The sequence below is a fragment of the Poecilia reticulata genome, chromosome 16, assembly GCF_904066995.2.
Source record: "Poecilia reticulata chromosome 16, P_reticulata-male-v2, whole genome shotgun sequence".
Classification (NCBI taxonomy): Eukaryota; Metazoa; Chordata; class Actinopteri; order Cyprinodontiformes; family Poeciliidae; genus Poecilia; species Poecilia reticulata.
The window spans coordinates 2,111,881-2,254,997 of NC_088845.1; the positions used below are offsets into that span (position 1 = coordinate 2,111,881).

The 143,117-nt window shown below is 39.4% G+C and overlaps 9 protein-coding genes and 1 pseudogene across 11 annotated transcripts; 6 read left to right on the forward strand and 4 right to left on the reverse strand.

Moving 5' to 3' along the window:
• Positions 1–456: 456 nt before the first annotated feature.
• LOC103477542 (uncharacterized) lies at positions 457–21,155 on the reverse strand (the record flags this gene model as incomplete). The annotated part of the gene is made up of 9 exons (XM_081597328.1): positions 457–632; positions 1,651–1,766; positions 1,877–2,031; positions 2,501–2,947; positions 7,112–7,210; positions 9,043–9,095; positions 18,417–18,532; positions 18,635–18,789; positions 19,208–21,155. Coding segments are annotated over 9 exons (3,237 nt in total), but the record flags the coding sequence as incomplete, so codon positions are not given.
• Positions 21,156–22,062: 907 nt separating this feature from the next.
• Positions 22,063–27,955, reverse strand: LOC145555304 (uncharacterized; annotated as a pseudogene). The gene is made up of 3 exons (XR_014091432.1): positions 27,936–27,955; positions 26,994–27,043; positions 22,063–23,237 (listed from the first exon to the last, which is right to left on the reverse strand). The product of XR_014091432.1 is annotated as an uncharacterized LOC145555304 (transcript).
• A 1,400-nt stretch (positions 27,956–29,355) lies between these two features.
• LOC103477539 (uncharacterized) lies at positions 29,356–45,042 on the reverse strand. The gene is made up of 13 exons (XM_008430698.3): positions 44,199–45,042; positions 43,905–43,970; positions 43,044–43,145; positions 41,557–41,751; positions 40,993–41,147; positions 40,756–40,871; positions 39,981–40,122; positions 38,494–38,560; positions 36,112–36,219; positions 35,679–35,852; positions 31,569–31,720; positions 31,323–31,438; positions 29,356–30,118 (listed from the first exon to the last, which is right to left on the reverse strand). The coding sequence occupies exons 1-13, from the start codon at positions 44,266–44,268 to the stop codon at positions 29,971–29,973; spliced, it is 1,611 nt and encodes a 536-aa protein (XP_008428920.2). The 5' UTR covers positions 44,269–45,042; the 3' UTR covers positions 29,356–29,970.
• A 108-nt stretch (positions 45,043–45,150) lies between these two features.
• LOC103477546 (natural killer cells antigen CD94-like) lies at positions 45,151–52,453 on the reverse strand. Of its 2 annotated transcripts, XM_008430705.3 has the most exons (7): positions 52,274–52,453; positions 49,271–49,339; positions 48,328–48,420; positions 48,068–48,253; positions 47,810–47,973; positions 47,122–47,240; positions 45,151–45,669 (listed from the first exon to the last, which is right to left on the reverse strand). In XM_008430705.3, the coding sequence occupies exons 1-7, from the start codon at positions 52,341–52,343 to the stop codon at positions 45,522–45,524; spliced, it is 849 nt and encodes a 282-aa protein (XP_008428927.1). In that variant the 5' UTR covers positions 52,344–52,453; the 3' UTR covers positions 45,151–45,521. The 2 variants fall into 2 exon arrangements, with proteins under 2 accessions (XP_008428927.1, XP_081473054.1); XM_081616928.1 differs by lacking the exon at positions 52,274–52,453 and having other exon boundaries at positions 49,271–50,504.
• Positions 52,454–53,987: 1,534 nt separating this feature from the next.
• Positions 53,988–58,143, forward strand: LOC103477547 (natural killer cells antigen CD94-like). Its single transcript, XM_017309285.2, has 6 exons — positions 53,988–55,090; positions 55,322–55,411; positions 56,394–56,561; positions 56,755–56,903; positions 56,992–57,107; positions 57,441–58,143. The coding sequence occupies exons 1-6, from the start codon at positions 55,015–55,017 to the stop codon at positions 57,583–57,585; spliced, it is 744 nt and encodes a 247-aa protein (XP_017164774.1). The 5' UTR covers positions 53,988–55,014; the 3' UTR covers positions 57,586–58,143.
• Positions 58,144–58,261: 118 nt separating this feature from the next.
• LOC108166999 (dromaiocalcin-1-like) lies at positions 58,262–66,058 on the forward strand. The gene is made up of 6 exons (XM_017309284.2): positions 58,262–59,805; positions 60,177–60,275; positions 63,689–63,904; positions 64,005–64,153; positions 64,243–64,358; positions 65,407–66,058. The coding sequence occupies exons 1-6, from the start codon at positions 59,751–59,753 to the stop codon at positions 65,564–65,566; spliced, it is 795 nt and encodes a 264-aa protein (XP_017164773.1). The 5' UTR covers positions 58,262–59,750; the 3' UTR covers positions 65,567–66,058.
• A 5,371-nt stretch (positions 66,059–71,429) lies between these two features.
• On the forward strand, positions 71,430–77,738 carry LOC145555306 (uncharacterized). The gene is made up of 6 exons (XM_081616924.1): positions 71,430–71,578; positions 72,530–72,613; positions 74,861–75,238; positions 75,487–75,632; positions 75,726–75,823; positions 75,965–77,738. Exons 1-6 carry the CDS (start codon positions 71,560–71,562, stop codon positions 76,158–76,160), a joined length of 921 nt encoding a protein of 306 aa, XP_081473050.1. The 5' UTR covers positions 71,430–71,559; the 3' UTR covers positions 76,161–77,738.
• Positions 77,739–88,459: 10,721 nt separating this feature from the next.
• LOC103477714 (uncharacterized) lies at positions 88,460–92,423 on the forward strand. The gene is made up of 6 exons (XM_081616941.1): positions 88,460–88,984; positions 89,366–89,458; positions 89,959–90,153; positions 91,232–91,386; positions 91,459–91,550; positions 92,222–92,423. Exons 1-6 carry the CDS (start codon positions 88,927–88,929, stop codon positions 92,340–92,342), a joined length of 714 nt encoding a protein of 237 aa, XP_081473067.1. The 5' UTR covers positions 88,460–88,926; the 3' UTR covers positions 92,343–92,423.
• Positions 92,424–105,003: 12,580 nt separating this feature from the next.
• LOC145555305 (uncharacterized) lies at positions 105,004–110,320 on the forward strand. The gene is made up of 6 exons (XM_081616923.1): positions 105,004–105,277; positions 106,460–106,543; positions 107,530–107,964; positions 108,213–108,358; positions 108,453–108,550; positions 108,692–110,320. Exons 1-6 carry the CDS (start codon positions 105,259–105,261, stop codon positions 108,840–108,842), a joined length of 933 nt encoding a protein of 310 aa, XP_081473049.1. The 5' UTR covers positions 105,004–105,258; the 3' UTR covers positions 108,843–110,320.
• Positions 110,321–125,090: 14,770 nt separating this feature from the next.
• On the forward strand, positions 125,091–128,688 carry LOC145555303 (uncharacterized). Its single transcript, XM_081616922.1, has one exon. The coding sequence runs from the start codon at positions 125,602–125,604 to the stop codon at positions 126,781–126,783; it is 1,182 nt and encodes a 393-aa protein (XP_081473048.1). The 5' UTR covers positions 125,091–125,601; the 3' UTR covers positions 126,784–128,688.
• The last annotated feature ends 14,429 nt before the right edge of the window (positions 128,689–143,117 follow it).

Consider the following 143,117-nt stretch of genomic DNA (forward strand, 5'->3'; position numbering starts at 1 on the left):
GCTGCTGCCCCCGCGACCCGACCCCGGATAAGCGTAAGAAAATGGATGGATGGATGGATGGATGGAGACTGCTATAAGAGCTTTCCTGCCAACAGCCATCATTATCTACAATAACTGAAGAATTTGAATTAATACGAGTTACAACATTTAATTTCCCTTTCAGATCAATAAAAGTCTTTTTACATTTTGAAAATTTGAATTAATTACATGATGTGCGTTTGCTCTGTCAGTCAGAGTCCACATGTGGGTTTTATACCAAAGATGAGGAATCTTGAACAATGGAGAGACAGTCTGGTCTCTGAGCAGCTGCAGAAAAACAACATCTCATCCTGGCTGTGTAAACCAGACAGGTTCATTAGGTGAGAGTTCATGAACACTAAGGATGAAGAGACAAAACGACCAGCAGATTATTGAGGTGATGATGACTTGTATATAGAAATGATGACACAGTTGAGCTTTCATGCATGAAACTTTAAGAGAGCAGTCAGTTGGACCTCAGTCGAGCGTTACGCTCACAGATGAATTTGCTCATAAACTCATTATCTGCTATCTTCCAGCTCTCTGAGGGGTTTTGTCTTGGAATCACCAGAGCTTTTGAACCCGGAGGGGCGGCCGTCTGCTTCATCCAGAACCTTTAAAACAGAAACATGAACCTCAGAACATAAAATAAAATCACAGCAGCTCATTGACATCAAACTGAAAACTGTCACCACTTTATTATATATTTTTAATAAGTAAATAATTTTAAAAAAGTAAAAAAATTAATCAGAACTAATCTAACAAATATATTTTATGCAAATTCAACATGAAATCCTTCTTCCAATGATGCAGTATTAAAATTATTCCTCCCTCTGAACAGATTTCTTCAGATTTCTGCGTTAGTAAACCAGGTGTTTTGTCTTGATCTCCCCTGATGTAACAATGACGACCCTCACCCATCCTGTTTGAGGAAGAACACTTCAAATGCCCTGATTACTGACCTCAATGCTTCACTGGATGCTACAATAATGGCCTAGTCCAAGGATACTTCTTGAAGGTTCAGAGAAACCCATTACCATTAAGAGAAGCACAAAGACGGCAAATGACTTGAATGTTCATAGAGTTACAGCTGGAAGATTAAAACCCAACAATGAGAGCCATATTTTTAGAGTTTATTTTTGGTTGGTTTAATGCCAAACAAAAAATTGACTGACTGCTAAAGACCAGCAGCAAGGATTGGTGGCATCAGCCACAGAAGTTTCAGGTCCCACAGTGAGGACAGACTGAGGACTGAAGGTCTCCATGCCTGAACTCAACCACCTGCAGCACCACTGACCCAAAGGCACAAGAAAACCCAGCTGCAGTTGCTCATAGCTATAATAGGAAGATAAAGAACGTTTTTGTTTTTCCACAACTGGAACTTCTTGAGCCTGATCAGACGTCTGAAGCTCGTGCTGAAAAGAGGAAGCCCAGTAAGCTTTGACATCATTGGACGTCCAAACAGAACAATGAACCCAATCATGTCTCACAGTCCACCAAGGTTTGGTTTTGGAAGAAGTCCTGGAAATCCTGGAGTCGTTGTCACTCAGTTCATTTAACTTTTCTACAATCTTGACAAAATATATTTACATTTTTACCTAAATATGTATATTTTTAGATCGTAGTTCTTACCCAAGACTATCTGCACGTCCATTAATCCAGCTCCAGGTGTTGCTAACTTCTTGTAATCCCATCCAGTATCCGTGGTGTTCACTAGAGTAGTACTTGATGTTTTTACTAACAAATTCCTGAGAATAGATTTTTTTTTAGATTCTCATCAACCTTTTCACTTTGAGTCATCAAATTTCCAAAAACTTCCAGATTAGCTCTAGAATTCTAGCTTGGCGTTAGATTTTACCTGCTCCTCCAGATCATCGATTATAACCAAATCTGCTCGTCTGTCCTGACAGAGCCTTCGACTTTGTTCCCAGGTCTTCCAAGGACCTGGTTTGTCGTAAAACAGGTAGCATTTTTGTCTGAAGAGAATCCAGTCACCTGTGCAGGGCTTACATACTGGATCCATTAGACAAAGGGAAAGATCAGAAAGAAGTGGAGCAAGAGAAAAATAATATCAAAAAGAACAAATAATAAATGTATCAAAGAAATCCTTGTGTATATTTAATGTGTCACTCGTCAAAATTTATCAAAGATTTCAAAGGTAAAGTGCAGATAGATAATGGAGAGTGATTAAGATAAGCTACCATTCTAGGTAGAAGTGGCGTACCACAGGGCTCGGTGCTCGGTTCACTCAAAAACAACAGTATTCTCTGAAATCAAAGCTTTACTGTAAACCTGTTACTAATGAATCAAGTTCTCTCCACCCCAGCCAAGGCGCTGGCTCACGTTGTCAGACATCAGCACTGTACCTGTGATAATAATGGTTAGCTATGTTTTTAACAGCTATTTATAACTGAAGATTATAACATTTAAAAAATAAAATGAATAATCCAGAGTTTCAAATGTAGTGTATAAATCTAATCACTTTTGTTGGGGCAGTTGTCTTTAACTGAAAAGGTGTCAAACTTCTGGATGAATTCCAGAGTCTCCTTCAGCTCTTCTCTCTCTTGGCTCAGCTTATTAATCTGTCGGGTCAGCTCATCTTTCTCTCGGTTCAGCTCATGTCGCTCCTGGCTCAGCTCAGCTTTCACTTTGCTCTCTTCGGCAAGATGCTTTCTCACTTGACTCAGCTCGTCTCTCTTGAGCAAAAAATTGTCCTTTTCTACACTCAGATGCCCTATGTCTTCCATCGCCTTGCTCATCTCAGCTTTCACTCGGTCCAGAACCTCCTTGTTTCTGAACAACTCTTCTCCCTCTTGGCTTATTTGGTCCAGCCTGTGGATGTCAGTCATTGCTCTTTCCTTAATCAGTTTATTTTTTTCTCTTGTAAGGTCATTGATGGTTCCCTGTTGCACTGTCATCCTTACACTCACTATAAAAAAACACAAATTAGTCAGAAAGTCAGTGAATCCATCTGTATCAGAGGAGCATCAACATTTTCAGTTTCTCTCTCTCAGATCTTTTCAGGATGTCAGACAGTATTCTTAGTTTAGAACCAAAGAGCAGTAAACTGATTTAATATTTCAACAGTAGAACTGTTGCCCTGCAGCAATAAGATCCAGGGTTTGACTCCTTGGAGTCTGCATGCATTAAGTTTGCATGTCCTCAGATTTTCTCAGGGTACTCCGGCTTCCTCTCGGAGACCAAACTCATGACTATCAGGCTAATTGGTCTCTCTAAACTGCTCTCAGTATGAGTGTGTGCATGGTAGCTTGATCTGCTGGTATCCTTGTTGCCCTGTGATGGACTGGCGGCCTGTGAAAGGTGTAACTTGTCTCTTGCCCAGTGGCAAGAGACAAGTAGAAGTAGAACCTGTTAGACTGTTCCTCCTACACTGCAAAAACTGAAATCTTAGTAAGATTAAATATCTTAAATTAAGGAGATTTTTCTTGTTTTCTTTCTGACAAGATAATTTTTCTCACCAAGAGGGATTTATGTAAGAATATTTTTCTTATTTTAAGTGTTTTTGTACTTAATTATCTCAGTAAGATATAAAAGCTTAATGTTAAGAAAATATTACTTATTATGAGTAAATATGTGCTAGAATCTAGAATATCAATATTTACCAATCAAACTTCAAGTCTAGAACTTATTTTATATAAGTAAAAATTTCTTATTTCAAGCACAGAAAGCGAAATCACATACTTAATTAAATGTATTCAGATAATTAAAACAGACTATGTCCAAATGGAATCCTTTGTGTTATTGTCAATGAAAATTAAAAAAACCCATGAACTTATATTCTTGTATAAGTTGGCAGAGTGTACAGGAAATTATAATTTAATATTTAAACGATTGACATTTAACACAACAATTTCAGAAACAATATCAGTTTATATATCAAGATAATTCTTGGCATGTTTCCATCAGCTAAGGACCTTCTTAATTTGATCTTCTTGATGCAAGATGTGGACCTCTTACTGACATGTCATGAAATTTCTATTGATGTGTGATTTGAAATGGCTGGTATTCCACACAATGAGATTAGAATCAACAATATTGATTAGCTCAATGTCATGATAAATATTTTAACTTTTGGTTTATATTTCAAATTCTTACTTTATAAGTTACTAATATTAGTTTGAACAATATTTTATTCATCATGTTTGTAACCCCTTTTATGACATCATACAATCCACATGGGAAAGCGCCCAAAATGTCAGTGAGATAGTATTAATGTTCGATACAACAGATTTTCTTTCCGATCCAATACCGAGTAAAATTTAAGGTGGTATTGGCAATACAGATCCCATACTTTGTGCAAAAGACAATTAATTTGTTCTTAATTAAATAAAAATAAATGTAATCCATATCTTGGCTTCATAAAAAGAACACAATGTACTCTGATGCACTCATTTTAAACTCAGAAGTACATTGAGAACAATCTCGTTTACTATAAGCTATTTTAATTCAGCAGAAATATACAAAACATATGAAAATGGAGTTGCAAACTAAAAAAAAGAAAATTAGTAAAGTAATAACCCTACTAAACACATCCTTGTTTAATTATTAAAACTACTATAAAATGACAGCTGAAATGGCTCCATGTCACTTTTTTAATAATCTGTCAACATGTCCATTTCTGAGTGAGTGAGAGTCAGCAGCACGCTGCGCTTGGGCATTACGTCCTTACACATTACATACTCACCAGGCGGAAGAAAAAGTAGTTCCCATTAACAACGTTTCATTTCGGCAAGATCTCAATAATTTAGTTACTTCTAACTTGCTCTTGTTAATCTACATTATCTCAAATTACTAAAGTGTTGAAAGTATTGATCCTTGGATCTGACAATAGATTTTAAAGAATTAAGTTCTGGTATCGGAAGAATCGATATTTCAGTATCAATCCGCACATCACTAACGGCAACGCCAGAGATCATTTAACTGCCCTGATTAACGGTCAATTCAGTTGTAAAAGCCTAACTAAGCTTTATCTACTGTACTTTTATAAGATTTTCTTTTGGCAAATTCTCTAATCTCGGTTGGACATGAATGAAGATGGAGGACTTTTTTTACGTGTATAGACCCTACAGCTGCTGTACTGAGAGGTAAGTTTAAAGTTGTCTGTCTTTCTAAGATAAGCTAACTGAAGCTAGTTAGCATGTCGTGATATGCCAATTTTCATCCGCGGTTAAAGAGCCGCTCTTGTGAATATGAGCTTTGAACAGTTATTAACCACAATAGCTGTGGCTTAAAAATATCGACACGAGTTCTTGGTAGCTTCCGTTTTTAACATAGCTAAGGTGGCTTCTCATTCGTAGCTTCTGATTCGGGAAATGGTTAAAGGGCAATTCCGCCTAGTATTTCACTAACTGAGGGTGTTTGATGTGCTGTAATTTAAAAACTTAAATGCAATGAGTCTAAAAGCCTAGGTTAGATATTCCACACTGTTACCAGGATATTTTAAACACTATTTTTGATTGTGAATTTAAGTAGTCCTAGTTTGATTTAATTAAAATAACTTCTTGCCATCTTGAATTCATGTAATATTGTAATTGAGCACATAAACTAAAATAAGACTTATTTTATTTTTCAAGTAAACCAAACTGTTGCCATGGTGAAGCCTATGCCAGACACATCTCCAATCACGTATTGCACCATCTACAAGAAACTTTGGGAATTGCAAGTGACGGCATCCTTCACATTCTTGAGGTAAGAAATTTATGATACTGATTCATCATTACACTGATTAGTCCCTAAAACGTGGTTTGTTTTGTGATTGTTTTTCTGTCTGTGCTCCAATTAGCAGATGACCCAACAACTTCAAACAAGATCACTTTTCAGCTCTGTGGTGATCCTGAAACCAACTTTCTACTGGCCATTGGAACCATGCCTGCCCTGATCTTCTGAAAGGAGGACATCATAGCTACTACACCTTTCAGCATCCGTGTGTGTGGCCACTCCTCTCTGTGCTGCTGACAGACGTCTTGAGAACGCCGTCCGTAACTGAGGCAAGACTTCCACATATAAAAGGCTATGGCTTATTGGAAGAAGTTCATTGCGGGGAAGCTCCTATTGTTGACATCTAATCCCAAGATTTTTTTTGCTTTGGACAATTTGGTTTGCTTGACTCTTAGTGCAGCAGATGTGTCAGATCTTCATTGTTCTGTCATTTTACAGGATTGTTTCAGAATCAGATGCCCATCCAGACTTTAAATTCTGACCAGTAGTCATGTTTTATTGTGTTTATGTGAAACTTAAACGTAATAAAGATGTTAAAAGTAATTGAACTTATGTCTTCATTTCAGCAAGTCAATAACATCTCTTGTTCCAGTATTCACAGGATCAATTTTGGATTTTGTCTTAGCATAAGAACCTTGAGTAAGGCTATGATAAAAATATATTTTAATCCTATGCAACAATAAAATAAACTAGATTTGGGTATACACTGCAAAAAGTCCCCTTTCAAAAACAAGAAAAAAAAGTACAAAAATAGGTATAATTTCTTAAAATAAGAAAAATTATCTGCCAACAGAACAAGAAATTATCTTGTCAAGATTTCCAAAACAAGAAAAATATCTAACCAAGATAAACCTACAAATATCTTAAAATTAGTGTATTGTACTTAAAACAAGCCAATTTACTAATACAAATAGAATATGAGATTTATTTTCTTAATACATAGAACATTTTCTTAAAATAAGAAAATTTACGCTATTTTAAGAAATTCAGTGTCAAGTAACATTTCTTTACTTGAGATAATTTTCTTAAAATAAGATAATATATCTTACTCGTATAAGTAAAATTGGCTTGTTTAAGTAAAATACACTAATTTTAAGATATTGTAGGTTTATCTTGGTAAGATATTTTTTCTTGTTTTAGAAAATCTTGACAAGATAAATTTTCTTGTTCTGTTGGCAGATAATTTTTCTTATTTTAAGAAAATTATACCCTATTTTTGTACTTTTTTTTCTTGTTTTTGAAAGGGGACTTTTTGCAGTGTACTGTTATACACTTGTATCTCGATGCTTTAAACCTCTAAAAACCTGTCATGAAGGAAGATAATTAAAATATATTGTGCTGAAATGAAACTCACTGTAGATGATTGTTCCAGCTGCCAGGACAACAAAAACCCCCAAGCACACCAAGAACAGGGGAGACTGAAGGGGTGATGATGGTTCATCTTCTTTTTCATCTGAAAAACACAGTGAAACTGTGGTTGAATCAAACCCTTTTAAGCTGAGCTCCAGTCAACACAGAAAAAAGCTACAGTCGTTTCTTTTTTCCCCTGAGGATACTCTTAATATGTGGCGGCTTCCTTGTGTTTTAACCCCAATGCGGGAGGATGGGGTTAAAACATCATCCTCCCGCAGGGGGGTTGTCCTGTCAGACAGTCCGCTTCCAAAAACACACACAAAAATACCTTGTTGTAAAAGCGCACGCGGGATCAGTGTGACCCAGCCAGACCGCGCACAGAGTTAAAAACTTAAGGGGTCTAAACAGGGTTGGGTTACTTTAGTCATTTTTTTCCAAAAATGTACTTTTAGGAGTAGCTTTACTATACTCCTAAAAGTACATTTTTGAGCGACTTTATGAAGTATTGCTACGCGAGTAAAATTTTTGAATCCTCACTGTGAGTAAATTCACTGAATAAAGAATAATTATATTTTAACCAAAACTTCACCAGACACAGACACAAACCTGCAGATTGTGTTAAAGTTTCATAACTTTTATTTTGAAACAAATTGATTTTGATTTTTTTTTTTGTCTTATTTTATTTGGTAACCATATTAATGATTTTCATTCTGATCTTTAAAATAAGAATATTTCTACATAACTTTACATTTTGGTCAGTCTGATTATAAAATTCTTAAATATTAAACGATTGATAATTTGATCGGTTTCTCAGTAGCTTTTTTTTAACCAAACACTTTTTTACTGTTACTTGAGTAATTTCTTTGATGGCTACTTTTTACATTTATTTGAGAAAAAATATGTTGAAATAGTGCTTTTCTTACTTGAGTGCATTTTTTGGATATTTTGCTCACGTCTGGATCTAAATATGTCGCATGATGATGACGATGCTGTGATCTTTTGTCCAGACAGCGATGGTCTGCAGCAACTGTTCAGGGTTTGCTCACAGCATGGATAACCAATCCATGCTGTAATATTAAATATATTAAATATACGATATTAAATATAATGCGAAAAAGAGTGACTTCATGACTGTAGAGCAAAAAGGACACTAAATTATCTTTCCCTGACTTCACTCTGTCTGGCAGCAGTCAAGTCAAGTCAGTGACGAGGTGAAAGATTTGGGACATTACATCACCGCTGACTGGGTCAACAGACTGTAAACACAGTCAGTCACACTTTGACCAACTCTGTTCAAAGCTCAGCAAGCATCTTCTCTAGTTTGTGGAATCACTGGCGCCTTAGTTTATATGGTAGTTGATGATCATTTTATTGTTATTGTGCTCTTTTGTTTTTGTTCTGCCTGTTTTTATTTATTATGAACCATATATGTATCAGATTAAGAAGGTTTTATTGATTGACTGATTAAATAACCCCATCTCTTAAGACCGCAGGAGGGAAGAAGTTGCATTTAAGCGATAAATGTTTTTTGAAATGTTATGTTTATAGACATTATTTGAAAATATAACTGTTATTAAAAAAAATAAAAGGTTTAAAGTAAACTTAAATTCAGCTTTATTAAATATATTAAAACATTTATAATTGTATTTTAACTGTTAATTTGTTGTTTAAAAGTATTTTTTCAGTAAGACTGCATGAAATTTAATCTACAACCAAAAAAAAAAAACTATTTCTAAATACTGGAAGAAAATGTAAAATATAATTTGAGATAATTTGACTAAAAAAGATTTCTCCGATGATGCAAAGAGATTAAGGCTTGCATGTGACGTAAAAAAAAAATCCCACTCTAACTTTTAACTAATTGAGAGCATTTGGATAGTACTGTTACCTTTCAATCCTCATAAAATATATAATATATATTGAGTCACTTACCATTTTTGCTATGGAGTGTAGAATAGGTGTCATCTTCCACGCTGCTCTCCATCCTTTACAGAGAAAATAATAAAGATTAAAAAATGTCCAACATCTCGTTGAATGACCTCAGCTGTAGATCACAGGAAAGCAGGCAGGTTCCTCTTGCACCTTTTAAAAGACAACATCAGGGTTTGATGCAGCATCAGAACATAAAGACAGTCATAAAGTCGGTCTTCTATCACCTGAAGAACATTTCCAGGATTACAGCACTAATGTCCCAGTAATATTTTTCTTATTATGAACTATTTAACTGTTAAAAGTTCTTCATTTAAGATGGGCAGTATTAATAATGAGGAAGATATGAAAGTTTCAGCTCAAGAAATTTATAATGCAGTCATGAGCCTAAAGAATAACGAGGCTGGTGGTATGGATGAGGTGTTAAGATTCTCAAGCAGAAAACTCTTTCCTCTGTCTGCCTTGTGTTTTTCTGGTTTTTTAGTCCAGGGCATTTTGCCTACCTCACCTTTAGCTGTTACATTGGAGACTATTATGAAAGACAAAGGTGGCAAAAATGATCGGCCCATAGGTTTTGCCAGTGTGCTGTCCAGGAAAAGATTATACTGATAAGGCAGAACATTTTCTCTTTACTTCTGATAATCAGCTTGACTTTAAATCACATATATGTATATTTTAGCTTTGAAAGAGATCTTAGATTTCTATAATTGACCCAAATCCACAATGTTTATGTTCTACTGATGTCTTAAACTGGAACTGGATGGTTTTTGACCATGTTAATCATGAAAAGTTATTTTATAAGTTATACATCAGAGGAGTTTCCAGATCAGCAGCTCCTTTTAAAATAAGGTTAAAATGAGGTACAGATCCTGTCAGCATGCCTAGGTGGGCCCCATGTGGGGAAAAGGAGGGCAGACCAGATGGGTCCCATATGGGTTTGCCCATGTAGGGCCACAACCTACATGGGCCCTACATGGTGGTGGGCCCACATGGGTTTGTTCATTTAGGGCCCATGTAGGCTGTGGCCCTACATGGGCAGACCCATGCGGGTTCCACGGACATATGGGATTGTCCGCGGGTTCCACGGACAAACCCATATGGGACCCATATATCATCCCTCCTTTCCCCCACATGGGGCCCACCTAGGCAGTCTGTGTCCTCTGCTTTTAAAGTATACAGGGATGATTAATCAAACTGGCTACAAAATTGTGCCATAGGGTGAGTTGAATGTTGGTGGGATTATAATTAACCACTTCATGTTATTTTTAGTACTTGTAGTGCTGGTCTTCAACAATTATTAAAAACCTGCTCACAATATGGTCAGGAGTATGACATTGGCTTCATTCACACTGCAGCCCGAACTGACCCAAATTTGCCTTAATTCAACTTGTATCTGATCGTTTTATGACAGTCTGAACAACACTGTTTTTTCCGATTTTTACAAATGCAACCCAGGCATCTTGGATATTTGGTTCTAAAGACAATTTGTATCTGAGCTTTTCAAACGTCATTGATGCTCGACAAACGTCACTATTCTGCGCAGTGATAAACGCAAGCGGAAAGAAAAACATCCACCATGGCGGACAATAATGAGGATTAAGTTGTTGATGTGCTGGCTCCGGTTGGACAACAACTTAAACATTGTAAGATAGGCTCCCTCATTAGCATCCATTTTTACTTCCGCAAACACTGAGCACGCTCTTTACGTGTGACGTTACTGCGCACTCTACTGACCATGCGGGGCATTTTAAGATAGTTTGCAAAAGCGCCTGAGACACGGTACTGGTTTGCAGTTCACACATGGGAGATCACATTTATTTGGAAATGTGAACGACCGTGCAAAATAAAGAGGTTTCCCAATAAATCGGAATTGCGCATTAAAGCCTGCAGTGTGAACTCAGCCATTATGTTCTATGTACTTAAAAGTAATACGATTAGGAAAACCAGAGGTCAGAAGCTGGTACTTCCTAACCTCTCTGTCGCTGTTCAGCTTGGGATGAGCTTCTTCCAACTAACTCACGGCTATCTTTGTGAGAGTTTTCGCTTCTGATTAGGTCAGTGGTTCTTAACCTTTTTTGAGGTACCGAACCCATCAGATTCATATGCGCATTCATTGAACCCTTCTGTAGTGATAAATAAATGTTTTTTTTTTCAAAAATCAAGACATAGGGGTGACCCAACTAGAGATCAAGATCACTAAGTCTTCTTAAAAGGTAAAGTCTCTGAGATCAGTTCTTCAAAATATAGTCAGTGTTTTCAGAAAAGTTGAGCTGACTGTCCAGGAACGACCCAAAGTATTTAAAATGTGCCACAGTTTCAACAGGTTGGTCATAGAGAGAAACTGGAACCACTTTAAGATCTTGTTTAGATCATTTGATTAGCTGTACATTGTTAAGAGAATGAAAAATTAATAAATAATAAAGACTTTGCAGTATTCTGATTTAGTAATGTAATTATATTAGTTGTGTTACCACCCCCACGCCACTAGAGGCAGTAGCAAACCCGAAAAGATGCGACTAAGGAGCTGATTTAGAAGTTCACCGAAAGCTACAGAATTTGGTAAAAACTGTGAGCTTTTGCTGAAGTAATTAAAGACACAAGTTCAAATCCATGCTGAGAGTGGAGCTCCTTCAATCAGGGCTCCTCCGCAGCACTGATTGGCTAAGCAATGTAACGTGATCCTCTGCAGCAAGTGACGGCAAAGCGGGGCGTCATCACGACTTTACACAAGTGTGTCTTTACCTCCACGGCAGAGGCTCCGCCGAACCCATGAGACCGACTCACCGAACCCCTGGGGTTCGATCGAACCAGGTTAAGAACCACTGGATTAGGTAATGGAGTATCGAGTGGACATTTAAAAAACGCCGGATGTAGAAAGCATCTGTATAGTGTGTCTCTAGGCAACCAGGACAGCAGTACCTGCTGGCAGCGCCGTTACGCAGCGGACAGATAAATAGGTCATTGGAGCTACCCTAAATGTAGCTCCAATGTTAGGTTAATAAGAAATATTGTACGATGATGTCACAATTGTCCTGTATTTTGGCAAGCCCTACATAAGTAATTAGCATCTAGGCTAGCGGCAGCAAACAGTAACTTCTAAATATCTCAAAATACAATCGATGTCAATAAAACACTGCCCTGAACTTACAAACACTAATAAACAACGGCTCCTATCTGTTACTTCTACACTTAACTTACCTATGAAAACAGATAACGTCGGGACGGATTCGCCCTCAAGCTGGGCAGGTCCACTGAACTGCCCAACGTCTCTATCTAACGACGGACTCGCTGCGCTCTCTGCGGATGTACACATCGTACGCGATGTTTTCAAAGCGTTCTTCGGTCACGGCCGTATTCGTAGCCCTACGTCACCAGAGACCGTGAATAAATCGCAAAAACAGTTAACAGAGTTGGGTGGTAACTATTTACATTTACTTGAGTATCCTTTTGTTAAAAAATAAAAACTTTTAGGAGTATTTTAGCTACGTTGTACTTTTTACTTTTACTTGAGTAAAAGGTATTACTCTGGAGTAAAATGTTCTCTATAGTGGTACTCACTGTGTAACTCCACCGAATGAAGAACAAGCTTGTTTTAACAACAACAAAAAATCCACCTGCAGGTGTGTGACAAAGACACACACCTGAAGTTTTTGTTCAAATTTCTCAAGTTCTGTATTTAAAAAAAAAACAATAATAATATTGATGTGCTGCTGTTCAGAATAACTTTACCTCTTTGCCATTTTATCAGTGTTTCATTCTGACTCTCATACTGGCTTTCTAAAATCATCCAGACTGGATTTAATCCCCTTTCTGTTGTTTGCATCCGTATTAGTGAGATTGATCTGGTGTGCTTGTAAGAAATTCAGACTATTGCAACATTAGTTATGTAATGGTTCCTCTTGAGTAGTGCTTCAAAAAAGGAAAAAAACAAACAAGAGTCACAAATGTTTTCAAAACTTATTTATTTTTCCAGGCTCATAATTTCCATTGACTAAATTTTAATCTTTAATTTTTCCTTAAACAATTTTGAGTTTTTTTGTTTTTTTACATTTATTTCTGCACCTTTATGTAAAATGGATATAATATTATCCCCTCATCAGAAACATCTCTGAAATGTGGCATTCACAGCAAAGCCCAGTGTTAATTTAACTCTGAAGAGTGTGGAGTATATTAACACTGAAAAAGTGTTAATATCAACTCTGTGGGAGTTAACATAATTCCCAGTGTTGATTTAACTCCCACAGAGTTGATATTAACACTTTTTCAGTGTTTATATACTCCACACTCTTCAGAGTTAAATTAACACTGGGCTTTTTGCTGTGTTGGTTCGTTCATGCATGTCTGAGAAATCCTTTAATCTCTCAGACATCCAACGTTCGGACGCCTGACAGAGCAGCCCTCTTCTGCAACTCCTCTAAACTAGCCAGCAACATTTAGCAAACACCCGATGGAATTGTGCATCTGCTGAGCTCATCACCTGAGCTGCTTCTTAAAGCAACGCTGGTAAAAATGTTAAAGTTTCAGAAAGAGCAGAAGTTTTAAAAGCAACAGAAACCCAACGTAAAGGCGTTAAAGCTGCAGAATGTAACTTTGATAAAAAATGTTTTTCACATATTTGTTCAAATGGTCAGTATAATGAGACAGATAATCCGTGAAAACATTGATCTCCTCCACCCCCTCCCTGAGCTACTATTGCTGTCTGAAGAAACACACCACTTCCAACCATATACAGCCAATCAGAGCCCGGAGGAGGGTCTTAATGCTGTCCATCATCCTCATGGTGTCAATAAACCTCAGGAGATGAGGCCCAGGAACCAGTCCGACCCGTTTCTTCTGGAAATGGGTCGGATGTCCTCTTTAGACGGCAAACGTCTTCACAGAATCCAACAAATCAGCTTTGTGGTCGATCTGCTCTTAAACCTCTAAGAGGGGCCTTTATTTCTGATAAAGATCTTTAGGATTCACTACAGGTTTGATTCCTGTGTGTAGAAAACCTGAACTCTAGTAAATACCTGCCTTATGCAAATGAACCTTCACACCTGCTAAAACCATAAAGATCCTTTTAGCTTTTCTGAACTAAATAGAAAAGCTTTATAAACTTCTTTGAGAGAAACTCTTGCAGGTATCTTGTAAAAAAAAAAAAGGTTCATTGGATCCTTTACCAATTTAGATTTCAGTTTATTTTTAGATTGGCCTTTAATTTGATCATTTATTACACTGAGTGAGCGTCTCACTGGCTAACAGTGGATTTTCTTTGAGTTTGTCGATCGCAGCGCTGGAGCTGACGAGCCAGCCCTCTTCTCTCTGAAAGCCTCAGCGAGGTTTGAGGCCGCAGCTTTGTGCTCGTCGGACGTCCAGCCGAGGGATCCAGCCATATTGTTGAGAAAAAAAATTCATTTCCAGTCACCGCTAGGTGAAAATCACTCAGTCAGGTTTATTTAATGCCGTGCTCATGACATGAGAGCCACAAGATGAGAAACTCATGAACAGGTCAGACTAAAGCTCCAGGTCAGACTCAGAGTTTGCTCTGTCAGTCAGAATCCACACGTGGGTTTTATACCAATGAGAAGGAATCCTGAACAATGGAGAGACAGTCTGGTCTCTGAGCAGCTGCAGAAAAACAACATCTCACTCTGGCTGTGCAGGTTCATTAGGTGAGAGTTCATGAACACTAAGAATGAAGAGACAAAACGACCAGCAGATTATTGAGGTGATGACGACGACTTGTATATAGAAATGATGACACAGCTGAGCTTTCCTGCAGGAAACTTTAAGAGAGCAGTCAGTTAGATGCACCTTGGGAAAGCTTCATGCTCACAGATGAATTTGTTCTGGAAGAAACTGTCTGCTTGGTTCCAGCTCTCTGAGGGATTTCTTCCTGGCATCAGCCTGGCTTTCGGTCCTGGAGTTTTGAGCTCCTCCTTCATCCAGAACCTTGAAAACAGGACCATGAACCTCAGAATAGGAATGTGCCGATCGCCTTCTTTTATTTTGCCGATAGTGTTCTGATCCAACACTTCAAAAATATATTTAAAACTTATTTATCATTTACAGAACACTGGGTGAACCAAATGCAGGGATTTATTGTGATTTTACAGTTTCAGTAAAAAACTAAACAACATAAAAACTATATTAACATTATCTTTAGACCTGCGGTAAACGATTATTTTAGTAATCGAGTTCTCTATCGATTATTCTGACGATTAATAAAAATTCGATCAAATAAAAGATTGATGAATTCTACCATAACAGCAGTGTTACCATTGGATATCAACATCAGCTCAAACTTTCACATTTGAGCACCCCTACAATTATTTTTATGTATTTTTTGAAAATGAGCCTGTAACAATAACAGCTCAGTTTCGAAGTTAACCTGGTCAATTACAAAAATCTGAAATTATATTCACCTTAATAATAAAGTAGGCTCACAAAGACACTTATAAAAATGTCTAGTCCAGTCTGTATTTTATTTATTCATCTTCAGTCGATGTAATGGATGAACTCTCACTTTGCCCAGACATTTTTAGCTCTTGTGTCCATGTGAACGACTGGATTTGGTTCCTTCATCACACACAGAAACATCTGCCAGCTCCGTACCGCCACACTGCGCTCCGCCACCCATTTGTTGAGACCGGGATGATATAAAATTCATTTTCCGGTTTGTCCGTAAAGCTACACTTACCTGAAGCATCAACTACAGCGCAGCGGATAGGCAGGTCTTCGGTCTATCCGCTCACCTGTATAAATACACCTGCCGCGCTCTTCCCCGCCGCTCGCTCTGAACCGGCCGCCAGGCAGGAGCTCCGAGAGGAGAACGGCTGCCGTACTCCAGGCATCGCTCCACTTATTTTAAGGATGATTATTGGAGTACTAGATGCTCTTCTGCTCAAGATGAAAACACTTCATCTGACACGAGGTTCTGGTCATGCTCGTGTCCGAAGTCATGACCACTATAAACGCCTGTGGTTCCCATTTCTCCTGATCCAGACATGCCAACAGTTCTGACGCCTGCTAAGCTGCTGACTCAGAGGATCGATCTGGTGCTGCTACCAGCTGGACAATGTGACCTCAAAGAGCTCTACAGGAAGCAGGGGAAGCAGGTCCAGGCTCTGGCCAATGCGCTCTGGAAACGCTGGCACCAAGAATACCTGACATCACTACAGCCAAGGCAAAAGAGGCCAGAGGAGAAAACTAACCTGTCAGGAGGACATGTGACATGTAAAGATGCTCATAATTGTGGTGAATGCCAGTTCTTTTGTAAAGTGGTATTGGGTATTGGGTCAGGGCTTTAAAAAGTCTCTGAGGTTGTTTTACTTATAAAAAGGGAGCAGTGTTTGGTTTATGTTAACCTGGGAGAAAAACGTTCTGTCAGGACATCACTAAGCAGAGTAGGACCTCTAGTGGTCACAATTTTCACAGCAGTGTTATTTTGTATCTTTAGTGTGTGTAGTGTTAAGCTATGTGAGGAAGCCAAACAGGAACAGCTTTCTTACTCTGCATCACATGTGAGTGTGTTTGTTTTCACAACAGGGGCGCGGTATAGGGGGGGAAAAGTGATGCTGATTCTAGGGGCCCTGACCAGCAGGGGGCCCTCCACAATTTAATTATTTATTTTTTGTTCATAGAAATTTTAAAAAATCGGGGTCCTGTCAAATACAACATTAATCATATTGTATTTTCAAAAACTGTTTTTAGCAGTAAAAATTAAATGTTACCCTTCCCAGACCAAAAAACACACATCCATATTTGCCCGGAACCCCCCTATCTGCCTTAAATGGTTCGTTCTTGCTTGGAGCGCTTCACCGTGACGCTGTTCAGCTGCAGTCAGTAGAAGCTGCAGTTGAATACAGCTTCCACGAACGACTGTGGCAGTTACTACGCTGCTAAGAAAAGTTATAAAATCAGGTTTTCAAAAACAAAATAGAGGGAGAGAGAGAAAAAGGCAAGAGTGTTAATTTATAACCCAGTTTTTCTCCGAGAGGTGAGTAGACTGTGTGAGATTACCAACCATTTAGCATAATTAGCTACAAACTACTGTTTGCCTCCATTTCACTAGCATTTAATGAATTAAGGAAAAAATGACCAACATATTCATAAATGTTACTTGTCCCTTGGACCTTTTACCACTTAACAGATGAGTCAGTCAGCAGCAGCTCTAAAACATGTCCCTCCTGAGTCTGATCCATCCTCTCCTGAGTGGAATTAAAGCTGCAGTATGTAACTTTTATATAAATATTTTTTTCACATATTTTTTAAAACTGCTATGTTGTGACAGTATGGTATGATAAACGGTTTCTTGTAATGATAAGTTGCTTCTCCACCCACTGGTTCTGATTGGTTGCTTTGGTCAGAACGGTGCATCACTTTAACCAGTAATAGTAATTCAGGTAGGAAGTGAAGGAGATTGATTGTTTTCACAGATTATCTGTCTCATAACAAGCTGCTACAATATGGTGACAGCTTTAACAAATACGGAGAAAACATATTTTTTATTAAAGTTATGTACTGCAGCTTGAATAAAATGCAACTACTAGCATTTTTGAGAAGTCTGGATCGCTTTATGTGTATTTTGCATGTTGCTTTTGACTGTTGCTCATGGAGACACATTTCAGTAAGTTAAAACTAATAGAAAAAATTTAAGCAACCTACTTGCATACTGGATGTGGACTGTTGGATGTTAAATTAATGAGCAGTAAATATTGTGCTAATTATCAGTATTGAACCAAAGAAACCAAGGCTGATGCAAGCCTTTAAAATTGTGACACTTTATGGGTCAAATAGACTCAAAAATCTGTAAGAGCAGCTGCCCGGGGCCCAAGATTCCTGGCGGCGCCCCTGGTTTACAGCATAACTGATACTGAGGTTATCTCGCATCTCATACGAACAAAGATAACTTTCATATCTTTTGTTTGCTTGAATTCACTAACAGTTAACATTTATATAGGTTTTTCCACAGACGTTAACATAAAGTTCTTCCAGTTTTTATTCAGTTAATGAGTGTCATTTTTTCATGCAGAGGAAACAAATGTAACCGAGACATATTTGTACTAGTTGTTTTTTTTTAACATTGAGTCTTAAGTAAAGCTTTGAAGGGAATCGTGCTGCTTTTCTGGACCATAACTTATCTGCTGGCCTTGCCTACACATACAGGCAGGTGCAGAATGAGGATGAGCTGCGTCTCGAAGGCGGCGTCGGGTCCTAACAGACGTTTTGCACGGCTGAATTGTTGCCACACAAAGATAACAGCATTTCTCAAACATGCATGAAAGAATCAAAACTCCAGGTATGTTTTTGATGAGGGAATAATATTATGACAAGAAGAAAAGTTGTGTTTGCATGATAAAATGTTAACTTTTAGATAATACAGTAGATCTTACCCAAGCGTGTCCACGCGTCCATCAACCCAGGTCCAGGAGTTGTTGGTTTGTTGTAACCCCAGCCAGTATCCCCACTGAATTTCAAAGTAGGATTTGACATGTTTGCTGACAAATTCCTGTCAACAGATTTTTTAACATCACCATTAATTTTCTTATTTTGAGTCACCAATTTTCCATGAACTTCCAGATTAGCTCTGGGTTTCTAACATAGATTTTACCTGCTCCTCCAGATCATCAATTACAGCCAAATCTGCTCGTCTGTCCTGACAGAACCTTCGACTTTGTTCCCAGGTCTTCCAAGGAGCCGGTTCGTCGTAAAACAGGTAGCATTTCTTCTGAAAGAAAATCCAGTCATGCAGGCACGGCTTACATCCTGGGTCCATTAGACGAGGGAAAAGAACAGAAAGTGAAACTTTGGTAAAAATAATCTGAAGTAGAAAAAATAACATTTAATGTGTTAATATTTCAATAGTCAAAATTGATCTAGCAAAGATTTCAAAGGTAGAGCGCAGATCAGTGTTGGAAGATGATTAAATTAAGCTACCGTTCCATTTAGGAGTGGCGTACCACAGGGCTCTATGCTCGGTTCACTCAAAAAGTATACTATTTTTTAAATGAAAACTTTGTGTAAACCCATAAAGTACTGTGACGTGAGCCAGCCAGACCCTGGCTCACTAATAATGGCCAAGTATGTTTTGAAAAACAGTTTATAATTGAAGGTTACATAAAACCATAAATAAAAATAAGATGAATAATCCAAAGTTTCAAAGGTAATTTATAAATGTAATCACTTTTGGCAGGACAGAAGTCATTGATTGGAAAGATGTCAAACTTCTGGATGAACCCCAGGGTCCATTTCAGCTCCTCTGTCTCTCGGGTCGCCTCCTCTGTCTCTTGGGTCGCCTCCTCTGGCTCTAGTGTCGCCTCCTCTGTCTCTAGTGTCGCCTCCTCTGTCTCTCGGGTCGCCTCCTCTGTCTCTCGGGTCGCCTCCTCTGTCTCTCGGGTCGCCTCCTCTGTCTCTAGTGTCGCCTCCTCTGTCTCTAGTGTCGCCTCCTCTGTCTCTCGGGTCGCCTCCTCTGTCTCTTGGGTCGCCTCCTCTGTCTCTTGGGTCGCCTCCTCTGTCTCTTGGGTCGCCTCCTCTGTCTCTCGGGTCGCCTCCTCTGTTTCTAGTGTCGCCTCCTCTGTCTTTATGGTCGCCTCCTCTGGCTCTCGGGTCGCCTCCTCTGTCTCTCGGGTCACCTCCTCTGGCTCTCGGGTTGCCTCCTCTGCCTCCCGGGTCGACTCATCTGCCTCCCGGGTCGCCTCCTCTGCCTCTCGGGTCGCCTCCTCTGTCTCTAGTGTCGCCTCCTCTGTCTCTAGTGTCGCCTCCTCTGTCTTTATGGTCGCCTCCTCTGCCTCTCGGGTCGCCTCCTCTGTCTCTCGGGTCGCCTCCTCTGTCTCTCGGGTCGCCTCCTCTGCCTCCCGGGTCGCCTCCTCTGTCTCTCGGGTCGCCTCCTCTGCCTCCCGGGTCGAATCTTCTGCCTCCCAAGTTGTCTCCTTTGCCTCTCGGGTCGCCTCCACTGTCTCTAGTGTCGCCTCCTCTGTCTCTAGTGTCGCCTCCTCTGTCTCTCGGGTCGCCTCCTCTGCCTCCCCGGTCGCCTCCTCTGCCTCCCCGGTTGCCTCCTCTGCCTCCCCGGTCGCCTCCTCTGCCTCCCCGGTCGCCTCCTCTGTCTCTCGGGTCGCCTCCTCTGCCTCCCGGGTCGCCTCCTCTGTCTCTCGGGTCACCTCCTCTGTCTCTCGGGTCGCCTCCTCTGTCTCTCGGGTCGCCTCCTCTGCCTCCCGGGCCGAATCTTCTGCCTCCCAAGTTGTCTCCTTTGCCTCTCGGGTCGCCTCCACTGTCTCTAGTGTCACCTCCTCTGTCTCTCGGGTCGCCTCCTCTGCCTCCCGGGTCGCCTCCTCTGTCTCTAGTGTCGCCTCCTCTGCCTCTCGGGTCGCCTCCTCTGTCTCTTGGGTCGCCTCCTCTGTCTCTCGGGTCGCCTCCTCTGTCTCTCGGGTCGCCTCCTCTGTCTCTCGGGTCGCCTCCTCTGTCTCTAGTGTCGCCTCCTCTGTCTCTAGTGTCGCCTCCTCTGTCTCTCGGGTCGCCTCCTCTGTCTCTTGGGTCGCCTCCTCTGTCTCTTGGGTCGCCTCCTCTGTCTCTTGGGTCGCCTCCTCTGTCTCTCGGGTTGCCTCCTCTGTTTCTAGTGTCGCCTCCTCTGTCTTTATGGTCGCCTCCTCTGGCTCTCGGGTCGCCTCCTCTGTCTCTCGGGTCGCCTCCTCTGGCTCTCGGGTCGCCTCCTCTGCCTCCCGGGTCGCCTCCTCTGCCTCCCGGGTCGCCTCCTCTGCCTCTCGGGTCGCCTCCTCTGTCTCTCGTGTCGCCTCCTCTGTCTCTAGTGTCGCCTCCTCTGTCTTTATGGTCGCCTCCTCTGCCTCTCGGGTCGCCTCCTCTGTCTCTCGGGTCGCCTCCTCTGTCTCTCGGGTCGCCTCCTCTGCCTCCCGGGTCGCCTCCTCTGTCTCTCGGGTCGCCTCCTCTGCCTCCCGGGTCGAATCTTCTGCCTCCCAAGTTGTCTCCTTTGCCTCTCGGGTCGCCTCCACTGTCTCTAGTGTCGCCTCCTCTGTCTCTAGTGTCGCCTCCTCTGTCTCTCGGGTCGCCTCCTCTGCCTCCCCGGTCGCCTCCTCTGCCTCCCCGGTTGCCTCCTCTGCCTCCCCGGTCGCCTCCTCTGCCTAGCCGGTCGCCTCCTCTGTCTCTCGGGTCGCCTCCTCTGTCTCTCGGGTCGCCTCCTCTGCCTCCCGGGTCGCCTCCTCTGTCTCTCGGGTCGCCTCCTCTGTCTCTCGGGTCGCCTCCTCTGTCTCTCGGGTCGCCTCCTCTGCCTCCCGGGCCGAATCTTCTGCCTCCCAAGTTGTCTCCTTTGCCTCTCGGGTCGCCTCCACTGTCTCTAGTGTCACCTCCTCTGTCTCTCGGGTCGCCTCCTCTGCCTCCCGGGTCGCCTCCTCTGTCTCTAGTGTCGCCTCCTCTGCCTCTCGGGTCGCCTCCTCTGTCTCTTGGGTCGCCTCCTCTGTCTCTTGGGTCGCCTCCTCTGTCTCTTGGGTCGCCTCCTCTGTCTCTCGGGTTGCCTCCTCTGTTTCTAGTGTCGCCTCCTCTGTCTTTATGGTCGCCTCCTCTGGCTCTCGGGTCGCCTCCTCTGTCTCTCGGGTCGCCTCCTCTGGCTCTCGGGTCGCCTCCTCTGCCTCCCGGGTCGACTCATCTGCCTCCCGGGTCGCCTCCTCTGCCTCTCGGGTCGCCTCCTCTGTCTCTAGTGTCGCCTCCTCTGTCTCTAGTGTCGCCTCCTCTGTCTTTATGGTCGCCTCCTCTGCCTCTCGGGTCGCCTCCTCTGTCTCTCGGGTCGCCTCCTCTGTCTCTCGGGTCGCCTCCTCTGCCTCCCGGGTCGCCTCCTCTGTCTCTCGGGTCGCCTCCTCTGCCTCCCGGGTCGAATCTTCTGCCTCCCAAGTTGTCTCCTTTGCCTCTCGGGTCGCCTCCACTGTCTCTAGTGTCGCCTCCTCTGTCTCTAGTGTCGCCTCCTCTGTCTCTCGGGTCGCCTCCTCTGCCTCCCCGGTCGCCTCCTCTGCCTCCCCGGTTGCCTCCTCTGCCTCCCCGGTCGCCTCCTCTGCCTAGCCGGTCGCCTCCTCTGTCTCTCGGGTCGCCTCCTCTGTCTCTCGGGTCGCCTCCTCTGCCTCCCGGGTCGCCTCCTCTGTCTCTCGGGTCGCCTCCTCTGTCTCTCGGGTCGCCTCCTCTGTCTCTCGGGTCGCCTCCTCTGCCTCCCGGGCCGAATCTTCTGCCTCCCAAGTTGTCTCCTTTGCCTCTCGGGTCGCCTCCACTGTCTCTAGTGTCACCTCCTCTGTCTCTCGGGTCGCCTCCTCTGCCTCCCGGGTCGCCTCCTCTGTCTCTAGTGTCGCCTCCTCTGCCTCTCGGGTCGCCTCCTCTGTCTCTAGTGTCGCCTCCTCTGTCTCTCGGGTCGCCTCCTCTGCCTCTCGGGTCGCCTCCTCTGTCTCTAGTGTCGCCTCCTCTGCCTCTCGGGTCGCCTCCTCTATCTCTAGTGTCGCCTCCTCTGTCTTTATGGTCGCCTCCTCTGCCTCCCGGGTCGAATCTTCTGCCTCTCGGGTCGCCTCCTCTGGCTCTCTGGTCGCCTCCTCTGCCGCTCTGGTCGCCTCCTCTGTCTCTCGGGTCGCCTCCTCTGCCTCTCTGGTCGCCTCCTCTGTCTCTCGGGTCGCCTCCTCTGTCTCCCGGGTCGCCTCCTCTGCCTCTCTGGTCGCCTCCTCTGCCTCCCGGGTCGCCTCCTCTGCCTCCCGGGTCGCCTCCTCTGTCTCTCGGGTCACCTCCTCTGTCTCTCGGGTCGCCTCCTCTGCCTCCCGGGTCGCCTCCTCTGCCTCCCTGGTCGCCTCCTCTGTCTCTCGGGTCGCCTCTGTTGCCTCCCTGGTCGCCCCCTCTGCCTCTCGGGTCGCCTCCTCTGTCTCTCGGGTCGCCTCCTCTGCCTCCCCGGTCGCCTCCTCTCTCTCTTGGTTCAGTTCCCCTCTCTCTCGGTTCAGCTCCTCTCTCTTTCGGTTCAGCTCCTCTCTCTTTCGGTTCTGCTCCTCTCTTTTTCTGGTGAGCTCCTCTCTCTCTTGGTTCAGCTCATGTCTCTTTCGGTTCAGCTCCTCCCTCTTTCGGATCACCTCTTCTCTCTCTCGAATTGTTTGGCTCAACTTCACCATCTGTCTTTCGTCAATCAGTTGCTTTTTTCTGTTGTAAGGTCTTTAATACTTCCCTGCTGTTCGCTCATCTTTAATTCACTATAAAAACACAAATTAGTCAGAAAGTCAGTGAATCTTTATCAAAGAAGCATCAACATTTTCTCTCAGGCCCTTTCAGGATATCAGACAGTATTCTTAGGAAAGAACCAAATGACATTTAACTGATTTAATTACGATTTCATTACGTTTAATTTTGGGAGCTGCATCGCAGTACAACTGATGCTTTGCAACGAGGTCCTGAATCGCTGGGTGTCAGGATCTTGGGTTGCTTTAGTTTGTTCTGGGTTTTGTTATTTGTATTCCTTAGTTCTTTCTATTAGTTCTAGATTGTTTCTACTTTTATTTCAGTTCGTTTTTAGTATAGTTAGTGTGTCTAGTCCTTTTCTTAGTCATGGTGCGTTCACACAAAACGGGTTCCAAGCTTTAGCTTTGACATGTTCACGTTGAATGCAGAAGCTTGTATTTGTTGGATGCGTTGGATGCGCTTGACGCATCAAAGGCTTCAGATGCGGGCCCTCGATGCTCCTCCACATAGACTTTGAATGTAAACCAGACGGGTTTGATGTGAACGCATCATTACTCTTATTTTATTATGTTTCTTAAGTCTAGTTATTCTTTAGTGCTACATTTATTTTATAGTGCCCTGTGTACTCTCCCTCAACTGTCCAACTTTCTCTCCTCACAGCTGCAACCAGTTTCTAATCAGTCATCTGTTTCCACCGCTGGCTCCTTGGTTCCTGGCCGCACTGCTGGCTTCATGGTTCCTGGATGCACCGCTGGCTCCTTGGTTCCTGGATGCACCGCTGGCTCCTTGGTTCCTGGATGCACCGCTGGCTCCTTGGTTCCTGGATGCACTGCTGGCTCCTTGGTTCCTGGATGCACCGCTGGCTCCTTGGTTCCTGGATGCACTGCTGGCTCCTTGGTTCCTGGATGCACCGCTGGCTCCTTGGTTCCTGGATGCACCGCTGGCTCCTTGGTTCCTGGATGCACCGCTGGCTCCTTGGTTCCTGGATGCACTGCTGGCTCCTTGGTTCCTGGATGCACTGCTGGCTCCTTGGTTCCTGGATGCACCGCTGGCTCCTTGGTTCCTGGATGCACCGCTGGCTCCTTGGTTCCTGGCCGCACCGCTGACTCCTTGGTTCCTGGCCGCACCGCTGACTCCTTGGTTCCTGGCCGCACAGCTGACTCCTTGGTTCCTGGCCGCACCGCTGGATCGTTGGTTCCTGGCCGCACCGCTGGATCGTTGGTTCCTGGATGCACCGCTGGCTCCTTGGTTCCTGGCTGCACCGCTGAATCCTTGGTTCCTGGCCGCACTGCTGGCTCCTTGGTTCCTGGATGCACCGCTGGCTCCTTGGTTCCTGGCTGCACCGCTGGCTCCTTGGTTCCTGGCCGCACCGCTGGCTCCTTGGTTCCTGGATGCACCGCTGGCTCCTTGGTTCCTGGCTGCACCGCTGGCTCCTTGGTTCCTGGCTGCACCGCTGGCTCCTTGGTTCCTGGCCGCACCGCTGGCTCCTTGGTGTCGGGCTGAACCGCTGGCTTCATGGTTCCTGGCTGCACCGCTGGCTTCATGGTTCCTGGCCGCACCGCTGGCTCTTTGGTTCCTGGCCGCACCGCTGGCTCCTTGGTTCCTGGCTGCACCGCTGGCTCCATGGTTCTGGAGCTAGCGGCCCCTGAACTCGTGGTTACCCAGTGTGCCGAGCTCCAGAGTGCTCGTCAGTCTCACGCCCAGCCTCAAAGCTTCTTCCTGGGTGAGATCCTGAGTTTCACAAGCCAGACAACCTCCTCTCCACGACTTCGCCTTTAGATCTTCCATATAAAATTTTAACACTTTGACAGGTTTCAAGCTGAGCAGCATTAAGTTAAATTGATTCTTGGTGACACTTCAGTGCCCTTGACCTTTTCCCAACCTTCATAACTCATCCTCCTGCTGGACACTTGTATGTAATGCATTAAACCTCTAAAGCAGTGGTTCTTAACCTGGGTTCGATTGAACCCCAGGGGTTCGGCGGAGCCTCTGCTGCGGAGATAAAGACACATAAAGTGTAAAGTCGTGATGACGCCCCGCTTTGCCATCACTTGCTGCAAAGGATCACGTTACATTGCTTAGCTAATCAGTGCTGCGGAGGAGCCCTGATTGAAGGAGCTCCACTCTCAGCATGGATTTTAACTTGTGTCTTTAATTACTTCAGCAAAACTCACCGTTTTTACCAAATTCTATAATCTAAATCTGCTCCTTAGTCGCATCTTTTCGGGGTTGCTACTGCCTCTAGCGGCGTGGGGGTGGTAACACAACTAATATAATTACATTACTAAATCAGAATACCGCAAAGTATTTTGTGTGTCGGGGTGGGGGAGTAGCAATAAGAAGGGTTCGGTGAATGCACATATGAAACTGGGGGGTTCGGTACCTCAAAAAAGGTTAAGAACCACTGCTCTAAAAAGTCTAAAAGCTACTTAAACTGTATTGTGTTGAAATGAAACTCACTGTAGACGATTGATCCAGCTACCAGGATAGAAGAAATCCACAAACACCCCAAAAACAGACGAGAGTTAGAGAGTTCTGATCTTTCTTCTTCTGCTTCACCTAAAAGAAACAATGAACTTGTTAAGGTATAAAAGTTATAAATCATCAGAGGGCCTGGATGCCTGTAAAGGAGTACAAGTTATTTTCTTAGTGCCAGTTTAATAGAACAGGAAAACATGGAAAATCATCTGTGACTCAGTGCTTTAGGTAAACACAACCAGAAGCTGGATGGACTCCTGGGACAGGTGGAGGATTGCGTCTGTCCATGTTGTCCATCAAGGATGGTGAAGATAACAAATAATTGGATTTTTGTTAACAGCATTTCTACTTTTTGGAGTTTCTGGTTACCTGGCATATCAACAAATCTAGAAAATGTCAGCAGCTGATCTGGAATATGCCATGCCATCAACACTCAGAATAAGATACTGTGTGGGTAGAATCACAAGCTGGATCCGTCCTGCAGGATCACTGGCCAGCTACGCTTCCTGGACTTGCAGCTGGGAGGAAACAGACCTTGGGTAAACGGCAAACTCAGCTGAGTTGAACTGACAGCAAATATGGCTGTTTGGAGCCGCTACTGAGTTGTACCAGTGAGACTTTACAATCATTGTTTTCTGAATTAGCTCCCCCTGTGTCGGCAGTGGAAGGCTGGCTATCTTAATTTCAGCTGGTTTCCCACATTGTGCACTGAACCTTATAAGAGCTATTAACAAGTCTGCATCAAGGGATGTCAGTAAATTGATGTGGAAAGCTCTAGTAGTGAGGCCTTTGAGTATAATATCCCATTTCTTCTCTTCTTGCTACTTTAACCAGAAGTGGACCAAAACACGTGGTAGAATAAACACCAGTGGAATAAAAAGCTGTGCAGCTGTGTTCATGATACCTAACGGCCCCTCGTCCTTGGACAATCCATACTGCGTGACAAAGCAATACTCTGTCTGAGCCAGGATGACAAACGATAGTCAACATCTTGGATAAGCACCTTAGAGTAAGGATTTGTTTTCCTTGGGAATATTCTGTCAAATATGTAGACGTATTCAAAATGTATCCGGTACTTCTGCAACAGCTGTTAAATAGATTTTGTTTGTTTTAATGGTCATTACTCAATTGCTCTACATACTGATTACTGTTACAAAAAGAAAGTAGGGTGCACCGACTGCAGTTCTCTGGCCGATCACTGATTTTTTTGATAGAATGCAGCTAAAATGTTTTACAGTGTTGGTGTTAATGTTACTTTTTAGTCTTCATAAAACATGTATTGAGTCACTTACGATTGTCATTGTCTGTAGAATTGGAGTCATCATCCCCGCTGTTCTTCATCCTTTACAAAGAAAATAAGTAATAGAAAAAGATATGAGAACATATCTTTTGCTTGAAGGAGCCCAGCTGTAGCTCATTGGAAAGCAGGCGGGTTCCTCTTCCTCTTTTTAAAAGACGTCATGGTGCTCAGACAAACACATCTGCTTCTGTAACAAACCTTTCTTGTCAAGTAGTATTCTGTCTCATTAACATTTCCTGCCCTTGCGTACAGAATGCATTTAATATACTTAATAATCTTTGCTCTTGTACAAGATACTTTAATAAAAAATCAGCCAGATTACTATGGTGAGCAGGCCAGGTAATGTAAAACATTAACTCTGTCCTATTTTCTTCCGATGAGGTGGCGGACTATCGAACGGAAAACGCGCGGATGTAGAAAGCGTCAAGGTGTGTAGCGTCTGTCTCTAGGCAACCAGGACCGCGGTTCCTGCTGGCAGCGCCGTTATGCAGCGGGCTGAGAGGGTTTGGTTGGTCCCGCCGCGACATTTTTACTGACCTTTCCTACGTTTTATTTTAACGTTACATTTATTGTTAAATATCTATCGGATATTTGTGAAAATACGGAAAAATCGCGCCCTGTATGGGTTCAATATGGAATTCAACCTAATTAAGTACCAAATAATGGACGATTTCACATTTTACGGGACGGGTGGCAACCCTAGAAACGACTCAAATGTTGCTGGGGAAATAAGAAATATTGTATAATGATGTCACAACTGAGCTGTCCTGTATTTTGTAAGTGCTGAGTTGTCAACCATTGCCGTTAGCATTTAAGCTAACGGCAGTAAACAGTCACTTATAAATATCTCAGAATATAATTGATGTTAATAAAATACTGTCCTGAACTTAAAAACACTTCTAACAATGGTGCCTTAGTTCTAAACACAACCCACCTGCGAAAATAGAAATCAGCCTTTTATATGCCCTCAAGCAAGGTCAACGGATCGCTCGGCCTATAGATAGTGTTCTATTTAATGGCGGACTCGCTGCGCACTCGGCGGATGTGCACAACGTACATGCTCTATTGGAATCGTTCTTCGGTTAAGGCTGCATTCGGAGCGTCTCCAGCGGCGGACCGGTACTTCTTTTTAACTGCTAAAACAATTAATTTGTGCTTGTTTGTGCAGATGAGAAGCACTGAAGTTCAGCTGTCTGTTTTGCTGTTTAATTTCCCGTTTCTCTTTATTCTTTACTATTATTTTTCTACTTCCTTATAGTTGCTACACTTTTTGCCGCGTGTTTTTACGTCTGCATGGGCTATTTTAACCACTCAAGTATTACACGTTCATCTAATTCGGCTCCTTTCCAGTTATTTTTTAACTATTGTTTTATTTATAGATGAACATATTGCATATATTGTGTGTGCTTGTACATATATGTTACCTTAGAGATCAATAAAGTATATTCTATTCTTTAACATATTTTACTTTTTGTAAATTTCTTTGCTTTTATTTAAATGATGGAAATTCCACATGAGGTAACTTTGTGCTATTTCACAGCTAAACTACTTTTCAGCTAGAAACTCCATTCAGCTTGTGATCGGGTAACAAGGCTTGAGACTATCTTCAAATAAATCAGCTGTTTGTTACCTGTTCCTGTTTTTCTAAAATCTCAGTAAATGCTTTGATTTTTAAGTTGCAGGACTAGATTTGAGGATCTCTGAAGTAGACGGTCAGGCTTTTGAGGATGCATTCTCTTCTTCCAGTTGACCTTGTCATTCTAAAGTATAATATAAAGATCTGAATGTTAGAACAAGGCCTCCCTCTAGCCTTGGACTGGTTGCTCTCTCTACACCATGCAGTCCACAAGATGCTCTACCTCTTCTCTGTAATCCACTTCACTGTTGTCCTGAATGAGGCCCACAATTATCGTATCGTCTGGATATTTCAGGATGTGATCTGTGTTATAGCTGGTAACAATATACAGCACAATGCATAAATGTGAACTTCAACATTCACATATGTTTAAGCAGTTTGTCAAATTTACACCAGTAGTTTTTCCACAGGGCCAGACTTTAGAAAAGGCTCACAGGGGCAGTAAACAATTTCCTTTTCTTCTTTTTTTAAGTGATTTCAGGTGTTGTAAACATTGTGCTTTATAGAAAACCCATAGGTCCAAATGAGGTGAATTATATTCATATTTTGGGGATTTTTATTCAACAATATTCAAGTATTTGAAAAGAGGATGCATGAAGCCTAAAATGCATCAGTTCAGCTGCTGAGTTTGACCTTTTCATGCTCTAATTTGTATTAGTAAAATTATTTTTCTTTATGGCACCGAAGGAGACAAAATAATGAACCAACAAAATTATTTTACATATTTTATTAGACAGAAAATAAGCATGCAGATGTTCACTACTAAAGTAAATGAAAAACATAGAATATAATAAATACAAAAGCAACAAATACATGAGAAATGACTGCATGTGTAGCATTTTATAAGTGCATTAATTTACTCTGATGAGCAAAGTGAAAGGCTGTTAAAGCAAAATAATATGTTAATTAATGTGAAGAAGTTGTGGTTTTAGTAAACTCCTCCTAACAAAACACAATCACAATGGTTAAATAATCTCTAACACATATATTTATAAATTATGATGGACATGTGAAATGTAATAAAGTGTGTAGAGAGAGTAATAAAAAGTATTGTACTGTAGATTTCTAGCAAGTAGAGACAAACATCATGGCTCTACTTGGTCCACTCCAAAAAACAAATGATCTGAAACCAGATCCTCCCAATGTGAACCCAATCTGGACAGGAATCCACATTATGTCAAAATAAGCTTTCAATCAGCTTATGCTTTGGGTTTATTTTAAATATATTTTCAGTCCTAAAGTGCGACAACTTGAACATAAAGATGTTTCCATGTTCAGTTCTGAAATTTACCAAAAAATGATGACACGCTTTATCATTCCTGCAGGAATCCTGCTACTTGAACCTGAAAAGAGCTTCACGCTCACAGATGAATTTGTTTGCAAAACCATCACCTGCTTTGCCCCAGCTTTCTGTGAGTTTTCTCTCCGGGATCAGCAGCACTTTTGGACCTGAGGTACGGAGATGCTCCTTCACCCAGAACCTTTAAGACGGAAACATGAACCTCAGAGCAAAATAAAATCTCAGCTCATTGATATCAAACATCAGTATTAAATTAAATGAGTGGAATGTACTTGCAAGATTGGATTAAAAATATCTAAATATTGTTTTACAGATACATCTAAAACCATTCAAAACCAACAGAAAACTAGCAGTCTTTCAGAAAATCAGATATTAGATTGTTGATTCAGACGCAGCGTATAAATGTCACCATCATCATTGATGTAATGTTTCACGTATTTAACATCATTAGACATGTTAGAAACTGTACCAGACAGGGAGCAAGGCTACTACAGTTAAATAAAACAAACAAAATAACAATAACTGAACAAACAACTAAATAAAAATGGTAATTAATTTGGAAAAACTGTAACTAACTGGAAATATATCATATGTTTGTAAAACTAACTAAAACATATTGAAATTATAGATATAATATACTTCATTTTTGTGTATATGAACCTATTAGCCTTTTGAACTCGTGAAATTTATTTTTTTAACCCCTCAAACGAGCCGTTTACGTCAGCTGTCGGTAAATTACGGCGCTCCATGCGCCCCCTGGCGGCGAAATGGCGACAGCAAAGTGTCTGTGTACATGTATACAAAGCCGCAAGACAATAACCACAGTAATATTTTCAAGTGCAGAGTTCAAAGTAATTAAAATTAACTAAACTAGACAAAAAAATCAGAAGAAATAAAACTAAAATGTAATGGAAAGTTATTATAGTCCTGGTCAAGATTTATTAGATTATTATTCTTAATTCTAAAAATCATAATGCTACTTTTTTGGCATTGTTCTTAATGTCAGAGTTATATCCATACTGGGAACAAACCCAGAGTTCAGTGATGGATAAATCCATTGTAATGTAGCTTTAACTCTTCTGCAAGCTTGGTGGAATATATTTACATTTTTTTATTATTATTTTATTTATTTTTTAACAAAAAACACACTATTGTTTTTTTTATGAGCTGAACACAAAGATTAAAGACTTTTCCATTTACTATTTCTCTCAGATGTTGTTCATAAATCTGTTAAATCTGTTCGTCTCCTTCGCCCAGAGAATCCATCCTGATTACTGCACAGGTGTGCTGAGGCTGGACAGAGAAAAGGACACCTGGAAATGTGCTGGTTTGCAGGGGAAAAACTAAAATTATTCATTTACATTTTTGTTTTGTCTGGTTCTTACCCAAGAGTGTCTCTTCGTCCATCCACCCAGATCCAGTTGTTGTTAGTTTGTTGTAACCCCATCCAGTATCCGTGGTCTTTGTCATAGTAGTATTTGGTGTGATTGCTGACAAATTCCTGTGAGCAGATTATCTTAGATTTTTTATAAACCTTTTTACGTCAAGCCATTAATTTTACACAGAAACTTCCAGACTTCCACGGTCGTTTTAAATTCCCATGTTAGTGTAGAGGTGGTGTCAGATTTTACCTGCTCCTCCAGATCATCAATAACAACCAAATCTGCATGTTTGTCCTGACAAAATGTCCGACTTCCTGTCCAAGACTTCCAAGGATGTGGATCGTAAAACAGGTAGCATTTTTCCTGGAAGAGAATCCAATCTTTCTGGCACGGTTTACACTCTGGATCCATTAGACGAGAGGAAAGAGCAGAAAGAAGTGAAACTTTGGTAAAATAATATGAAATAGAAAAAAAATATATAAAAGAGATCCCTGTGAATATATTTAATGTTTCAGTCATGTTTCATGGCTTGCCGGTTGAATATTATAGAAAATATATTGACACCATAACCCCAGTACTACATGAGGTATACAGAGAAGCCTTCGATTCAGGCTTTTTACCTGATACTTTCAATGAGGCTCTGATATCACTTATTCCAAAAAAAGACAGAGATGTGTCAGATCCATCTAATTTCAGACCTATTAGTCTCATAGGAGTAGACTGCAAAATATTAACACGAACATTAGCATCGCGATTAGAAAAAGTACTTCCACATATTATAAATGAAGATCAAGTAGGCTTTATCAAGAACAGGTCCTCAACCTTGCTCATCTAATACATTTGAATCGCTCTAATTCAATCCCTGTTGCTGTGTTCTCTTTGGATGCCGAGAAAGCCTTTGACCGTGTGGAATGGGGGTTTCTTAAAACAACACTTCTGAAATTCGGTTTCGGGTCTAGGTTCTGCAAATGGGTTGAAATATTATATTCAAAGCCAAAAGCAGTAATTATGATGAATGGTCAGCTATCTAAATTTTTTCATCTTGCCAGAGGGACAAGGCAGGAATGTGCCTTATCCCCGTTGCTTTTCACGCTGGTTGTGGAACCACTAGCAACGGCAATAAGAGTCAACCCAGGAATTAAAGGAACCCATGCAGGAGGGAAAGAGCACAAGGTGCTTATGTATGCGGATGACATCTTAGCTATTATAGCAGATCCAATCGTCTCTATTCCAGCCCTATTACAGTGTGTTGAATCATATTCAAAACTTTCAGGATATAAGATTAATTGGAGCAAATCTGAGTGTATGCCCATATCCCAAACATGTCATTCAAATGATATTACACCATTTAACTTTAGGTGGGTCCCTTCAGGTATGAAATATCTAGGTATACGACTCCACCCAAATTTAGAGGAAATAATGCATCTGAATATGGAACCGCTTCTTCAGAAGATAAAAACTAATCTTGATAAATGGACAAAATTGAGACTTTCTTTATGGGGTAAGGTGAATGTAATAAAAATGGTGATAGCCCCTTTATTCAATTATGTGTCCATGATGGTGCCAGTTGACATCCCCTCCCAGGTGTCAGGGTCTGTGTTTGTTCCCCTTGTTTGTGCCTTAGTTAATTTCCTTTAGTTATTATTTACTGGTCTCCGAGCCGCTATTCCTTGGACATCCACCAGAGGTCACCTATGTGCCACCCCTGGGAAGCGGCAGGGTTCAACCCGGGCACACACCTGCAGCTCGTTGAGAAGGCTCCTGCCCTGGATATAAGCAGCAGCGCCACTCCGTCTCATCGCCTGAGTGTTTGGTCACCTCGGTACTAAATGCTCCAGAGAAAAGCCCTCTGCGATCTTCGTTGTTGCTAACTTTGTTGTTTCCCTCGTCAGATATCCAGCTGTCTTCCCGTTGTTCCCCGAAACCAGTTACCCCGAGTCTGTGTGAGTCTGTCTCCCCGTTGTGGATCACCTGCCTCCTGTGTCTTCCCCCGACGCTACCGGTGTTGCCGGTTAGACGCCACCCCTCGTGTGCTCGTCTTCTCCCTGTTGTGGATCCTTCTCCGGCGAAATCCCCTTCGGAGTGTTCCGGGTCAGGAGACCCACGTCCGAACCTCACCGGAGAAAAGAAAGTAACATCACCTTCGGAGCCTTCCGGGTCAGGAGACCCGCGTCCGAACTTCACCGGAGAAAGGATTGTACAAGACCGGAACCTACTCCGCCATCCCTGTCCGCTCTCCAACGTTTTCTAGTTCACGCCACATATCCACCCATCTCAAGTAAGCCCTCTCTGTTTACCTCCGGATCCCTTTCCTACGCAGCCTCTAACTCTGTTCTCTCATCGACAGTAGACGACCTGGTTCTTCATTCCAGTATTCACCACCCTTCCCCTGACTTCAATAAATCATTATTGTATTCATTATCGTCTCTTCTGGTCGTGTTCTCGCATGTGGGTTCGAAATATTACATCCACCATGACACCAGGTTTATAAACAGTATGAGGCTTATGTGAAGGACTTTCTCTGGAACAAGAAGAAACCCAGAATCAACATTAAGAAAATGTGGTGTGCAAAGGATATAGGGGGCATGGCCCTCCCTAATGTAAGACTATATAATCTCGCATTTGAAATGGTTAAGTTGTCCAAGTATTTTAAAAAGGGAGAAATTAAACTAAGCTGGATGAATATTGAAGAATTGGTTAAACCCCTTTAGACCGATAGATATTCTTTCTCATAGTAAAACAGATAATAGGAAACCTCTTCCCACAAATCCGATATTAGCACATTCTAAATCAGTATGGAAGGAGGCACATAAAATATGCAAGATGTCACATTCGAAACAGTTGTACTCCTCACTGTGGCTGAATCCATCCATCTGTATCGGAAGGAAAACTGTCTATTGGGAACAATGGCTTGTGAAGGGAATACGTGTTGTAGATTTGTATACAGAAGGGGTTTTTATGTCTTTTTCAGATGTCATGCTGAAATACAATATAAAGAAGGATAGTTTCTGGAAATATCTACAAATTAGAGACTGTATTATTAAAGACAAATTCATATATGAAGATAATCCAATAAAAGAATATATGGGCTCAAGTAGAATTGAATATAAAGCATCCACATATTACAAATTGTTTAATAGTATGCAAAGTGATATATGTAAAAGTCTGGGGACTATCTGGCAGCAGGACCTTGGATGCACTTTTACTGATGAAGAATGGTTGAAAATATTATCAAATAACGGGAAATATATTAGAGAATCAAGAGGGAAGTTTACACACTATAAGATTGTACATAGATTTTATTTCACTCCATCCAGGCTCCATAGAATGGGTCTGCTCACCAATAACCTATGTTGGAAATGCAAAACTGACCCGGGAACCTTTATACATGCGTTCTGGGAATGTAAACTAATTTTCCCATTCTGGAAAACAGTATTGCTGTACGTTGGAAAGTGGATAGGTTTAGGGATACCTATGTCACCAAGACTCTGCTTGTTGGGGGATCAAACAGTGATGCCTAATATGTCAAAACACCAAAATACTGTAATGCAGGTGGGGACGGTCACGGCTGCCAGAATAATCCTCAGATTATGGAAATCTCCATCCGCTCCAAATATTAAGGACTGGTTGGAATTAATGTTGGAAATAGTGTCATATGAACAAATGTTGGCCAAACTAAATGACGTGGAGAACTTCAAAAAATCCTGGAACTGTTTCCTCTCCTGTAACATGGGGACAAGTTAGGGTACTACTGGCCTATTGTTTTGGAAAATACTAGCGAGTGACTACTTCTGTTTACTGTGGTTGTTTCTGCTAACACCGAGGATATTTAATCTTTTGTGAAACTTTTATTGATTTGTAATGCACTGACCTGTTTTTTTTTTTTTTTTTTTTTTTTTTTCTCTCTTGCTTGGTTTTATTTTGTTTGTGTATTTTATTTCATGAGGGTGTGTTGGGGGCGGGGGGGGGGGGTGGGTGGGGGGGGGAAAGGTTGTGAACATGCTCTGAAACATTAATAAAAACTTTAATAATAAAAATGTTTCAGTCATCAAAATTACTCAAAAGTCTTCAGAAATGGAGTGAAATTCAACAGTATTGGAAGGTGATTAAGTTAAGTTACTATTTTAATTAGAAGTGGCGTACCACAGGACTCTATGCTTGGTACACTCAAAATAAAAACAATATTGTTTGACATTAAAAAAGCCAATAAACATCCAACCCAGGCCCTGGCTCATGTTTACTTTAAAAATAAACCTGTGATAATAATGATCAGGTCTGTCTTGAAAACCACTTTATAAGCAAATACTAAAAAATAACAATTAATTTAGAAATTAAAAGTTAATGTAGAAAACTAATGACCTTTGTTAGGACAGAGGTCTTTTGCTGGAATGTTTTCAAATTTCAGGATGAGTCCCAGTGTCGTGTTCAGCTCTTTGTTCTGGTTCTCCATCACTTTTCTCTCCTCAATCAGTCGCTCGTTTTCTGTGGTAACATTACTGATGGTTTCCTGCTGCTTGATCATCATCACATTAACTATAAAAACAAGAAACAATAGTCAGAAAGTCAGTGAATCCATCCAGGTCAGAGAAGCATCAACATTTTCAGCTTGTCCTTCAGGATATCACAGTTTTCTTAGACCCAAACGATGGTTAACTGATTGCTGTCCTACTCAGCTTGTTGTTGCTGATCTGCAGGCCAGCTCAGCTCCCAGCTTCTTCTTCTGAAACTTTTTCTGTGTCCCTTATCAACCGTCATCACTCCTACTGATTTATTTGGTTGAAGTGAAACTCACTCTGCATGGTGATGACAATTCTTGCAGCTATCAGCGCAGAGAAAATCAGAAAACCCAGCAGCATCAGAGAGCAGTGACAGAGAGCTGATGCTTCCTCTTCTGCTCGACCTGAAAGAAGCGATGATGATCAGTATGGCTGCTGATGTGGTTTAAATCAGATTGCTTTTGATTTGCATTCTAACATGGGGCTGTAGTTTTAATGTGACTTCAGTTAAATTCAGTTCAAAGTAAAAGATGTCTCCAAGCCCTTCACAGAAAGAGGAAATGCAGAGTTACCTTCACTCTACATCCTGCTTGGATCCAGTCCTGAGTCGCTGGTGCCACTCAGGCCCTGATTGGTGTCGATGTTATTATCTCTGCAGCTGAGTCACATGATCCTTTACTGGTTTTGAATTTTCTTTCAGCTCTCAGTGTTATTAGTTCTGACTTTGCAACATCAAAACCTGCAAACTTTGTTGTGATCTAGCTATTTTTTCACTTGTTCTTCCTCTTCTTGTTCAGCTTCTTCTGATCCTTATAGCCATCACTGAATCTTAGGAAGATTTTCACTTCCTCTTCTTTGGGGCTTGTTTGTGTCAACAGGTAAATTTAGACCAGAGTTTCCAAAGCTCACATGCAGCGCTCCATGTTGCAAACCTCTTATTTACTATGTAGATGCTCCCATCAGATTATAACAAACAACAGGATGAGTTTCCATTACTATCCAGGTGATGCATCTCTACATTACAATGTCACCAGGTGGCTGTGAACCACTGAAGCACTGAGCAGATGCACAGAACAAATCAATGAGTGGATGTGCCATAACTTCCTTCAGCTGAATAAATGAAGTAATATTTTGTACCAAAGGAGGATCGATCAATAATCAGCACACAGCTTCAGTTATTACAGTCAGAAACTACAGGTCAGAGCGTTAATCTGGCTTTAGTGATAGTCTGACCTGAGCCTTCAGAGACACATAAAGACGATTACAAAGTCGGCCTTTTGTCTTAAGAATACGTCTATGAGACCATTTGGGTCTGTAGGTTCTGGTCTACTCTGCATCTCCAGAATCAGAACCACACAAGTAGAGGCGGCATTGAGTTTTTATACTTCACTAATCTGGAACAAACTTCCAGAAAATGAGAAAAGTGACTAAAAGCTGAGTTCATTTCAACCCAGGTAAAAACATGTTTGTGTGGAGTTGCTGTTGAATCTTCTATTTATAACTGAAGCATCATTAATTTTAGTCCGTACTCCAAATCATATTTACTTTCCTTTAATTTGCCTCTGCTTTGTAACTACCTGAGATGTTCTGTACAACTAAACTTGGCTTCCTGAGATTAAGGCTGAAGGTTTATATGCGACATAAAAACAATTTCTACTACATTACAACTTTCTATAGAGGTGATATAAACACATTAAGTGGATTTGAGTTGCAATGCTGCTTTTAAATATTCATAAAGTCTGTAATTATATGGAGTCACTTACTTTCTGGAGAAGGTTTTTCATTTTTGATATTCACTGTAGAATAACAATCGTCGTCCTGTTTGCTCTTCATTCTTGTCCAGCAGCTGCTGGAGCGATCTCAGCATGTGAACTGGGCGGGTTCCTCTTCCTCTTTTTTGCAGACGGCTTCAGTGCGATGCTGCATCACTATAGTGGCTCTTTTTCTGCTCTGGGAAACGTATCTGCTTCTGCTGCAGCCTTTCACACCATGCTGACACAACATGTAAAACAGGAAGTGGCGCTTCATTTGGCCTTTGGACCCCAGAGCGCTTCACACTACATTCACACTCTGAAGGCTGCAAGTCCTGACAGAAGTGAGGCTGAAATGCACCGGACCCTCCGACAGGTGAAGAGCCTCAGCCGTCAAACTGTCATCATGAAGTCAGATGGATAAAACCAACCAGAGAACCCAGAAATTATACTCAAGTTACAGTAAGAAGTTACTCAAGTAAGAATAAAACAGTATTTTGTAAAAAGTCGGAGTAACTGATCAAAACCGAAATTATTTAATATTTAAACATTTCATCACTATAATCAAGGTTATATGGAAATATTGGTATTTTAAAGTTGAAAATAATTTAAATAAATACCACAATTATGAAATAATGGGCTGCACAGTGGCGCATGGTAGAGCTGCTGCCTTGCAGCAAGAAGGTTCTGGGTTCGATTCCCAGCCGGTCTTTCTGCATGGAGTTTGCATGTTCTCCCTGTGCATGGTGGGTTTTCTCCAGGTACTCCGGTTTCCTCCCACGGTCCAAAAACATGACTGTCAGGTTAATTGGCCTGTCTAAATTGCCCCTAGGTGTGAGTGTGTGTGTGCATGGTTGTGGGTCCTGTGTGTCTCTGTGTTGCCCTGCGACAGACTGGCGACCTGTCCAGGGTGACCCCGCCTCTCACCCCGTACACCAGCTGGACAGGCAGCAGCACCCCTCCCGACCCCACTGAGGGACAAATATTTTTCAAACTGCCACCAGGTAGAGACAGTTTGAGACAGATAATCAGTGAAAATATCGGCCCCCTCCTCCTCCTGCCTGGACGTCTCGAAGAAATGCACCAAAACAACCAATCAGAGCCAGGAGAAGTTTTATGTTTTGGTCTAAAACAGTAAAATAATTCCCGGGGTTAAGGAGCAGCTGAGAGGAGGAGAAACAGGAGGAACCTCTGGAATTATTTTACTGTTGTAGACAAAACAAATTCAGAGCATTATTTTACAGACAGTAATTTATTACTGAAGCAACAGCCTGAAAAGTTATACATATAAAAAACAATAAAGACCAGAGGGAGTGAATATAGAAAGTCATGATCAAGTGGCTGAAATAACAAACAGAAATATCTGAAGAGAGGAAGAGGTCCTGCAGGTCCCTTTGAAAATGAGATCTGGATCTCATTGGGGTTTACCTGGTTAAATAAAGGAAATAAAAAATAAAATAAAAAAAAAGAGCTGGAAAACCAAAACCACACAAAGTTAAAACACCAGACCTGCAAACAAAGGGATTTTATTGAACTTTTTCAACAATGAGTTTAATCACAAATGATGCATTTAAGACCGTTTGAATAAAATAAATTAACTTTGTTATTGAAAGGGTTCCATTCATATTAAATGAAAAACACATTCTCTCCTTTAATCACAGGGATCCATCGAGTTAAATGAGCCTCTGATTTAAATTTATTGTATAAATTATGCTTTGAATCAACTGATGGTTTGAGTTTATGTTAAATATATTTGACAGCAGAATATTTACCTGAAAACTAAACATAACCAGGTTGTTTTTGTGAGTTATAAAAAACAAACAAAAACAAATAAATGAATGATCTCTTTGAAATAAATCATTTTTCATTTGTCTGGTCTTTGACTGAACATTTCCAGCTACCGGTGCTGCATGATGCAATAAAACGGCAATAAGTAACTAAAACTATAAATAAACAGAAGAAATGATCCATAAGGCCTTTAAATTAATAATACTTCAAACTAATCAAAAGCTAAATGATGTTACATTTAACAGTCTGTCCATATGAGCATACAGGAAATGGAGACAGTTTAAAAATCTTCAGTAATTTTTTAACAGCATTTAAAACAGGGCTTTGTGTTTTTATTTATGACATTTACCAAAAAGTGATGACAAATTTATTACAGTAGAAACCAGAAGTTTACATACACTATAAAGTATATTTTTGATTCTTTACAGTGAAGATTGAATGAAAAAAAAATCTCCCTCGTTATTCAAGTTGTAGAAAATATTTTGGTGATCGTAATAGACCAAGAGAAGAAACGTTCATTCTGATTTCACATCAGACAGCGTGACAAAAAAAATAAATAAATAAATGCATGTGTGTTTTTATATAGTGTATGTAAACGTCTGGGATCTATAGGAGAAGAGTTAGACGGGCCAAATAACAGCTTCATGCTCACAGATGAATTTGTTCTTAAACACCTCATCTGCTTTGTCCCAGTTCTCTGTCAGATTTCTCTCTGGGATCAGAAGTGCAACTGGACCTGATGTTCCCAACGCCTCCTTCATCCAGAACCTTTAAAACAGAATCATGACCTCATTCAGCAGCGTACCGACATCCAGCTGACAACTGTCAGCAGCTAAATGTTTTGTCCCAATATGAATAAAAACAGAGTTCAACAGAAGCCACACATGTATGAAATGCATTAAAGATCAGATTTTACACATTTAAATGTTTTTACAGCTGCATCAAAAATTATTCAACACCAAAAACAAGTTGAGTTTTGCCAAAAATATCTTCAGTCCCACAGTGAGGACAGACTGAGGACTGAAGGTCTCCATGCCTGAACTCAACCACCTGCAGCACCACTGACCCAAAGGCACAAGAAAACCCAGCTGCAGTTGCTCATAGCTATAATAGGAAGATAAAGAACGTTTTTGTTTTTCCACAACTGGAACTTCTTGAGCCTGATCAGACGTCTGAAGCTCGTGCTGAAAAGAGGAAGCCCAGTAAGCTTTGACATCATTGGACGTCCAAACAGAACAATGAACCCAATAATGTCTCACAGTCCACCAAGGTTTGGTTTTGGAAGAAGTCCTGGAAATCCTGGAGTCGTTGTCACTCAGTACATTTAACTTTTCTGCAATCTTGACAAAATATATTTACACTTTTACCTAAATATGTATATTTTTAGATCGTAGTTCTTACCCAAGAGTATCTGCACGTCCATTAATCCAGGTCCAGGTGTTGTTAACTTCTTGTAATCCCATCCAGTATCCGTGGTATTCATCATAGTAGAACTTGAGATTTTTGCTGACAAATTCCTGTGAGCAGATTATTTCAGATTTTTATAAACCTTCTTACTTCAAGCCATCAACTTTACCTGAAAACTTCCAGATTTGTTTTAAATTCCCATGTTAGTGTAGAGGTGGTGTCAGGTTTTACCTGCTCCTCCAGATCATCAATAACAACCAAATCTGCATGTTTGTCCTGACAGAACGTCCGACTTCCTGTCCAGGACTTCCAAGGATCTGGTTTGTCGTAAAACAGGTAGCATTTTCCCTGAAAGAGGATCCAATCTGTCCGGCACGGTTTACACCCTGGATCCATTAGACGAAAGGAAAGAGCAGAAAGAAGTGAAACTTTGGTAAAATAATATGAAATAGAAAAAAATTTGAATATAAAAATAAATTCCTGTCTGATTTAATGGTTTAAAGGTGAAAATAGTTCAAGCAAAAACATCAGGGCTACTTTGCAATTCAATATTAGAAGGTGATTAGATTGAGCTACATATCGAGTTAGAAGTGGCGTACCACAGGGCTCTATCCTCGGTTCACTCCAAATAAAAACAATATTGTTTGAAATCAAAGCTTCACTGTAAACCTCAGATGTCAGACAAGAGACCTTCAGCATTTTACCTAATGGGCAGGTTTGTTTTAAGCCACTGTTAGGATTTATTTTTAAAGTAACAATGATCCAGAGCTTCAAAGTTAATCAGAACATTAATACCTTCATCAGAACAGTAGTCTTTAACAGGAAAGTCGTCAAACTTCTGGATGAATCCCAGAGTCTTGTTCAGGTCATCTCTCTCTCGGCTCAGCTCCTTGTTTTTGTTCTGCATCATTTTATTTTCCTCAGTCACTCGCTCATTTTCTTTGATTAGGTCATTGATTTCTGTCTGCTGCACGGTCGTCTTCATGCTCACTGTAAAAACATAAATTAGTCAGAAAGTCATTAAATCTGTACCAGAGAAGCATCAACACATTACATTTCTCTCAGACTCTTACAGGACATCAGAAAGTATCTTTAGTATTGGAAGAAAAATCAGCTTTATTAACCAAATTGAGGAACAAACAAAGAATGTGACTTCAGTTTTCAGGCCTGAACAGAGTTCAGTCATAAACCATAAATACATGAACTTTAGAGCTGCAAAGAAAAATATATTTATCTATTTCAAAAAAATGTCTTGCTTTAAAAGAAAAAGGAAGTAAAAAAAGACAGTTAATATTTGATTGTTAACTTTTGCTGTTGATTTGCAAGAAGACGGTCCAGAGATTGAATCTCAACATAAAGTCTGTAAGAGCCAAAACTGTTGTTTTGTAATATTGTTTATTATTGCGATTATCGTATACTTTTTGTATATTTAGATATATCCTCAACAGTATGATCTGTTTTAGTGTATTTTTGTGCGACACCGCCATCTAGTGGAAGTACTTGAAACATCATATGAAATGTGTTGCGTGACAGGAGATCAGAAAGAAAATGGATGTGAAGTAGTTAGTTTTTTAAATTATGTGTGGAATGCTGAGCAAGACTGAAGAATTGATCTGATATCTGCTCAAAGAGAAGGTAAAGTTCACAGTTCATCCGGCTTTGTGTGGATTATTTAGTATTTGGATCAGAAACGCGCCAGGTAAACATTTTATGAATTACAATGCTATTAAAGCTCTGGAGGAGCCAGCTGCGCATTGTCCAAACAAGCAAACTAATAAAAACAAACCTTCATCCTCCTACCACTTCCTGATGTCTTCTTTGTTGTTTCTGGCAGTAGTAACATCCGGTTTCCACTGCAGTTTTAATACATCTATTACTATACGACTGAAAAGTCCCTTCATTCAAGCCCCAAAACGTTTTAATCTAAGTTTCTGTTTCCATTAAGCAATTTTTTATTGATTTAATGTAAACAAAGTTAGTGTTGGCCTGTGACGATTTTGCCACATTTTTATCTACATATACTTGAATTACATATTTATCATATTACGTTACACATTGCAATTTTGTTACGTTTTTAATTTACCTGTTTTAAACTTATTTTGCACCTTAATCCTTGAAATGTTGTTTGCAAATGTTCTCTGATTCGATTTCAATCTGACCTGTTATTTACACTGAGGCTGAGACAATAACAGTTCACTTCTGCAGCATCATTTTTAGTCAAAAACTGAACATGCTTTACAAAAGAAGCTAAATGAGGTTTATTCTGCTGAGGTGAAACTCACTGTAGACGATGACGGCGATGCTCCCAACCAGCAGGACGCAGAGAATCCCCAAACACACCAGCATCAGGCGAGAGCCACAGAGAGATGCTGTTTCCTCTTTCTCTTGACCCGACAGAAACAATGAAAGGCACATTAATAACATTAACATGGTTATTATTCTGGTTTTCAATCGCATTTATGTTTGTCTGCAGTAGCAAAAGTGTCACATTTAAGCTTCTGCCTTAAAACTCGCTAATAAAATTTAACTTCTTTGAACCTTTTGACTCAAAGTTAGATCACAATTAAATGTTGCGATAGTTTTGACCGTTTGTGTCCTCTTCCTCTTTACTCTGCTATTTCAATTTAATTTTATCCACCAAACGTGACACAGTGTGTTTTGTATGGAGACCTTGAAGTGCAAAATTCCATCAGCAAATCACACAACTACAAATTTAAGAACACAAAAGCATATTCAAAAGCACGACATTAACAACTACAAAATAAAATAAAAAATCACAAAACATTAACTAAACACAATTACAAATGAAAAAAAACAACAACATACTTTTAGTTTGTTGAAATGTTTTGCATTTCAGAACCACCGTAGCTTTGCACCTTTTCATGACTTCTTCTTCCTCTTCTTTTTATTCCTCTTTTACATTAATTAAATATTTATATTAATATTAATGCTACTAGTTGCAGATTTAGTAACAAGACCTGCATTCAGTCTTGGTCTGGTGTCGTGCAGGGAGTTTTAATGTTCCCCCTGTTCATGCCTGGGTTCCCTCTTTTGCTCGGTAAACTCGTCTCTCTGATTGTCATTCAGAATTTGTGAGTGCAGATGGAGAAAAACTCGGACGGATGGATTATAGTTACACCTACTGGTTTGAGCAGGAGCGACTTTCTTCTGTTTCACTTCAGCGTAAACGGTTGAATCCTCCTGAGTGTCTGAAGCACAGAAACAGCAGATGATTCACTTCATCCTCACAACGACAGGAAAATTATAAGGCATAAAATACTGAATGATTTTTTTGTACAACAATAAGTGATTTCACTGATAAAAAAAGATTAAGGCTTATTACATGAAATGTAATAAAGGTCCAGTTTTAACTTTCTAAAGAGGCGATAAAGCGTTTGTTGCCTCCTAAACCTCATGAAACATGTGGAGTCTCTTACCTGTCGGAGAAGGTTTGCTGTTTTTGATATGGACTGTAGAATAGCAGACTTCGTCCCCGTTGTTCTCCATCCTTCACACAGAAAATAACTGAAAGCTGATCAGAAAAATGCCCAACAGCCTTTGAATCATATCAGGCCGGTTCCTCTTCCTCTTCACATATTTTAAAACAACCTCAGAGCCTGATGCATAACGACAGCCACCCTGTGGAGGTTTTATTGCTCAAACTGTTCTAGGAAACCTTTCCTCACCGCTGTGATACAACAAGCCAACACATTTCGACATGTGCAAAAGTGATGGAGTCAAACCCAAAGGCTGTTTTCACACCTGATGCTGCTGTAGATTCGGTTTGACTGGGGACCAAAATGGAAACATCTGTTACATCTTCAGCTCCTGCTGTTCACTTTAACTCTACACTGTGTGAAACAATCCAAACTAGTTTAAAAACCTGTTCCCCTCCTCACCTGTGGGGGCGCTGCACCAAAAGCTACTGAAGGAATCGACACAAAGAAAGTTTTTAGATGAAGCAGATAGTTCGCTTTTTGGTCCACATTAGAGTTGATTTGCTCTTAGGGCCACATTTATTTCTCAAGATGTTTACTGTGTTTATGTCTTTGATAACATACTAAATATACAATATTTTTGTATAAAAGTAGTCTAAATCATCATCGATCCAAAACATAAACGGGGGACTTCCACAGTTGCTGTTTTAAATGACAGGTAAATATTTTTGCAACTTTATTTTTAGGATTAAAAAAAACCCCCAAAACATTTTAAATTAAAGAATAACACTTTGTCTTGCATCTAAATATGTGAATGTTTTAAGAAAATTTTATTTGCTATATTTTTGAATTGTGGACCAAGGGCCAAAGAAAATAAGCCAGAGGACCGCAAATGGCCCCTGAACCACAATTTGGACATCGCTGTGTGAAAAAATGATGAGGTAAATTCAGAAACTTTTTAAAAGAAATTTTAATTGTTTATTTTAAAAACAAATAAAATGACAGATTGTATCAGAAGATCTTAGTCAGGCAGAGGAAACAAAATGATGAAATCCAGAAACTCAGCCAAACGTTTAGCATCAGAAATCCTGCTGGGATGGGAAACATGCAGAGCTAAAATACATCATCAGTGTCTGCAGGAAACAACGGAGCTTCATCTTCTCAGTATAAATTATGTGCCTGGTTTAATATTTAAGAAAAGAATAAATCCAGAGATCCTGTCTGAGGCGTTTCATCAGATCCTTTTAAATAAACAGGAAACATAGAAAGGTTTTAACAGTTTAAGTTTTAAATAGTTATAAATACTGGTTCAGTTTGTGGATCCTAATCGGGTCGGATCAGGACTCTGGTCTCACAGATCCAGCGGTTCTTCATGCTGCAGCTGCTTTTGGCCCAGTTGGATGAATTGTTGAGATTCGGGTTAATTAAACCACAGAAGAGTCGATTTCCAGCTTCTTGTGTCGACCAGAAGCTGAAGGATGAAAACACATGGAGTCACTTTGGTTCTGCTCAAACCTAAGAAACGTCAACCGGCTGCTTGTTTAAGGAAGCCAATCAGAGGAGATTCTTTCTGTAATGCTGCGTCTCTTTATGCCAGTAGAATGAACAGCATTAGGGCTGAAACCAATAATTATTCCACTGATGATAAATCTGCAGATTTTTCATTTAACCAATAAAGCCTTTCCATCCATGACTAGAAATAGATTAAAATGAAAATAAACTATCAAATTCATTTTGTAAATGAGAAAATAAACATTTTGTTGTACGGATGCAACGATGCCAGTTTTCTCACTTTCTATGCCGATATCTGAGGTTGAGTATCGGCCGATATCGATCCAATACACTAAAACTGCTAAATTAACTTAAAACTTTGAAAACACAAATATAAATTTATAAAATTTAAAATTTATTTGATAACTCTGAACCAGTGCAGCGCACATAAATCCACAAATAGCTTCATAAAATTGGTCAAACATGTAAGAAAAACCTTCAGTTAGTTCAGAAAGTTTAATTAGGAGTCAAACAGAAATAAATAAAGAAACCAGAACAAAACAACGGGTTGACTGGTCAAACGGAAAAATAAACTGCAACAAACCTTCTTTCAAATGATTCACAAAGTGCAACTAGGAATAATAAATATATTGTAAAATAAATAATAAAGCACAAAGCATAGAATTAGACTGACTAGATCTGCCTTTATGATCGGGAACATTATCACTTATAACCAATCTAGGATTTTTTTTGCATCTTTCATATGTATTGTGCAGTTTTGGCTTAATTACTGCTCTGACTGTGTTGTTCTTCCAGAAATAGTTTGTTAAGCATTAATCAATTACTAAATTAGTTGACGATGACTTCAGTAATTGGTGTAAATGAATTGAAGTTGATTAATTTTCTCTCTTCTGATTTACAGTTTGGTGAAAATGTTCTTACCTTAATAACAAACAAAAACACTGAGGAGCCAAATTATTCTAAACGTGTGCAGTCATTTTCAAAAAATAGATTTAAGCAACAATTAGGTTTCTGCAAAATAAGAAGTTTGTTTGTATAAATGTAAATCAAACAGTCTAAAAAAATCATGGTCATTAAAAATAGTTCAGCTTGATTTACAGAAACACTGGAAGGTGTTTGACCCGTTTAATCTTGTGTGAATTTAGTATGTTTGAAAATGAGGCCTTGCAGTGCGTGGTGAGACCACTTGGTGGCAGCACTGCTCCGTTTAACAGTTTTTTTTTTGTCGTTTGCGGTCCAGTGAAGCAGAAGGAGATGAATGATGAAAGTGCTTTCTTCACTGTAACCTTTCACCTCCTTCTTGTGAAAACTACTGAGGGTATTTCTGGGTTTGCAGGGCCTCCTGGAGGTGAAAAGGTTGGGAGGAAATTAGGAAATGCTGAAGTTTTTCTTCCGTTTGCGTGGTGCTTACGTCACAGAGAGGTTCCTGCCGTCTGCCCACGTCCACATGTCCTCCGTGTCTTTCTTCAACCCGATCCAGTAGCCGTGATTATTGTCGTTGTATTTTTTTGTTTTGTTGTTTATAAATTCCTGCATTTGAAAATAAAGATTAAAAATCTTAAAAAACAACAAAAAACAAACAAACAAACTGGATGTAATTTGTAAAGTCACACAGTAAACAAATTAGCAGCAAAATCATATTTTCACCATATCATTGGTACATTTATAAATTTCAGAGTTCCAAACTATATATTTAATTCACAAATTAAAAATTTATTTGAAAGTTAAATATTTAGTTAGCAAAATAAATATTTAATTCAGAATTTGGAAACTAAATATTTTTGCTCAAACTTAAGCATTTCGTCGGGAACAAAACGTTTAGCTTCCTAACTAAATACTAATTTGAAAGCTAAATATTTAGTTCAACTTGTAAATGTAATATTTAATTTGTAAATCTTACATTTACAGATGTATGAATAAGAGGATGAAAATATGACTAATAGGAAAACTTTTTTTTTCTCTGTGACAGGCTAAATAAACCAAAACATTGTGATTATTTTTTTACTATGTAACTTTACAAACATCATCCCATATAAAAATCCATTTGTTTTCACACTCTAAAAGTGAAATAGTTAAATAGTTATGGTTAAACTCTTTACCTGCTCCTCCTGGCTGTCGATCACCGCCAGCTTTGCATTTTTCTCTTTCTCACAAAACTCTTGGCTTTGCTGCCAGGTTTTCCACTTGTAGCTGTACTCGTCTTCTGTAAACAGGTAACAGTTTGACTGAAACATCGCCCAGCCGTTCGGGCAAGGCTTGCACTCTGTAAAACAATAAAAAAGGGATTAAAAAGGTTAAGCTGCTTAAAGGATTTATAACATTGCAGAAAAGGTCTATTAAAATCTGTATTTCCTAACGTTTCTGCGGGCAGCGTTCAGCCGCAGGAAAGTTGTCGTATTCCAGGATGACGTCTAAAGTCCAGTTGAGTCGGTTTCTCTCTCGGTGCAGTTCTGCTGTTCGTCTCCGTAAAGCTGCATTCATCGCCTCCAGCTTCAGATTCTGCTTCGTTAAAACGCCCGACTGTCTCCTCTGCTCATATGTGACTGCAGTCAGGTGTTTAAAATGTTTTACCTGCTCAGGTGGACGCTCAGACGGCCAGAGAAACAGACAGACTTACAGTAGACGCTGAGGATGATGATGGTCAGCAGCAGGATGAAGCAGATCATCCCCAAAAACAGCAGAGGGTGAAACTGAGATCTCTTTTCATTTTCTATGAAAATCAGATCAATAAAAAGTAAAACATTTTCAGTTTTAATACGTAGTTCCCACAAGTCTGAGCTGGAAGTGAGCTCCGCCATCTTGGTAGGCAAAGCAAACATAGCTGAACGTTTGAGACAACAAAAAAAGAAAGTATTTTAACACTCTTGACCAAATGTGCAAGAGAAATATCAACAAAATGGCTGCTGTCGGGTTCGACCCGCATGAAATGGAGAATGAAAACATTTTGACGATGTGGTTAATAGTGAAGATGGTCAATGTTTCATTGCATTCATAAAGGACGGACGAGTACACAAAAATTATACTCAAGTACGAGTAGTACTGCTTCAACATATTTATTCAAGTACAAGTAAAAAGTATCTGTCCAAGAAATTACACAAGAGTATTTGTTAAAAACTCTACTCGATACTGAAAGACTGATCAAATGATCAATCATTTAAAATTACATCGTCAGATGGACCAAATTCTAAAGTTAAATGGAAATTTTGGCATTTTAAGGCCCAAAACGACAATAATTCATTTGAGTAACAAAAAAAACAAAATCAGGCAAAATATTTTTTTTTCCAAATCAGTTAAACTTTTGAAACTTCAACAAAAACTGTGGTGTGTTTCTGTGTCTGGTGAATTTTTGATTTTTATTCAATGGATAGAAAATGCAGAAATGTTTCTCAAGTAAGAGTAGAGCTGCTTAATAAAATTACTCAAGTAAAAGTCAAAAGTACAAAGTAGTAAAAATACTCCTAAAAGTACGTTTAAAAAAAAAAAAAGTTGCTCAAGTAAACGTAATTGCGTAAATGTAACTAGTTACACGGAAATGTGACGTCACACGGGAACGAGGTTACCTGTTATGATCGGATGTGAGTCCTGCGTCTTCACCTCATCGTAAATTATTTCTTTGGGGCTAAATTTTTCTAAGGCAAAGAAAAATATCAGAAAACAAAACAACAGCATATAAATGTGCAATTTTTTTTTTAAATTTTTGTATTTTTCTGTCATTCACCTATTTTTTGTTCTCTAAAACTTAAAATACCTGAACATTATGTTTGATTTAGGGATTAATAACAGATGTGGACAGTAGGTGGCGGTAACATTTCAAACTTTAAAGGAAGAACGTTCTAGATCAGTGTTTCTCCACCCTGGTCCTCACCTCCACCCTGTCCTGCTTGTTGTAGGTGTTTCTTTTCTGCCACAGACCTGAATTGTATCTCTGGGTGATTAACAGGCTCCTGCAGTACTTGATGGTCATGCAATCATTTGAATCAGCTGGTCTGGAATAGAGGCTCATCTAAAACATGCAGATCAGGGGGTGGTGAGGACCAGGGTGGAGAAACACTGATCTAGATAAAGCTTTGATGTAGTGATATGAAAACTCAGCCTTTCATTTGTAATCGCTTCCCAAAGTAATTTGAGTCTCTTCCATCCAATGTCTGTCCCCATTCACTGCTAAAGCTGCTAATTTTAAACGGAAAAATAAACTTGTTTTGAAAAACAAAGTAACAAATCAAGACACCCTAAAGGAAAACTTAAATTCATTTTTCTTTCTGAATTATAAAGTATTTTTTTAAAAAATCAATAAACTAATAAATCTAAAATGTCAGATAAGGAGGCAGTGAGTGTTCAGAACCCAGATGTGATTAGAAATAACTCCAGTTATTGTTGGAACAGAAAGAGGAACCGTCATTTCTCATTCAGTCTGGTTCACGGGAATGGTGAACCATTTGTTTCTATGTTGCCATGGAAACATGATGGCTTTAGGAGGCGTGACACTTCTGCAAAAGTCTGCGTTGTTGACACTGCAGCCTGAAGTGACTCAATATCAAATTTTTTGACGTAATGCGACCTGTATCCGATCTCTTCATGGCAGTGTGAACAGCACAGGTCGGATTCGTTTACGAATGTGACCCATATCCGATACGTATCCGATTCAAATGCGACCTAAAGTTCAGGCCGCATTCATCCGAACTGAACGTCACTGATTCTCAACAAATCTCACTATTCTGCGTCCTGATACGCGCAAGCGGGAAGAAAAACAACAACCATGACGGACTATATGAGGAGGAAGTTGCTAATATGCTGCTCTGGCCGGATAACAACTTCAAATATATAAGCTAAGCTCCATCGTTAGCCTCCATGTTTACTTCCGCAAACACTGAGCTCTTCTTCTTCTTATGGCAGTTAGCAGAACACTGAGAACGCTGACGCTATAGCGCCCTCTAGTGCGCATGCGGGACACTTTCAGGTCGTTTGCCCGTTCAGTCACTTCAGACTGCAGTGTGAACGCACCCTTTGTTTCTACGTTGCCATGGAAACATGATGGTTTTAAGAGGCGTGACACTTCTGCAAAAGTCTTGGGGTGCGTTCACACTGCAGCCTGAAGTGACCCAATTCCATTTTTTTTACCAAGGCCGTTCACAGTGCGAGTAAATGCGACCTGTATGCGTTCTGCAGTGTAAACGGGCAAACGACCTGAAAGTGTCCCGCATGCACAGCAGAGGGCGCCATAGCGTCAGCGTTCTCAGTGTTCTGCCAACCGCCATGAGAAGAAGAAGAAGAGCTCAGTGTTTGCGGAAGTAAACATGGAGGCTAACGGTGGAGCTTAGCTTATATGTTTGAAGTTGTTGTCTGGATAGAGCAACATATTAACAACTTAATCCTCATATAGTCCGTCATGGTTGTTGTTTTTCTTCCCACTTGCGCGTATCAGGACGCAGAATAGTGAGATTTGTTGAGAATAAGTGACGTTCAGTTTGGATAAATGCGACCTGGACTATGGTCATATTTGAATCGGATACGTATCGGATATGGGTCACATTCTAAAAAAATCCGACCTGTGCTGCTCACACTGCCATGAAAAGATCAGACACAGGTCGCATTACAAAAAAAAATTGGAACTGGGTCACTTCAAGCTGCAGTGTAAACTCACCCTTGGTCAAAGCTGCGAAATGTGCAAAATGGCAAATTTCTAAAATACTTTAGAGAAAGAAGGCCAGAGCAGAAGAGAACCAGCAGACACAACCAAGTGGTTTACTGTACAACAGCGAATTACGGATGTAGATAAAAGGAGTACATTCCTGCCAAAAAACAGAAATATTGAGATTATGCTCAGAGGATCTCTAAAAATAAAAAACTTGGACATTTCTCATCTCCAGAAGTCTAACATTCTTAAATTAAATTAAAAAATTCAGTCTTGACATTAATTCAGAAATGTTCTTAAAAATGTGGAAATGTCAGAGTTTCGTAAATTAAAGATTTCTAAGATTATTCTCAAACTTGTGGACTTCTCAAACTCAGAAATTTCCAAGTTTTTCCTGGAAAATTTGAGATCATTCTCAAAATGTTTGTTTTGATTTTCATTAAAATTTTCAACTTTTTAACCTCAGAAATTTTCTTGTTTTTAGTATAATTTTTTTTAGATTAATCTCAACATTTCTGAGTTTTTTTGGCAGAAATCTTTTCGTTTTTTTAATCTGCTATGGCCCTGATACGCCGTCGTAAGACAGTGACGGAGAGTAAAACCTGCTGCTGGCGATCAGAGATCACCTGGACCAATCACCTGCAGCAGATGTTGCACCTGAAGTTCATTCACTGATGTAAATAGTCGTTATATTAACTATTACCATGAAGAAAAATGCAAACATTTTGCTCTGTAGTTGTGAGGATTATATCAGGAGAAAAATAATTTTTTGGTTTCTTGTTCTGTGTTTGAACAACGTGCATTTCTGCAGAGATGTTTCTGAAAACGCACAGAAACGAGAAGGAAATGATTCAGTTGAAGTTTTGAACTGCTGTGCTGAATGAAAATAAAACTGATCAAAATAATCAAACTGGTAAAATAAAAACCTCACCTGAGTCGATGTGTGCGAAGACACCAATAGTCTTAAAAGTCACATTTGCATAAGTCAGTTCTTCCTCCATGATTAAAAACCTACAAGCAGCAGAAAACCGTTTAATCTCCCAGAGAGACGGACAAAGTTAAACCTCCACAGAGACGCTTCAACCTCATTCTGATGTTTTCAGGCTCCGAGTCGAGACAGGATGTTCACTTCTTCTTTTCAGAGAAAGTTATGAAACCAAAGACGGAGATTTAGCCCAAGTGTTCATCAGCGAGAAACTGGCAGGGAAGAAGCTGTTTCTGGTGACGCTGGCCTGACGGGAAAAGTCTAAACGGTTTGTGTCCAGGATGTGTGGGGTCTGCAGAGATGTGACCATTTTACAGACATTATGGTGATTCTCTGCCTACTTTCCTCCATTTCATCTTTTCTTTAAGTGCTAATTGGTTGGTGGTCAGAGGCTTCTTTAGATGTGCTGCAGCACAGACCTCTACAGAAGATCCTTCCCACCCACAGGTCTAACAATATGTTAATCTATTATGACTCTTTGAAAGAACTTACTTACTTTGAGTTACTATGAAATCTAAGTTTGGTTGAATTTCTCGTAATAAATTTAAAAACTGATTGAAAGTAAACATACGGGAATCTTTGGTAAGACTTTTCTAAGTTTAGTTTGATAGTTAGTGGCTTTTATAATTTCTTTATGAAAGCAACTTGCTTTTATAAACCAACTTTATATAGTTTTATAAATTTGTTCTTTATAAAACCTTGTATTTTTATAACTACAAAGCAACAAATCAACCTTAGTGAATGGTTTTTATCATATAATAACTTGGTGCCGTTTGATTTTACTGTGGATTTTATCATAGTAAATATTCAGTGATCAACTTTATACACTGATGCCCAAAAATGAACAAAAAAAAAAGAAAGTATCCACCTTTTTTTTCGAACTTATAACATTTGATGTACTTAAATAACTACAGGGTTTTAACTTGAATGACATTTAAAGTTAAAAACAGATTTTAAAGTTAATATAATCAGTCTTTAGTTGAATTGTTGAGTCATTTTCCTGTTTTCTCACCAGAAGCTGCTACAGAGTCTCGTCTCGTGTTTTTGGTGATACTTTGTCTCCTCCTGGTGGCGGCTGTCATTATTACAGTCTACGGTGGGATTCTTGTTTTCTCTTCATTCCAGATTTACATGTTAAAATCAGTGCAGGTGTTTTCTAGAAGAGGATTTCTGCTCAGATAGCCACACTGTAATATACGGGGCATTTATGTTTCTCACTTTAAGATGCAGAGCTTCACTTTTACTTCGTTTGATTTAATCGTAATCCGATGTTATGATGCATGATTGTCGCAATTCACTTTAGCGTTTTCTTTTGCCTTTATTTCTCATGTCACTCAAAATAAATGAGGGTTGTTCAGAAATAATTTTGTGGCAGCTTTAACAACACAATGCCACAGGAGTCTGGTAAATATGCAAAATGTAAAAATAATTATATATTTTAAATCCTGCAGGTTCCATTTTGGATCTTAATTTTTGGTGTTTTAACTCTTCACTATATACATTATTCTTATTCTTGTGATTATTTATATAATACTACTAATAATATAAATTATTATAATTATTATTATTATAGTATATAATAATATTATTACATTATTATAAATAAAACAATATCATAGTAAATACAAAATACGTTATTCTATTTTCATAACAATAATAATGTCCATCCATCCATCCATCCATCCATCCATCCATCCATCCATCCATCCATCCATCCATCCATCCATCCATCCATCCATCCATCCATCCATCCATCCATCCATCCATCCATTTTCTTCCACTTATCCGGGGTCGGGTCGTGGGGGCAGCAGCTTCAGAAGGGAGGCCCAGACTTCCCTCCCCAGCCACTTCTTCCAGCTCCTCCGGGGGAACCCCAAGGTGTTCCCAGGCCAGCCGAGAGACATAGTCCCTCCAGCGTGTCCTGGGTCTCCCCTCCTCCCGGTGGGACATGAACTCCTCACCAGGGAGGCGTCCAGGAGGCATCCTGACCAGATGCCCGATCCTCAACTGGCTCCTCTCGACGTGGGGGAGCAGCGGCTCTACTCTGAATCCCTCCCGGATGACCGAGCTTCTCTCTCTAAGGGAGAGCCCAGCCACCCTGCGGAGGAAACCCATTTCGGCCGCTTGTATCCGTGATCTCGTTCTTTCGGTCATGACCCAAAGCTCATGACCATAGATGAGGGTGGGAATGTAGATCGACCGGTAAATCGAGAGCTTCGCTTTTTGGCTCAGCTCTGTCTTCATAACATATTATTTTGAGCAACAAAATCACCAAATTCTAGGACTAACATAAGAGGGAAAAGTTAAGTAGTTTTCTAAAGGGAACATAAAAAACTTCCATCATATTATTTGCTGCAGAAGAAGAACGTCAGAGTTGAACAATCAACAGGAAAGGATTTAGAAAATGTATTGGTTTAAAAAAAACAATGAGTACAGAGAAAGATTCATTTTTTTCATGTTTTTTTTATAATCATTTAAAAGCGCCTCAGCTCTACTGATGATCTGAAACATAAAACAGGAAACAAACGTAACAGGAAAACATCTGAGCCAACAGCTTGTAGAGCAACAGGGTGGATGAGTTCCTAAAGATCGCAGATCTATGTCAGAATTTACTGAATCTGATTTCTTGCTTCATTTCCTCATACTGGGCCGGTTTATCTGGTCCGATGTAAACGTTCTGGTTTTTGATGTTTAAGTTTTTTCTGTCTCTGGTGATGATGAATGAAGCCGCGGATTATCATAACATCCATAAACCTCCAAAAGGTGCGTGAATCTCAGACTTTTACAACATAACTGAGTAGAATAACAAATAAATTCAAAATTTTTACTTAAAACTTACAGAAACCTAAAAAGTAAACTTTTTAAGCTTCACATTTTTCTGCCATCAGCTTTTTATTTTTTAACAAACGGCTGCTGCTGACAAAGTGTTTGAGCTTCTTGTCAGATTTTATATCTGAAACTGTCATGTTTTTTATTTTTTATTTTACCAAACAGTTGCAGAAAAGTCAGACTTTTGTTTTGGGTCGTTGTGTTTGGGGATCATTTCTGCCCTTCTGGCGGCGAGCGTCATCATCATCATCCGCAGTAAGATCTTCATTTCCAAATTAAACATCACATAATAATATACTTCAGCTTTTCTTTTACAAAGTAAAATACTTCAAATGTTTGTAAATGTATATTTGTCGTAAAAAGAAATTCAAATTGTTTCATCTGAAGCCACATTAAGACATGAAAAGATAATTATAAAATAAGCATTCAGTGTTTTTTTAATTATATTGTGCCAGAGTTAAAATATTTAACTTTTTAAATCAGCTTTCAAAATTTTAAAATTGCATGAAAAACTAGAACATTTCTAAAAAAATTTAAAGAGTTTCTGCCAAATTGTGTCGGTTAGAATCCTTCATTCTGATACTAAAGAATAGCTAAATGCTAACGTTAGCTACATTTACTTAGCATGCTAACTGTTGCTAGCATATAAAAAATGAGCTAAAATGATTCTTTTAGCTGTAAGGCTAACATTAGCATGAGGACTATCAGTAGCATGTAGAGTGGCTAGCATCTTAGCCAAACTCTCCCAGTCATGTGTTTTATTTAGGTTTTATTTTATAGATAAGCACAAAATAAGTCATGATGGTAAAAGGGAATTAGAACCATTTGCTTTTAGAAGTAAATGATCAATAATATGAAATTTAAAATAACAGACTCTGGTGTTTTCTTCCAACTTTTGATTTTGCCGTTTTGTGGACTAACTAAATTGTAGAGGCGTAATTTGCAGACAGCTGACATGAACTGCTAATAAATTCATAAACATGAAAATGAAAAATATATCAAATTCTAGTTTATTTTAGTTTCATAAACTCACAACATCGTTACAGTTGGTTTTGGTTTCTCCTCATTAATTACCGTTTCAGATAACAAAAATGTTTCTCCATTTCAGTTTTAGTTATTTTGCCAGTTTTAGTTATTTTTAGTATTAGTTAACTATAATAACTTTGTCCTGAACTCACTGAAGCTCCAGCAGACTAAACTAAACCTCTGACATGTTTTCTGTTGGTTTTATTGATAGTGAGCGCCGTTCTGTACAGACAGGAAGTGAACCTCAGTGAGATGAAGATGGAAATCCTGGAGAATCGGGCCGAGATTCTGCTCAGAGACAGAAACGATCTCAACTGGACGCTGGGAGTCATCCTGACCTTTGACCTGTTTCCAGTCAGAGATTTCTGTCGTAAAAACAGTGAGTATGTTTGTACAGCCTCAGATCTAGGTTAGTAAAGTTAACTGAAACAAAAACTAACAAAATAACAAAGTTTGAAATTGAGAACGTTTTTGTTTTCTGCAGCTGAAATAAAAAAACTTAATGTGTTAAACTGTAACTGTGATGGTGTGAAAACATGCGGACGGTTGTGGTTTTGTGTTTCCCGGAGCAGAGTGCCAGCCGTGCAGGAGAGGCTGGACTCTGTTCCAGCACAGGTGTTATTTGTTTCATGAAGACGGCTGGTTTACCTGGCAGGAAGCTCGGCAGCTGTGCCAGGACCGAAATGCAGACCTGGTGGTTATCGACAATCTGGAAGAACAGGTTCGCTTTTCCAACAGCGCTTCAAAAAACGACCAAAACAAAACGGAAAAACGTCTCTTCTGATCATTTCTGTTTTTTAAACTTGTAGGAGTTTATCAGTAATCGAACAGACTTTTACTTTGATGAAAATCACGGATACTGGCTGGGACTGAACCAGACTGGCGGCAGCTGGGTCTGGGTTGATGGACGCGTTGATACTTTGGGGTAAGGAAGTGATTTTTATTTCACTTTTATCTCATTTTATCAGGTTTGCACAGTAAAAAGTGAATCCATGTTTACAAAAGTCCAACTTAAACAGATAAAAAGAGTAAATATTGAAAAGTTAAAAAGCAATTATAATTAAAACCAAGAGTTTTAAATGTTAAAATGCTTTTCATGCAAAGGGAAGATAAAACCTGCTGCCACTGAGAGTAAAATGATGCATAAAAATCTGATCTCAAATTGAGAGTTTCTTTAAATGAAGCAGAAATGAAAATATTTCTCTTATTTTGGATCAACTTGTGAATGTTCTGACGTCCCGATGTTTCGCTCTCTAAGGTTCTGGATGCAGAAACCATTTTCTTTTCCTGGGAAAAATGCACTGCTGGTTCCCAACAGGAATCCCACAACCAGCTGGGCCGAAGCCGACTCCGAATTTAAAAACAGATTCATCTGCGAGGGAAAAGCTCTAACAAGGTCATAGCAGCTTCAACAAACCAGGATTTTCACCACTTTTGATTTAAAAAGTCAAGCAGAAACTTCCTGTTTGGCCTCAGTTTGCCTGTTCTGCTTGTTTTTTTTTATTTTAATCAAATAAATTAAATAAAATAATTTCCTCAGAGTTTTTGTTCAGCCTGTACTGGAGGTCAAAGGTTTTCTGACGCCGTTTCAGTTTGATTTGGGTTTGGTGTCACTTCAAAAAGGAACTAAGTTTAAATTTAGGTTCCTTTTTGCTTATTTTAAACATAAATTAATGTTTTTGTAACACAGAGGAAACTTAATGTGTGGCAGCATTTCCTTTACAAATGTGTGTAAATCTGTGTGCATGTTCTGAAAATGTGGAAAACACAGTTTTGTAATCGTTTCTCTGTCCTGACATGTGGAGGTTTGACTTCTGGTAAAACTCAACTTCTTGATGAAATATGTTGTGAGATGGTGCCTGATGAAAACATGAACTCACTGGACTGGCCTGTTTTAAATTTCCACATAATGTGTTCAAAAAGCATCATCATTTCACAAATAAATCATGTTTTCACCTACAGACTGGGCCCATTTCACACAGACACGCCTGCAGTTTTTGTTAAAGTTTCATAAGTTAAAACATTTTTTTTGCCTGATTTTATTACTTTTTCTTACTTACATGAATTATTGTTATTTTTGTCCTTAAAAAATAACAAAGTTTCTATTTAGCTTTATATTTTGGTCCGTGGGATGATGTAATGTTTTAATATTAAAGGATTAATAACCGGATCACTTTTTACAAAATACTTTTTAAGTCTTACTTGAGTAAATTTTCAGCGACTCTCCCTCTGGTCAGGCCACCTGGCGACCTCTCCTCTGTCTGACTGAACCAGGGCAGCTGTGGCTACTATCCAGTAGCATGCCACCGTCAGTGTGTGTGTGTAGGTGTGTGTGTGTGTGTGTGTGCGTTTGTTTGTAATAACTTGTGGGGACGATTTTGCTGACACTACGTTATGGGGACCAATTGCTCCTTGTGGGGACCGAAGCTTGGTCCCCACAAGAACCCAAAAACCCTGTTTTTGGGTCAGGGGTCAGAGTTAGGACTAAGGTGTGAATTGAGTTTTGGTTAGGGTTAGGTATGTGATGGTTAGGAAAAGGGTACATGTACAGTTTAGGCTGTAGAAATGAATGGAAGTTAATCGAAAGTCCCCACAAAGATAGCCATGCAAACATGTGTGTGTGTGTGTGCGTGCGTGCGTGCGTGCGTGCGTGTGTGTGTGTGTGTGTGTATGTGTGTGTGAATGACTGCATTGTGAAGCGCTTTGGGCTCCTCTGGACTTGACTACAAACCTTTTAACGTTTTATTTGTTTCTTCATGAAATGTAAACAGAAATGGAGCAGCGTTTTAGTGGTTGGAGGAAATTTATCTTTTGTTTTTGGTAAAAGTCATTTCTCTCGCTAGGCTTGGCTCTCAAGTTTGTTGTGGTTGTATTTACCCAGAATGCACTACACCGTAGCCCATTTCCTGCTCTTGGAGCGGTTCCGGTCTGCTTGGAGTTCAGAGATGCATTTGAACCACAGCTCAGCTCACTTCAGCCGAACAAAACCCACAAACCCAGTTTGTTGGTAGATCAGAGTTCAGTTTGGTTTGCATTCACGACATCCCAAATGAAATGGACCTGCTATGCAAATGGACTGCAGTTTTAGCCAAATGGACTAAATGAACCCTAGAAGTCCAATCCCCCGTGGATAAAGCAGAACTTTACAGTCTGAATGGTTTTCTGCCCCGTGTCTCTGTGTGTGTTAGGCTGGTATCAGATGAGTCCGTCCACCAGACCACAGACGCTTTGGGTTTTTGTTTCTGCTCTACTTCACTTTTTACTGTGTGGACTGGCCAAAAAAAGCTTAGCATATTTAGGTTGTTTTTCAGCTTAGACTAACAGTCTTAAACGGCATTCGTGTAACTTTAGTTTTTGAGAACTTGTGAATAAACTGCAGCCTCAAAGCGAGATCACACCTATCAGAAATAAAAGGTGTGAAAACTGACGAGGTTGAAGTGAGGAACTGGCCAAACCTGTGTTGTTTTTAGCTTTCAGTGTCTCTGCTGAGCTCAGAGAATCAGGATCCAGCGCAACAACAGAGACTTAGACAAAATTATTAAAACATATTCATCTGCAGACTTTAACGATGGCCAAAGACTCACATGAAGAGATTTATGAAAATGTTCAAACAGTTTCAAGCGGTGAGTTACTCGTGTTTGTTGTAAAATACAAAAATATAAATGTACATTTTGTTTAGTCAAGTTGTTGGTGAAAGACTGGATGAAAAACAGATTATTAAAACTGTTTTGTATCATATTTAGGTTTGTTATTGAACTTATTTTTGGGTAATTAAAAGTTAGTGGTCAAAAATATTCTCAATTGAACTTCCACGCTTTATGTTAATATTAAACTTTTTCCTCTTTTTTTAAAAAAAAATCTGTTTTACTGTAAAAATAATGAACCTAAAAGAAACTAGATGTAATGTTTTCTTTAGCTTTTTTATCTTTTAAAAAGTAAGAAACTGTTCGGTTGGTGCAAAATTGTGATTATTGAATTTCTCTGTGTCCTGCAGAGAGAAAAGAGAAAACATCGATAACTTGTTCCAGTCGTCTGTTGTGTTTGTGGATAATTAGTTTCCTCCTGGTGGGAAGCATTGTGGCCAACTTTTGGAGTAAGTCTCCTTTCCTTTTATCACATTTTAATCCACTAGACTGTAGTTAACTCAGATTATTATGAAGCTACAGCTTTCACTTTACAAGCACAAACCTGTGTATTTACTCGTGTTTATGTCCTTAGTTTTTACTCATTTTATTTAGATTTCTGGTGACACACCAGGAGAAGTTAAAGGAAAATTATTTATGGTTTTCAAACTGATTTATACACAAAACTGAAACAGAGCTGGAAGCAGTTTTAATGGGCTCTTCACCTGCTCCTTCCCTGCGCTGGTTGGTCAACCGTCGGCATTTTTTATGATGCTTTTCGTCACCAAAGATTTAAAATGCAGGACGGCGTTAAAAGAAGTGTAGTGTTAGTGTGAGTCAGCGTCTGTCGAGAAAAGTCGAGATCATCCCACTTCCCCATGCTGGAGATTTTAGTTTAATAGTAACAATAAATAAAGTTACCTTTAAAACTGAGTACACCGGTGACATCGAGACCCAACAGTAGAGTCAGACTGTAATAAAATTTATCTGGTTGTTACTGTGTCCTGCAAACTTTGCTTTAATTCTACTTTTTTCTATTTAATCATAACAAATCATAGTCAGGCAGAAAGAGAGACATGAAACAGAAAGAGCTGGTTTCCTGAATAAAGGGGAAGGAAGTTTCCAGCCTGAATCAGTATAAAAATAGTTCAGACTATTCTTTATTTCAAAGCATTAAAGGTTTAAAGAATAAAATCCAAACATTTTGAGTAATTGGATAAAACCCAGAGTAAAATACTTAAATTAATAATAATAACTTATAATTTAATATTAATAATTAATATTGGTTGATGTTGGTTTGATTATCAGAATATTTACAGTTACACTTACACTTGTGGAAATACTTACAGGTGAAACAAGTAACTGTAACTTTGGTATCAAATAATTAGAATAATGGATTATTCCTGGTTTCTTTTCAGAAGTGTCTGTAATAACTCACATTATGATTATAATAATTAACTTTTAACTAATAATTTATGGTTATTATAACATTATAAATGAATGTTAAATCAGATAAACTAAAAGGTTATAAATGTGATTTTGACATTGAACTTGAAAAGGTGTAAAATGTTGTAACTGTAATTAAAGGTCACTGATGTTGTGTTGGAGGTTGATGGTAGGTGAAAGGTGAAAGGTCAGGGGGAAAGAGGGACTGATGGGAGAGCAGAGGTGACCAAGACCTTATTGTTGAACTTTAACTTTCCTAAGAAAAGGTTGGACAGGCAACAGACGTAGAAGGACTGTTGAGCAACTCAGGGACATTAGAACAGACATCAGGACATAATGTCTCCAAGACGGTGATGGACATAAGATCATCTGTCCAAGCAGTCAGCCAATGAGAGGCACAGCAACAAAGCTAGCCAATGCAAACACACCAAAAGGTGGGTAAACCCTTTATAAGGTGGGTGCAAAAGAGGAATCTTTGGTTGGATCCTTTAGGCAGCTTGGAGCCAAGACGGAGATGGACAAAGAACTCTGCAGCTGAAGAAGAGCCGGGGCCACAGAGCCGGAGACTGTTCTGCACATGGGGACCAACCCGTTAGCAACATGTGGCTTCAAATCGCACTTCTCTCATCAGCTGGGTTCAGACCAAAAGACAAAGACAAAGGAAAAGTGGAAGAACTGGGGCGTTCCTTCCATGAGACCAGCTTGTCTGCATCTCAATGGACCAGAAAGATCGTGAGGCGAGGAGAAAGGAGCTACAGAGCTGCAGGACAAGAAGCTGAGGACCGCCACGCGCATGAGGAAGTCACCCTGAGGCCCGAGACCTGCCGCTCTAAGTCAGTACTCTTCCTGCCAGCACCCAAGTCCTGTGTGACCTCAGCATCGAAGCAGAGATGGAAGCTCATCAGACCTGCAGGGACGGCTGCCCTCATCGATCAGCTGTGAGCCTCCTGCTGCTGCAACACCTCCTTCATCATCAGGCCAGTTCTGGGGTTCTAGATGCCAAACTCTGTCCGTCTCTCTCAAAGTTTCCCGTTTTTAGTTCACAGTGTCAGCATTAAAGATAGGCTAGATTATTGATTTTACTTATTTGATTATTTCTGCTACTGAATTAAGCTGTACTGACCCTTGCAAAATTGCCTTACTAATAAAATAATTAGCATTAAGAAAATCTAAAAGATGTTGTGGACATTCAATTAATGAATCACCTTAAAGTTCTTTGATGGTTGTAAAATAGCTATGAAGTTTGATTCTGGGAGGAAAAAGTGGAAAATGTTTTATAGGTTGCTTTTAGCCCAAAACTAAAACAACACCCTTGGGACTCGCCCGAGCCACTAAAACCAACCTGGTTCAGTAACAAGTGCAAGTTGTAATAAAGAGGAAGAGCGACCGTTAACAGGTGGCTCTGTGAAACTAGTTGGTTGCTGGCTGCTCAATCTGGCTAATTCACAAGGAGACATCTGGATGGAGGTCATCAGAAACCAGGCTAGTCTTTCTCGACTCCAGCTTAATCAGAGTTTACTTCAGTTCTGGACAGAGTAAAATCCCAGCAGATTTAGGAAACTCAGTTCACCCGTTAGATGGAGAGCTGGCTGCACATCTCCCTCCTCTGAGAAGGGGAAGAAGAGAAAGAGAATGGGAGGGTGTTGCGTAACAACACATCTTTCGCTGCTAAACTCTGTTCTGCTTCAGGTTGTCGTATCTGAAGAGGATTTAATGCAAAAAGGTGTGAAACTGAAATGAGACACAGCACAGAAAAATACTTAGCATACAAATCATACTATGGCCAAAATAAATGTGGATTTACTGCACCATGGTGGGAAATGTTTGTCACCTGATCAAGAATATAATTTTAAGGTACTTTATGAGAAAAAAAAACAAATAAAAAAACCCCACAGCATTCAAATGTGCTGAAAAGAACCATAATATGTCAATACGATGCAGGCAGCTCTGCATGCATCCAAATCATACCAATAAACATTACTTTATATAGATATGATGCTTAATTAGTTAATTTCAACTTTGATTTCCATGTAGATAAAGTCAGACCAGCCTAAATATACTGACAATAAAAGCAAGTCAAAAGTTGTTAAACTTGTGACAATATTCAGTGGAGAGACATAATAATAATAATAATAATAATAATAATAATAATAATAATAATAATAATAATAATAATAATAATGGGAAAATACAAAAACAAAAGGGTTTGCTGCTCTGCTGGGGGAAGAGCCATGCTTCCAACATGGACACAAACTGTTCAGGGCTTCTGTTAGCATTTAGCATTTAGCATCTGCAGCTAGTTGATGCATCCTCTGATATACTAACTGCACATTTCTGGCAATTTACTTAAAGGTTACATAAGAGTTTTCTAATGTACATTTGGATTAAAACAAGCATCCTGCCTGTAATTCACTTAATTCCCCTCTGTCATTTGCAGTGTGTCTTCAGATGTACCAACAGGAAGCAGCTTTCCAGGAGCTGGAGATGAAGATGGGGAAACTACAAAACTACAGCGAGGAGCTGGAGATGAAGACGGGAAAACTACAGAACCACAGTGAAGTGCTGACTCATGAGAATAATGACCTGAACTTATGGCTGAACTTTTTTCTGAAATTCAAAAATGTTCAAGTCTCAAATTACTGCAGTGGCAAAAGTGAGTTGGTGTCATGTGACCTTCCTGAAACCAAAACAATGATTTCTGCTAATTGATGCTGAAAGCCGCTCGTCTCCCCCCGTTTGCTTCACGTTGACAGAGTGTCGGCCATGTCAGGAAGGATGGGTTGAGTTTCACAAAAAGTGCTATCTGTTTATTGATGAACCTTGGAAAACCTGGAAGCAAAGCGATGAGCACTGCAAAAGCAAATCCGCAGATCTGGTCGTTATTGATCACCTGCAAGAACAGGTGAGCTCTAGCACAGATTCATCTTTGAAAATTACATTTTTAGCTTTTAAAATATAAAAATAATGATTTTTAAACCAAATGACTTTCAGGAGTTTCTCAGTAAACAGATCAAGTTTTACTATGACGAATATCATGGATTCTGGTTGGGCTTACGTGAAATTAACAACACATGGGTCTGGACTGACGGACGTAATGACACTCTGGGGTAAGAAAGTTTAATAAAACGTAAAATAAACACAAGAAATAAACAACATAGAGCACCCAGTGTTACCTTCCTAAAATAATCACTGAAATCCATTTTTTTGGGGAAAACTTGGGATTATTATTTCAGGAAGGCGACAAAATGAATGTTTAAATCAAGACTAAATCCACCTGGTTAGTTTATTTTGAAACAAAATACTTAGAGACTTGACCAGAGGTGGGCAGAGTGGACAAAGGTTTTACTCTAGGAAAAGCAAAAAGTATTTGGTAAAAAGTAACTGATCAAATTATCAGTCATTTCATCTTTCAACATGACATCATCAGACAGACTGAAATATAACATTAGCTGGAAATGTTGGTATTTTAAGGACCAAATGGTTCATTTAAAAAACTAAAACTACAAAATAACAAAATTAGAGCAAATTTTCCCCAATCAGCTCCTTTTGCTATACAGACATTTTAATACAAACTGTCTGGTGACGTTTTGGTTCTTCGTTCAGTGAAGTTACTCACAGGATCTAGAAACTTTACCCAAGTAAGAGTAACAATACTTCACAATAAATTAACATAAAAAATACAGCGCAGCAAAAATTCTCCTAAAAGTCATTTTTACCAACATTTACTCAAGTAAATGTGAGTAAATGTAACATTGACCAACATATTTGATGTTTATCTGTGATTTTGATGATGGTAAACAATAAAATGTATTATTGTTTCTTCTCAAATTGGTAACTTTTTATTGTTATTAATTGTTATTTTTGTGTTTTCATGATGTAAAAAGACTTTGTCTTTTTATATAATATGATTTAAATATGATATACAAATAAACTTGATTGATTGATTGATATGCAGTAGGTATAAATCCACATTAAGTAATTTTTCTTAAGTATTTTGCAGTTACATTCCTGAGATAAATCATAAAATGTGAGTTTCTACTCTTCGGCAGTCTGAATATCAGTTCTTTCCATGACCTTGTAGTTTTTCTGTATCATTTCTGTTTATATTCACTCAGTTTTGAACCAGCAGAATTTAACAGTCATAATGTTTTGAAGGTTCTGGATGGAATCAGGTTATGGTCCCTCTGGTCCGTTTACTCTGCTGATCCCAGGAAAAACTCCAATAAAGAGTTGGGACACATCAGATGACGCCTTTCTGAACAAATTCATCTGCGAGCAAGAAGCCCTGGTGAAGCTTGAAGCCAGAGCCAGGTGACTCTCTGACCTTTGACCCAACGATGAGGGTTCACAGAAACGCTTCTCAAATGTCTGCTACCTAAATGAGCTTTTCTTGATCTCCAGTTTGCAGCTAGTTAGTCTGTTTGTGGTCATCAGAGCCACGCGACTCGAGTTTACGATAAAATCAAACTTCAGAGAAATGTGTTGTTTTGAAATTACAACCACAGACAGACCAAAAAGAAAGAAGCAAAAAAAAAACAAAAACATTTGAACTCAATTTGCACCTTTTAATTTGTCTTTCTAAAAGTGTTGCATCATATTTAACCCAATAAGTGTTAAGAAGCATGATGTTCTCACAGCTTCTCAGTTTTAATATTTTATCTGCACAGATTAGTATTGTATTCTTTATACATATTTTATATGTTTTTTATTCATATGTTTGTTTGAATCTTTTTGCTTTGTCACTTTGCTGATGTAACAAAATTAGAGAAACAATAAACGAATTTCTGTCCTATTTTATTACATTCAGTGTTTTTTTTTTACTCATAATCAGACTTTACTGCACCCAAATATACTTTTGTTTTATTGAATTGAGTGCATCAATTTAATTGATTTTGTTTAAATGGTAGGCTGCATATTAATGAACATACAATATTTTCATAAATATTCCAGATTTCGCTAAATTATTTCTGCTTTGGGTCAGTTATACAGAAGAATATTATTATTTATATTTTGCTAAATACCACAAATTTAGGAGAGAAAGCTTTTTCTCTTTGTTTTTAGCCAGAATTACTTTTCTGACTAACTTGGGTCAAAACTTTGGTTTTGTTTTTATTTAGCCCGGTTCTTTCTGACTGAACTGTGTAACTGGTTTAGATTTTACTTCTCTGTTTTCATCCAGATTCATTTAAAAGAAAACATTTCTAACATCACATAAACCATTTGGTCGGTTTGGAAACTGAAGTATTTCTGACAATAGTTTCCATTCCACTTAAAGAAATCACACTGTCATCATATGTTGGTGTTAATTTGTGACATCGGTTTGGAAGAGATTAGGAGGAAGTAATTTATTTATATTAAGGTTCTGAAGTTGCACCTTCTCAGCTTCAAAACGTCTATTTATTTTCTGCTTCCTTCACTGTGTCACTTAAAAAAATCCTTGTAGAGTTTATGTAAACATTAAAGAGCAGAAATGCAAAAATATTGGATTTTACAGCAGAATGTGTGTCTAAAAAAACAGATTTTACTACAAACAAACTTTTGAATACAAGTTTTTTACTCATCTGTTGATGTGCAGATTGTAAAAATATTTACCTGCTCAATATTTTGTCATGATATCCGCAGTTTGGCCATTTTTACATTTTGGTCAACATCCTAAAGTGAAAAACAGAAATAATTACAACACTTTTATAAATCAATCATCAACAAAATTTGACTTTTTTGACAAAATATTTACAAAAAGAAAAAACTTGTATCTTTTATAAAATCTATATTTTTCTACATATTTGTTGAAACTCACCATGAAGTTTGTTATGAGACAGATAATCTGAGAAAAATAAACTTCCTCTTCTTTCTCCCAGTACCAACTAGAAACAACCAATCAGAGCCAGGAGGCGGATCTTAGCGCTGTCAATCATCCTGACGACACTGCAGCTAGCAGAGTCTGCCACAAATGCTAAAGCTAGTTAGCATAGCCGCTGATGACGGCAGGTAAACAGTTTTCCTGTAGCGGTGAGTTGTTTCTCTCCCATCAACACATTTAGCAGCGGGTACAGGAGGATGACTGGCAGCGTTTAAACCCTCCTGGCTCTGATTGGCTGTTTCTGGTGAATTTCTTCAATAAAAGCTCTGGGAGGTGGAGGAGATCGATCTTTTTACTGATTATGTGTCTCATACTGTGACCATTCCAACAAATACATAAAAACATATTTTTTAATTTAAAAGTTTCATTCTGCAGCTTTAATTTCAAAGTGAAAACTGATTTCTACCAAATAATAACAAAATTATTTAACATAATAAAAGTTAACAAGCAGCAGGGATGCAAACCGGACCGAGATCAAATGTTTCGAACAAATATTTCAGGACACAAAAATGCAAACATAAATAGAAAAGGGGTAAATTACTCAACCAAAACTAAGTCTTGGTATTAATAGTTTACCCATTTGTGCATCAATCAAATGCCTCAAGGTTTTGATATTTAATCCAAACTCTGCAGCTCCTGGAATAACAGGTGGCAACTAAAGTTTTGAAATCAGGGAACATCACTCGAAATGAAATGATCAGAAATCAGCAAAACTCTCTGAGCGATGGAGGATCCGTTCATCCTGCATCAGAAACTTTCCACAAGCTTCGTAACTCTTCAACATGCTGCCAGTTCCCAGACAGCAACATGCAATTAGTTCAATCTGGAGAGACTCAGACGGACAAAAGGGAACAATTAAAAGATTTAATGACAGGAATGAACAACAGTTCTTTGGCGCTCGGACCCCGGCAGCTAATCTGAGCTGAGATTTGATGTGAACTCGATGAACATCTCGATAACTGATTAGGGATGCTCTCCCCCGGGGCCCGACACTGGTGGTGGTGGTGGTCGGGAAAGGGTGCCATCCTAGAGCTGAAGGATGTGGGTGGAGAAGGGGAGGTGGTGGGTTGAACGCAGCTGGGAATCAGCTGACGGCTTGGGTGTGGATCCTTTTATGCAGAGCCTGATTGCTGATTGAACGCGCCGGGTGAGGTCCAGCGCTGAGGTCGGAGATGAGCATGACGTCAATGGGCGAACGAAGGGGGCGGAGTCTTCCAGCTTGAACTTTCGCTAAAGCTCCCATTTCAGATTTCAGGTCAAATTGACTCAGATGGGATTTTTAAACATTATGGATGGGAAAGTTCACCACTTCAGAACTTATGCAGCAAATGAGATCTGCCTTCCTGAAAACTTGTTTGAGAAATTTTGTAAGTTTTTTAATTTTTTTATTTTGCCGTCTCATTCCACGTTTTCTAATGTGATACAACAAAATGCGCATAAAGATGGAACACAGATTATGGGAGAGTTTGTTTCCCCAGAGCATCATAAGTCTGGTGGGCCGCAAGGCTTCCTCCCCCCCAAAAGGCTACGAATTGTTTGTTTTTGTTTTTATTAAATAAATAAAAATATTAATTTTTTAATATTTAATTTTTTTTATTATCCTTACAGTGAGTGTCTCTGCTAGTGAGCCTTTGACTAACAGGATGGACTGAGCAGAATTTGCTCATCCAGCAGCAGATTTAGCTCACCATGCAGGGCCGGTCCAAGGTTCAATGAGGCCTTGAGCAGAATCTGATTTAGGGGCCCCTCTTGCTGCTAAGAACATCAGCAGCACTGACAGCATTTCAACATGGATGTAGTGAAATCTGGGTCAGATCTGGGGCCTGGTTTAGTTGGCTGAGCAGTCAAATGTAATTGTAGTTTAATAAGATAAATTTATGAACAAACAGCTAAAACTCAAACATTAAACTCACAGCATCAAGTCGTTGCTATGGTAACAAAACAATTTAACTATAAAGATTGTTTCTTGAACTTGCCAGCTCCTTAAAATTTTAAATTTAAATGTTAATTTAAAATCTTTTGATATTTCTATGCTGAAACCAAATTTAACAGGGTTGATATTATCTTAGTTCATTTATGCCTCGGGCCGGTTCTAGCTGTGATCAGCATTACGTCATGTTTTCAGATCCACTAACTGATGAATTAATTAATTAATCATCATTGTCCTCCAGTAACATAATTACCCAGTAATATTTTACATTTCCTGTCAACTTAACATCTTTTAAAACAAAACCCCAGTTTCCCGCCTCGGTGCCCCTGGGCTCAGCAGGTTTTCTGGTGAAAACCCTGATGATCAGATGTTCCACAAGGTTTATTTTTAGACAGTTTCTGTTCTCATATCTGATCTGCTTTTTCTTGCCATCCTGATTTTCATCCTGATATGCAGTAAATTCTGCCGTCCTCTCCTGATAAGCTCATCAGCTCCAGCTGCAGCCATTAATGAATCCTGGATAAGAGATAACACTGTGGTCGTCCTTCCATGAAACTTTCCCCAGAGCAATGCAAAGGATGTCGTGACAAAACTTCCCAGGTTCAGAGATGCAGGTTTGATAACGGACATCGCTGCCAGCTGTTACTTTATTTCCTCATTTTCACTCACAGATTCCAGGATAATGAAATATCTGCTGGTTACTTTATTAAACTGAATTAAAGAGTCAAGAGACTGGATAAAAAATAACCAGTGGACAAACTGCAGTATTCACCTTGTTTACCAGGCCATAAAACTGTTTGTGAGTAAGTTTTGGGTCAGTCTGTCATTTCCCTGTTGGTGGTTTCTATGACAACCAGAAACAGGCCTGTTTGCTGCTGTCCTTAGAGATATAATTGGGAACATTTTTCCAAACAAAGCATCAACCAGATCCTGTAACATCTTTTACTCCTTTTGTCTTTTTGTTCTGTTGCTTCTGGTCTGAAGTTGAAAGATTTACAGAAAAGTTTCTGGATCTGAAAACAGAAACAAACTGGGAGAAAATTTAATGAAGAAGAACCAGAGTTTTTAAACTGAGGGAGAAATTTAGTAAAAATGTCACAAACACAATTTAACAAAAAGGTATTAGATAAATAACTGATATTTATTAATTGGATCAGTTCATGATGAGACATTGATAAATTATTTCCAAACCCCCCCCCAATGTCACATAATATGTTACACAATATTTTAAACCAATACATTTAGAACAGGTTTACCTTAAAGACTGAGCTTAAGCACCAACTATAGCTACTGGTCTGAAAAAGATGTGAAAGCCACTTATTTAAAAAAAACTAAACTTGAAATTGGACTTTACAATACATTTAAACCTTAACTAGACTTCCTTTAAGCTGGACTTCTGTTGAAGGTTGTATCAGAAGGTTTTTGGTTCTTGTTTTGCAGCCAGCAAGTTTTCAACAAGTTCTGCTGCTTCTTGTGCCGATGCTGGGCTCCTCTTTTTGACCCATACTCTCAGCTCTTTTTGACCCATACTCTCAGCTCTTTTTGACCCATACTCTCAGCTCTGGTGATGGAGGACTGCAGAACTGTTCCAGGATGAGAATCTCCCCAATCTCATCCTTTCTTCTTTTCTGAGGCTGTATCCATTTCAGGTAAAGGTCTTTCAGACGGTTGTAGAACTCTCAACGGTTTTCATTTACCTCTGGCTCTCTAAATCGTTGTTGTCCAGGAAATCCAAGAAGCTTCATCCTGACGTTTCTCACGGAGGCCGTAATTCTTCTCAGTGGGTCCAAAGCGGCCCGGGTCCCGGTTCCCCTTCCTGTTGCTGAGCTTCATAGGAAGCATTGAGTTAATCCAGTCATTTATCTCAGGACACTTTGTGGTCCTCCACTGTCTTCAGATGATCCTTCATGCCGTCACCAGACCACCAACCGTAAAGACGCCTTCTGAGGTGTTTAGCATTTGAGATCCAAATAGTTCTGGAGTCCAATGGATCTCCGAGCCGAGCCAAGATTTTAATCCAAAAGGTGAAACCAGAGAAAAGTCCAAAAACACATGTTCCCTCCTCTGTCTGACATTCCCAACACATATTGTCAGCATGTAGTTTGTTGTTTATTAATTATTTAATGTTTTGTTTGTATGTTTTCCAGTGGATTCTTCCCTCAACACAACATGATGTTTATTTGTTTACATGCAAAATCCAAAAACAATAGGACTTAAAATAACAAACATGCTAATTATTCTTCCCATTTAATCAGATAAAGACTGAAGATCAAACATTTGATGCTAATGTTTTTCCTCCAGCCTTATTTTCTTATGGTCTGATGCAAATCATTAGTTCATCAATAACCAAATTAAAGTCAGAATAGTTGTTCTGAAGTTCCTGTTTGTCAGAGATAAAACACAGAAACTGTTTCCTGTGAGGTCAGTCTTGGTTCCTGAGGAGGAAGAGGAGACGATCTTCATCTTGAATCATCGGCTGCAGTTTCTGATTTTCTCTGAGCGATTTCAGCCGTCAGTGATGAATATCAACATCCTGGGTAAGAAAAACCTCAGAAACGTTTCAGTCTGGATTTTCTGTTGGAAAATAATTTAATATTTGTTTCAGGAATCAGATTATCACACAGTATTGTTATGTTACTATTTAGACAGAAAGTCTAAAGTCTGAATTAAAGTGTCTATTTAAAACTGAAGCATGTTGGGCTGCACTCAACGTGATAAACACCATTTATTTATCTTTATCCTCTTAGCCACGTTTAGCTTTTTAATGTAAATTAATGTGCTGTTAATATTAAAGGTTGAAAAACAAATAGATGTTTAAAACTTTAAGTAGCTTCCTGTCATCAGACTTTCAGAATAAAAGTGTTGGAATGTCAACTTCCTGACTGATTTCACAATTATAAATGAATTAAATGTGAGATTTTTGACCTCAGAACTTTAATGTAACTCTGGTCCAAAGTAGAAACTCTGCCAACTTAACTCACGTCAAATTATTAAGACAATAACAAAATTGATTTCACCAAAAAGTCACCAAAAAAAGAAACACTTTTATATCTATAAAAGTGTTGTAGTGTATCTATCTATTTATTTATTAGAATTTTATATCTAAATATGTTTTCAAGTCTAAAAAGACAAAAATGTAATGCTTGGACTGGATTCTATATAAAAATTAAAAATTGATGATAAATTACTTGATTGCAATGGAAAACTATTAAATTCAGAAAATTCTGTTGTTTTGATTAAACCCCAGTAAATTAATTTATTTAAAAAATATGACATGTTTTCAATATTTACTGCACTTTATGCTTAAATGTTTCTTCTATTATTTTTTTATTTATTGTATTATTATTTAATTGCTTTTACTTTCAATGTATTTTATTTGCATGTTTTTTTAATATATTTTCTTAGATTGAAGATAAATTATTATTATGTGTCTAACCTGTTGTAGCAGCAGCAGTTGAATTATTGATGTCTTGTTTTATTCTTCTCAGGTACCAAAGTCCATGTGGTTCTGGTGTGTTTTGGGGCGCTTTGTGTCCTGATGATGTTTGGCTGCATTGGGGTCATCTCTTGGGGTGAGTCCTATTTGTCCTCTGAACAAAAACTTTCATCACTTAGTTTATGACTTCAGGGATAAAAACCCAGTTGCTCTCTGTCTTTAACATCCAACACAATGTCCACCAACCTCTGGCAGCTCTGGCCTCCCATACATTAGGCTTATGGCAGCTCTGGCCTCCCGTACATTAGGCTGATGGCAGCTCTGGCCTCCCGTACATTAGGCTGATGGCAGCTCTGGCCTCCCGTACATTAGGCTGATGGCAGCTCTGGCCTCCCGTACATTAGGCTGATGGCAGCTCTGGCCTCCCGTACATTAGGCTGATGGCAGCTCTGGCCTCTGTTAAGGAAGAATTTTTATATTACTGGTAAATTTAGCAAAACTCTGGCTCTGATACTTCCTTTTGATCCCGGGTTTTCTCGCGTGACCACGTGTGGGGACAAAAACACAACAATGCGTGTTGACGTCACAGAATTACAGAATTTAATCCAATCAGAAGAAAATATAAGATCGTACAGGAAACTGAAGAAAGACAGATACAAACATTGTTACCTGAGACAAGAAGACAAAGAAATATCAAGGACGTCCTTGGAGAAAGAGCTGGTGCAGAAGTAAAATAAATCAGCTTTTTTTCTGAATTGTTTCCCTTGTGCACAAACTTTTATACCTGTAGGTGTGTTTTCCTCTTTAATGTATTCAAATAAGGCGTATCTCTACTTGACCAATTGGAAGGCATCTCTGGCCCTTTTAAATTTTAGAAAAAGTCCCGCAGTTTGGTCGCAAGATCAAACACCTTTTGTTAAATAAGGTAGAAGCAGATTCTCTGAATTCATAGTGGTTTATGGCTTTTCACAGATCAGTGTGAAAAGCTAGAACTTCCTACTGATTGTTTCCCAACAGACAAAGAGCAGATCAGAAGATCTTGGCAAACAATCTGCTTTAACTACAGTAAAATATATCAATAGGTCAGAATATGTTATAAATTTTAAAACTATAATTATGGTATTCCAATCAAGTCATGATAAATTCTAAAACTAACTTATTTTAAATTTATTTTCTTAACAGTATCTGGCCTCCTGTGGCTCTACAGCCATCTGGGCAAAGAGAAACAGATGCAGGAACCTCACAGGTAGCTGTGAAATTCTGGTTTCTCTTCTGCTCTGCCAGGAACAAACCTTTAATACTGTATTTTAATTCAATGAAAAGTTCTCCAAAAACCCAATTTGTTCCTCTGCACTCAGCATCTCCAAAGTTTAGTTCTGATATCAAACCAAAAGCAATAGATAATATCAACAGAAAATAATGAAGTACAATTACTGTTTCTAATTAGGAATTAGAAACAAATAAGAATTAAGACATTCATTCACCATAAACCTAAGTATTTTCTAATACTAAACAAAACATTTTCATGTGATTCTAATATAGTCAGAAATAATACAATTTCAAATACATTCATCATTAACTAAATTAATTCTAAAACAAGATAATAGAATTTTTAGTCAAAACATGTTATTAATAACTAAGAAAAATGTCTTACAAATTAAATGTTAGTGATTTAAAACATTTTATGTTATATTCAGTTTTTGCACCATGTCAGATGTTAGTTCTGGAAGACTTCTCATCCTGGTTACGTGAACCGACCAAAGTTCCCTTTCTCAGAGTAATTCAAGTGATACTGTCCTCCACCTTCCTGCATATGTTAATTTATGACCTCCTGTCTTTAATGATAAGACTCCAGGGGTCTGAGCCGAAATTCTCCTGCAGATTCTCTATTCTCCTTTGTACTTTAAATACTTCGGGTTTTAAATCACTCACACAAACCTGTTCAAACTTAAGAAATTCGTTCTAAAAGGTTTAAACTGTGTTAAACACTCAAAATAATAATTTTTCTCAACACCTCCCATACATTAGGCTTATGGCAGCTCTGGCCTCCCGTACATTAGGCTTATGGCAGCTCTGGCCTCCCGTACATTAGGCTTATGGCAGCTCTGGCCTCCCGTACATTAGGCAAAAGTCCAAGTCAGTTCCTGAATCATTTGTGAATTTATAAAGATGAATCATTAATGACTTGATTCAAGTAACATGACTCTAATCCACACTTTGCTTTTTGTCATTCCAACGTTTAGATGATAACACGTCCTGTAGAAGATCAATATGTTCAAACATGTTAGAAAATGACTGTCAGAAGATTATACAAATAATCCAAGTTATGAACAGTGAAGCTCCTTGTACTTTTTCTGAATAATCTGTTTCCTCTCATTTACAGGCGGTTGGAAAATGAACCAACATGATGAAGATGTGGCTGATCTGAAGAATGATAATGAACATCTGAAGAATCAGACTGAACATCTGAAGAATGAGAATGAACATCTGAAGAACCTAAATGAAAAATCACAGAACGAAACTGAGAAACTCAGCAAAAAAGTGGAAAACCTGAATGAAAAATCACAGAACGAAATTGAGAAACTCAGCAAAAAAGTGGAAAACCTGAATGAAAAATCACAGAACGAAACTGAGAAACTCAGCAAAACAGTAGAAAACCTGAATGAAAAATCACAGAAAGGAACTGAGAACCTGAACCAGACAATCCAGTTAATCCAAAAATTCAGCAGATTCCTGTTCAATGAGAACTGCAACGACAAAGGTGATCATCTAACTCTGGGACCTTTTGTCTCTTTGAGATGTTGAGACATGTCTTTAAATGTTCTACATGTTTATGGACAAAGAAAGGTCAAACTGAATATAAAATAATATTTAGTTTAAAAATTCTAATTATATCAGCAATCAGACAAGAAAACCTGAAACATAAAATCTATCAGAGGAGCAACGATACAAAGAGAAAATGTTCTTTTTAGTTTAAATTAATACATTTTTGTTATTCTCTGTCTCCAGAGTGTCTGCTGTGTAAAATAGGTTGGACCTTCTTCAGTGAATCGTGCTACTTTTTCATTAATATTTATTTGACCTGGGAACAAAGTCGTCAGTTATGTCAGATCTCATCTGCTGATCTGGTTGTTGTTGATAATCTGCAGGAACAGGTGAGCTCTGAGACCAATCATGTTACAAATTCAAAGTTTCAGTATGGGATAAAACTCTATTGTCTTGATAATTTTCAGTGTTGTAATTAACAGACATTCATTCAAAACCACATAAATACACGGGCCTGGTTGGGGCTACGGAAAGTTGGGAGCAACTGGGTTTGGATTGATGGTCGTAATGACACACTAAGGTAAGAGATTTAATACAGAAAAAACAATAAAGTAAAATTATTTATTAGTTGTTTTTGCATCTGTCACGTCTTTAAATAGTTCAGTCAAAAGAGACTGTATTTGATTTTACATTTTCTGATGTTTGTGTTTCTTATTTAAAGGTTCTGGAGCTGGTACTACGACTACAACTCGTACTACCCGTACAACTGGTACCAGTTGTACTACCCGCGCTCTAATGATTCATATGCATTCATGGATCAAACAGGGAATCTCACAGCGAGCTGGGGCACAGTACCATCTTATGACATAAACCCCCCCCTCTGTGAGCAGAAAGCCTTTAAAGTGTCTCTTAATTAACTCTTTGGATATTTTCTCCTTTTTCTGCTGCAGTTTTTCCAGATCAACAGATTAGAGACAAATCAGATTTTTCTGTTTTATCTTTAACATGAATCTTTAGTCTTTACTTTTGTTGCCTTTTACGATTTATTCAGTACAGCTGATATTTTTCTCACACACACACACACACACGCACACACACACACACACACACACACACACACACACACACACGCACACACACACACACACACACACACGCACGCGCACACACACACACACACACACACACACACACACACACACACACACGCATACACGCACACACGCACACACACACGCACACACACCCCCCCACACACACACACGCACACACACACACACACACACACACACACACACACACACGCACACACACACACACACACACACACATACTTTAACAAAATATCTGCAAGAACTCAAAATTACTACAAATATTAATTTCATTCATTTTAATCTGATCTAAGTTTTTATACTTTTTCCATATTGTAAATATGCTTCATTACAGTTTGATTATTTTTGGTTGATTTTATTTACTGATATTATAAATTAATATTTAAGACATTATTGAAGTTTGTGGTTAAAAATCTTCCACCTCAAAGATCGGCTGTTCTTTACTATAATTCTGTTTGGTTTAGTAAATATCAATATATTTGATCAATTTACTAAAACAATCAAAGTGTCATTAAAGATGAAGAAACTCACCAGATGAAGGATTTAATTTAAGATTATCTGAAAATTAAAACATATATTTGTTTGAAACTTTCAGTTTACCCTAAAAGTTAATTTCTTCAATGAAAGTTTGATTTCATTGCGTTGACTTGATTTGTTGTTATAATTATAGTTACAGTTAGAAACATTGTTTTCATGTTTGTGGGTTTTGTAACAATAATCTTTGTTTTATTCTTAAACAATAAAATCTTTGGCCTGGATTGCAAAACCAAAACCAAACATGGTGTTGGCAAACTTCTGCAAATACATCCGCTGATAGATCAATAAACCTTAAACTGGAAGACATTTGAAATATATATATAAAAAAACAACTGAAACAATAAATAAAATGGACAGTGACGTCCAAAAAGCAGCAGAATGAAACGTCTGTCATCCTGTTTTTGGTAGAAAGAGAGAAAGAAAAGAGAAAAACAATAAATCCTGCAGTTGGAACTTATTGAGCTCATTTTTATTTACCATTCAATTTATTGATTTATTGCATCAGGTCAATTTATAATGGAAAAATATTCATGATTAATTCTTTATTCTAGTTGTCCCTTTGCTAAAGTTGGACCAGAATTTCATCTGTGTTATAATAAAGGATATTTTTCTGTCTTTATGTAATATTTATTTTATTTAGTACTTTAATCAAACGTTTCTGTGTTTAACTTTTACCTTTATGTTTAAAATCTGAAGAATTGGATTTAATGGGGTCTTTGATTATTAATGAAATGTTTTTGTTTCTTTCCTGTCTCTGCATGACTGTAATAAGTTGATAGTTTATATTTTTCTGCTGTTTGAGCTTCATGATAATATAGTTTAGCTGCCAATAAAGTGAAATGCTGATGTCGTGTCTCAGCCTCTTCATTTATGGGTGTCAGCTTCACACGTCTGCATTGGATCAGTGATGGTTCACTCCTCCAGTCGGGGTCCAGATCAGAAAACTCAGTGAGGCTTCAGACCTATAGGACTTAGTAAAGATCCGTCCAGAAGGTTCCTGAGTGTCATATCACTATATTGCACTTTGGTACCAGCGTTGTCCCATATATGAGACACCTCAGTCAACAACTCCAGAACATGAGTGGCAACTTTTTTTCATTGCAGATGCAACATGTGTCTCTGTACAGCTAGCTTTGCTAGCATCACGTCCACAAAGCTTAAGTTTTTAAGCTTCCTTTCAAAGTGAAGCTAAAAGTTGGACGAAGTTCCCACCGTCTGTGAAAGCGAAGCGCTGCTGATTTTACATGTTGCCATATTTATCTAGCGCTATTATATAACTGACGATTAGACAGAAATCTTCTACCGCTCAGAGGAAACCACTGCGCATGTCTGGAGCTCCATGTGCGAGTAAAGGGGAGGCGATGGGTTTAAGGTTGCCACCTTTCAGAAATCAAAATAAGGGACGCCCACCACGGAGCGCGTCGATCGACTCTCATGGGGTGGGATGTCCGCTGCAGTGATTGACAATATTTTATGGCAGTGTTTTTTGTTTTTAAAAAGTGATCCATAAGCAATCATTCATGCATAGAAGTCGGTTAGAGTACCTCAAAATTGTACTCCAATCAGAGTAGTATACTTTAAATATGTTTAATTAAGCAAGTGTAAAAAGTATTTGGTAAACCACTGAGTAATTTAATATTCAAAATGTGTCCTCAGACAACTAAAAGTATAAACGTTATGTGAACATTATGATATTTTATAGAGTATTACCAAAATATTTATATAAATAAGGAGTTAGGTTTGGAGGCTGGTTCTAGACCATATTTACCACAGCGGCCAGGTTAGTCTGTGTTTTTTCATGGCAACACTTGAAAAAGAATGAAACAAAAAAAACCCAGCAATATTTCATTATTTGATATAATAAGTGAGCCAAAAAGCCAATTCATAAAATATGTAAACATTTCAAAATAAAACATACAGAAAGCACTAAAAAACCTTTTCAAGTAGGAAGCATTTATGTATTTACTGTTAAGCTAATGTATGATTTGTTCTTCAATTGATCATTTGTATTATTTTGACTGATATTATACATTAAATAATCAAATAATCAAACCAATATAGTCTAATAAAAGCACAATAAGAAACTTAATCATAGCAAAAAGTTACCATATAGTCTAATATATATGGTATTTAGACTATATAGTCTGCTGTGTTCCTCTCCTGATCTGTTCTGTCTGGTATCACACTTCGCCACAATGGACACATTTTCTTTTAATTGCCTGTGTTCATCCTCACCAACATTATTCAGCCTGGGATTGCGTCTTCCTTCTCACGTCTGTATCTTTACGAGAGGTTTTGCTTCTAAGGATGGTGGAGAATCGGGTCAAGGATGGTTTAAAAGGACACGGGTTGATAGCACCTCACCGCGGCTGCGTAGTGTCCGTCTCTAGGCAACAGCATCGGTCCATAGCTTTCTGGGGGTCGTTTTGCTCCCGCCACGAGAATTTAGCTGACCTTAATATTTCCTGTGTTTTATTTTGGTCATTATTGTTACACTTAGTGTTGATATGTGTGTGATAGGCGTGTCTATCAGACATTTATAGAATACGGAACAAATCGCGTCCCATATCGGTTCAATACGGGACGCAACATTTAACAGCCAAATATGGGAAGATTCTGTATTTTAAGGGACGGGTGGCAACCATAGATGGGTAACAACAGACACACGTACGTCACGTTATTGCTTGGATTTTACAGACCCACGTTAAGTTCCTTACTTAACGTGGGTCTGTAAAATTAACGTCACATTTTAACGGGAAAAAACCCAAACAAAACGAAAAAGGCGCAATGCGACTTGGATGTAACGAGAACGCGACACTTTTGTAGAAATGTAGTGAAGTAGAAAGTACAGATACTTACTGTAAAATGTAGTGGAGTAAAAGTAGAAAGTACCCATTATTAAATCTACTTAAGTAAAGTACAGATACACGAAAATTGTACTTAAGTACAGTAACGAAGTACTTGTACTTCGTTACTTCCCACCATTGGATACAACAAAATGTATGTATATAATAAGCTGACTGGATAGCAAAGATACAACAGTGACATTGAGCTGTCAGTGTGGGTCTTTAGGCAAGACCCCTGGAGCTATATAGCCTACCTCATACCATGAGAGACATTGATGAGCACGACATGCCGGCTCAGACGTCGCCCGGCCGAACAAGGTCTGCGTCAGATGCTGGGGAACCAGAGCACCCTGATGAAAAATGGGCTACTGGAACAAGATGGAAATGGGTGAGAGGTGAAAACATGGATCTGTTGGAATGTTGCTACTCAAGTAACCCTAGTCCATCCATCCATCCATTTTCTTGCACCCTTTTTCCCTCAGTGGGGTCGGGAGGTGCTGGTGCCTATCTCCAGCCAACGTTTCGGGCCTGGACAGGTCGCCAGTCTGTCGCAGGGCAACACAGAGACACACAGGACCAGTGGTGGGAAGAAGTACAAGTACTTCGTTACTGTACTTAAGTACAGTTTTCGTGTATCTGTACTTTACTTAAGTAGATTTAATAATGGATACTTTCTACTTTTACTCCACTACATTTTACAGTAAGTATCTGTACTTTCTACTTCACTACATTTCTACAAAAGTGTCGCGTTACTCGTTACATCCAAGTCTCGTTGCTCTTTTCTTCCGTTAAAATGTGAAGTTCAGGGTCTTAAGGTGGCGCCGTAAAATCCGAGCAATAACGTGACTTAAGTGTCTGTTGTCACCCATCGGCTCCACCTTTACTCGCACTCGGAGCTCCAGACATGCGCAGTGGTTTCCTCTGAGCGGGAGGAGATGTTTGTCTATAATATAATAGCGCTGCATAAATTGATATGGCGACATGTAAAATCAGCAGCGCTTCGCTTTCACAGACGGTGGGGACTTCGTCCAACTTTTAGCGTCACTTGGAAGGAAAGCTTAAAGAAAGGTAAGATCTGTGCTAGCAAAGCCAGCTGTACTGAGACACATGTTGCATCTGATGAAAAAAAGTTGTCACTCATGCGCTGAATTATTGTGTGGAGGTTTTGACTGAGGTGTCGCATATATGGGACAACGCTGTGACCAAAGTCTGCAATATAGTGATATGACATTCAGGAACGATGCGATTCTTCTGGACGGATCTTTACTAAGTCCTAAGGACTGAAGCCTCACTGAGAGCCGTTCTTTGTTCTTGTGTACACTGCGGTAGCTAATATATATATATATATATATATATATATATATATATATATATATATATATATATATATATATATATATAAATTCCCTTCTCACCCTTCTCATCCGCGGGTGGTCTGTTTCATCCTCTGAGCTCGGGTCCTCTACCAGAGGCCTGGGAGCTTGAGGGTTCTCCTCCAGTATCTTGGCTGTGCCTAGAACTGCACATTTCTGGATTGAGATGTCTGATGTTGTTCCTGGGATCTGTTTGAGCCACTGCTCCAGTTTGGGGGTGACTGCCCCGAGGGCCCCGATGACCACAGGCACCACTGTGGTCTTCACCTTCCAGGTCTTTTCCAGTTCCTCCCTGAGGCCCTGGTATTTCTCCAATTTCTCATGCTCCTTTTTCCTGATGTTGTGATCACTTGGTATTGCTACATCCACCACAACGGCTTTCCTCTGTTCTTTATCCACCACCACAATGTCCGGTTGGTTCTCCATTACCATCTTGTCTGACTGGAGATTCTCCACCATTTATTCTCCAAAGTGGTGGAGAATATATATATATATATATATATATATATATATATATATATATATATATATATATATATATATATATATATACATTAATTTAATCGCTGAATAAGTAAAAGTTGAAGGTATGAACACAGAGCATGCTCATTGCTCATTGATTGATTTCGTCTCCTGTCATGGTGGTAAACATTGCAGTGGGAGGGAGGATGAAAACAGTCATGGTGCTCATTCTGCTTAGTTACTTGTTGCGCCGTTGGACAGTGTTCATAGTTGAACGTTATTTACCGTTAATTGCAATGTTTCAGTTGTGGTTTCTGACATATGCAATATGGGCAACCGCCCAGGGCGTTATTTTTCTAGGAATAGCAGGAGACATCTGCGGATTGTAGCACAGCGATGAAAGCAAAACAGAATGAAGTGAGTTTTAATTGATACTGGTTAAATATATTTCAGCTCTAAGTATTTAATATCTAGGTGTTTTTATGGGAATGTGAATCTTTCAGATCAATCTGAGAACCAATTTTGATAGGTAAACTTAATGTTATTGTGTCATTTAGCGCGGGGCGCTGGTCTTGGTCTCGGGTTCGGTTGTCTTGACTACAACTCTGCTACATGGCTCCTTGGTTGCATGTCCTCCACCCCGCCCGCACCTTCTTTACATCCACTTTCAGTTAGATTTCTTTCTAAATAAATGTGACTAATGAAGTTCATGCTAGCTGATCGAGCTGATGTTAGGACAGGAGACAAAATGTTTCCATCCCTGAAATTATGATTCATAGAATCACATATCTAAGTCTAAACTGTTACAGAGAATAAACACAATACGAACACGTTTAATCTGTGGAAGTGTACATTAAAATGGCACATTTCTGATGTATTAAAATTAAATACGATCAGTACACTTAATGATATTAGCGATTAGGTAATGCATTCAGCGAGTACTTTTACTTTTAATACTTAAGTATTTTTAAAAGCCAGGACTTTTTTACTTTTACTTAAGTAAAATGTTAATGTGGTACTTTGACTTTTACTTAAGTACATTTTTGACTGTGTATTTGTACTTTTACTTAAGTAAATTTTTTGAGTACTTTCTCCACCACTGCACAGGACACACAACCATGCACACACACTCACACCTAGGGGCAATTTGGAGAGGCCAATTAACCTGACAGTCATGTTTTTTTGGACTGTGGGAGGAAACCGGAGTACCCGGAGAAAACCCACCATGCACAGGGAGAACATGGAGACTCCATGCAGAAAGACCCCAGGCCGGGAATCGAACCCAGAACCTTCTTGCTGCAAGGCAACAGCTCTACCAACTGCGCCACTGTGCAGCCCGCGTAACCCAAGTCAGAGAGGCTAAATAATTTATACTTATTTTTTTGTATTCTTTTTATTTGTTGTTTTTAAGACTCCATAGTTGTGGGTTTAAGTGTCATCATTGTCTTCCACTTACATAATTACCCAGTAATATTTTACATTTCCTGTCAACTTAACATCTTTTAAAACAAAACCCCAGTTTCCCGCCTCGGTGCCCCTGGGCTCAGCAGGTTATCTGGTGAAAACCCTGATGATCAGGACCAGGGTTGAGAAACACTGCTCTAGACTCTCAAAATAATTTCCCTTTTTTAGTGCAATTTTTTGTGAAGATTCTCATTATATATTGTAACACTGAAAAATTTTATCCAACTTTTTTTTTTTTTTTTACATTACAAGTATTCAAGTTAAGTTTATCCAAGTAAATATATGAAGTTTATTAAGGTGTCACGTTAAACAAATGTAAATACATTAAGTCTGACAAACTTAGCTTGATTACATGACAAATTAACTCCTTCTTTAAAGTTGGAGCTCCATTCTTTCATTTAAATGGAGTAAAATTCATTATTTAGTGACAAAATGATTATTGAGGCTCGTAGGATAGGAAGGTGTATTGTCTCCCTCTGGTGGCTGAAGCAGGTATTACAATGTAAGTGGTTGAATCATGAGTGACGTTGCATCAACAGGTTAGAGGAAATTTATTTTAACTTAACGGCTCTACAGTTTCTCTGGCATCGTGTTCAGATAATTTAATAACATTTAAGGTGGTAAGCCTGTTCTGTTTATTTATTTTTGTTTCTTCATAGTTTCATGGACAAGCTGTTGTTCTGTGGGTAACAATGCAACATTTCATAAATATCGTTTTCCATGTGGTTTATTTGATAAATAAATTATTGTTGTAACATTAAATGTGTGTCGGTATTGTGCACAGCCTTTGGATCACGCTAACCAAAAGGTAAGTGGGTCCAAGGAAAGGACGTGTTGGGCAAAGGCGCCATCTACTGGAGATATGAGTCACAACAGAATAACAGGCTTCATTTACTTGATTAGTTTCTATTCAACAGAACTTCAATTATTTTTTAAATGTAGCATTGTAACCCAGGTGAGCAATCAATTGTTTGAAGTATAAGTTAAATTTTAGCTCCTGTTTATGTTGTGTTTACTTACACAACATAAACGGAGGCATTCACACGAGCCCGGTTTAGTCTGTTTTAACCCAACTCATCTGTTTTAACCCAACTCATCTGTTTTAACTCAACTCATCTGTTTTAACCCAACTCATCTGTTTTATATCCAACTCATCTGTTTTATATCCAACTCATCTGTTTTAACCCAACTCATCTGTTTTAATCCAACTCATCTGTTTTAACCCAACTCATCTGTTTTAACCCAACTCATCTGTTTTAATCCAACTCATCTGTTTTAACCCAACTCATCTGTTTTAACCCAACTCATCTGTTTTAATCCAACTCATCTGTTTTATATCCAACTCATCTGTTTTAACCCAACTCATCTGTTTTAACCCAACTCATCTGTTTTAATCCAACTCATCTGTTTTAACCCAACTCATCTGTTTTAACCCAACTCATCTGTTTTAATCCAACTCATCTGTTTTATATCCAACTCATCTGTTTTAACCCAACTCATCTGTTTTAACCCAACTCATCTGTTTTATATCCAACTCATCTGTTTTATATCCAACTCATCTGTTTTATATCCAACTCATCTGTTTTATATCCAACTCATCTGTTTTAACCCAACTCATCTGTTTTATATCCAACTCATCTGTTTTATATCCAACTCATCTGTTTTAACTCAACTCATCTGTTTTAACCCAACTCATCTGTTTTATATCCAACTCATCTGTTTTATATCCAACTCATCTGTTTTAACCCAACTCATCTGTTTTAACCCAACTCATCTGTTTTAACCCAACTCATCTGTTTTATATCCAACTCATCTATTTTAACCCAACTCATCTGTTTTAACTCAACTCATCTATTTTAACCCAACTCATCTGTTTTAACCCAACTCATCTGTTTTAACCCAACTCATCTGTTTTATATCCAACTCATCTGTTTTAACCCAACTCATCTGTTTTAACCCAACTCATCTGTTTTATATCCAACTCATCTATTTTAACCCAACTCATCTGTTTTAACTCAACTCATCTATTTTAACCCAACTCATCTGTTTTAACCCAACTCATCTGTTTTAACCCAACTCATCTGTTCTATATCCAACTCATCTGTTTTAACCCAACTCATCTGTTTTAACCCAACTCATCTATTTTAACCCAACTCATCTATTTTAACCCAACTCATCTGTTTTAACCCAACTCATCTATTTTAACCCAACTCATCTGTTTTAACCCAACTCATCTATTTTAACCCAACTCATCTATTTTAACCCAACTCATCTGTTTTAACCCAACTCATCTGTTTTAACCCAACTCATCTGTTCTATATCCAACTCATCTGTTTTAACCCAACTCATCTGTTTTAACCCAACTCATCTGTTTTAACCCAACTCATCTATTTTAACCCAACTCATCTATTTTAACCCAACTCATCTATTTTAACCCAACTCATCTATTTTAACCCAACTCATCTGTTTTAACCCAACTCATCTGTTTTATATCCAACTCATCTGTTTTAACCCAACTCATCTGTTTTAACCCAACTCATCTATTTTAACCCAACTCATCTATTTTAACCCAACTCATCTGTTTTAACCCAACTCATCTATTTTAACCCAACTCATCTATTTTAACCCAACTCATCTGTTTTAACCCAACTCATCTATTTTAACCCAACTCATCTATTTTAACCCAACTCATCTGTTTTAACCCAACTCATCTATTTTAACCCAACTCATCTGTTTTAACCCAACTCATCTATTTTAACCCAACTCATCTGTTTTAACCCAACTCATCTGTTTTAATCCAACTCATCTGTTTTAACCCAACTCATCTGTTTTAACCCAACTCATCTGTTCTATATCCAACTCATCTGTTTTAACCCAACTCATGTGTTTTAACCCAACTCATCTATTTTAACCCAACTCATCTGTTTTATATCCAACTCCAGTCACGGTGAACTGTCACGTGTTTGAATCAATATGTGAACGCCAAGCGGACTGGAGATCCGCTCCAAAAGCAGGACTTCAGTGTGGAAGAGGAAAATTTTTTCCTTCTGGTCAAATACAACCAAAGCAATCGTGTGAGTCTAGCGCCACCTGGAGAACTTATTGTTGTCTTTTACAAAAGATTAAGAGAAATCCTCTAAATCTGATGCTACTCCGTTTTTGTTTTCATTTCGTGAAGAAGGCAGTTGCGCTAAGTATTTCTTCAGAGGTTTTTGTGTCGTTTTCTTCAGTGGTTCTTGGTGTAGCGCCACCACAGGCGAGGAGGGAAACAGCAGCAGCTGAAAATTTGTCAAATGTTGCAATAATGGTCCTCAATCAAACCGAGTGAACCCGACCATCAGGTGGGAAAACCACCTGATATCCAGGCATATTTAGGTTTAAAGTTTTTACCAAAACGCTCCTGACTGGAAGAAATGAAGCTCAGCCTGGATGGAGTCTGACGGAGCTTTATGTCCAATAAACTGCATTTTCAGTGTTACGAGGAATGCAGTCTTATTTTTTAAATATTGTAATTAAAATAAATAAGATGAGAGTAATATAAAACCACATTTCTGCATATCTGGAACAACAGAAGTTTATCAAATCAGTAAAACTGGAAGGAAGATATTAATTTTAGCTTCAATAAAAGTGATGTTTGTTTTCTTGTTTGTCTGGTTACTTGGTTTATGAAACATGTCATGAGATTTTATTTTATATCTTAATGATGTTTGTGTTTCTCGTTTGGAGGACAGATAAACTCAAAGCTTAATTCTGCTGGTTTTTATGTAGAGACAGATGTTTGCATCACACAGAGGTGGAAACAAGAAACTCCTGCAAGCTGGAGCAAAACCATCAGCGGGCAGCAATCATTCAAACGGTCTTTTAATCCATTAACAGGATTAAATGGAAAACAGGAAAGTTTTTCATCCTTTCATGCTGGATGGAAAACAGCTTTTCTACAACATATCATCGTTCAGATGTTTGTTTCAGGTTTCATTTGGTCTAATTAGCCAGATTCTGTTGTTTCTGAGTCAAACTTGTTTCTATTTGTATTTTGTGATTGTAGTGGTTTAAATTATGGCTTATTCACACAAACAGTGTCAGTAAATATTTTCTTCCTACTGTGTTTATATGCAGTATTTAATGAATAAGTGAAGATTTAAGACACAATCAGGGATTTTCACAGCAAAGCTGCAGTGAAACTTTTATTTCTCACTGAAATACTGGAAACAACAAGAATCTGTTGTTTGTGTATTAAACTGAATTATAAAGTTTGTAAATGGAAATGATCCCTTTGATAAACTCAGATACTTTAGTATTTAATTTGTTTTCCAGTCCATGTAAATCCTCTGTGAACAACTTTCAGTTTCAGTTTTCCTGGTTTCCAAACAAAAAGTCGTCTGTTTGGATTTAAGTGGAAGAGGAAACTTTTTTCCTGTGAATTATTAACCAGATGTTTACATGCGTCACGTTTCTGAAGCAGCAGCTTCTGCTTCTGTGCTCAGTTTGAATGAATACAAGCGTCATTATGCAAATAAACTGGATAAACATGTAAGAATTTGTATTATTATTAAAAGCCGAACATCATAATTTGTTTTATGATAAGCAGATTTGCAAAAGAAACATTAGCTGCATTTCCTTTGGCCATATTTGCACAATTTGACATTTCTAAAATAAATTAACTTAAAAGAAAAACACCAAATAAAAAAGTTGTTGTTTGACTAAAAGTTTGGTGCTGGGATGAGATGATTTATTTGGCCATTTTGAAATAAATTTATGGAAACACATTGTTGCACCAGATGTCGCCGCTGAAACAAACCACAACGAAGACGACAGGAAGTGGTTGGAGGATGATGACTCAGCATGTTTTTTAATGATTTATCATGTGAACAAACTTATTCACAAGTGATTTTAACGCCGTTTCTTATTGAACGGAAACAATGCAACTGTGTTTTTCTGACATCATTGAAAAACGTTTGCACACATTTACACAGGAAACGCAGCCAGTGTTTGTCTCTACTGTTATTTAGGAGCATTAAAGCAGAACCAGAGAACATAAATCCTTATTAATGTTGATCTACTGATGAAGCTACAAACACTTTCAGTTTTTAATGACATGGAGAAAGGAAGTCTTACAGGAACATCCATCCATTTTCTACAGCCTTGCCCCTCTGTGGGGTCAGGAGCTGCTGCTGCCTCTCCAGTTAACGTTCAGGGCGAGAGGCGGGGTCACCTGGACAGGTCGCCAGGTCTTACTGCAACATCACTACTAATTTGACTGGCTCACAAACATCTAATATCAAACCTTTTTATATTTGGATTCATGCAAAATACTTTATTTAACCAACAAATCCAACCTAAAACAAAACGAATCTTGTTTACAGCCTGCATGAATAACTCTCATGTGTTTCAGTGTGTTTGGTCTCTCTGAGTGGAAGTGGATCCAACTGGATCTGATCGGAGAAAAACTGATAAATTAGAGAGCATGAAGCCGTAAAGTGTTACTCTGGATAACAAAGATTATTATCTTCCTGTTTATTATCAGTTATTTATTTAAAGATGATCTTATACACCAACTAAGCACAGATAATGCAGATAAAGCTGAAGAATAGCAGGACATGAAGGTGAAAATGCATAAATACAGAATAAATACAGTCTAGTCTTCCATTTAAACAAATAAGGACTGAAGATGATATTAATGTTTTTCCATTTAACTGATTTATTTGGGGTTAATGCAAATCATCAGATGTATTTTAATAACCAAATTCAAACCAAACTAGTCAGGTAGCAAACAGACCAGCTGTGAGTTCAGGCTGAAGAAGAGAGGAAACGATCTTCACCGAGTTTCTGCAGGATCTTTTAATCTTCTTTAAATCAGCAGTTTCTCCTTTTCTCTGCGTTTTTCCAGCCATGGATAAAAACAAGAGCACTGAAGCCATTTATGAAAACCCACAGGAGCTGGAAGAAGGTAAGACTCCATGACAACACTTCATCTGAACTTCACTAAAGAAAGATTAATAAATTATTTAGCACAAAACTCTTCATCATCCATACCCTGGACTTTCTTTAGAGTTTTCCTCCAAACATGATCGACTTGGGAAAATCCTGCTCATCCTGTGGAGTTTAATCAAATAATTTGATGCAAAAGAAAACAAATAGTTTTGTACCAAATATACCTCCATAAAAATCTGGTGTCCTGCGATCAGGACCTGAAAAAATGTATAAATAAAACTACAACTGAGTGAAACCGTCAGTGAAGCCATAAAATGTGAGATTTTAGTGGAAAAATGAGTTTAAAGTTTAAGTGGAACCAAAAACACATTAATGATAATTTTCTCCTTATAATCAGGGAAGAAGGAAAAACCGAGCTGCTCCTTCCAGCTGCTGTCGTTGGGGATTCTTTCCGTCCTGCTGCTGGCGAGCATCGCCTTCATCGCCTGGAGTGAGTCGGTTTCTCTTCATTATGAGTTTTAATCAAGCACTTTCAAACCTATTAAACATTTTGTGAGAATCCATTAAATATCTGTGCTTTTTAACTTCCCTGTTCTCATTTTTATTAGCAATAGTTAGATGAACAAATTATTATTATGAATCATTCTTTATCAAACTGACTTGTTTTTTAATTTTATTGGTAAGAAAAAATTACCAGAATAAAGTTTTATCGTAGTATTACTAGAATAAATCTATAATATTACCAGAATAAAGTTGTAATATTATGATTTTATTCTCGTAATATTATTTATTTATTTTTTTAAGAGTGATTTCTTTGACAGCTAATTTTTACTTTAACTTGAGTTAAGTAATGTTCCAGCAGTGCTGCTCTTTTTTTGGCTGCTCTACCCGCCTCTGGCAGTAGAGGGGGCCCTGAGTCAAATTCTGCCCCGGGCCCCCGACACCTTGAGGCCGGCCCTGGTGTCTCATGTTGTTTCCATTTCGTTAAAGTCAGCGTCGACATGATGAGCCATAAGGAAAAGCTGGACGGTCTGAAGAGAGAGAACAAGCGTCTGAATATTAAAAAGAGTCTTCTGGAAAACGTGACGGAGCAGCTGATCGGGGAGCGGGACGACCTGAAGAGGGCGCTGCAGGTCATCCTGATGCACGACAACTTCCCAGTGAACCAGTTCTGCCCAGACAAAAGTGAGTTTTCCACCAGAATGGAAATTTAGCTAAAATAAATGACAAATCCAATCATTTAAGATCTGTATGTGGGATTGGAAATAATGAAAATAAGCAGGGGAATCATTTAAATGCAAGTTTCATTTTTTGACTTGAGTTGGTTTAATATATTAAAATATTGTAATTTACTGAGATGCTCATGTAAAATTCAGATAAAAAGTTTCACATCAATATTTAAACATAAAATAATTGTTCATGTTCTTCAAGAGAGACACAACAAAACATTCATGAGCTTTTAAGAACTTAGATGTCTCATAACAGCTTTTCATCATTTTCTGATCAGAATTTCTTAGCTCATTATTGATTTATGTGACTATTTGGATGAATGCGTCTGGATTTATAATCTAAATAAGACATTAATAGCATTATAACTGCTGACCAAACAAGATGCAGTTATGGCGAATGCTAAACTTAAGTTTTTGAAAACCGTTATTCTAAAGATGTTTTACCATAAAATGCCTTTTGTTTAATAAAATTACGATTAATTAAGGAGTTTGCAGGTGATAATCAAGTATTTCAATAAACTTCCAGCCAAAAAAATGTTGGTGTATGCTAAGCTAACTGTCACAGGCAGTTTGTATGAGTCTTAGTAACTAAACACCACAGATCAATATCCTGATTAAGGATTCCTGTTAATGTTTTATTATCAGTTTATCAAATAAAACATTATTTTACCTTTTTTTTTCTTCTTGCTCGACATCCTGAAATGGCGGCTGCTGGAGTTTGCTGTGAAAAAAAGCAGCCCAAATTTTAACAATCCACCCAAAGCTACTTGTTTCCAGTCACACCTGCTCAACTGGGTGGAAAACTGTCCAATCTGGCAACCCAGAATGTGGAAGGTTACAGAACTCCAGAGAAGTGACGTGATTGGTCGATGGTTTACCACGTTCTTGTTAAAATTAAAATTCAGAAATACTTCAATGATCCCAAAGGGAAATTAAATGTTGTTTTAAAACATAAAGTGAAGAAAACGACAGAAGATGTGTTGATGGTAAAGAAAATGTGTCAAAACCAACCCGTGTTGTGAATGTGGCTGCAGAGTGTCTGCCGTGCCAGAAGAGTTGGGCGAGTTTACTGGAAAAGTGCGACCAGTTTTATGACCAACATTCAGGCCAGAACCCTGGGAAAGGAGCCCGACTGTACTGTCAAAACACGTCCGCAGACCTGGTGGTCGTTGATGACGTCAAAGAACAGGTGAGCTTCCAGGACTCAGCTTTTCAGGCTGGCATTGAAAATGAAAACTTATGGGATGTTTTCATTTTCCAGAGTCCTGCCAGTAATCATGAGATGAATTTCTGCTTGTTGGGCCAAACCGACAACAACTGGCTCTGGATCGATGGGCAAAATGAGAGTCTTGGGTGAGAAATGTTTGTAAAACATAAATAAATATAGAGGCTGTTTCATAATTAGAGGTTTTGTTCTTTAAAACAGATTATAGTCTGGATTATGTACATGACGTATTAGGGCCACCGCTGATAGACAAGAAAAAGACGCTACAGCTAGCATAGCCTGTTCTGAATGCTAAAGCTAGTTAGCATGGCCAACAATGATGGTAGATTAACAATTTTCCTATGAAGGTATGTCAGCACATTTAGCAGCAGGTGCATGAGATTGATTGACAGCGCTAAGACCTTCCTTCTGGTTCTGATTGGCTGCTTTTGATCAGGCGCGGCAGATTTCATCAGACTGAAAGAGCAGCGGAGAGGGGAGAAGATCAATCTTTTCATTGATTATCTGTCTTATATTACACTGGGACAGTTTTAACAAATATGTAAAAAAACTATTTTTTAAAAATAAAAGTTACATACTGCAGCTTTAAGGTTCTGTTGTTGGTCTGATCAAATAAATGGTGGAATAATGTTGGGGCTCTGATCTGAAACAGGAAATGTTTAATCTGATTTAATGAAAACAAAAAGTTTCTGTCTCTCTTCATTCAACGTCCGAGTTCAGATTTAAATTTTAAAATAATATAACTGTTAAACATAAATGACCGTCTTTGTGATAACGGCCTCTGGTTTCTGTCTGAAAGGTTCTGGATGAGCGGAGTGGTTTGGTTCTCTGGTCCATACGCCACGGTGATAACATGGTGGAAATCCTCAGCGACGTTTTTCACTCCAACGTCTCTGTTTGGAAACGGCTTCAGCTGTTAGACTGAAGCTCAGCAGAAGTTTCACATCATGCCTGCATGCAGAAATATAACTTTATTTTAAATACAGAAATACTTTACCTCATGTCTGAGTTAGTTTTCATCTTGATCCATGTTTTAATTTTTAAAAAAGTATCTCTACAATCATATATTCTGATAATAATAATCTAAAATAATCAGAGATAAATCACATCTTCTTTTCTATACATAGTAAATATTTTATGGAAACAATCTTCAGTTTTACATTAATTTCATTTTGAAAGTTTTGCCTTTTGTTCTGTTTTCTTTTCACTCTTTATTTTTATTGCTTTTATTTTCCATCAACCAGGTAATTGATAACAAATAGAGTTTCAGATTTACTGGATCAATACTTTAATGTTTTCTGCTTAAGACTTTAGTTAATAAGAAATAAAGCTCATCTTTCTCTGTAGTCTGTAATAAACATCGTTTGGTTTATGTTTTATGTGTTGCCATGGTGATTTTTCATGGTTCATTTCTTTTTGATAATAATAATGTCCGTTTTCCCTTGAACTCCAAACAATAACAAAAGTTTCTTCTGTTCTGCTATTGATATGGATTAATAAAGTATTTTTGACTTGAATCTAAATTAGCAGAAATTATATATATATATATATATATAAATATAAACCACCTCTTGAAAAATGTCTCATTATTTTGGGAAGGTGACGTTTTGTTTCCCCTCCTGGTCTGAGTGAGCGGTGCTGCAGCGCCCCCTGCTGACCAGCTGCCTCTGGTACAATGTCTGTTTTATCTTTTGCTCTTTGCTGTTTTTGTGACTTCATTTAACCAGAACATTTTCAAGACCTCAAAGAAATTACAGAAATTACAAGTTATTGTTTGCTTTTATTCTATCTTTGAAATTGCTGAAATGTTATATTTTAGTTTTTTGTGTGTTTTAAGGTATTTTGTGATGTTCTTTTGTCATAATAGGACATTAAGGACATTGTAAAATGTTAAAATTCTTGATTTGATTTGATTTGAATTTTGTTTTTTGATTTAGTTTGTGTGTTTTTTTGCGTCTTGCTGCAGAAATGAGAATCCACCCAGAACACATTGAAACCCAGGAGGGATTAAACCTCTTATTCTGCAATTGCTGTAAATAAATTAGAAACGTTGCATCTTGCAGACATGTTGTATATGGTTCTCTCTCTGCATTTTTCTGTATTTTCTCCTTTATTTCTATAAACTGCCAGTTTCACATCCCGTCTCTGGACCTTTATAGTTTCATCGTCTGCAGGACACCAATCTTTCTTGGCTGGAGCCACAAACTTCCCTCAGTGGACTGAAGATTAAACATCTTGTTTCCTGCTGGTCTCAGTTAAACGGCTCTGGAAAGCAGGTGGCCTGACAAGACATCTGCACCCTTCTTCCCTCATTCGTGAACAAGATCTCCAGATACTTAAACTCCTCCACTTGAGGCAGGACGACCCCCCTGACCCGGAGAACACACTCTACCCTTTTCAACAGATGAAGCGGAAGAAAATGGATGGAAGGATGGATAAAATGCATCATTTAACCAACAAGATAATAGGAAGGTTAAGATAACAGTTATTTTTTTAAAACTCAGAAACCAAACAGGCTCATGTTTCAGTCTTCAAACATATTTTTTTCTGATCAAAACATCAGCCAGAAAAAAAAAAGAGTGTGATTTATGGATTGAAAGATAAATATTTACAGTTTTTTAGCATCATTAATCAGTATTGGGAACAGAATCCTGATCTGTTATGTTCAGATGATAAGAGCATTTAAACTCTTTGGCTTTGTGAATAAACTGATTAAGATGCTTTTTGAAACTTTTCTGCTGTAATGCGTAACCAGTGGCTGTAAAAGCAGAAATATTTATTATATCTGGTTTAATTCCCACCAACAGACGGTAAAAAAGACGTTTGCTCTCATTTCCGTCTGCTGCTGCTGGTGTTGGGGGTAACCTTCATCCTGCTGGCGGTGAGCATCAGCTTCATCACCTGGAGTGAGTCTCCTCATCCTCGTATTTATCATTTAACATTTTTAGCTTCAGAGTCCTCTGCATCGCAGTAGTGAGAGGTCAAAGGTCACATAATGACAGAGTGTTGTGGTGTTTTCTGTCGTTCGAAGGCTGTTTAGAAATAAAGAAACAGAGAGCGAGAGTCAGCAGGCTGGAGCTGGAGTCTGAGTCGACATGTAGAGAGAAGGAAAAACTCAACCAGAAGCTCAGATTCATCCTCACATCCACAAACTTCTCCGTCAGAAACTTCTGTCCTGCTGGAGGCGAGAAACTCGATTATATGTGATAAAAATGATTATTCAAAGTTTAAACTAGGAGAACAATGAAATCAGATGTAATTAAGTAGTTGCTGTAGGTTTAAGTGTAAAATGTCTTGCCATATTTACAGTGGATATGGCAAGACAGTTACCTTAATAATGAAGCGCAGCGGACCACAGCCTGCTACTGTTTTCTCTGGAACATAAATCTTAATTATTTGAGGAAAATTAGCTTTTCACAGATTTATTTACCTAACAACCCAAGCTGAGCTCCAGCATGTTTGGTCAGCTGGTTTTCAAATTCAGCTCATTGATACCAAAGGAAAGTTAAATAATGTAGCTCATTAATTCAGATCCTTCAAAGAGTTACTGTAGATGCTGATGGCTGTTGGCAGGGTCCTGAGTATGGGCTGTACAATGGCTGCTGTTGACTCACCACGTGCTCTATTCTTGTTGGTTGTGCAGGAAGTTTTACTTCTGCTTTTCAAAGAGTTACAGCTGTATAATTACAGCCATTTTCACATGTAAGTGTGCCCAGCAGCAGCTCAAGAGATCAACATAGACAGAACTGAGCAGAATGAAATCTCTGATTCTGAGCAAAACATGTTCTGTAGCCCATAACTTCTCCTAACCTGTTCAACAGCACAACAGGTTAAGAATCACAGCATGATAAACTGCTGGTTTGGCTCTGCATTAAACTCGTCTTACTGTGACGGCTGCAGAGTGCCGGCTGTGTCCGGACGGATGGTTCTGGTTCCAGGAAAAGTGCTACTGGTTCAGGAACGACACCGAGCTGAACTGGGAAGAAAGTCGTCGGTTCTGTCAGAACAGATCTGCAGATCTGGTTGTTATTAATAATCCGCAGCATCATGTGAGCTGCAGCACCAATATTAATATGGTAATAATTTAAACACTACAGTAATCTGAGCATTTAATGACGATTTTTCTCCCCAGGCTTTCATCAGTTACCTCAGCAGCAGCTTCTACTGGCTGGGCCTGCAGAACATCGACAGCAGCTGGGTCTGGATCGACGGATGTAGAGACACTTTAGGGTAAGAGTTTAAACAGAAACAAAAATAAAACGATGTTTTCTTTGACGGTGTTTGTGTCTAAAGGTTTTGGATGAATGATCTCAACCCGTTGGGTTCGTTTGCGGAGGTTTTGGCCTGGAGGAATCTGACTGACAGCTGGCTGCCGACAACATCTACGACCTTCAGCAAGGTCGTCTGAGCAGGAAGCCTTCAGAGTTTACATTTAAAGAGTTTCTCAGTCTTCACCAGGATGTTTACACCATCTAAACTGAAACATCAGAGTTTAAAGTTTCTTTGTTTTATATTAAGTATCTTCAAACAGTAAAATTATGACAGAAAAAATAATTTTAAAGAATCTCAGAATCTAAAACTGTTGATTTAGATGTGAAATAAATGTATCTGTTAAAACAGTAAATTGAACAATAATTTTCTGATTTGTATTCATTTTTAGTGTAGGGAAAACATTTTCTTTTCCAGTAAAACATTTACACCAGCACCATTTTTAAACTCTAAAGTAAACAATGACAATGTCGTCTAAGCGTGAAAGAAAAATGTTTTACCTTTAATTTTACAGTGGATTTGTTTCAACCAGCATTTTACTGTACAATTTACTGTTTTTACAGTGTACGGCTTGATGTACTCATAGTTTTTAAATCTGTGATTAAATTTAAATATGTGAACATTATTTGTCCTTTTGAAAATCCTTCATGTTTTGGGCTTTTATGAGAAAACAGAAAACAGAAACATCTGATGGACTGAAGCATGTTAATGTTCTGTAGGTGTTTTTATACTAATATCTCAATGTTTTAGTCTTTTCTACTAAAGTCTAGAAAAGAAAAATCTAATCTAATGTAGCAGAGCTGCTCCAACCTGCTGCCACCAGGGGGGGCTATTCTATAGGATTTGTTTTATCAACAGTTTGGTGGAGGGAAAACCTCTTGTACTTCATAAAACCTAAAGTAAGTCAGATTAAACTTTATCATCACAGCCCTGAAGTGAATAAAAAAAAGACTAAATTTAAATATTTATTATATGCCATTTATCTATTAGAATTCAGGTTTTATTTCACAGCAAATACTAGGAAAATTATTCATATTTTACTTACTGATCATTAATAAAATATAGTTTTTTGATGACAGTTTGCTCAAATAAATTAAGCTTGTTTTGCCCTGTATTGTGATTTAAAATATTGTGTTTACACTGTATTTTTTACTAGTTTTGTCTTTTACAGCTGCTCTGCTTCCCCCCCCCCACCAATTACTTCATGCTTGTAAAATATTGTAATGTTTTTAAATACATATATAATCCTTTTTGAGGGAAACACCATTTCCATTCTGTGCCTTGAACATATGGCAATTATAAAGTTGTTTATTAATATTTTTTGTAATTAATTCTTTTATTGATATTCTGAATTTTCTCACATATAAAGCACAAATAAAAACAGAAACAGAAACCCTGGTGTCTCTGAATGTGTTCCACCCTGTTATGAACATTTACAAATAGACCACAAATAGTTAAACATTTAAATTTTGAAAAATAATGACTTTTTCTTAGAAAGAGTGTCCCTTTTACTATATAACAGTGGTTCTTAACCTGGGTTCGATCAATCAATCAATCAATCAATCAATCAATCAATCAATCAATCAATCAATCAATCAATCAATCAATCAATCAATCAATCAATCAATCAATCAATCAATCAATCAATCAATCAATCAATCAATCAAATTTTATTTGTATAGCACATTTCAGCAGCAAGGCATTTCAAAGTGCTTTACATAATTAAAATAAAAACAGAAATAATCAGTGAGAAAGAGAGATTAAAAAAATAAAATAAAAACAAAAAACATTACATCATTAAAACGTCGAAAAGAAAGAAGAAAAAATTAAAAACATTAAAGACATAAAAACATGGAAGACATCAAAACCCACTCTAACCCTAATTTAGCCATAAGCAACTCTAACAGGTGGGTTTTAAGTTGAGATTTAAAGGCTCTCAGTGTTTCAGCTGTTTTACAGTTTTCTGGAAGTTTGTTCCAAATCTGTGGTGCATAGAAGCTGAATGTTGCTTCTCCTCGTCTGGTTCTGGTTCTGGGGATGCAGAGCAGAACCAGAACCAGAAGACCTGAGGGGTCTAGACGGTTGATACAGTAATAACAGATCTTTAAGGTATTGTGGTGCTAAACCGTTCAGAGATTTATAAACTAACATCAGTATTTTAAAGTCTATTCTCTGAGCTACAGGGAGCCAGTGTAGGGACTTTAAAACTGGTGTTATGTCTCTATCTTCCTGGTTTTAGTCAGAACCCGAGCAGCAGCATCTGGATCAGCTGCAGCTGTTTGATTGATTTATTAGTCAGACCTGTGAAGACGCTGTTGCAGTAATCAATGCGGCTAAAGATAAACGCATGGATGAGTTTCTCTAGATCGTGCTGAGACATCAGTCCTCTAATCCTAGAGATGTTCTTCAGGTGATAGAAGGCCGACTTTGTGACTGTCTTAATGTGGCTCTGAAGGTTCAGGTCAGAGTCCATCACTACTCCCAGGTTTCGGGCTGATCGCTGGTTTTTAGTTGTAATAACTGAAGCTGTGCGTTGATTCGGTTCGCTCCTCTTTAGGTCCAAAGATAATAACTTCAGTTTTGTTTCTGTTTAGCTGGAGAAAGTTTTGGCACATCCACACATTGATCTGTTCTAAGCATCTATTCAGTGATTGGATGGGTTCAGAGTCACCTGGTGACATCGTGATGTAGAGCTGTGTATCATCCGCATAATTGTGGTAGCTAATCCTATTTCCTGTTATAACCTGAGCCAGTGGGAGCATATAAATATTGAAAAGAAGGGGTCCTAGGATTGAACCTTGGGGTACCCCACATGTGACCTTTGACCTCTCTGATGAGAAGTTTCCGATTGAAACAAAGAAATCCTTGTTCTTTATGTAAGATTCAAACCAGCTGAGCACTGGACCGGAGAGTCCGACCCAACTCTCCAGTCGATTCAGTAAAATGTGGTCAACAGTGTCAAAAGCTGCACTGAGGTCCAACAGAACCAGCACTGTGGTTCTCCCACAGTCTGTATTTATATGGATGTCATTGAACACTTTGACTAGGCCGTCTCCGTGCTGTGGTGAGCACGAAAACCAGACTGGAAGGAGTCAAAGCAGTTTGTTATTGTTAGGAAGTTATTTAATTGTTTAAAAACAGCTTTTTCAATAATTTTGCTGATGAATTCTGCAGTAGTGATTTGTCCAGATTGTTCTTTTTTATCAGTGGTTTGATAACTGCTGTTTTCAAAGCCTGGGGGAAAACACCTGATGAGAGCGATGAGTTACTATTTGGATCAGATCAGTAGCAACGACAGGCAGGACTTCCTTAAAGAAATGTGTGGGTAGGACATCCAGACAGCAGGAACCGGAGCTTAAAAGACTTATAATTTCTTCTAGGGTTTTATAATTTAGTAACCAAACCAAACCAACTTTATTTATAAAGCACTTTAAAACAACCACAGCTCATACAAAGTGCTGTACATTAAAACACAACATAATAAAAAAATGTAAAAAAATGTAAAACTTACAGTTTAAAAAAAAACTACAATTTAAACTAGATCCCGCTGGTGTTGAAAGCCAAGTAAAATAGATGGGTTTTAAGACGAGCTTTAAAAGTAGTAGTAGTTGAAATTGGGTCATTTTTCCTGCATTTGTTTGTTGGGCACAGCATTGGTACTGTCTTTGAGTGGATGTGCAGATTAATCCTCTGATCTTTTGAATTTCTCTGAAAAGAAACTGGAAAACTTGTTGCAGGCGGCATTAGATTGGAGTTCAGGTGGCAACGTCATTGGAGGATTTGTGAGCCTGTCAACAGTAGCAAATAAAGCTCGAGCGTTGTTAGTGTTTCTGTTTATGACATCTGCAAAGAAAGCCTCTCTTGCATGTTTTAGTGTTGTGTGATAGTTACGTAGTCTTTCCTTGTAGATGTCATAATAAACATGCAGTTGAGTTTTACGCCATTTCCGTTTGGTCCTACGGCAGAGATGTCTTGCAGATTGAACTGTTTGTGCATTTCTCCATGGAGATTTCTTCCTACCAGTCACAACCTTCACTTTAGTGGGGGCAATGTAATCAATGATATCTGAAAGTTTGCACTGAAAATCATCCACCAACTTATCTACGTCACTATAACGAGGAAGAAAGTAGATTTGATTAAATGTTTCTGCTGTGTTTTCTGTGAAAGTACGTTTTGTGATAGTAGCTTTTGTCCAAGTGGGTTAACGGATAAAGAACTGTCAAAGAAAACAGCAAAGTGATCCGACAGGCAACATCAGTTACAGAGACATTGGAAATATTCACACCCTGACTGATAACCAGGTCCTGTGTGTGTCCCTGAGTGTGTGTTGCTTGTTTGACATGTTGTGTTAAACCAAAACTCTCTAATATATTACAGAGCTTTTTAGCCCCTCGGTCTTGGGGGTTGTCAACATGAATGTTGAAATCACCACAATTATCAAACAATTAATCAATACATGAGAGATAGAAGCTCATTCAAGTCCGCAAAGAAATTTTCCACATATGTTGGTGTTTTGTATAGAGTTAGTGTCAAAGTTCGTTTGTGGCCTTTTACCTCGATTCCAAGATATTCAAAAGACATAAAATTACCCAAAGAGATTTTACTACAGTTTATGGTATTCTTAAATATTGAAGCCACGCCTCCTTTTTTGTGTTTTCTATTTTCACTTAAAAAATTGTACGTAGGAGGCGTTGATTCAATTAGTACGATTGCTTCATTATTGTCATTCAGCCATGTTTCTGTCAGAAATAAAACATCAATATTATGCTCAGTGATGAAATCATTAATTAATAGAGCTTTAGCACAGAGAGATCTGGTATTTAAAAGAGCCAGTTTAAGTGACTCGGAGGCTGAAAGCTCTTCAGTCTGAGGTTCCTTTAGACAGGGGATCAGTCTGAGGTTTGAATTAAGACCACTGTTTTTTGTATTTCTGTTTTTTGTAACTGTTCTTGTAGTGATCTGGACAGGTATTATCCTGCTATGCAATGTCGTGGGGCCAGACACATTCTGGAGGAAGATGGGTGTAAGGATAATATCTGGACCCCGGTCTCAGACCTCAGAAATGCGGAGTGCTGGATCTTCAGGGAGGTCAGGGGCAGGTGGCTTAGATGAAGTGAGAGTCGTGCCGAGGCGAACCTGTTGATCCATACTATCCAGCTGGGAGGAGAAAGAGTCCGTCCGTCTTTCTCTCTCACCTGAATTCTCCACCAGCATTTTCAGGCGGCTCAGGTGCAGCCCAACTCTCTTTAGTGATTCACTTCCTGAGAAACTCTGATCTTGTGAGGGAGTGTACGAGCAGAGAGGGAGGGGGGAAAGATGTGGGATGGGGGAAGGAGGAGGGGACCAGTCATTCTGTTCACAGTTCATGTTTTATCAGTTTGTATTGGAATAGTTTGTTCTTGATATGCGGAGGGCTCCATCCTAGTCAGACATCCTTGAGCCTGTTCTTCTGAAGCGATGGTCACATTGTTGTTCTTGTTGTTAAAATGAAAAATGTTTGCAGTGAGCAGCCTTATTCCATGTTTGTTAAGATTGCGTCCTCCTCTTCCAAAGAGGTGAAAGCGCTGCCAATAGATCCAGAGGTTATCGATGAAGGTCACTGAGCTGGCAGAGCAGGTTTTAATCAGAATGATAGGGATTTTTGGTATTATCATTTTGTTGTTACTTTAGTTTATATTCAGTCTAATGTTAGTCAGGTTAAAGTGTTCTCTTCTTTAAACTGTATGTGTGAACTGACCTGGAAGTCACAGCTGCCTGTTATCTTCATGTGAAACAGTTTGACCGAGATTTGAACCGGGCTCAGATCATGGGACAGATGTTAAATTGTTTTACGACCTTTGCTGTGTTTAGGTAAAATGTTTTACGACCTCAGCTGTTTCCTCCGCTGTCTTATCTTGCCTATCCTCCCTCTTTGAAGTTTGATAATAAAAGACAAGCTCTACCCAAAGATTGGCAGAACGCTCTGTGAACGGCTCGGAGGAGCTGACAGAGTTTTTCTCCTTCTGCAGAAGCTGGCTAAAAACTCATATACGTTGTCTGTGGTTCTCTTTTCCATGTAGGTTTCAGAAAATACCTAACACAGCCATTTGTTTAACATAAGCAGCCTGGAATGTTTTTCGTCTCCCCATTGAGGCGATGGAATTGGACCACTGAGAAATAACTTCGTTTTTAATTTTCCCATAGTGTCCAGAAGAATATTAAAATCGTTTTTCAGAATCTCTGATTTTTGCTTTGCCAGATCGTTGGCTCCAACATGCACAACTAAAGTCTCCATGTTTGGCTGATCAGTGGTTAGAGAGAGCACTTTGCGAGTCAAATCAGATACAGTGTCACCAAGAAAAGAAACCACTCTCGTTTTCTTGGGATTGCAAACATGACTGATTCCATTTACTGCCTCATCTCCAACAATAAGCACTCTTGGCCTACCTTTCGTTTTCCTGGTGGTCACTTTGTCCTTCAGAGCTTTGTGTGGTGGATGCGTTGGTTTAGCCTCATTGCTGATGTTTGAAGGTGGGTTTTCACTCAGAGGCTCGTGCTGAAGTGCAGAAAATCAGTTTTTCAGTGGGATTCCCACGGAATCAGGATGTTTTGAGGCTTGGGCTGGTCGCTTTGTCCTTGGGAGTGGGCTCGGTGTAGTCCGTTTGGTTCCAGCTGCTTGTTTGCTATTCTTTGGCGGAGCAGGTGTTGAGGTTGAAGGTGGGTTTCGGCTCAGAGCCGGCCACGCTGATTCATCCAGGTGAGGGGTTCTCCCCGTTAGTCGTCTCATGGGATCTGCAGTGTGAGACTTTTGTTTCGGCTTGGCGCCCTGAGCGATCCAGGGTGAGCTGCTTGGTGCGGGGTGTACGACCTCTCCGCTGATTTGAGGAAGAGTTGTTTCATATCCACAGGTAGCGTTGATCTCAAAGTTGACCTCCAGCCGTTGAATCTTTGTTTCTAAAAACTGAAGTCGTTGTAGAATACTGCTAATGTCCTTGGGGTCGGACGGGGGCATTTTGCCCTAGTTCAACTTGGAGGTGAAGAAAAGTGAGGTAAAAATAAAAGTGAGAAAATCTCCTGGTCTTTAGGTTTGAAGTAATCCAGTTATGATGTCGATAATGTGAATAAAACCATAAAAATTGTGACTTTAAAAATAATTCGCAAGCAAAGTTATCAGTAAGGACGGGAGAGAGCAGGATAAGCTGTTCCTCCTTCAGCTGCCAGACGCAATATTCGAGTCATCGAACCCCAGGGGTTCAGTGAGTCGGTCTCAGGGGTTCGGCGGAGCCTCTGCCGCGGAGGTAAAGACACACTTGTGTAAAGTCGTGATGACGCCCCGCTTTGCCGTCACTTGCTGCAGAGGATCACGTTACATTGCTTAGCCAATCAGAGGATCACGTTACATTGCTTAGCCAATCAGAGGATCACGTTACATTGCTTAGCCAATCAGAGGATCACGTTACATTGCTTAGCCAATCAGAGGATCACGTTACATTGCTTAGCTGCAGAGGAGCCCTAATTGAAGGAGCTCCACTCTCAGTATGGATTTGAACTTGTGTCTCATCTTTTCGGGGTTGCTACTGCCTCTAGTGGCGTGGGGGTGGTGACACACTCACACCAAGAAGGGTTCAGTGAATGCGCATATGAAACTGTGGGGTTCGATACCTCAAAGAAGGTTAAGAACCACTGCTCTATAATATGTTTTACTCTTGAAATTGTAACACTTCATGAAGTTATGAATCATTTATGACTATTGTAAAGTAAAAATGTTTTTTTTTACTAATAGTTTTTTTTACTAATTATTACTGACAGCATTGAAAATATTGGTAATTTTAAAAACTTATACCAATATTTGCATTAATTGGTCTTCAATTCCCAACATGGCACAGAAAAATTCACAGTACTTAATGTTTCTGTAACAATATTTAATAAAAACATGTGTGGAACGGAGCATAACATGGTGGAAAATCAACGTCTTTGATTCTAAAATCTGATTATTTTCATCATTAGTTGCAGGATTGGCTCTTTCAAGTCAAAGTATCGGTGGATTATTGGTCCTGGCTCTATTTGGGAAAACAGGTGACATCCCTGTAGTGGATTTTCCCAAGACAGGGACTCATTGTTCCCCTCACAGGAGTCGATGGGGGAAATGAAAACAGACAAATGGCAAAGACATCTGATAATAACCTGGTCCAGACTACTCTGCAACTCTATTCTATCATCTGACATTTTTTTATTTGACTTAAAATTATTACTTTTCACCCTAATTTCTACCTCATTTGGTTCATGAACATAACAGGGTGGAACTTTTCTAACTAATCTACCTGAAGCTCTTTATGTGGTTAACATTTAACTAGCTAACCTTCAACAGAATAACAAACCTTTAATGACTAAATCTAATATAATGTTTTTAAATTCTACTGAATAAACATTTTCCACAATCTTTCCTAACAGGATGGAACTTTAAGCTTTACAGGTTTAACATATTTAAGCTAAGAAAAAGTACAGAGATGGTGACAGTTGAAGCTACTTTGTTTTCCATGGTTGGATTCACATCAAAACCAATTGATGTCACTTACATTAAATGGTTTTTATGGAATTTTAGACTTTTTGAAGGCAAAAAGGAAACATCACAACAGGATGGAAAGTTAGTACTGGAACATGCATAATATGAAGAAAATATCAAATGAGAAAATAGTTTCAACAGATTCAATTGCATATTAAAATAAGGTTTAGTCTAGTCAATCAACTTATTGAAGAAAAACATAAATATATATATATATTATAGTTTAAACGTTATGAGGAAGTCTATCACACTGCACTGGGGAAAGGTGTGTAAAGAACAAAATATTTAATTTCATTTATATTGAATAATGGCAAACATCTAAATGTATAATTAAAATACTTTGTTGTAAATATTTGGAACATTTTACAAAAAATAATTGTAAGCAAAACATGGGGACATGGAATGTTGCTGCAAAAACGAATCCCCCTGATGCTAATGTTTTTCCTTCAGCCTTATTTTCTCATGGTCTGATGCAAATCATTAGTTCGTTAATAACCAAATTAAAGTCAGAATAATTGTTCTGAAGTTCCTGTTTGTCAGAGCTAAAACATAGAAACTGTTTCCTGTGAGGTCAGTCTTGGTTCCTGAGGAGGAAGAGGAGACGATTGATGCTAATGTTTTTCCTTCAGCCTTATTTTCTCATGGTCTGATGCAAATCATTAGTTCGTTAATAACCAAATTAAAGTCAGAATAATTGTTCTGAAGTTCCTGTTTGTCAGAGCTAAAACATAGAAACTGTTTCCTGTGAGGTCAGTCTTGGTTCCTGAGGAGGAAGAGGAGACGATTGATGCTAATGTTTTTCCTTCAGCCTTATTTTCTCATGGTCTGATGCAAATTATTAGTTCGTTAATAACCAAATTAAAGTCAGAATAATTGTTCTGAAGTTCCTGTTTGTCAGAGCTAAAACACAGAAACTGTTTCCTGTGAGGTCAGTCTTGGTTCCTGAGGAGGAAGAGGAGACGATCTTCATCTTGAATCATCGGCTGCAGTTTCTGATTTTCTCTGAGCGATTTCAGCCGTCAGTGATGAATATGAACATCCTGGGTAAGAAAATCCTCAGAAACATTTCAGTCTGGATTTTCTGTTGGAAAATAATTTAATATTTGTTTCAGGAATCAGATTATCACACAGTATTGTTATGTTACTATTTAGACAGAAAGTCTAAAGTCTGAATTAAAGTGTCTATTTAAAACTGAAGCATGTTGGGCTGCACTCAACGTGATAAACACCATTTATTTATCTTTATCCTCTTAGCCTCGTTTAGGACTTTTAACGTAAATTAATAATATTAAAGGTTGAAAAACAAATAGAAGTTTATAACTTTAAGTAGCTTCCTGTCATCAGACTTTCAGAATAAAAGTGTTGGGATGTCAACTTCCTGACTGATTTCACAATTAGAAATTAATTAAATGTGAGATTTTTGATCTCCAGAACTTTAATGTAACTGTGGTAAAAAGTGGAAATCCTGGTAATTTTACTAACCTCAAATTATCAACGGAATGACAAAATCAATTTAACTAAAACTAAAAAAAATTTACATTTAAAGTATTTTTTAAAATAAAAATGAAGGAATTATAGACATAAATCAAGCTCCTACATTTTAATGAAAAATTACTTATAAGTAAGTTTTCTCTAAATTCAAGTTTTCTAAGATATTTGCACTAGAAACTAAACCAGAAATATTAAATATTTTATGTTTTTGTAGTGTAACGTCTAATATTTGTTCAGTTGTGCATGTTGTTTGAAAGTAAAATAATTTTTCCTTGATTTTTCCTTTTCAGATTCACACTTGACAATTTTTTACTTCCTTCTTATAAATTATGTTTGAATTTTATATCTAAATATGTTTTCATCTAAAAAGACAAAAATGTAATGTTTGGACTGGATTGTATATAAAAATGTAAAAATTATGATAAATTACTTGATTTCAATGGAAAACTATTAAATCCAGAAAATTTTGTTATTTTGATTAAACCCCAATAAATCAATTTATTTTAAAAAAAAGTAACACATTTATGTTTTCAATATTTACTGCCCTTTATGCTTAAATATATATTCTAGTATTTTTTTTTATTTCTTGCATTATTTGATTGCTTTTACTTTTAATATATTTATTTGCATGTTTTTTTATATATTTTCTTAGATTGAAGATAAATTATTATTATGTGTCTAACCTGTTGTAGCAGCAGCAGTTGAATTATTGATGTCTTGTTTTCTTCTTCTCAGGTACCAAAGTCCATGTGGTTCTGGTGTGTTTTGGGGCGCTTTGTGTCCTGATGATGTGTGTGTGCATTGGGGTCATCTCTTGGGGTGAGTCCTATTTGTCCTCTGAACAAAAACTTTAACCACTTAGTTTATGACTTCAGGGATAAAAACCCAGTTGCTCTCTGTCTTTAACATCCAACACAATGTCCACCAACTTATGGCAGCTCTGGCCTCCCGTACATTAGGCTTATGGCAGCTCTGGCCTCCCGTACATTAGGCTGATGGCAGCTCTGGCCTACCGTACATTAGGCTGGTGGCAGCTCTTGCCTCCTGTACATTAGGCTGATGGCAGCTCTGGCCTCCCGTACATTAGGCTTATGGCAGCTCTGGCCTCCCGTACATTAGGCTGATGGCAGCTCTGGCCTCCCGTACATTAGGTTTATGGCAGCTCTGGCCTCCCGTACATTAGGCAGCTGCTTAAATCGGATCATCAGGATCATTGTGTGGAGATGCTGCATGGTGGCCTACATGTTATTGGGTGATGCTGCACTGAGATTTTTGTTTCTTTTTCCAGCTTTGCTTCACCTCAGTGATAAACTGGATGGCAGGATGTCTCTAGTCTCTATACTGTAAAATGTTTCCTGTCCTTCTGGGATGCAGATTAAAGTTAAACAACATGATGGATGCAGTTTTCATTTAGAAACAAAAGGAGGAAATGTTGACAGATGAGGCGCCTTCATGCAGCGTTGAACTCCTGGCATCGTTTTATCACTGGAACACACTTCCTGTTTGGTTTTCAAATCAAACGGTTTTTATGCAAACATGATTTGAAACAAAAGTCCAAGTCAGTTCCTGAATCATTTGTGAATTTATAAAGATGAATCATTAATGACTTGATTCAAGTAACTTGACTCTAGTCCACACTTTGCTTTTTGTCATTCCAACGTTTAGATGATAACACGTCCTGTAGAAGATCAATATGTTCAAACATGTTAGAAAATGACTGTCAGAAGATTATACAAATAATCCAAGTTATGAACAGTGAAGCTCCTTGTACTTTTTCTGAATAATCTGTTTCCTCTCATTTGCAGGCGGTTGGAAAATGAACCAACATGATGAAGATGTGGCTGATCTGAAGAATGATAATGAACATCTGAAGAACCTAAATGAAAAATCACAGAACGAAACTGAGAAACTCAGCAAAAAAGTAGAAAACCTGAATGAAAAATCACAGAATGAAACTGAGAAACTCAGCAAAAAAGTAGAAAACCTGAATGAAAAATCACAGAATGAAACTGAGAAACTCAGCAAAAAAGTAGAAAACCTGAATGAAAAATCACAGAACGAAACTGAGAAACTCAGCAAAAACCTGAATGAAAAATTACAGAACGAAACTGAGAAACTCAGCAAAAAAGTAGAAAACCTGAATGAAAAATCACAGAAAGGAATTGAGAACCTGAACCAGACAATCCAGTTAATCCTGAAATTCGGCAGATTCCTGTTCAATGAGAACTGCGACAGCAAAGGTGATCATCTAACTCTGGGACCTTTTGTCTCTTTGAGACGTTGAGACGTGTCTTTAAATGTTCTACATGTTTATGGACACAGAAAGGTCAAACTGAATATAAAATAATATATAGTTTAAAAATTTCAATTATATCAGCAATCAGACAAGAAAACCTGAAACATAAAATCTAACAGAGGAGCAACGATACAAAGAGAAAATGTTCTTTTTAGTTTAAATTAATACATCTGTGTTATTCTCTGTCTCCAGAGTGTCTGCTGTGTAAAATAGGTTGGACTTCCTTCAGTGATTCATGCTACTTTTTCAGTAATGTTTATTTGACCTGGGAACAAAGTCGTCGGTTCTGTCAGAACAAATCTGCTGATCTGGTTGTTGTTGATAATCTGCAGGAACAGGTGAGCTCTGAGTCCAATCATGTTACAACCTTAAAATTTCAATATGGAACAAAATTTTTATCTTATTGGTAATTTTCAATGTTGTAATTAACAGACATTCATTCAAAACCACATAAACACACGGGCCTGGTTGGGGCTGCAGAGAAATGGGAGCGACTGGGTTTGGATTGATGGTCGTAATGACACACTTGGGTAAGAGATTTAATACAGAAAAAACAAAGTAAAATTATCTTTTAGTTGTCGCATCTGTTATGTATCATTATGCTAAAATAGTTCAGTCAAAAGAGACTATTTGATTTTATATTTTCTGATGTTTGTGTTTCTCATTTAAAGGTCCTGGAGCTCGTCCTACCCGCGCTCTAATGATTCATATGCATTCATGTATCAAACAGGGAATCTCACAGAGAGCTGGTTCTCAGTACCATCTTATTTCACAAACCCCCCCCTCTGTGAGCAGAAAGCCTTTAAAGTGTCTCTTAATTAACTCTTTGGATATTTTCTCCTTTTTCTGCTGCAGTTTTTCTAGATCAACAGATTGGAGACAAATCAGATTTTTCTGTTTTATCTTTAACATGAATCTTTAGTCTTTACTTTTGTTGCCTTTTACGATTTATTCAGTACAGCTGATTTTTTCTCACACACACACACACACACACACACACACACACACACACACACACACACACGCACACACACACACACGCACACACGCACACACACACACACGCACACACGCACACACACACACACACACACACACACACACACAAACGCACGCACGCACGCACACACGCACACACACACACGCACACACACACACACACACACACACACACACACACACACACACACACACACACACACACACACACACACATACTTTAACAAAATATCTCCAAGAACTCAAAATTACTACAAATATTAATTTCATTCATTTTAATCTGATCTAAGTTTTTTTTTTCCATATTGTAAATATGCTTCATTACAGTTTGATTATTTTCCACCTCAAAGATCGGCTGTTCTTTACTATAATTCTGTTTAATTTAGTAAATATCAATATATTTGATCAATTTACTAAAAGAATCAAAGTGTCATCAAAGATGAAGAAACTCACCAGATGAAGGATTTAATTTAAGATTATCTGAAAATTAAAACATATATTTGTTTGAAACTTTCAGTTTATCCTAAAAGTGAATTTCTTTGATGAAAGTTTGATTTTATTGCGTTGACTTGATTTGTTGTTATAATTATAGTTACAGTTATAAACATTGTTTTCATGTTTGTGGGTTTTGTAACAATAATCTTTGTTTTATTCTTAAACAATAAAATCTTTGGCCTGGATTGCAAAACCAAAACCAAACATGGTGTTGGCAAACTTCTGCAAATACATCCGCTGATAGATCAATAAACTTTAAACTGGAAGACATTTGAAATATAAAAAAAACAAACAACTGAAGCAATAAATAAAATGGACAGTGACGTCCAAAAAGCAGCAGAATGAAACGTCTGTCATCCTGTTTTTGGTAGAAAGAGAGAAAGAAAAGAGAAAAACAATAAATCCTGCAGTTGGAACTTATTGAGCAAATTTTTATTTACCATTCAATTTATTGATTTATTGCATCAGGTCAATATCTAATGGAAAAATATTCATGATTAATTCTTTATTCTAGTTGTCCCTTTGCTAAAGTTGGACCAGAATTTCATCTGTGTGATAATAAAGGATATTTTTCTTTTATATAATATTTATTTTATTTAATATTTTAATCAAACGTTTCTGTGTTTAACTTTTACCTTTATGTTTACAATCTGAAGAATTGGATTTAATGGGGTCTTTGATTATTAATAAAATGTGTTTGTTTCTTTCCTGTCTCTGCATGACTGTAATAAGTTGATAGTTTATATTTTGCTGCTGTTTGAGCTTCATGATAATATAGTTTAGCTGCCAATAAAGTGAAATGCTGATGTCGTGTCTCAGCCTCTTCATTTATGGGCGTCAGCTTCACACGTCTGCATCGGATCAGTGATGGTTCACTCCTCCAGTCGGGGTCCAGATCAGAAAACTCAAACCCGTTTCCTGACTGAGGTCGGGTCGGTTCCCCTCACAGACTCCAGTCTTCTTCTTCTCTCAAACTGACGTAGCTTCAGTCTGACTCGTCCTGCAGACTGACTGAAGTTCAGGCTGATAAAACTCCTGGTCTGTGTCTCGAGCCTCTAACCGCCACTGAAGACCCAGTTTGCATGTTGGGAAAGAAATATATATATTAAATACATGAATGAAGAGCCCACTGCACTGAAACACATTTTCCCATCAAATATTGATTTCTGAATTCTTCCTGAGTTAAAACGTTATTATTGTTGATTCTAAATGAATATGATCTTGGTTTTTTTTTGTATTATTTGAGATATGAAAATGCTGCATCTTTTTCGTAAATTTGACCATTTCTCATCATCTGCAAAATAATTTTGTTTGAAATTTCAGAGACATTTTCTCAGTAGATTGTAGTATAAAAGAACAATGTTCATCTTGGTCAAACATATAAAAAGTAAAATCAGATAAACTGATATTTTTAATTTCTCCAGCTGTATATGTGACAGCAGATGAACACGCCTCCATGATTCCAGGCGCATAAATGAAGTTTTTTCCAAACTGTCTGCAGTTCATTAGTTTCTCTTTGTTTCTGGTATTTTAGTGTTTGTGCTTTAATTTGGTTCATTTTGATCCTTTTGTCCGTCTTCAGCTGTCACTGTATTTATTAGTCATCTACATTTAGCTTGTTGCTCAGGTTTTTATCGATCTGACAACCATCGACCTGATCAGTCACTCCTGGTTCTTATGAAAATCTGGAGTTCAAGTTGCTTTGCTGTTTATTCTTCATTTCCTCAGTTTATTTTCATTGATTAAATTCATTTGCCCTCAACATAAGTTTATCATCTGCGACAGACTGGCGACCTGTCCAGGGTGACCCCGCCTCTCGCCAGGTACGCTAGCTGGAGATGGGCACCAGCAACCCTCCCGACCCCACCGAGGGACAAGGGTGTAAGAAGATGGATGGATGGATGGATAAGTTTATAATTTTAATGTCTGAACTTCAGTTCATCACACATTAACCCCCCTGACAGGATGAGGTACATAAATAACAAATATTAACTCCACTAGAGAACTACAAGATGGAATAATCAGCAGCAGGGATGCAAACAGACCGATTTCAACACAAAACATGTAAAAATAAATGGAAGGGATAGATTGCTCAACCAAAGCTATTTAATAGATTATCCATTTGTGCATCAATCAACACTGCATGAAAAGTGGGATGTTTAACAGCTATTGACGCCTAATACTGCCGTGCGCATGGAGATTGAGGGCTATCGACAAGAGTTTTTTGTCAAAATGGGAAATTGTAGGTAACTGTGAAAAATTGACAAAAACTGTTTAATGTGTGTCAGTGTTGCCCTATTACCCTCCTCCCCTTGGGCCTAGGAGAGGTTTTCATATTTAAATGAAGTTAATGCAAATCAGCTCTTGAGCACCTGCCTTTCAGACTGTAGTCTGTTGTTCAGCCATTTTACCTTCTGTGCACCACCAAGGTCTGTTTACCAGTTCCAGGACCAAAACCCCTCAGTTATTACCTTGAGAAATTATGAAATTCATTGTCCTCATTTTCTGTGTATAGGGAAAACACATACAAATCTCTGTCATTTTGACCCGAGGATAACAGGAGGGTTAAGTAAAAAACAGGCATTAATGCTGAAAATGTTCTAATGTTACAAGTCATACAAATGGAACAAAGACAGTGACATTCACTTGACCACACTTAGCTCACCTTAGGGATGTAGCCAGGTGTGCATATCAAAGTACAATTTTCAGGCTACTTAGTCGGGGACAAGCAAACAGAAGTTTTAACAGGAAAAAACGAGTGATCCACAGGAGACGGTGTTGCTGTGCTGGTAGCTCTCATCCGAATGGAGTGGAGCTTCCTCGACACCACAATGTTGCACCGTCAGTCCCATAAGGGCTCGCTTCTGCCATCTAGCAGCACATTTGTGTTATTGCATGACATTGCTCCAAATTTTCAAAAACAAAGCCTAAACTAAAATCACAATTTACTCGAAATATCACCACACTCTGTGGGGGTCACACACTCCCCAACAAAGAAATTGACTCCCAGCATTAAAGAAAACGTCCAACTTTCAGAATTGAACTTAAACCATGACAAATATTGTATCTTGAACTTCAGTTTCTTTTTTTTAAGTATTCGTGGATGTATGAGTACAGTCATGGCCAAAAGTTTTGAGAATGACGAATATATTTTCACATGATCTGCTGCCCTCTGGTTTTTATGCGTGTATGTCAGATGTTATCACATACAGAAATACAATTGCAATCATATTATGAGTAACAAAAGCTTTTATTGACAGAATAAGTTAATGCAGCAAGTCAATATTTGCAGTGTTGACCCCTCTTCTTCAGGACCTCTGTAATTCTCCCTGGCATGCTCTCAATCAACTTCTGGACCAAATCCTGACTGATAGCAGTCCATTCTGTCATGCTGGGTCTAATGTTTTTTGCCAACATGCAGAAACACTCTCAGAGAGATGGATGTAAAGGATGTTTATTGCAAAATACAAAAAAATCAAACAAGGAAGCTCAGCTAGAGAGGTCAGCGGGTCGGAGTCCGGGTGCGTCTGCACACAAGGGAATAGAGAGGTTAGATTGTTTCACAGGGGGTGGGAAAAGAAGATAACCAATGGCCGGGAGTACTGTTCTTACTTGAAAAACAAGTGGAGAATGACGGGTGGAGGTACGAGGTTCCAGATAGTAGAGAGAGCTAATGGAGGCAGGCTGGAGAAGAACCAGGCGTTGGAGGGTGGCAGGTCAGGTGTGTCCCCACAGTGGAGCAGCAGAGCAAACAGCAGAGGCGTCACGGAAAGGTTTCTCCTGGACTGGTGGGCTTGATGAAACCAACCCCAAGGGCCTCGAAGGATTCCTGAAGGAAAAGTCACAAGAGTAGGGTGAGAGCCTGAACAAACTCAGGTCAAAACACAAGAAGACTTTAGGCTAAGCATGCTGAGGAGCTAGAGTACCAAAAACTGGCAAACACTCTGGCAAGGAAGTGTTGGCTGTCTGCTGCTTATATACTCCTCCAGACGATGATTCCCCTCAGGTGCGGATAGTTGAGAGTCTGCAGGCACGCCCTCTCCAGCAGAGTGACCCAATGGCTCCTTCTGGTGAAGAACTGAAAAGGAAACACTAATCCCCACCACCTGGAACCTAACACATTCTTGCACAATCAATGCTTGCATTTTGTCAGAATTCCTAGGTTTTTGTTTGTCTACCCATCTCTTGATGATTGACCACAAGTTTTCAATGGGAGAAGTTGCTCTCGGAGGACATTCTGGTACCATTCTTTATTTATGGCTGTGTTTTTAGACAAGACTGTGAGAGAGCCGACTCCCTTGGCTGAGAAGCAACCACACACATGAATGGTTTCAGGATGCTTTACAGTTGGCATAAGACAAGACTGGTGGTAGCGCTCACCTCGTCTTCTCCGAACAAGCCGTTTTCCAGATGTCCCAAACATTCGGAAAGGGGATCCATCAGAGAAAATGACTTTACCATAGTCCTCAGCAGTCCACTCCCTGTACCTTTTGCAGAATATCAGTCTGTCCCTGATGTTTTTCCTGGAGAGAAGTGGCTTCTTTGCTGCCCTCCTTGAGACCAGGCCATTCTCCAAGAGTCTCCGCCTGACAGTGCGTGCAGATGCACCCACACCTGCCTGCTGCCATTCCTGTGCAAGCTCTGCGCTGCTGGTAGCCCGATCCCGCAGCTGAAACACTTTTAAGAGACGGTCCTGGCGCTTGCTGGTCTTTCTTGGGCACCCTGGAGCCTTTTTGGCAACAATGGAACCTCTCTCCTTGAAGTTCTTGATGATGCCATAGATTGTTGACTGAGGTGCAATCTTTCTAGCTGCTCTTCCCTGATAGGCCATTTTTGTGCAGTGCAATGATGACTGCACATGCTTCTTTAGAGATAACCATGGTTCACAGAAGAGAAACAATGATGCCAAGCACCAGCCTCTTTTTAAAGTGTCCAGTGGTGTCATTCTTACTTAACCATGACAGATTGATCTCCTGCCCTGTCCTCATCAACACCCACACCTGTGTTAATGGAGCAATCACTGAAACGATGTTAGCTGGTCCTTTTAAGGCTGCAATGAAGTTGATATGTGTTTTGGGGGATAAAGTTCATTTTCTAGGCAAATATTGACTTTGCAATTAATTGCTGTTAAGGTGATCACTCTTTATAACATTCTGGAGTTTATGCAAATTGCAATTATAAAAACTGAAGCAGTAGACTTTGTAAAAATTAACATTTGAATCATTCTCAAAACTTTTGGCCATGACTGTACTGATGAAAACAACAAAGAAGACGAATAAGATGCTGGTGTCTCCTCTGATGGCTGATGGATGATGAGAACTAGCACTGCCATGGTTGGATTATGAACATATCTCACTGTTTACATCCATCACTGAAAAGATTTTAATAACTTATCATGTGAACAAGCTCATTCATGCCTGATTTTAATTGAATTTCTTCTTCAGTGGAAACAACATTATTGTGGAAAATTGTGTTCTTTCAACTTCAGTCGAGTACAGACAAAGATTTGAGCACATTTGTAATGAAATACAGCTGGTGAAAGGCTGTGGGACCTGATGAAGATGGTGTGTGTCCAAATCCAGTCCAGTTCACTGGACCATGTTCGTATGAGGGGCCGTTTAGGACAAAATCTATGTTTTGTCTCGCACACACTACAAGAAACTCACGCACACTCAAAAAAACATCACGCACACTCAAAAAAACATCACGCACACTCAAAAAAAACATCACGCATACTCTAAAAAACATCACGCACACTCTAAAAAACATCACGCACACTCAAAAAAACATCACGCATACTCTAAAAAACATCACGCACACTCAAAAAAACATCACCCATACTCTAAAAAACATCACGCACACTCTAAAAAACATCACGCACACTCAAAAAATACTCAAATTGCGTATACATACTACTAAAATGTCTCACGCACACACATTTTATCTTTCTTGCACACATACACTGTACTAACAACTCGCACACGCACACAAATGCTATCTTTCTCGCTCACATACACACTACTAACATGTCGCACACACACACAAAAGCTTTATTTCTCGCTCACATACACACTACTAACATGTCGCACACACACACAAAAGCTTTATTTCTCGCTCACATACACACTACTAACATGTCGCACACACACACAAAAGCTATCTTTCTCGCACACACACACAAATGCTATCTTTCTCGCACACATACACACTACTAACATGTCGCGCACACACACAAACGCTATCTTTCTCGCACACATACGCGGTACTGACTCGCACACACACACAAACGCTTTCTTTCACGCACACATAAACGGTACTAACTCGCACACACACAGAAACGCTATCTTTCTCGCACACATACGCGGTACTGACTCGCACACACACACAAACGCTATCTTTCTCGCACACATACACGGTACTAACTCGCACACACACACAAACGCTTTCTTTCACGCACACATAAACGGTACTAACTCGCACACACACACAAACGCTATCTTTCTCGCACACGTACATAAATGCTACCTTTCTCGCACACATACACTGTACTAACAACTGCACACAAATGTTTTATGTATGTGTGAGAGCGAAACTCTTTTTTTGAATGTGAGAGCGAGACTCGTATTTTGAATGTGTGAGAGCGAGACTCGTTTTTTAAATGTGAGAGCGAGAATCTTTTTTTGAATGTGTGAGAATTGTCACGGAAGAGGCGGGGCATAATTTTTTGATCAACTGCGCATGCGTTGATCTTAAACTATAAGCTTCGATTGTTGACTCACTGTATGTTCTATTACTTAGTATATTTGTGCTTTTAAATATATATAGAACTTTAAACTTTCTTGTAACTTAAATGTACTATAGAAATAAATAAATCTGACTGATTGATTAGAAATAGCAAAATTGCTGTAGTACAATCTGTCCACTGGGTGCCAGCATTACAGGAATTATTAACCGGCGCCAACTAGTGCCGAAGAAGAAAGAGTAAACCTTGGTGCGCTGCGGCCGGGAGTTGTGGAGAACCCCCGGCCGACATTAGCGTTCATAAATCGGATCAACCTTGTGCTAAACGCCCCTACTCCCCGGAGCTCGAATATCGAATATCCAACTTGAAACTAACTTCACTGCGGTCCAATACCGCCTAGTTTTGAACTAGAGTTAGCCATGTTCGGTATAGCAGACTCTTTCTTCTTCGGCACTAGTTGGCTGTAATGCTGGCACCCAGTGGACAGATTGTACTACAGCAATTTTGCTATTTCTAATCAATCAATCAGATTTATTTATTTCTATAGTACATTTAAGTTACAAGAAAGTTTAAAGTTCTATATATATTTAAAAGCACAAATATACTAAGTAATAGAACATACAGTGAGTCAACAATCGAAGCTTATAGTTTAGGATCAACGCATGCGCAGTTGATCAAAAAATTATGCCCCGCCTCTTCCGTGACAATTCTCACACATTCAAAAAGAGTCTCGCTCTCACATTCAAAAAACGAGTCTCGCTCTCACACATTCAAAAAAAGAGTCTCGCTCTCACATTCAAAAAGAGTCTCGCTCTCACATAACATAAAACGAGTGTGTGTGAGTGTGTGCGCGCAACTTTAGTCTTGTGTATGTGAGAGAAACATTTGTGTGCGAGTTGTTAGTACAGTGTATGTGTGCGAGAAAGATAGCATTTGTGTGCGTGTGCAAGTTAATAGTGTATGTGTGCGAGAAAGATAGCGTTTGTGTGTGTGTGCGAGTCAGTACCGTGTATGTGTGCGAGAAAGAGCATTTGTGTGTGTGCGCGACATGTTAGTAGTGTGTATGTGAGCGAGAAATATAGCTTTTGTGTGTGTGTGCGACATGTTAGTAGTGTGTATGTGAGCGAGAAAGATAGCATTTGTGTGCGTGTGCGAGTACAGTGTATGTGTGCGAGAAAGATAAAATGTGTGTGCGTGAGACATTTTAGTAGTATGTATACGCAATTTGAGTATTTTTTGAGTGTGCGTGATGTTTTTTAGAGTGTGCATGATGTTTTTTTTGAGTGTGCGTGATGTTTATTTGGAGTGTGCGTGATGTTTTTTTGAGTGTGCGTGAGTTTCTTGTAGTGTGTGAGAGACAAAACATAGATTTTGTCCTAAACGGCCCCTCATATGTTCGGCTGGTTGACACCAATGAAGCAGAAGGAGATGTGATCAGTGGAAACGGGATGAGGTCAGACATAGACTCCATGCAAAAGGCTGGGAATTCATAGTCTGATTTTTTTAGTTTAATACAGTTAAAAAATATATCTGAAAAAAATCAAAATCAATTAAAGGGCCCTTGAGTTTAAGGAACAAATGTTAACTGAATCTATTTTTAATTAGGTTGTAACATCATAAAACCCAGGAACATTTCTCAGTTAATGAAGGTTTGTGGAGGACAAACGGCTCCACAAACCTACGATTAAAAGTAAGTTGAAGATAAAAACAAAATGGATTCTAACGGAAGAAGGAACCAACATTTCCCTCACCGTGACCATGAGGGCCAAGCTGGCCAGACTGGAGCAGCAGGAAGCAGAGTTCCTGACCAAATATGGACAGGAAGTTCTACAGTTGTTTGTTACACAACGACTCATCCGGAGGAGACGAGCTGCAGGAAGAAGAAATCTACTCAGCATGATGCTGAATACAGCCAATCAGATCACAGATCCCAGCAGGAAGCAGAGGTTACCATAGCGACAGATAAACAGAGAAGAACAAAAAGATGGAGAAACCTGCCAATGAAGAGGAGCTTCGTCCAAAGAAGAAAAGCGATGGGTGTATGTGTATATACACATATATATGTATATGTATATATACACATATACACATATATGTATATATGTGTCAATATGTAAAGGAAGGGACAGTTTATGGAATCATGACAGGATAAGGTAGTGATGTGTATGGTACCTGACGGTATGTAATGTGTCGCTGGGACAGAGGGCATTCCCCATGGTGGAAATGCTGGTGTCCCACAAAGTCCAATAGCGTTCACTGACCCCTGAGGCTGGTAAGATGGCTGGCCAAGGGACTCATATGTCAACGTTGTTGGGGATCTCCTCTCTTGCGCTGATCACCTGGCTGATTGGCACTCGGGTGAGGTAGGTCAGTCGTCATTGGTGTCACATATGGCTGGGCCATCTTCCTCTCCAGTGTCCTCTTCATTGTCATCTTTTGCTACTTGTACATAGTCATTGCCACCTGCCCATTCCAGCTCCTGCTCACTGGACAGATCTTCCTTCCTCATGACAGGCTCCTCTGCTGTGGGCGTAGGCTGCAGTTTCCTGAGTCGCAGCTGGTCTGGACACTCTTAACCAGTATTGTGTTCTGGAAATGCCATCATCAGAGTCAGATGAATCACTTTGTTGTCATGGTTCTCTCTGTCCATGCTTTTCTGTTTGACTCTTTCTCTTGTGCCTTCCTCAGGTTGATATTTTGTTCTGTAGCTGTTCATGCATGCTCACAAGCAAATCATTTACAAGGTGGAGGAGGTTTCTGTGAAGGGTACGTATTTTTCTGCAACCTGTTTCAGGACATACTTTGTAAACGGGGCTTTCGTTCTCTTGTTCTTTAACAACATGCACTGTTTGATCCCGATAGGACCTCAGCTTTCCTGGCCCTCCTCTTTCACCCATGGTACGAACCAAGATCCTGTCACCGGGCTGCAGAACGACTCCCTTCACAAGACGGTCATACTGCCTCTTGCCTCATGTACTAGACTTCTGGCTGCTATACTGTAGGCCAGTGTTTCCCAACCCTGGTCCTCGAGGCACACTGCCCTGCATGTTTTAGGTGCTACTTTGCTTTAGCACAGGTGATTTCAATTGACAAGTGTTTGCTAAACTGAAATCAGCTGAATCAGGCATATTAAAGCAGAGAAATATCTAAAACATGCAAGGTAGTGTGTCTCGAGGACCAGGGTTGGGAAACACTGCTGTAGGCCTCTCTCATCCTCGCAGCCCATTTGTTTGCATATTCTTGGGATGTTTCTGGTTTTTTTCTGTGAACAGACCAAAAAGCAGATCTACTGGGAGGCGACGGTGGTGCCCAAACATGAAGTTATGGGGTGAGAAACCTGTAGCCTCGTGTCTAGTGCAGTTGTATGCATGCACAATCTGTGGTAAGTGTTCCTTCCAGTTACTCTTTTCTTCCTCCTGCAGTGTTCTCAACATCTGGAGCAGCGTCCTGTTGAATCTCTCAGCTGGGTTGCCCTGAGGATGGCAACCATGCACTGACATCTCAGGAGAAATTAGAGACAAATTAACCGAACAATGATTTTGTTGGACTGTGAGAGGAAGCCGGAATACCCAGAGAGAACCCATGCTGCAAACTCCAAGATTTCTCCAAAAAGTTTCACCATTTGGAACAACCACAGAAAAACATGAACCAGACACCTCACCCTTTGTGTAGACAGTACCTGCTGTATTTGTTTCACACATTTTATGTTGAATACATTTGATTTGTAAAAGTTTCTTCTGCCTGAAATGATTATTCTGTAATTTTATGTATTTTCTTTTTCTTCTTAAATTTTAGTTTTTAAATATTAGAATAGGCAATTAACTGTGTTTTTATCTGATTTCAAAACAAGTGATTTAATATTTCTAAATATTAAATCAGACGATCGGTTCAGTCACTTGTACTTTTTTCCTCTTGAGTCATTTCTTGGACATTTACTTTGTACTTCAGTAAAATGTATTGTAGTGTTACTCTGGAAATGTTTTGATTTTAATGGAATGCTGAATATCCACATTCAAAGTTTATTAACTTATGTCTCAAATTAAAATATTTCTTTTGAACAAAACTCATTTTAAATCAACTGTGACTCTCCCCTCATAAAGGTCAGCTCTGTTCATATTGGTGTGTTTTACGTGATGGAGAAAAATCTGTATGAAAATCTATTTTAATTTCTTTCAAACCAGGAATGTGTCAGCACTTCACTTTGATCCGCCATCGCTCTTCTTCTTTGGAGGTTTCTCCATCAATGATTTATCCTTTGTGCTTTTTGTTCTTCTCTGTTTATCTGTCGCTATGGTAACCTCTGCTTCCTGCTGGGATCTGTGATCTGATTGGCTGTATTCAGCATCATGCTGAGTAGATTTCTTCTTCCTGCAGCTCGTCTCCTCCGGATGAGTCGTTGTGTAACAAACAACTGTAGAACTTCCTGTCCATATTTGGTCAGGAACTCTGCTTCCTGCTGCTCCAGTCTGGCCAGCTTGGCCCTCATGGTCACGGTGAGGGAAATGTTGGTTCCTTCTTCCGTTAGAATCCATTTTGTTTTTAATCTTCAACTTATTTCTATCTTAGGTTTGTGGAGCCGTTCGTCCTCCACAACCTTCATTACCTGAGAAATGTTCCTGTGTTTTATGATGTTACATTTGTTCCTTAGACTCAAGGGGCATTTAATTTATTTATTCAGATTTTTTAAACTGTATTAAACTAAAAAATTCAGACTATGAATTCCCAGCCTTTTGCATGGAGTCTAGGTCTGACCTCATCCCGTTTCCACTGATCACATCTCCTTCAGCTTCATTGGTGTCAACCAGCCGAACATGGTCCAGTGAACTGGACTGGATTTGGACACACACCATCTTCATCAGGTCCCACAGCCTTTCACCAGCTGCATTTCATTACAAATGTGCTCAAATCTTTGTCTGTACTCGACTGAAGTTGAAAGAACACAATTTTTCACAATAATGTTGTTTCCACTGAAGAAGAAATTCAATTAAAATCAGGCATGAATAAGCTTGTTCACATGATAAGTTATTAAAAATCTTTTCAGTGATGGATGTAAACAGTGAGATATGTTCATAATCCAACCATGGCAGTGCTAGTTCTCATCATCCATCAGCCATCAGAGGAGACACCAGCATCTTATTCGTCTTATTTGTTGTTTCCAGTAACATTTGGCTGTTGATCACATGATGTGTGTGATGCAGACAAAGTGTTTCCATTGCAGTTTTATTAAATGTATCCATTTCAATATGGCAAAAGTCACATCATCCTCGCCCAAAAACCTTTTATAAAAAAATGTGAGATTTTCAAAATTAGTCTGTTTCTATAAAGCAAATTTATTTTCAGAATTTCAATTTGCGCAACTATATGGTTAATGGGAACACAATTAATATCTCTGTTAGTTGAATCACTTTGTTGTTTCCACTGGTGACGGGTTATTTTGGATCATTAAAATGAAAACACAACAGTATGTAAATCCTTATAAAACTTAAGTCACGCAGGAGGAAATGATGCACCAATAAAGTGCTTTATTAGTTCAACTAAACATGAATTTAGCTTTAATGATTTGCTGTGTCCTCACTTTTTAAACAAAGACAAAAAACAACAAAGTTTAAAAACAGTTTTGAAGAAGACTAATATGTTCAGATGACTGAACATATAAATACATTTCCAACTGATTTTATGTGCATTCATGCAAATCCTGAGAGACATTTTAAATAAATTCAAACCAGGTTTTTTAAGTTCCTGCTTCTCACAATGAGTTCAGTCAGAAAACAAACTTCCAGTGAATTTACTCTGCATCCTCATCTGATGAAGACGAGTCGATCTCCACTCATCTGTTCTTCTTAAATCTTTTACCATCGGGTGAAGATTTAAGAAGCTGCGGGTGGTATGGGGTCGTTCTGGAGTAATTCACACCTGTCAGCTTGTGCAGAGTTGCAAACAGAGCATTTTCAAATTCCCGTCCCTGATCATGGTGCAGTTTGCCCGGGAATCCAAACCGCGGGATAAAGTCATTAAATATTTTTTCTGCAGCTGTCCGTCCTGATTTATTTTGTGTTGCATACACCTGAGCAAACCTACTGAAGTTGTCTACACATATAAGTACGTAGTCGTACCCCCCTTGCTCTGCTCCAGGTGCATGAAATCTATGGACACAAGTTCAAGTGGTGCACTAGTCACAATGCTCCCCATTGGTGCTCTGTCATGAGTCACAGGTTTCTTTTGCTTTATGCAAGGACACTGTCTGGTAACATAGGCCTCAATGTCTTTTTTCATGTAGGGCCAATAGAAGCGTTCTCTTGCTAATCCAATGACTCTCTCTGCTCCTAAATGGCCCATATCATTGTGCAGGTGTTTAAGCACAACAAGTTGATACTCAGCAGGTAAGATTAGCTGTTTCCGCCCTCCACGCTCTCCTGTACAGAAAATCAGACTCCATGTGAAACTTTCCCCATTCGTGCATCAGTCTTCTCACAGGGGCACTGACTTTCTTCCTGTCTTCTTCTGTGAACAGAGCTTTTGGCAGTTTCAGCTTTATGACATCTATTATGGCCTCATCTCCCCTCTGGGCTCTCACCAGTTCATTTTGCCTAATGGTAGGTAATGTCGTACCCGTTGAGTCTGGATCTTGGGCCAGGTTGAGAGAAGCAACGTAGGCAACATCATGCTTTTTGGCAGCCTCACTTCCTTCCCACACAGAATGGATGGCATCCCTGCTGAGTTCCTCAGTGCATTCATGCACAGTAAAGTGTGGTGCATAGAATATTAATACCTGAATATTTCGCACACCGCCCATTTTAATGCCAGGAACTCCAGCTTCCCAGAGTGGAGGTTGTAGTTCTTTTCAGCGTTAGTCAATGTTCTTGAGCCATAATAAATTAGTTTTAGCTTTCCACTCTGTCGCTGGTATAGGACTGCACCAAGTCCCTGTTGGCTGGCGTCTCTGTGCAGGACAAATGGCAGCTCAAAATCAGGATAAGATGATACAGGTGCATGTGAGAGGATATCGATTAGCTGCTCGAGGGTGGTCTTGTGAGCATCTTGTGACAGCTCTGCTCCTTTACCCTTTTTCCTTTTTGTCTTTGCAGTATCTGGGAGTTCTTTAACTTGTAGAAACTCATACAGTGGCTTGGCAATTCTGGAAAAGTCTTGAATATATGTTCGATAGTAACTCAAGAACCCCAGTAATTGCCGTACCTCTCCCACTCTAATAGGTCTTTTTTCCTTGAGAGATACTACAGCCTGTATGTCCTACGGGTCCACCCTCACACCTTCAGCTGATACCAACCTCTCTAGGTATCTGACCCCTTTCTTGAACAGCTCACATTTTGTAGGCTGCAGTTTAACACCATGGTGTTGCAGAGCTCTCAGAACACGACATACTGCATCAACATGTTCACTGAAAGATTTAGAATAACACAGAATGTCATCAAGATAAGGAATACAGCATTCGTCACGCAATGTGGTGAGCATCTCCTCCATGCTGCGCTGGAACGCAGCAGGGGCATTGCTGAGGCCAAACGGTATCCGCACCCATTCATATAGGCCCCAAGGGGATATGACAGCTGTCATGTGGTGGTATGCCTTTCCCTGGTCAAGAATAGTAAACCAACTCTGGCCTCCAAGGATGTCCAAGAGGTCCAGGATTTGAGGCAGTGGGTGTCAATCAGGTACCGTTTTCTGGTTTAACAACCTGTGATCAATGCACAGTCTGAGTGTCCCATCTCATTTTCTGACACAGACCACTGGAGCTGCATAGGGCAACCTTGACCTAACAATCCAGCCTTTGGCAAAGAGATCTTGGATGTACTGCTTGACCTCTTGGTAGAGGGGTTTGGGAATTGAGGTATAGGACTTTTGGACAGGAAACTCATCTTTGAGATTGATGACCATTTGGAGACTGGGTATGTCACCAATGTCATTATCATTTTGAGCAAAAGCCCCTGATTCCTCCCACAGCATCTTTTTCACCTCTTTTTGTTGCTCATCTCTTAGGTGGCTGACATCCACAGGTGGGTGCCACAGTGGTGTCGAAGGTGGTGCCTGATGTTGGCTGTTTGCTAACCAGGGATTAACAGTGTTTACATAGGTGAAGTTCTCACCCCTTTTAGGACAATCTGTCTCTACGACTAACAATGGGTTCAATGCTGCCTAGGACTGTTCGCCTTGGCAAAGTCACATCATGTTTGGAGTGATTTGCAATAGGTACTTTGATGAAGGGTCTGTCTGTTTTGTGAATCACCACTAATCCTGCCCCAATACTCAAGCTCTCTAACCTGAAATGTTAAGTGCGGGCTCAAAAAGCACAAATTGCTCTGAGGGCAGGAGCCGTCACAAGCCAGGACTTAATTATGAGTCCGTGTTAGCATACGTGGACACACATGCACACAATCGTTAACTTACTTCTGTTGCAGCATGTACTGACGCAGTTAATCGTGGGTACACACGCAGTGTTCCTGTCTTAGTTAGCATATCCCTACTAACCTGTTTACAGTTCCAAACATTTTCCCGGTTTTGTTTCAAGCAGTTATTTCCAGATTGTGGAGTGACAGGAGAGTCATGTGATGACGTAGTGACGTCATCGGAACATACGGAGTGTTTTCTATTAAATTGAGTATTGTATTTTTGATTGCAAGTTTGTTTATTTTTTCTCATTATTATCAATTATTTTTTATTATTATTAACAGTTGTTATTATATTTTGTATACTTTAAGAGTTCATTTGAGTTTGAAGTAATTGCTTTGCTGTTTTGGCTTTGTTTGTTCTTTTGGTGGGCGGAGCCTGTGACTTTAAAAGCAGGGCTCTGCGCCACAGGGAAGCAGTCTGTGGCTGGACACCTGCCAGGTCACAGTGAAGGTGATGGACTCTTACATTGGAGGTACTGCTGTTTGTCTGTTTTTAAACCTGCCTTTGACATCCTTGTATATATTCTGCACCTACCATCTTTGTTCACCTAAAGAAGAACTAAATAAATTTCACTAAAGTGATCTCTGGCCTTGGGCAGTCATTCTTTTGTTTGTCCAAGTCATTAGAGAACCCCGTCACATATGGTGTCAGGAGTGGGACTATGGGGAGCCGGAGAAGAGGATCTCGTCTGGTGAAGCAAAGATCTGGTCTTCGATCACAATCAAAGATGGAAGAACAGGTGGCTGACAAAGCATGGGAAAGCATGCCAACGACTGATGGGTCAGATGAGGAAGGTGAACCAAAACCTGGCCCCAGTGGATTAAGTGCATCTAGCAGTGAGTTTCTTACTTTGATGAAGGACTTTATGGCAGGTCAGCAAAAGCGAGAGAAAGGGCTGCTGAACTGCGAAATCTTAGGAGGTCCCTGCAGCAACCACAGAAAATGCCACATCCTCACCTTCAGTCAGGAGTTGGTGCAGAGCAAAGTGATGATGATGACAAGGACAGTGCTCAAAGCCACCAACCTCAGCCAGTAAGTTACGCCACTGATCCAAAGATTCCCCCTTATCAATTAGGAGAAGACCTTGAAAACTATCCACTGCGGTTTGAGCACATTGCCAAGACCTGGAGGTGGCCAGAGAGTGAATGGGTGTGCCGTCTCATTCCACTCCTTTCGGGGAAGGCGCTGGAGGCCTATGCTGCCATGGATGAGGACCGTGCTCACTGCTACAAGGACTTGAAAACTGCTTTGTTAACAAAGTTTGACATCTCACCAGAGACTTACAGACAGAAGTTCAGAGCAACAAGTATACCTGCTGGTGAAACTCCTACTGAAACCTACCACCGCCTTAGAGGTCTCTACCGACGGTGGATCCATCCGGACCAGCATTCCAAGGAAGACATCGGGGAGCTCATCATCCAGGAACAACTGCTGAGAGTTCTGCCCTCTGATGTAAGGACCTGGGTGAAGGAACATGAACCTGAGGATGGTCTGACTGCAGCAAAGTTGGCTCTACAGTACATGAACACACAGCGAGGAGGAGCAGCACGTTTCTCCAACCCTGTATCACGACCTGCTCAACCAGCTGGACATCAACGGTATGCCAGAGAGCCAAGCCAGGAGGTTAAAGGTACCACCAGTTCTCTGGATCACTCATCTCATGGTAAGACACTGATTTGCTATTATTGCCGGCAGCTGGGCCACGAGGCCTCAGTGTGCCCAATAAAGAAAACCAAGTTTACTGGTTCCTGCTATGCTCCTAGAACTGAAAATCAGGCTGGAGTCAAAAACTTTGAAACTAGAACTCATAAAACTGTGACTGTGAATGGACAGCAGGTGACTGCATTAATGCACAGTGGTAGTTCCACATCACTTATAAAAGAGACTCTTGTACCTGTTGGATGTGTGAACTATGAAAAGAAAACTGAGATTTTGTGCGTGCATGGAGATTGTCATGTTTATCCAAAAGCAGAAGTGACTGTCATTATTGATGATCAACCATATTTGCTAACTGTTGGTGTGGTGAAAAACCTACCTTTTGATGTCATTTTGGGTGCAGATTTACCTGTCATGTTTCACCTTTTGGGAGAAACTCAAAAAGCACAAATGGCTCTGAGGGGTTAATGTCTGTGTCACTAACAGTTTCAAGGATTCCATTGCCTGGGTCAGGGCTTCAACTTGTGTACTCAGTCTCTGTATTTTATCGTTGTTATTGCTCACAGTTGTGCTAACTTGGGCTTCAACTTGTAATCTCTGACTAGGATCAGCCTGGGCACTGTGAGCTTGAGTTACTTTGCGTCTTGTGGTGCGGCCCAACCTGTGCCTTCTCTCACTTTCCTCAGTTGTAGTCTTGATTACTTGTCGCAGCAAAGCCTCATCAGATATGGTAGGTTGGGAAAGGAGTGGCTTGAGCTCCTGTCTAACATGCTCGTATTTCTCCCCATGCCCCTGACATATTGTATTTAAGAATATGCATTGTATTGTAGATGCATCGTATTTGACAGCAGAGGCTGTATGTTTAACAGTGAACAGTGAACATTATTCTTTGTTTGAGCCCAACCATTCTATATAAGAATTGCTGTGATGTTTTGTTTTCATGTTGTTTAACACACATTAGGTCTTGAAAAAGTTCCGTTCTGCTCTTTTTACCAAGATGGGCCTGGAGGAAGCTTTTCAGTTCTGTGATGGTGAGGTCATCTTTGTTTATCAGCATATCTCTGAAGTTGCCAGGTTTGATTGCACGGAGTACCCCTCTTATGACCTCGCCCTCAGTATGTTTCTCTGTGAGTCCTTCGTCAATTTGTTTACATGTGCTGTTATATGTGATGTCAGAGGTAGTGTCACTTACCTGGCCTCCATGTATCCTGAACTCTTTTCGCTGGAGATAGGCCACATCTTGTAGCGAGACCAATCTCTCTGGCGTATGGCGTGGTGGAAGATTGGCAGGCCTCTGATGATGTGGCAGCTACTGGACTGGGTCTCTGAAGAGTCTCCAACCTGATGGCGATCTAGTAGGCCAGTTCCCACAGATGTGGCCATTAAGCTTGGTGCTGTGGCTGCCATGACAGTACATTCTTGTATCTTCTTGTCCAGCTCTTCATACATCAGTTGTAACTGTTCCATATTTGGCATGGTCTTGTGAGTGTGTGAGCTGGGACTTTGCGATTCTGTAGTGAAATGTGATGATGCGTTGTGTACTGTTGAGATAAATGTTTGCAAATCCTTATCTGAAATGATATGCATTTCAACCGAATCACAGTTTTCCATCACACTCAAAACAACATCATTCAATGACAACAAATGGTGCAAGCCCTCATCCTCAGACTTGGCAAAGTCCTCAGTTTGCATAAATGTAAGGATATTAATCTATGCAGCTTTCTTCATCAGTTGAACTCAGCTTGTCTGCTCCAGGCTGCTCTGTTCCCAATGTCCTTGCAACCTCATAGGCTTGAGAACCAGACAGCTGGAATAGATTATTTTTGATGCCCCAGATCAGTTCCTTGCGTGGATGAGGACCGTGACATGGTGTGCGTTGACGTGCGGCCCTGGATACCAGTTTGGTTCCCTTGAAGATCAAGACCCTCTTCCTCTGGTCTTCTTTCCTGGAGACCAAATAGCCAACTCCTTAGCAGCTGGCACGTCGCCTTGCTTCTGTGGTCACACACTGGACGGCACCTCACTAAAGCAGCAGGTAGTTATCCTGGTCTCAGTGTTCATGTATCACTGGATCAGCAGCCAGTACATCTAAAGCAGTGGCGCCGATCCCGGACGAGCCCCCATGAATCTGTTGCAGGTCCCAGGTGGAGGGACAAGCAAGCAGATGCAAATAACCTGTTTTAACAGGAAAAAACGAGTGAGCCACAGGAGACGGTGTTTCTGTGCTGGTAGCTCCATACAAATGGAGGGGAGCTTCCTCGACACCGCAATGTTGCACCATCAGTCCAAGGGCTCGCTTCTGCCATCTAACGGCGCATTTGTATTATTTCGTGACATTGCTCCAAAATTTCAAAACAAGGTAAAATCCTAAACTAAAATCACAATTTAATTCAACAAATGTGGCTGGGAACCATGCCGAAGTCAACGGTGCGAACTGACTGGCGGACGCGTGTCTCAACTGTGCGACAGGATACGCGGTGGAAGGCGGTCGGCGGTGCTGGGTCCCCCGCGGTGGCTATAGGCCGGAGCGGCGCTTGGCTGCTCGGGCTGCTTGAGGCTCCGCGGAGCTTTAATTAGATTTATACTTGGTTTAGCCAAATATAACAAAAATGGTGTCATACGTTTGTGCAGCAAAGATTTTACATCAATGTAAACATTTCCAGAGGTTATCAGAGGTCAACCAGCTACATTTGTGCAGCAATAATTTTTATTTGTACTGCTTTTGCTTTGAAGATATTCATATCTTCAAAGCAAAAACTTTGAAGATATCATATTCAAAGCTTGGATGTTGGATTTTATATGTATGGATTTTTTTTATTAATATATGTAAAAAGATATCAGCACAAACAAAAATTTTACTGAACAAATATTTGACACACAAATTTTGTTAGAATTGAAGGAGAGGCCTGGCAACTTCACTCACCATCACATATGCAGTGGCTGCTAATTTGTTTCAGTGTAAAGCCACCATATTGTTCAACAAGCTTCAGTTTTCTTTCTTTTGTTGACTTTCATTAGCTTAGCTCTCGGCTGACGCGTTTCTGTTCCACAATATGTTCTTGTGAATCTCTTAGCGAATTAAAGAAGTACTTACAAAATCCACCCAATGTCTGATGAACAACGAACTTTACTTTTCTTTGAACAGATATTACAAAGGATTATTTAATCTTGCACAGCATTCCACATTTAACGGCCAAAAAACTGTGTAGAGCTCAGTTAAACACACCACATTCAATTTCCTTTCTGAACTAACGTGACACAGCACTTTTCTCATATTTTCAAGTATGTCCATTAGGTGGCGCTTTTCTACAAAAACATACTAAAATGGAATCTTACTGTTTAGATTCCATTTTAACAGTAAGATTAAAATGGCCTTTTGCATATTTAGAAAATGTCTAAATATGCAAAAGGCATACACAATAATAAACAATGTTACAAACTGACATTTTTGGCTCTTACACCCCAGATTCTAACAAATTAATATTAAATCAGAAGAACCAGCTTATTTTGAAGTTACATATTTTTCTGTGTAATGAATACAGAATGTGATTTTTTTCAGAGTGTGCTCTGTCAGAAAGGTTGGATCCCCTTCCAGGAAAAATGCTACTTCAATTCCAAAACGTTTAGTGATTCATGGGAGCAAAGCCAACGTTTCTGCAGGGATATGGGAGCAGATTTGGCTCTTGCTGATAATCAGCAGGAACAGGTGAGTTTTAAGTCAACAACATGGCTCAAATATTTCAAATGTCATCAAAGAAAGAGACATGAGACAATTTTTTTTTTTTACAGAAAGTCATCAAAAAGAACATCTGGTTAAGTCCTTTCAATCCCAGAATCCATCCATCCATTTTCTTGTACCCTTATCCCTTAGTGGGATCGGGAGGGTTGCTGGTGCCCATCTCCAGCTAGCGTTCCGGGCGAGAGGCGGGGTCACCTGGACAGGTCGCCAGTCTGTTGCAGGGCAACACAGAGACACACAGGACAAACAACCATGCACACACACACTCACACCTAGGGGCAATTTAGACAGACCAATTAACCTGACAGTCATGTTTTTGGACTGTGGGAGGAAACCGGAGTACCCGGAGAAAACCCACGCATGCACAGGGAGAACATGCAAACTCCATGCAGAAAGACCAGGGCTGGGAATCGAACCCAGAACCTTCTTGCTGCAAGGCAACAGCTCTACCAACTGCACCACTGTGCAGCCCATCCCAGAATCCAAGTTCTCAAAATAATTGTGATTACCTGTCAGAAAATTTCGCTTTGCTTTTAATTTTTTCAAAGTTTCAGCTTCAGATGTTTTTTGCAGAAGGAAAGTAGAATGGAAAATGTGACAAAGTGTCTAATTCACTAAACCTGCCTGTGTTTTCTTATTGGCAGGTGGATCCAGCATCAAGGAGATTCACCTGGACGGGGGAATTTTCAGTGGCAGTTCTTACTCACGGTTTATTACTCTCTTTCCTCTTACTCATGCTTCCCCTCTTATTCCTACAGATTTATCTGTGAGGAGAAAACCCTGATTATTTATAATTAAGGAACATTTAGTTTCGGTTCTTAGATCTGAAATGATTTCCTACTTTTGGAAAACTTTTTAGAACATCAAACCAATGTAAACATGAGTCAAATAAAGCACAAGGGCAAAATGGAGTTTTAAAAGTGAACTACAGCAAACCATAATTTAACTGCAGTTTATTCACTGTCTGTCTCCACACCCAGGCCTGATTACCTGTTCTCAATTTAATCGGTACTTGCCTGACAAAGTGATACACACCAAAAGATCCTGAGAGATCCTGAGAGAACCCACGCATGCACAGGGAGAACATGCAAACTCCAACATTTTTCCAAAACGTTTCACCATTTGGAACAACCACAGAAAAACATGAACCAGACACCTCACCCATTGTGTAGACAGTACCTGCTCTATTTGTTTCACACGTTTTATGTTGAATAAGTTTCCTTTGGCCAAATCCGAGGCCATGGTCTTGAGCCGGAAAAGGGTAGAGTGCCTTCTCCGGGTCAGGGGGGTCGTCCTGCCTCAAGTGGAGGAGTTTAAGTATCTGGGGATCTTGTTCACGAATGAGGGAAGAAGGGAACGGGAGATCGACAGGCGGATTGGGGCAGCGTCTACTGTGAAGCGGGCGCTGTACCGGTCCGTCGTGGTGAAGAGAGAGCTGAGCCAAAAAGCGAAGCTCTCGATTTACCGGTCGATCTACGTTCCCACCCTCATCTATGGTCATGAGCTTTGGGTCATGTCCGAAAGAACGAGATCACGGGTACAAGCGGCCGAAATGGGTTTCCTCCGCAGGGTGGCTGGGCTCTCCCTTAGAGATAGGGTGAGAAGCTCGGTCATCCGGGAGGGACTCAGAGTAGAGCCGCTGCTCCTCCACGTCGAGAGGAGCCAGTTGAGGCTCGGGCATCTGGTAAGGATGCCTCCTGGACGCCTCCCTGGTGAGGTGTTCCGGGCACGTCCCACCGGGAGGAGGGGGAAGACCCAGGACACGCTGGAGGGATTACGTCTCTCGGCTGGCCTGGGAACGCCTTGGGATTCCCCCAGAGGAGCTGGAAGAAGTGGCTGGGGAGAGGGAAGTCTGGGCCTCCCTTCTGAAGCTGCTGCCCCCGCGACCCGACCCCGGATAAGAGGAAGAAAATGGATGGATGGAAGTTTCCTTTGCCTGAAATGATTATTTTGTAATTTAATGTATTTTCTTTCATTTTAAAATTTTATTTATTTTTTTAATATCAGAATTGGCAAATAACTGTGTTTTCATCTGATTTCAAAACAAGTGATTTAATATTTCTAAATATTAAATCAGACGATCAGTTCAGTCACTTGTACTTTTCTCCTCTTGAGTCATTTCTTGGACATTTACTATGTACTTCAGTAAAAATATTTCAATCTGGAGAGACTCAGATGGACAAAAGGGACCAATTAAAAGATTTAATGACAGGAATGAATAACAGTTCTTTGGCGCTCGGACCCCAGCAGCTAATTTGAGCTGAGATTTGATGTGAACTCGATGAACATCCCGATAACTGATTAGGGATGCTCTCCCCCCAAAAAAGGGCTGAGGCCGGGGCCGAGGCCCGAGGAAAGGTGAGACCTAAAACTTGTATGCCGACTTGATGATGCGTGGAGAAAAGAAAAGTACGGGTTGTAGGCCGAAGAAGTGCAGAAAACTAGAAGATGAGAAGCTGATAGAAGGAATCAAATTTGATTGATAGAGGGGTTTTCATGTTCTGATGCTCATCTGGCGAATGAAGGCCTGCTAAGGAAAGAGCCGAAATAATACTGGGCAAGAGAGTGAAGGATAGTTGAAGGCACGGAGCCAGGCAGGAGTTGGGAAGCTAGGGGACACAAATATATCTGGAGAAAGGCTGTAGGATAGGTGCCCACGGTAAGGGAGCCACACTGAAAAGTATGAGGGAAAGGAAAAACACTGAGACATGGACCAACAGAGAAAGGCTAGGACACGGGCCGGCTGGAGGGGCAGGCAATGTTGGGACATGGGCGAGCTGAAGGGGCAGGCAACGCTGGGACATGGGCGAGCTGAAGGGGCTGAGCGACGCTGGGACATGGGCCAGCTGCAGGGGCTGAGCGATGCTGGGACATGGGCCAGCTGCAGGGGCTGAACGACGCTGGGACATGGGCCAGCTGCAGGGGCTGAGCGACGCTGGGACATGGGCCAGCTGCAGGGGCTGAGCGATGCTGGGACATGGGCCAGCTGCAGGGGCTGAACGACGCTGGGACATGGGCCAGCTGCAGGGGCTGAACGACGCTGGGACATGGGCCAGCTGCAGGGGCTGAATGATGCGGGACGCGGGACGGCTACAGTGGCTTGAGTGACGCTGGGACATGGGACAGATGTTTGGGCAGAGACATGCAGGGTTACTGGGATGGCAGACTGCTAAAAGGCCAGCTGATGGGTTACTGAGATAGCTTCAGGGAAACCGAAAGGTTGGCAATAGAGCTGATTGGTTGAGGGACAATGGAGATAGAAGTAGACTTGCGGGTTCAATCTTTGGAGGATGCGAGTGAGTAATAACAGAAACGAACCTGTAGGTAGCAGCATGGGAGGACACAGAAGAGACAATCACATGATAAGTTTACACTTTGGACAAGGTAGACCAACCACCACCAGCGAAATGCGGACTGCTCGTCTGGCACAGAGTGAGCCTGGTGGCCTGAAACAGGCGTAGTGGGGGAAAACCAGAGGTTTTGCTGAGCGGGCTGACAGCGACAATGCAGGAGACGTGAACCGTAGGCATTGCTGATCCATAGCGTGGCACTGGTGTGAAGGAGCTGAGGCGAAGAAAGACGGTGTGGGTTGAAACAGTGGGGTCACGTGTCCGCTTGCCAGAGGTGGACCGTGGAGTAGGTGGTGAGGGAGCGGGAGATGGAGAAATCCCAGTCGGGCGAGAAAAAGGGGAAAGACGCTACTTGAAATCATCGAGGAATCTCTTGCATCTGAGGAGCGTTCTGACAGCCACAGACGGGTGTAGAGGGGGAAATCCGGAAAGATGCTGACCATACCGGCATGCGGAAGTGAAAGAAGCTTGGCAGGCGGAGGAAGACGGCCTTTTGCTGCCTCCATCAGATCCTCTTTGATTCTGTCATCTTTCTTTAGACAGGCCGTCACCTCCACGTAGAGCTCCGAATTTGACTACCTTGTCTCACAGACTGTGCGGGAGGTAATGCGTCGTGCGTCACTGGCCGAAGGTCAAAGTTAACGAGGTGACAGGAGGGTTTGTTATGTTTTTTCGGAGGTGGATCGTGGAGTAAGTGAAACCCCGGCAGGTGAGAGATAGGCGGGAGAAGCTGCTTCAAATGATTGAGGCTGGGGCCAGGAGAAATATCTTGCATCCGTGGGGTGTCTGAATGGAAAAGAAAGGGCCAACGCAAGACGCGAGGTCGAAGGACAGGGAATCACGAGGCTGTGGAGAAGCTGTGGAGAAGCTGAGAGGTGCTGGCTGAGAAGCTGAGACGGGCAATGAACGGATTGAACGCAGCTGGGAAGCAGCTGACGGCTTGGGTGTGGATCCTTTTACGCAGAGCCAGATTGCTGATTGAACGCGCCGGGTGAGGTCCAGCTCTGAGGTCGGAGATGAGCATGACGTCGATGGGCGAACGAAGGGGGTGGAGTCTTCCAGCTTGAACTTTCGCTAAAGTTCCATATTGTAGTGTTACTCTGGTGATGATGAAATGTTTTGATTTTAATGGAATGCTGAATATCCACATTCAAAGTTTATTAACTTATGTCTCAAATTAAAATATTTCTTTTGAACAAAACTCATTTTAAATCAACTGTGACTCTCCCCTCATAAAGGTCAGCTCTGTTTATAATGGTGTGTTTTATGTGATGGAGAAAAATCTGTGTGAAAATCAATTTTAATTTCTTTCAAACCAGGAATGTGTCAGCACTTCACTTTGATCCGCCATCGCTCTTCTTCTTTGGACGAAGCTCCTCTTTGTTGGCAGGTTTCTCTGCTTTTTTTTCTTCTCTGTTTATCTGTCGCTATGGTAACCTCTGCTTCCTGCTGGGATCTGTGATCTGATTGGCTGTATTCAGCATTATGCTGAGTAGATTTCTTCTTCCTGCAGCTCGTCTCCTCCGGATGAGTCGTTGTGTAACAAACAACTGTAGAACTTCCTGTCCATATTTGGTCAGGAACTCTGCTTCCTGCTGCTCCAGTCTGGCCAGCTTGGCCCTCATGGTCACGATGAGGGAAATGTTGGTTCCTTCTTCCGTTAGAATCCATTTTGTTTTTATTTTCAACTTATTTCTATCTTAGGTTTGTGGAGCCGTTCGTCCTCCACAAACCTTCATTACCTGAGAAATGTTCCTGGGTTTTATGATGTTACATTTGTTCCTTAGACTCAAGGGGCATTTAATTTATTTATTCAGATTTTTTAAACTGTATTAAACTAAAAAATTCTGACTATGAATTCCCAGCCTTTTGCATGGAGTCTATGTCTGACCTCATCCCGTTTCCACTGATCACATCTCCTTCAGCTTCATTGGTGTCAACCAGCCGAACATGGTCCAGTGAACTGGACTGGATTTGGACACCCACCATCTTCATCAGGTCCCACAGCCTTTCAACAGCTGTATTTCATTACAAATGTGCTCAAATCTTTGTCTGTACTCGACTGAAGTTGAAAGAACACAATTTTCCACAATAATGTTGTTTCCACTGAAGAAGAAATTCAATTAAAATCAGGCATGAATGAGCATGTTCACATGATAAGTTATTAAAAATCTTTTCAGTGATGGATGTAAACAGTGAGATATGTTCATAATCCAACCATGGCAGTGCTAGTTCTCATCATCCATCAGCCATCAGAGGAGACACCAGCATCTTATTCGTCTTATTTGTTGTTTCCAGTAACATTTGGCTGTTGATCACATGATGTGTGTGATGCAGACAAAGTGTTTCCATTTCAGTTTTATTAAATGTATCCATTTCAATATGGCAAAAGTCACATCATCCTCACCCAAAAACCTTTTATCAAAAGATGTGAATTTTTACTAAATTAGTCTGTTTCTATAAAGCAAATTTATTTTCAAAATTTAAATTTGCGCAACTATTTGGTTAATGGGAACACAATTAATATCTCTGTTAGTTGAATCACTTTGTTGTTTCCACTGGTGACGGGTTATTTTGGATCATTAAAATGAAAACACAACAGTATGTAAATCCTTATAAAACTTAAGTCACGCAGGAGGAAATGATGCACCAATAAAGTGCTTTATTAGTTCAACTAAACATTAATTTAGCTTTAATGATTTGCTGTGTCCTCACTTTTTAAACAAAGACAAAAACAACAAAGTTTAAAAACAGTTTTAAAGAAGACTAATATGAAGACTAATATGTTCAGATGACTGAACATATAAATAAATTTCCAACTGATTTTATGTGCATTCATGCAAATCCTGAGAGACATTTTAAATAAATTCAAACCAGTTTTTTTTAAGTTCCTGCTTCTCACAATGAGTTCAGTCAGAAAAACAAACTTCCAGTGAATTTACTCTTCATCCTCATCTGATGAAGGCGAGTTGATCTCCACTCATCCGTTCTTCTTGAATCTTCACCAGACATCAGTGATGGACACCAGCAGAAGCACGGAGGCGGTATATGAAAACGCAGAGGAGCTGCAAAAAGGTAGGAAACTCCTGGTAAATATTTCCTCCTGGGATTTTTCCTGATCACAGAAAGATTTATTGTCATTGTTTTATTTTAGCTTAATTTGACAGAAAACCTAAATATACATCTGGTCCAGCTTGAGAAGCAGGAAATAAATAAAAAATTTATCACTTAATACTAAAACGTAAGTGGTGAGTTCATGTTCAGAACTTATGCTGTTCAAATTAGAGATTATTATTCTTATCATATATCGTATAGTTTCCTGGTGGCCCAACCTGAGTATTTCACCACTCTGCTTATCCTGTTGATGGATATTTCCTTTAAATAAGTTTTTTTTTTTTTTTTTAGAATATTTTATTTTTGATTTTTAGTAGTAACATCACAGGCATTAACTGACATGACAAAACTGGTACACAATAAAGCACAATTCAAACAATGAGACATATTAAAACTAAAATACATTTACAATAATATAACACAACAACCAAATAAGAAGGACTGGACGGGGGTGGGTAGGGTGGGTAATCTATAGGGATGAAGTAAAATCTATATGAATCGGAAATAGATTGAGAGACAGATGGTATCAGATTCGCTCATGAATCCTGTCGAGTCCAGCTCTATTACAGGATCATCAATCAATCAAATGTGTTGGTAGATTTTGCATACAACTTAAAAAAGGCTGCCATATTTTATAAAAAGTCTTACTTCTATTCTGCATCCAATAGGTTATTTTTTCTAGTGTCACACATCTATTAATCTCACGAAGCCACATTTTAATTGGGAGGAGGGAGTCTGATTTCCATTTTGTTGTAATACATTTCTTAGCAATTGCCAAACGGACTCCTGTAAGTTTCTTATCATAGACTGTCTTTAAATTAGAATTTGTAAAGTTCCCCAATAAACAAATCTCCGGGTCTATTGGAATCATGATGCCATGAATGTCTGATAACGTTTCACAAACCCCCTTCCAAAAACCCTTCAATTTAGAGCAATGCCAGGTGGCATGAAGGAATGTTCCTTCCTCCATACCACATCTAAAACAAAGAGGAGATATACTGGAATTATATTTATGCAATTTTTGTGGGGTGACATAAAACTGGTGTAAAAAATTAAATTGTACTAGTCTAGATCGAGCATTTAGAGTAGACGTGAGACCTTCCCTGCACAAATTATTCCATAATTGCCTTTCAATAGATATTCCCAAATCCTTTTCCCATTTGATTCTGGAACTATCCACACCATTTATAGCTAAAGTTAACATGAGTGCTGTATACACCCTAGAAATGATTTTACTTAATGGCTGACTGGCATGACTCATTTCCTCAACGGGGGACATGGACGGTAGCTTCCAACTTCCTTTCTGATTAGCACTTATGAAGTTGCGAAGTTGGACATAGCCAAGGAAATCTTTATTTGTCAGTTCAAACTTTTCTTTTAACTGCTGTAGTGACATAAATACTTTATTTTCGTAGCAGTGCTCCAATCAGCAAATTCCCTTTTCCTGTCAGGATCTAAAGTTACCAGACTGAAAAATCTTTGGTAGCAGTCTATTTCCCCATAACGGGGTTTTAGGAGAAAGAAAGCCTTCTAGCCTAAACATTTCACGATTTTTATACCAAATTTGGACTGTCTGAATTATTAAAGGGTTATCAGTTTCATTTTTGATAGTTTTATTGTCCCACTTATAGAGCAAATTTATTGGCATCTCTTCTTTTATCTCTGTTGTCTCAATTTTGAGCCATGAAGGAGGAGTCTGCAAATCAAACATCTGTGCCAAGAACCTAAACTGAGCCGCATAATAGTAGAGTTGAAAATTAGGGAGCTTCAGACCTCCATCCTGATACTGCAGCGATAATTTTTCCATGCTAAGTCTTGGTGGCTTGCCATGCCAGATAAATTTTCTAATTGATTTTTTAAGAGAGATAAAGAATTCTTTTGGGATGTGAATTGGGAGTGACTGGAACATGTACAGAAACCCAGGGAGGTTTCTGTACATATTTGGTAGACATTTATTCTACCAAATAATGTGAGAGGTAAATCCATCCATTTCCCTAAATCCTCGCTCACCTTCTGAAGTAGGGAAGCTAAGTTTAGTTTAAAGAGGTTTTTAAGGTTACTATCCACAAATACCCCTAAATATTTGAAACCCCCTAGAGACCATTTGAAACTAGACATGTTTTTAACTTTACTGTGGTCAAATACGGAGATAGGTAAAACCTCACTCTTTTCCAAATTAACTTTGTATCCAGAAAATGAGCTGTATTTACCCAGTAAGTCCTGAAGGTGACAAAGAGAGCGTTCTGGATTGGTTAAAAATAAAATAATGTCATCCGCAAAAAGCGAAATTTTATGTATGTCAGTACCAATCTCAAAACCACTAATATTAGAATTTTTTCTAATAGCCTCAGCCAATGATTCGATCCTTTAAATAAGTTTAAAAGAAGAAAGTGTTGAAATGCTACCAGTCTGAGAACATTTTATTGCATCAAAGATCCTGTTTGTTTTATTCAAATAAGATCAGAAAAATAACTTGCAGCTTCGTTGCAGCATTGTACCCAGAATGGATTCCTAGGTTTAAACCAGATCTGGGATCTTTAATAACCGGGTTATATTCAGAAACATCAGATGAAACATGATGGATCTGCAGCCATTTATTAAAACAACCTTAGATTAATGAAGAGCACATGTACAAGATTTGTTTGGGTTCATAACATTTTTCTGTAACTCTATTTTCCTGATAGTAAATATCACTCTTTACAAAAATATAAGATTGCTTTTTAAAAATACCTCATTCATTGTTTAATTTAAATAAATACCCATTGATTTTCTATTGAAAACATCTGTGTTTATTCTGTAACAGGCCATAACAGACGTTCTTCTTTCCACCTGCTGCTGGTTTCTGTGGGGATACTTTCTGTCCTGCTGCTGATCATCATCGGAATCATCTCCTGGGGTTAGTCTGTCTTTTTTCCTTTCACTGAACTTTCATCAGGTGAGTTTAGTCCAACCAATCAGATGGCTTTAAATTCAGAGCATCTGGTCTCTCTGATGCACCATTTTGGCCTCCAGCACCCAATGATCCCATGTGCAGAAGTACAGCAGCGACTCCTAATGTAATTAGGCCTTTGCAGTGAAAAACACTTTAAATAACTTTTTGGAAGTTGGTCTCATTTGGTTTAAAACACAAACAGTTTTCTTTGGAGGCCATGGCGTCATGGCGGCGGGATAAAGTCACAGGTCACGCAGCTTTCATATGTTTGGCTCTAAATTCTACATATTTCCGCCAAGCTGCACCAAACTCATTGTGATCAAGTCTAGTCCAATCCCCAACAGGAATCCAATCCAATATTTGGTGGGTCTGATATAATTCCACCACAACGCCCCCTATAAATCTTTAAAAAAAAAAAAAAAATCTGCCCCAACCCATGCTTTGACCAATTATGAAATTCGGTACACGTGTGTCTTGACAGGACCTATAAAAACGTCTCTTAGAGCCGTGGTCCCACAGGAAGTCGGCCATTTTGGATCAAAGTTGCCGTTTTGTCTCTTACACATGTTGTATCTGAACAAAATCCTCTTATGGCTTTTGACTTACAGACTTCAGAGTCACTCAGCACAGTCTTGAGTAACTGAAGGTCAAAAGTTATCAAAAGCTTTTGGCTGCATTAAAGCTTGTGGGTGTGGCCAGGCCTCCACTCTGACCATGAAACATCAAGGTTCAATAACTTCCACAGATAAACTCCCAGCTGCCTGAAACCTTATGTCAGTCACAACCAACCAGCACTGATCACATTAACATGACCAATGGATGACATCACCTTAGCCCCGCCCCTTTTAAACAGGAAGTTACCTGTTTTCCTGCTGTTTCTGTTCCTTTTCCTCTACAAATCGTTAAGATTCGAACATGTGTTTAATGACAACATTAAGTGTTTAATGTTTAAACGTTAAATTGAGGCTAAATTCTTCTCTGAACCTGATTGGTGGCTGAACCTTGTGGGCGTGGCCGAATAGCGAATTTCAGCCCCTTTCCATTAGAATACGGTTGGATCTAAATCACACATAGATCAACTGATTTGCACCAAACTGGATATGAATGACCTTTGTTAACCCCTAAAGATCAGAATCAGAAGAATTTTATTGTCATTGTCAGAAAGACAACAAAATTGCAATTTCAGTTACAACCATCCATTGAGGGGGAATAGTTGGCTGAGGCCTCTCAGCCAGACAGGCGCCGCCAATAGGATGCCAATGGGATTATCTTGGGATCTGACTCCAGTGCGCCCCCTAGGTTATTCCAACAGTTATATTTCCCTGAAACATCATCCGATCGCCACCAGATGTTTTGTGTATTGCTACACACACTGGTGTGTAAGTTAGATGGCATCATTTAAGCCACGCCCACTCAGAGAAGAAACTAAAGATTATTGGGTGATTCCTCCAACTTCTCCCTGCGTACAAGATTGAAACCATGTCCATTAACTCTAAATCAATCAATCAATCAATCAATCAATCAATCAATCAATCAATCAATCAATCAATCAATCAATCAATCAATCAATCAATCAATCAATCAATTTTTATTTGTATAGCACATTTCAGCAGCAGGGCATTTCAAAGTGCTTTACATAATAAAAAAACAGCATATGACATTGAATAAACAGTGAGAAAAAAAAAGAGATTTTGAAAAATAAAAACACATGTAATGTTTAAAAGCATAAAAGAAGTCCTCACCAATTCACCATAAAACAGGAAGTGAACATAACTTCTCTGTGGAAGGTCGGTTTTCGGACAAACTTTACAGACTTGCTGCTGGACTTTCACTGAACTGGACTGAAGGTCACTTGGAAGATTCACCAAATGTGCCACCTAGTGGACAAATGTGTGAATAGATTGAGAGCATCATGACGCCATTGGACTTTGCACCTACGGCGTTGACATCACATCTCCAAAGTCCGGCCCGGGGGCCAAATGCGGCCCGTGGTCAAATTTCATCCGGCCCGCAGCCTCTGTCATAAAATCAATAACGTCTGGCCCGCACGTAGAATTAATACGTTGGGCAGCAGTACTGTTACCTGCATAGGGCGTAGCTTACACACTAAATGCTGTTCCTCATTTACCCACTAGAGGGCAGCAGCCCGTGTGACTCAGACCATTTGCAGCTGGAACGCATTGAGCTGCAGAGTGACGCAGAGTGACCCAGAGTGACGCAGAGAGCCGCGGTCGGCACCAGCAGCTTTCTCTCACGAACTTTTACCGACAGCTGGATAAGCACAGGTTTCGAGAGATTCGGTTAAGTAAGAAAATGCTAAGCTTGTTTGGGTCGACGTTAGGGTTGCAATCTGTCAGAAATCAAAATAAGGGACTCGTCGTCCTAGTCTCATGGGGGGATGGGGGGGCAGTTGGACGCAATATCGCAACACCGTGAGTGAAACAATGACTGGGGCAGCCTACTATATAGGCTAGGAAGACATTGTTGTCTTCCTAATATAATTTAATTCATTTCCAAGCGATCCTGAATTAAGAAGATGGTGGCTTCTAAATATTTGTCGCTACCAGTTAAAGCTAACGCTGCACAACACAAAGTTTGCAGCCTTCACTTCACTCCGGTTCAGCTTAAAAATACAGGGGAAACGGATGGTGAATAAAGGAGCCTCCCTGAGTTATTTGCATGGAATCAATTCTGTATTCAGCCTGAAAGAGAAAGTTTATGGGAACGAGTGAGCAGACCAGAGCCAGACAGCCGAGCAACTGATCCGCCTGCACATACTGCTGTAAACACCGTCCTATCTGAGCTCTGAACAAGAAACATGCAAAGATAATAAAACAAAATAACCCAGAGACATTAAGCAACACAGTCATATTTTTCTAAAAGCAGCAACTTTGAACCTGAACAGTTGAACCAGATCTCTGACACCAGAGCTGCTACTGTTAAGCTGTGAGGCTTGTTGTGCTTCGTCAGGCTTCGGAAGCTAAAACCCCGAATCGTAACCTACCCCGTTAGTCTCTGACACTAACGACAATAAACACACATAATATACTTGAAAATATGGTAAAAATATTGTCCGCTAGAATGTTTAGATACTTAAATAGCGGCTCAACAATATCAGAGAATATTGGCTACTATCCATCCATCCATCCATCCATCCATCCATCCATCCATCCATCCATCCATCCATCCATCCATCCATCCATCCATCCATCCATCCATCCATCCATCCATTTTCTTATACCCTTTTCCCTCAGTGGGAGGGGTGCTGGTAATATTGCCTACTAGCATAAGCTAAAGTTAATGTTAGCCACAAAGTTAAAGAAAGTAAAACTCACCTTTGTGTCAGTGAATGTATAACGAGGCGTACATCTTATAAAACCTTTCTCTAGTTTACTTGTTGGGGCTTTGGATCGATGTACATAGCTTGATCAAGCCCTGCAAGCACCTAGTGTAAAATTATATTTTCAATAAACCGGAAACAACCGAGCCGCTTTTCCCCGAACGCGGAAACCGAGGTGCAAAGATGGGATGAGGGTCCTGGAGCTCCAGCGGTCGCCGCGGCACTGAGCTGAGTATGAGGCTGCTCAAAGATTTAAGATAGATTGTTTTTGCTCAAACGCAGGTTTTACAGCAAGAAGAAATGTATATTCTACATTTCATAGTTTCA

Excerpts from the sequence above, each read along its gene's own strand:
- LOC103477714 (XM_081616941.1), top strand. The coding sequence starts at position 88,927 with ATGGATAAAAACAAGAGCACTGAAGCCATTTATGAAAACCCACAGGAG. Across the intron at positions 88,985-89,365 it reads CCCACAGGAGCTGGAAGAAG|GGAAGAAGGAAAAACCGAGC; the intron begins GTAAGACTCCAT and ends CCTTATAATCAG. Across the intron at positions 91,387-91,458 it reads TTGATGACGTCAAAGAACAG|AGTCCTGCCAGTAATCATGA; the intron begins GTGAGCTTCCAG and ends TTCATTTTCCAG.
- LOC145555303 (XM_081616922.1), top strand. The coding sequence starts at position 125,602 with ATGCCACATCCTCACCTTCAGTCAGGAGTTGGTGCAGAGCAAAGTGAT.
- LOC108166999 (XM_017309284.2), top strand. The coding sequence starts at position 59,751 with ATGGCCAAAGACTCACATGAAGAGATTTATGAAAATGTTCAAACAGTT. Across the intron at positions 64,154-64,242 it reads TTGATCACCTGCAAGAACAG|GAGTTTCTCAGTAAACAGAT; the intron begins GTGAGCTCTAGC and ends AATGACTTTCAG. Across the intron at positions 64,359-65,406 it reads GGACGTAATGACACTCTGGG|GTTCTGGATGGAATCAGGTT; the intron begins GTAAGAAAGTTT and ends AATGTTTTGAAG.
- LOC145555306 (XM_081616924.1), top strand. Across the intron at positions 75,633-75,725 it reads TTGATAATCTGCAGGAACAG|ACATTCATTCAAAACCACAT; the intron begins GTGAGCTCTGAG and ends TGTAATTAACAG. Across the intron at positions 75,824-75,964 it reads GGTCGTAATGACACACTAAG|GTTCTGGAGCTGGTACTACG; the intron begins GTAAGAGATTTA and ends TCTTATTTAAAG.
- LOC103477539 (XM_008430698.3), bottom strand. The coding sequence starts at position 44,268 with ATGGAGAACAACGGGGACGAAGTCTGCTATTCTACAGTCCATATCAAA. Across the intron at positions 43,146-43,904 it reads AGTCGCTCCTGCTCAAACCA|AGAAAGAGGAAACAGCATCT; the intron begins GTAGGTGTAACT and ends TGTCGGGTCAAG. Across the intron at positions 41,148-41,556 it reads AGACTACTGTTCTGATGAAG|GGTGTAAACCGTGCCGGACA; the intron begins GTATTAATGTTC and ends TAATGGATCCAG.
- LOC103477547 (XM_017309285.2), top strand. The coding sequence starts at position 55,015 with ATGTTTAAGTTTTTTCTGTCTCTGGTGATGATGAATGAAGCCGCGGAT. Across the intron at positions 56,904-56,991 it reads TCGACAATCTGGAAGAACAG|GAGTTTATCAGTAATCGAAC; the intron begins GTTCGCTTTTCC and ends TTAAACTTGTAG. Across the intron at positions 57,108-57,440 it reads GGACGCGTTGATACTTTGGG|GTTCTGGATGCAGAAACCAT; the intron begins GTAAGGAAGTGA and ends TCGCTCTCTAAG.
- LOC145555305 (XM_081616923.1), top strand. Across the intron at positions 107,965-108,212 it reads TGAGAACTGCGACAGCAAAG|AGTGTCTGCTGTGTAAAATA; the intron begins GTGATCATCTAA and ends CTCTGTCTCCAG. Across the intron at positions 108,551-108,691 it reads GGTCGTAATGACACACTTGG|GTCCTGGAGCTCGTCCTACC; the intron begins GTAAGAGATTTA and ends TCTCATTTAAAG.
- LOC103477546 (XM_081616928.1), bottom strand. The coding sequence starts at position 49,424 with ATGACAGAAAAATACAAAAATTTAAAAAAAAAATTGCACATTTATATG. Across the intron at positions 48,254-48,327 it reads CATCATCCTCAGCGTCTACT|TCACATATGAGCAGAGGAGA; the intron begins GTAAGTCTGTCT and ends ACCTGACTGCAG. Across the intron at positions 47,241-47,809 it reads TCGACAGCCAGGAGGAGCAG|GAATTTATAAACAACAAAAC; the intron begins GTAAAGAGTTTA and ends TTTCAAATGCAG.